This window comes from Varanus komodoensis, unplaced genomic scaffold (genome assembly GCF_004798865.1).
Source record: "Varanus komodoensis strain SLA01 unplaced genomic scaffold, ASM479886v1 scaffold18_1, whole genome shotgun sequence".
Classification (NCBI taxonomy): Eukaryota; Metazoa; Chordata; class Lepidosauria; order Squamata; family Varanidae; genus Varanus; species Varanus komodoensis.
This window is the reverse complement of record NW_025335548.1, coordinates 2,678,870-2,821,353: the sequence shown is the minus strand read 5'-3', so window position 1 is coordinate 2,821,353 and position 142,484 is coordinate 2,678,870. Positions and strand designations below refer to the sequence as shown.

The 142,484-nt window shown below is 42.0% G+C and overlaps 1 protein-coding gene across 5 annotated transcripts; it reads left to right on the top strand.

The window, feature by feature from the left end:
• Positions 1-39,646: 39,646 nt before the first annotated feature.
• Positions 39,647-124,703, top strand: SESTD1 (SEC14 and spectrin domain containing 1). 5 transcript variants are annotated; one of them, XM_044427033.1, is made up of 20 exons: positions 39,647-39,714; positions 55,619-55,695; positions 57,089-57,166; positions 66,487-66,567; positions 76,695-76,803; positions 78,854-78,944; positions 81,584-81,697; positions 96,030-96,143; positions 97,403-97,500; positions 99,666-99,721; positions 101,740-101,951; positions 109,393-109,515; positions 115,145-115,339; positions 116,224-116,338; positions 117,309-117,468; positions 118,536-118,617; positions 118,822-118,944; positions 122,406-122,597; positions 123,046-123,167; positions 123,406-124,703. In XM_044427033.1, the coding sequence occupies exons 4-20, from the start codon at positions 66,513-66,515 to the stop codon at positions 123,533-123,535; spliced, it is 2,091 nt and encodes a 696-aa protein (XP_044282968.1). In that variant the 5' UTR covers positions 39,647-39,714; positions 55,619-55,695; positions 57,089-57,166; positions 66,487-66,512; the 3' UTR covers positions 123,536-124,703. The 5 variants fall into 5 exon arrangements, with proteins under 5 accessions (XP_044282968.1, XP_044282967.1, XP_044282970.1 ...); XM_044427032.1 differs by lacking the exon at positions 39,647-39,714 and adding an exon at positions 51,107-51,361; XM_044427034.1 differs by lacking the exon at positions 39,647-39,714 and adding an exon at positions 51,450-51,550.
• Positions 124,704-142,484: the final 17,781 nt, after the last annotated feature.

The window sequence follows — 142,484 nt, the reverse complement described above, 5'->3', positions numbered from 1 at the left end:
TCAATTGGGTGTATCTTTCTCTTTCTCCCTTGCCTTTCACTTCCCTTCTTTCCTCAGCTATTTGTAAAGCTTCCTCAGTCAGCCATTTTGCTTTCTTGCTTTTCTTTTTCTTTGGGATGGTTTTAGTTGCTGCCTCTTGTACAATGTTGCGAACCTCTGTCCATAGTTCTTCAGGCACTCTGTCTATCAGATCTAATTCCTTAAATTTTAATTAAGCTTTGTTAAATTCTGAGTTCAAAGCTTCTCTCGTCTGGAAAAATAAGAAATGAGTCCATGTATATTTCAGTTTAGTACATGCAATCTCATATGCATTCTGGAGAAACACAGAATCCGTGTGCTCTTAATAAGGAGATCTTTCAGGAAGTTCAGCCATTCAGCAAGTCCCCACCGCATCAATTAATGAACATATTCAGGTGACTTTCTACTGGTGAAGTTCCCATTCCTGTGCATTCTAATCGATTGTAGACCACTCTAGGATTCAGTATACTGGTTGAGGGTGATCTCTGAGAAATGGTAGATCAAGACTTGCCTCTTCAGCTTGCTGCACCACATCATACAGTTTTGTAAGATGTGGACAAGCCTGATACAAGTAACGGTTGGTAGAATTTGACAGGGGAGCATGTGAAGCAAACCAAGGCTTGCTCAGTTGCGAGTCTCTCCCTGGCAGTGGGAAACACTGTGGCTCAGGAGGACATAAGCTGTGCAGACCCTGGAGCCTGGGCATTCAGTGCACTTCCTGTCACAGCTCTATCAATCAAATGAGTGGGATGGAGAACGGGCTGGATTTGCATGGCATGGCAAGAAAGCCAGTGTGGCTTTATTGGACCTTTACTGGGCCTTTTGCTGGAGGAGTGGACCCAATCCATACAAGAAGAAGTGAAATGATCAATAGATCAATTCCTTCAAAGGTTGTGATATCAGATTCAGAGTCAAAGAGGTTTGGGGCCAGAATCTGCAGCTGAAATGTCAAGGCCAGTGAACCCAGTGCTAATCAGGCAGTCACTGAGAATCAAGACAGTTTCAAGTTCAGTGGGAAAACTGAGTGAGCATGCTAATGGGGAGGTGGCAGACCTAACATTATCCATCTGAGGATATTACTCTTATTATATTTCTACAGTGCCTGTAGCTGAAACACTCTGGGCAGTTTACAACATTTAAGTCACCCATCCAGAATTCAACCAGGCACAACCCTGCTTAGCTTCCAAGAAAAGGCAGGAACAGGCACTTCAGGCTCTGTGGAAGCTTGGCATCAGGTTCAGAGGGCAGACCAGTTGAGAAGTGCCAGAACCTCCAAGCCAATAGCTCTGAAGCAGGAGGACCCACCTGGAAGGTGTGCCTTGCTCTTCCCAGTTTGGAATCAACTTCCATCATCAAGCCGCATTTCCCTAATGGCTAATACTCTAGCTTTCTTCTTTTTCTTCCTGATTTCGCAGTTCTCTGCTTTTGTAGTTCAGAGCTGCCCCCTTCCTGCCTGTAGCTGGTCAGTTTTAACATAATAAAACCTTTTAGTTGGAAAGCCTTTGTTCTGGTCTGCATGGAAAGGGGGGGAAAACTGCCACTACATTTCACCACCCTTTGGATTTGTTAAATAAATCCTATTCAAGATATTTTGCTCTGCTTTACCTGTTTTTGTCTACTTAAAATTGCTGGTTAGGGAAGCAGAAAATAATGGGCAGGAAAAACCACGCCATCAGGACTTTTCCTTTCCCAGCTCCTGAATGGGTCCTGGGTCTGTGCTCCCCTCACAACAGAGTTTGGTGGAGGAAAGCTGGGCTCTGTCAGAAGCAGAGCTGCAACCAGCCTGGAGGAATTGTGGGAAGGGGATTGTCCCAGAAAGCCCCTCTAAGGGTTAGGGCACCAAATATTATTTTGCTGGGAGGATTAACTATGCCAGATGGGAGCCTGGTGAATGCAGCAGACCAACTTTGCTCCAGACAGGGTTGAGCTTGACTCGTAGCTGCATTTCACGAGTATTATGATTTCTTCATGGTGGCATTCCACAGCTGACAATAGGTTGCAAAAGGAGTCCATACATTTCTCTGAATGGGGGGCATGTCCTGTTTCAGAGGGGCAACATAGCCCTATTTCTCAGAGGCATGGCTTCAAAGGTTTCTATATCGTTGTATAATGAAACTTGGATAAGAAATTGGCCCTAAGAAAAGTTCAGTGCAGGGGCATTAGATTGCAAGATGCCTGTAAATCCCACTTTGTCTTTCAGTTCTATTGCATCGGTTCGGTCTCTGCAAAGAGGAAGCCCCCACTCTGCTGCCCTTTCAGATTTTACTGTTTCACTCTCCCCCACCCCTTTCCCCAAAATGGCTTTTGAGAGAAAGGGTTTCTATTTAAAGCCCAAATGTGCAGAGCCTGTTCAGAGTCCTTTGCCAAGGAGCAGGGAACACACCGGGACAGCCGCCAGGAACCTGAAGCCAAAACCAGATTAGGCTGGTGGTTCTGCTCTTCATGGAAATGAGAGATTAGAAAGCCTGCAAAGAGACCTGCTTTAAAAAGTGTGGGAGGGAGCAGGGTATGTGGCGCTTTGAGGTAACCACTTTTGTGAAAAAATGTATTTGAAAAAGGAATAGTAGCAGTCCAGAATTATTGATAACAGCTTTCACTGCTAACGTGACAGGGCTCATAAACTTGAGAGAGAGAAAGTACAAGGTTATTTTAAGAACAGACAGGCTGTTAATGTGTGTGGGGCTTTGTAAGGTTCTTTGGGACCTGTAAAAATGCAGAAAAGTGGCCTAGACAGAATATATTTTTCTTACAGCATTAATACCAAAGAAGCCTATTGAAACCTCTCAGTGCTCCTTAACTGTGAATTTTACAAAAGGAACGTCTGAGTCCCATATAAAACCTGGGTCAGAACTGATCCAGTGTCTAGCATGCTGGAACTGCTAAGAAAATATGAAATGAACTTTTGGGTGTTCATATATTTTTCTAGCCCTGGTTCAGTTATTTGTTCCCTAATGTATGCACTGCAGATGTCACAGAAGGTTCTCAGGCAAGCCCACTCCCCTGCCACCAGCCAATGCTTTAAAGTGGCTTTCTCGCTATTCCTTTCTCCTGTAGCTTTCTTTTCTTCCCAGCGTTTGTTTCTCTGCTTCAGGTGAAGAAAGGTGGGAAGGACGAAGTGTGGAGATCCACGTGAGGCCACAGCCTAGCAACAGCCTGGTGTGCTTTCCTACTCAGGGTTGCTGTTGCTTGAGGAGGGAGGAATTGTTTTTCTGCCTCCTCTTCTTGTCGCCTTTTGCACTAATACGTTTTGCTTTACTGCTGTATTAGCAGCAGAGACACAGGCCATTTGTGTGAGAGTAGAAGAGGCAGTCTGATAGAGGGTCCCCAACCTTTGTGGATTTGTGGATATATTTGGGAATTTGAGAAACTACCGCTAGCACTATTACAAAAAGTGGGTTTTTAATTTATAGGACATGGCAGGAGCTTTTTAATAAGGAATTGCCTATTTCAGGTAATTGCTAATGCTTTTAAAAATGTACGTTTTGGCAACATTGAGTAGCTGCTTCTGTTTGGCAGGAGGTTATTGTACAGACAATTTTTGCACTGGATCAGTATGAAATGACTATCTCACGATTATTACAGTATTTTTTGCTCTATAAGACGCACCTGACCATAAGACGCACCTAGTTTTTAGAGGAGAGATCCATGGAAAGCTTCCGGATAATCACAGACACATTCCCCATCATTTCCCCATGGGCTTCATTAAAAGACGGGTTGCCATTTGAAAACACACACCGACCTGTGATTAACAGCTCTCACCTGCGCTGGAGGAAGGGGGTGGAGCAGGGTGCACTGAGTGCATGCCAGCCAGGTGTGGTGCAGCCAGGCTGGCAGCGTGTCGGCAGTGGTCTTCCGGGCGGCGGGGTGGCGGCAGGTCTTCCCGGGTGGTGGGGGTGAGCAATCCGTCTCTCCGTGCCGCCGGCAGGTTAAAGCCCGCAGCTCCTCCTCCTCCGCACCGCTCCCCCTGAGCGGCAGAGCTCTTCCCTGCGCCGGGGGGGGGGGGCGGAGCAGGGCGTGCCGGCCAGGTGGTGCCATGTGGTGCAGGCAGGCTGGCAGCGTCCTGGGCGTCGGGCACACACACATTCGCTCTATAAGATGCACAGACATTTCCCCTTACTTTTGAGGGGGGGAAAAGTGCATCTTATAGAGCGAAAAATACGGTATTCCCTCACAGAGAGTCCAGGGCATCTAAACAATCTATATAAAACATAATTCATCACTTAGATAACATTAAACGTATGGCTCTAAAGTTACATATAATACAATAATATAATCAATGGAATCAATAGAAAATGAGTAATGTGTAGTTGTTTCAATGAAAAAATGGCATTCTAAGCAGCTTACCCTCATTGAAAAATAAACATTTTTTATTTATTGTATTTCTGTACTGCCCAATAGCCAAAGTTCTCTTGCACGAGGAGGGCTGGGGCCACAGCTCTTCCCCTTCTCACATGTTGATTCTGCACAGATACTGAATGCCTGAATATGGCTATAGAGTTGGGTGTTACCCGCACAGTGATGGCATCAACTCTAGAAGTCCCAACAGCCTCTACAAGTGGTTTTCGGTATATGTAAATTGCATAGAGGCTAAAACGGAGCCCTGATGGATTCCACAGGGCAATGGTCTTGAACCCCAGCACCACCTTCTGAAATTACCCCATCAAGAAGCACCAGGGCCACCGTAAACTCCTGCCTCTCACCGCCATCTCAGACAGGTGAGGCACTGCAGAACCAAAGTTGTGGTGAGGCAGCACAGAACTAGCAGGGCCACACTCCCCCTGTCCAGTTCCCAGTATGGCTCATCCGCCAAAGCAACCAAAGCAGCCTCCGTCCAATAGACAAGCCTGAAATGGTTCTACATAACCTGCCTCACCTGCACTCCAAAAGCCTGCATAAATAAATACGTCTGTAACTGGCACCTAAATAACAGCAACACTTGAGATGGATGAATCTTTGCCAGAAGAGAGCTCTGTGGCTAGGATGCTATGAAGTCAAGGGCAATGAGAGTGGTTACACGGAGTGGTCCCCACTCTTTGCTTTGGAAGCACATGCAAGGAACACGCTTCATCTGACTGAGGTGGTCATTGACTAAAACAGGCCCTGGTATTTGTAGTGCTCTCTCTTCACAGTACTTGCCAGAAACAAGCATTTAAGAAGAAGGTGATTGAGTCGAAGCTGACAGCTGAGAAAGACACAGTAGGGTGGGAAAGGGAAAGAAAGAGTGATTATTATGCATAAAAGAGAGAACTCTACCCCAAAGCAGTGGTGTGGCTGCTGTAGCCAAGCCTAGCCTAGGTAACCCTGCCAGATATACAGCCCATATACGCCTCATATAAGTGAGCCTTCAAAGGCTCTGGAAGCAGGTTCTGACTCCTAGGAGGAAGGGCCAGAATCTGCAGCCTAAAATGTCAAGGCTGAGGGGCCCAGAGATAAGCCAGGCAGTCACTGGAAATCAGACAGTTTCAAGTTCAGTGGGAAAGTCTAGTGGGTATGCCTACAGGGAGGAGGAGGACAGGGCGATTAGGCCTAGCAGCCTTAGGACAAGGGAGGGACATTGGGTTAGAATGGCGAACCAGTTAAGCCTCAGAACCTCCAACTGACCCTGCAAGAGGAGGACCCACCTTGAAAGAATGGTTTGCTCTTTTCATTTGGAAGGGAGGAGAACTCTTCAGTTTGGAATCAACCTTTTACCATTAATCCATATTTCCATAATGACTAATAGTTTTTTCTTTTGTTACTGACTTCTGCAGTTGTTTGTGCTCCAAAGCCAGCATAGCCAGTCAGCTTTAACTCAAGGAAGTCGTTTAGTTAGGAAGCCTTTCCCTGGTCTGCTTGGAAGAACAACCACTGCACCATGAGGCTTATGCAAAGGACGGCATATAAATGTTTAAATTAAATTAAATGTGATGCTGAGTAGTTCCCACACCCACAATTAGCAACATCTGGAATTACTTTTCGGTGACAGCCATGCCATTGTGGGCATGTATGGATGAGGAAAACCCTCATTTTGCATCCCTGACTTCCTGGCTCAGACTCATATTGCCTCTTCATTTCCTTTGCCCCATCCCTGCATAGTATTTTTACCTGGAACAAGGAGGAAAGGGGGGAATAGGGGAGACTATGTTTAGCCCTACTTAGGATGCTGATTTGCCTCCAGGACTTGTCAGTTGCAGCTAGGGCTAGACTTTAGGACTTGAGGACCTCATAGCTCCAATGGGATAGAGAGAAGACCCGCCAGAAAGTGGCAGCTGATGCAGGCAGCAGAACTACACTTTGTGTTCACTCCTGTCGTCATGTTGGTGCTGCGATTTAGTGAGCTTAGAATGCAAAACTAAATGTGCTCAGCGCACTTCTTTTGTTGAGGTTGGCAAGCAGTTTTGTTGTTGGTTTTCTGCTGTATTAAGAATGTAGAAGGAGTTGTAAAGCCTGGAAAACTGGGGAAGGAGGGAAGAAGAACAATATTTTGGTATCCATGGGTATCTGAGGACGCCCACCACATCCCATGGCACCACAAGATCATTAAGCCCAAGGTCTAAATTTTCGCAGCTGTGGGGACTTCCATTCCAAAGTGGAGGTCTCTGGCTTTGAAACTGAGCTGGTAGAAGAAGCAGGTTGGAATGCTTAGCCGAGATCAGTGAGCCTGAGATAAGCCAAATGAAGGGTGAGAAGCAGACCACCCCTGATTCAGGGGGAGGCACTGGGGAAGAAGGAGGGTCAGAGGGAGAGGGGTGTGCCTTTCTCAGCCCGGTGGTTTGGTGTCAAGTCAAATGATCAAGTAATCAAGTAATGTTGGCATTCCCACTGTCTGGCCCATAAGCAGCACAAACCTTCCCGAAGGTAGAGCCAGCTCTGTGTGCTGGGGAAGGGGATTGAGTTTGAAATGAGCTCCTGCTATTGCCATGAACTAACTTCACAATTAGAGGCTCTTAATTTGATGGATGTAGTTTCATAATGCCCTTTAACATAATCCAAGATTGTAGTTGGAAACCTCTGCCGGGATGGGAAGAGGGATGGCGTTACTGGCCCTCAACATTATCTGCACAACTAGTTCTTGAAAAAACCTGTGAGCCAATGAGCATAAGGAAAGGTAGAGAAACTTTCGCCTATGAAGTTATGACTTCACATCCCTTATAATAACTAGGGGCTATAAGTATTGTCATACCTTAGTGTGAACTTTACCAAGGATGAAATTACAAATTTTAACTTAATTTTTACCCCACACATATTTCCCAAAAATTATAATAGGAAAATCCTATTTGGCATTTATAGCAGAAGCCATTTCATATTATAGTGTCAACATTTTACAATTAAGTGTTCTGAATTATTAAAATATCTTATTACAGCTTTTCACACTTCGGGTAGAAGCTGCCTGCCCTATTCTCTCTTTTTAATCAATGTGAACGAAATTAGCTCTCAGTCAGTTTGCATCTGGGTGCTTGGTAAACCTACATACCTCAAAGAAACCTGTGATGGGTTCCATAATCTATCAAATCCTTGGTAAAGGGAAAGCGCTTGGGTGGAAAATAATAAATGGCATTATAACCATAGTTACAAATGGAACATGTAAGGATTTAGTAGAGAACGCCTGTAATCTTAACAGTGTCTGCAGGCTAATTCACACAGTTAGTCGAAGTCAGTGGCCATCATTCAAAATGCAATGAGCTTTTCAACATTTTAGGCTTAATAAATAAATAATAAAGGGAATGCAGGTTTTATCTGCCTGTCTAATTCATGCACTTCTGTGATAGCATACCTAGTTTAAGGTATAGGACTAACTGAATTCTAAGCCTTTGATCACACTGCTTGCCCTTAGCAGAACTCAAGTAGATCAGCTTTGTATTCATGACTAATACATATATATTTTTTAAAAAAAATGTTTATCTGATGACAGTCTTGAATGAGTAGTTCATCTATCATTCATGGCCCAGCGCAGCTCATGCATTCTGTGTCACCAGCCATATGCATTGAAGTAATTGCCTAGGGTAGAGGTAGGCAAAGCCTATGGCTAGTGGGGTGGCATACCAATCAAATAAATAATTAAAAAACCTGGGACCTTCCTGATGTTTTGGACTATAACTCCCATCTGCCCCATCCAGCATGGTCAGGAATTATTGGACTGGTAGCCCAAAACATCTGGAGGGCATCAGGTTGTCTCCCACAGTCTAGGGCAGTGGTGGCAAACTGTGGCACATGTGCCGCAGGGGGCACGCAGAGCCCTCTGCACACGAGCCAAGTCGCCCCAGCAGCTGAGCATCGGATAACAGCGCACATAGGGGCCATGCACATGCTCAGAAAGGAGTAGCGGCACCAGGCGATGATGTCACAAGCTGTGACTCATTACCTGCAACTCGTGCAAGCTTTCGCATGGCCAGTCAGTGCACTGCCAAGAATATATATATATTTCAGTATTCAGGTTTTATTGCAGTGTTGGAACTTTGCAATAAATAAGTGTGTTTTGGGTTGCAGTTTGGGCATTCGGTCTCTAAAAGGTTTGCCATCGCTGGTCTAGGGTTTATGCCTGGAATCCTTAAGCATTCAGCCCTGCCCTTACATGAAGGAAGTAATATCTAAAGAGGTACTCATGAATATTCACTCACATGATTGCAAGAGAGCATTGGCTGCTCATAAATAAATTCAGTTCAATAAACAAGTGGGACCCTCCCTTCACCAGAGATGGCTTCCAAATGGTTGACCAAAGTCATGGGATCTGTTGTAGTCCCATCAATCTATAATGTGTTCAGATGGATGTACCACATGCTAAGCCTGCAGGAGGCCTTGTAGGTAAGCAGATGGGCCACGTGTGGACCCAGACTATAAGTCATGGTGGCTTCTGAGCCAGGGTGGCTTGTTGTATTGTCCGAGCCTAGCCAGAATACCTTGTGTGTGCTTAACAGACAACACCCTGCCCACCAGGTTTATACGTCATCACAGTACATCATATTGCATGAACATCAATCATAGTAATGAAGTTTGGCTCAGGCACCAAACTGATTCCCTGAGCTATATCCACAAATTAAGTTGTGGCAGAAGTTCAGTCTCTTGCAACTCCTTCTGAAATCCTTCTCTCAGACAACATAAGTTGTCTTTGTGTCATGTTCCCTCTGTTTTTACATACTGAGGCTGTATGTGTGCATTTGTCTAAAAAAATATTTATATTTCTGCAATTTAGAACTCTAAGTACATATTGTATTATTTGTATTAGTGTCCATTTATACAGAGAAGCAGAGTCCCTTGAGAAAAACCTGATGCTGTGGGTATAATCAAATCAGATATGAGCAAACAAAATATCTCAGCCTTTACAAATATGAAAGTGTCAACGCTGGGGAAGGCAGGCCTGGGTAAACAGAAGCACCACCAGGGTTGTGGGTGCATTTCCCAGTGAAGCTGAGCTTTGCCAGAGTAGTGCTGCAAATGACAATGTGCTCAACCATCACAACATTGCCTGGCAAGCTCCTGGTTTGTGTGGCTTGTTTTTGAAAGGTAAAGTATAAAAGTGTAAAGGTTAGAGTATATTTACTCATGCACTTAGTATGAAAATACATGTTTTGGCCTTTAAGTTCAGCCATCTCCAACCCAGTGCCCTCCAGGCTTCACCTCCCAGCATTCATGACCATTGGTGATGCTGGCTGAGTTCCAAATCATTTGCAGGGCGCCAGGTTTGGAAGGTTGCTTTAGGTCATGGATGCACAACTTGTAGCCTCCAGATGGTGTTGGACTGCAGTACAATCAGTTCCTGCCAGGATAGCCAATAGTGAGGGATAATAGGAGCTGCAGTCCAACAACATCTGGAGAAACACATGCTATCTCTCATGGCTCTAGATAAAGCTATTGGGGGGGGGGTAATATTACTTATCCTCACTTTTCACCTCTCATTTGATGCTGCCTTGTTGAATCCTTTATGGTAGATTTATTGTTCATTTATATATTTGTATTACTTTTATTGTTGTAGCCTCATGCAGATGTTCTCTAGGGTATGGTGGTCGGGGTAGGAGGTCAGCACTGTTTCCACTGGCTCTCCCCTCTCACAACAGCTGATGTCCAAATGTTCAAGTATTCTGCCGCCACAAGGGCTTTTATACGCTTCTCCTGTGGTGGCTTGCAGCCCTGAGGCCTTCTGTATATGGGGCCTTAAACAAATGGAGGCCGGACTGTTGGAATGGGTCTACCGTTGCCACATAAGCTTTGAGCCACGGAGAACATCAGTATGAATTCTTATGAGCCACTCTGTGGATCATAGGGCAGAAAGGAGCAGTATAAATATTTTAGATGTGCTTGCTAACTTCAAAGACCGTAGCACTCAGGAGAAAACAAAGGCAACAAAGTGCCCATTTGAAAGCCTCTTTGGATCGATGGGCAGGGTTGACATTGGCTGTATTTGGAGCATGACTCAGCCAAGGCTGCTGGTTGCCACCCTTGCAGTACTACATGCCTCGGCACAAGTGCAGCAAAAGAAAGCATCACACAGACACACACCAGATTCAAGGAGGATGGTTTCCCAATCATAGATGGCCCCTCCAATGTGCTGCATGGGCAACTGTGAGAGTGGTTGTCAACATGGGGCAACTCAAAAATCTCAAGGGGCAAAAAAGCTGCACATGTCCAAAAAACCCCTCACAGTCGTGTCTGGGAAAGGAAGACAAGCTGATCCTGTTGCAGAGTCCCCTGGGATAGCAGTGCAAAACTGAGGGGAAGGGGATGGAGGAAGGGATAATCAACCCACTGGTGTGTCCAAATGCCTATCAGTGCGCTGTGACTGGTGTGCAGAGCAACTGGTCCACCATGGCTTATGTCAGGACAGGTTACCATGATATGCAAACATGCCTGCTGACCCTTATTTGCCTAGCGCAGCATCAGAATTTATCTCCATCTTTGTTTATTTCAAGCAGGGGTGGGCCACATGGGAGCTGTAAGCTGCAAGTGGCTTTGGCCACCCCTGCTGCAAACCCACTGCTGCTCCTGAAATTTTTACCAAAAACAAAAACACCCCCCCCAAAAAAAAATCCCATAACAGCCACGGAGTGCTAAAACGGCCTAATTGGTCATAGCAGTCATGGAGTACCAAAAGAGTTACATTTAACTGATAGTGCTGCAAAACCTTTGCAAACAGTTTTGGCAACAAACCCACACTTTCACATTACATGTTCAAGTAGGGTGTTCTGCAGACTTTTGGGGTGATCTTTGAGTTGGCTTAAGTATTAAAGCCGCTATATGGTTTTTTTAAAATAAAAAACTCATATATGGATCATTAGAGTGTGGCCAGTCTTTTGAACGCATTCACTCTATTATTGATGCTTCTGGACCTGTGCAGGGTTAGGTGAGTGAGTCTACTACCCCTGAGATCATGGTTGACTTTGTACAGAATCTGCCATGCCTGTACTCCACTGAGTCTGCAGCAGCTCTTGGGACATTGCCTAAGAGGGGGACAAGACACCCCACCGATGTTGCAGGGCGAGAAAAGCTACAGCATGGGCTGCAAAAGAGCTGGGCACAGACCTCAGATTTGAGGACCAGTTGGTGGCCCCCGATCCCTTTCCCCAAGGGATGCAATGCTCTCAACTGAACTGCCGCTCTCTCTTGGCAGGGATGTCCATGAAGCTCTCAGTAGAGCGCAAGCTCCAGGAGCAACTGCCACAACTGAAAGAAGTAATTGTGTCTGGGATGTGTTCTTGTTTTCTGTTCCGCAGCTACACATCTGTGCTTGGTCTTGTAGTAGATATTACAGCAGCATGCATTAGGCAGTTCCTCCTGAAATACTACTTGGAGTTACATTCAATCTAATATTTGTAAATGATCTCCCCCTTTCTCCCTGTCCCTTTCTCTTTCTCCTTGCATCTTTGCCTCCTCCTTTTCTAGGAAAAACACACACACACACACACACACACACACACACGTTCTGGTTGCTAAGTAACCATAGCAGGATTGGTACAGATGTGCAAATAAGCATGTCAACTTTTATTCTTGCCTTTACTTAATTTGTATTTAAATAAAAAGCACATGCATTTTGAACATAATTTTGGAGTTAAAATAATAGCTTGGACTCGAAAATGATCCCATTATTGTGTACACAGCTGGTGAAGTATCATTTCTAGGCTGCTGGCTAGCAGAGATGGATGAAGAATGAACTTGGGGTTGTGGTGGATGGCTCATTGAAAATGTCAGCCCAGGCCATGGCTGCAGTGAAAAAGACAAACTCCATGTTGGGCATAGTTGGGAATGGATTGGAAATAGAACAGCCAATATCACACTGTCTTCTACAAATCCATGGGGTGGCCACACTTGGGACACTCTACAGTTCTGGTTGCTTCACCTAAAAAGAATAGTTTAACACTGGGGAAAGTGTTAAACTATGGAATTCATTTAGAATACTGACCACATTTCTGGTCATCATGCTTAAAAAGGATCTCGCTGAACTGGAGAAAGTTCAGAAAAGGACAACCAAAATAATCAAGGGGCAGTCAACTCCCTTATGAGGAAAAGTTCAAACATCTCAGTTTGTTTAGCTTTGAAAATAGGTGAGTGAAAAGAGACATGATTGAGGAAGGCAAAGTTATTTACAGCAAAAATGGATAGGGAGACATTTTTCTCTGGCTCGACCTTAATACGGTCATCACATGAAACTGATTTGTGGGGATTCAAGACCATTCAAAGGAAGGATTTCTCCACATGGGGCATAGTTAAACTGTGGAATTTACTTCCACAAGATGTAGCAATAGCTAATTTGGTTGACTTTACTAGAGGCTTCAACAAATCCATGGAGGATAAGACTATCAATGGCTACAAGCCCTGATGGTTATATATGACCTGTAGTAATGGGAGAAGCACACCTAGGTACAGGAGTTGCTGGGACACATGGGTGGCAGGGTGCGGTTGCATGCATATCCAGCTTGTGCGATCCCGTTGGCAGTTGTTGTGAACAGAATGCTGGACTACAGGCACCCTTGGTTTGATCCAGCTCAGATGTTCTTATGTTCCAGACACCTTTTTATGTGCCTGAGCGGCAAGGAGGTACCCAGTCTGGCTGACACTTGTAGGAACTAGCTGAGTCTCTTTCTTCATGCCTCGCTCTGAACTGGTGTGGTGAGACCAGATGATATCATACAGCCCACCAGGTTATCCAGTAGGGCAATCCTGTCTCCACTGTAAAAGAAGCTGCCTACCTCTAGATTAAAAGATAAAGTTAAACTGGTTTATTAAAACAAGGAGTGAGCTCAATAATCCTTGGGTATTGAAGGTCTGCGAAGGGTTTCAGGATTGCCAACAGAAGCAATTGTGACTCTTTCAAAACGGGTGCTCAGAAGTTTCAGTTGTAGCTCAGACTCATTAAGTTGTATTGTAGAGGCGCTCTTTATCCAGCTCAACAGAACCATTTCCCCACTGTTTTTCAGATGTTTCTGAAAAGTTTAACCTATAGCTCCTCTTGGCAAATGATCTTATTGCTGCAACTGTTGCTCAGATTATGCTGTTGTACGCTGTGCTGGTGTTAAAGGTGCCATTATTTTTGGGGAGGTAAATCTGTGAATGAAGACCAGTGGAACCTCCTTGTCTGTAACCTTAAATCCTGTGCACCAAATATACTTTCTACGGAAGGTGGAGCATCCTGTTTACATCAGGAAGGGACAGTGCTTTTTTTTGTCATAGAACGCATCAGAATGGAGTTCCAGCACCATTTTTTGACAGATTTTCCCAGTTTTAAAAGTAACTTTTTAAAATTTGATGTTTGGTCCATGTGGATTTGAATCGCCCTGTCGAGCGTAGCAGGTCGGCGGCAAAATCATTAAAACGGTGCATGCGGGCTGCTTCTGTGTCGAGTCCGATGCATGCGTACTTCACACTGATTGTGATGGTGCTGCTCGACTTGTGGCGCTGCTCGGCTTGTGATTGGTCGTGTGGTCGCGCACTGAGTGCTTACTGTGGGCAGCGACCATTATGTTTCGTTACACATCTGACATGTGTGGGTGTGTATACAGTGATTGACTACATGCGAAAGGTAAAATAATTTCATGAGTTCCGGCACCTTTCTTCTTACAAAAAAAGCACTGGAAAGGGAGAAGGTAGTTTTGGCAGTCCACCAATATGCCTGGCCATTACTTTTCAAACCAGTCCCATTCAAACCTTCCATGTGTACATAGAGCTTTCCTGATGCTTCCCTGAGCCATGGTGGTTCATTTGTACTCGGACTAACTGGGTTAAGAAAAGACACTTGTGTGCACCTCCTGCTATCAAAACCCAGTGGTTTGATTCTTTCCCAGTAGATAGATTGTAATGTTTCCCCCTTGCCCCCACCCTGCTTCCAAATACAGCTGGGGGGAATTCTTCATATAAGAAGGACTAGTGGTTTAGATGTAAAGCTGGCATTTAATCCAGTATTACTGTTCACTTGTTATGTTAAAGCTAGTTTAAGTGAAGTGATCTAGATTATGTCTAAAGCTGAACTTTTTTGTGTGTCAACACACGGTCTTTAGAGCTGAACATTGGTTTTGGGTTAATATTTGCTTAACTGTTGTTTGTTTCTTCAGAGAGTATGTTCCTTTAAAAATAAGAGCTATAATTTGATTACAGAACATGCTAGGAGCGCTATCTATGGGGAATTTTGTCTAAGTCTGCTCAAAATGTAATGCTCTGCCTGCGTAGGCTGGAAAAGGTCAAAACTTGATTTAATAAATTCATCTTTCAGGAATATAAGATTCCTTCTTTAAAGTTTAACATTAGCACTTAGTGAGAGAAAGGATGCATGGGGCATTGATAATTAGCTCTTTAACATGCAGGTCACAGATCCAAATGTGTGCCACAGAACCATAGAAGAAATCCTACTGAATTACATTTGTCTGATTTCCTTTGTTTGGTGCATATGATGATTCTGACCAGCAGGAAAGCACTACAGAAGGTGGCCATTAACTCCACCTTTCTGGCTTATAGGAGGACTGGTCAGACTTTTTCAACATGAAAACTCTTTGTCTAAGGCAGTGATGGTGAACCTTTAAGAGACCAAGTGCCCAAACTGAAACCCAAAACACACTTATTTATCACAAAGTGCCAACACTACATTAAAACCTGAAAACTGAGGTTCTTCGTCGTGGCCTCTGTGCATCACACATATGGGTGCTGCGCCTGCGCAGTGCCTTTGGCCGGAAGATTGCAAGCTAACAGTATTTGGCGGGAAAGCTCCGCTCCCCCTCCCCCTTGGCCTATAAAGAGCGGAGCGTCCGCCATTTTGTTCAGTCTTTGCGACAGCCGTTCACTGTGCCTTGTGCCGCTTTTGACTTTCGCTTAGAGCTGTTACCTTGCTCTCGATTGTCCTTCTTTCCCAGTTCTTCCATCGCTCCCATATCTTATAATACAGGTGGACGGCACACTTCGCCACCTGGATTTGCTCTCATTGAACCTAACAGCGTGGCGAATTCGATGATTGACGTTCCATCGGTGCTGACTACGGTTTCGAAAGTTACGAATCTGACAGCTTCTACTAATCCGTAGGTACCGACGATGACTTTGACCACCTCGGATCCGATTGTCGAACTCAATCACTCGGCTGCTTCCCACCCCCCTCTGGTCTCTCTGTACTATCCGGTTCGAGACAAGACCCGTCGACTCTGAATCCGACGTTTTTGCACCCTGATATTCAGCATATCATCGACTCTGCCTTAAAGCCGTCCACAAGGAAGTCATATAAGGCTAAATGGAAACGTTTTTCTGCCTTTGCCGAGTCGCGTTCGTTCTCTCCATTCCTCTCATCCATTCAACAGATTCTTCAGTTCCTCCTGGAATTGCACCATTCCGGACTGAAGCCGTTGTCCATTAAAGTGTATACAGCTGCAATAGCCTACTACCGTGGCTTAGTCGACGGATCACCTCTGTTTTCTCATCCTATCCTCAAAAGATTTTTGAAGGGACTGTATAATCTTAACCCATCAATTAGACTGGTTATGCCCACATGGAGCCTCTCTGTAGTTCTACAGGCCCTTATGAAGGCCTCCTTCGAACCTTTGGCGACGGTGGATCTTCGATTGGTCTCTTGGAAGATGGCGTTTCTTGTAGCTGTCACTTCAGCCCGGAGGGCCAGTGAACTTTGCGCGCTTCACATAGACCCTCCTTATTTAAACGTTCACAGGGAGAAGGTCATTTTACGCCTCGACCCGTCTTTTTTGCCTAAAGTGTCTACACGTTTCCATACGGGACAAGACATTGTGCTGCCTGCCTTTTTTCCATCACCGTCGACTCCATTGGAAAGATCTTTGCATTCACTCGATGTTCGCCGTTGCTTAGCCTTCTACCGATCGCAAACGGAGTCTATTCAACTATCCAATAAACTATTCATCAAATATTCTGCTAGGGATCAGGGCAATCCAGTCACTCTGCAGAGACTTTCTAAGTGGATAGTCCACACTATAGTCTTATGCTATCAATTAGCTAAGCTCGAACTGCCTTCAGTTCCTCAAGGCCATTCTGCTAGAGCTGTCGCAACCTCGTCTGCATTCGCATCCGGGGTCCCGATTGATAACGTCTGCCAAGCTGCTACTTGGGCGAACCCTTGCACTTTCGCCAGGCACTACTGTCTCGATGTTCGAGCTCAACAGGATTGCTCCTTCGGTAGAGCTGTTCTCTCCTCCGTTCTTCAATGAGGACACCTTCCCTCCTCCTTTACGGCAAGCTTGTTAATCTACCCATATGTGTGATGCACAGAGGCCACGACGAAGAAAAGCAGGTTGCTTACCTGTAACTGATGTTCTTCGAGTGGCCATCTGTGCAGTCACACAACCCACCCTCCGGCCCTGCTCGGTGTTGGTGAGTGGACACATTCATCGGTACCGAAAGTTTCCCATTTTTTCTTGGTACTGATCCCTTTTTCCTATCTCATACTGAAAATTTTTCCACAAGGGGGCGCACATTCGGTCGTCAAAGACTGAACAAAATGGCGGATGCTCTGCTCTTTATAGGCCACGGGGGAGGGGGAGCGGAGCTTTCCCGCCAAAAACTGTTAGCTTGCAATCTTCCAGCCAAAGGCACCGCGCAGGCGCTGCACCCATATGTGTGACTGCACAGATGGCCACTCGAAGAACATCAGTTACAGGTAAGCAACCTGCTTTTTTAGTTTAGAAAAAAAAAAACACACCTCATAGCCGGTCCAAGCCTGGCAGCGCACTGACCGGCCATGCAAAAGCTCGGACGAGTTGTGGCTAATCAGTTGTGGCACATGATGATATTGCCTAGCGCCGAAACTCCCTTCTGAGCAAGCGTGTGGCCCCTATGTGCGCTGTTATCTGATGCTTGGCTGCTGGGGTATTGCTGGGTCGACTTGGCCCATGTGCTGACAGGGCTATGAGTACCTGCTGTGGCATGCACACCATAGGTTTGCCGCCATTAGCCTAATCCTACCCTGGTGCACTCCCCTAACCCTAATATTAGGGGTAAAATACCACTGAAAATCATGCAATTTTGAAAAACTGTTCCGTGAGGAGCTTTTTCTGCATAGCTCATTATTTCTGCCCCATTCTAAACACATCCCAACCATCAAAACCATGCTGGGACACCTCATTTTCCTAACCTTAACCCTGCCCTGGTGCACACCCCTAACCCTAATATATGACTGAAAAACCATTGAAAAGATGGCAATTTTGAAAAAGCCTTCCTTGAGTAACTTTTTCTGCAGAGCTCATTATTTCGGCCCATTCTAAACACATTCCAGCCATCAAAATCATGCCAGGACACCTCATTTTTCTAACCCTAACCCTGCCCTGGTTCACACCCCTAACCCTAATATAGGGCTTAAATACTATTGAAAAGATGGCGATTTTGAAAAAGCCTTCCTGGAGTAGCTTTTTCTGCACAGCTCATCATTTCTGCCCATTGTAAAAACATTCCAAGCATCAAAATCATGCCAGGACACCTCGTTTTTCTCACCCTAACCCAGTGATGGTGAACCTTTTAGCGTCCGAGTACCCAAACTGCAACAAAACCCATCTATTTATTGCAAACTGCCAACACTGCAATAAAACCTGAAAGCAGCCTTTCCAAGCAAATATATACATATCATTGGCAAGGCACTGACCAGCCATGCGAATGCTCGGATGAGTTGCAGCTAATGTGTTGCGGCTTGTGATGTCATCGCCTGGCTCCACTACTCCTTTCCGAGCGTGCACCTGTACCCGATTTGCGCTGTTATCCGATGTTCAGCTGCTGGGGCGATGCTGGGGTGACTTGGCTCATGTGCCAACAGAGCAGGCTCTGCGCGCCCGCCACACTGGTCTAAGGCTTGGTTGCACCTTCTGCGTAGTGGAGAAAGAGCCGGCACTGGCATCAGGTTCCCTGCTCTTGCTTGTTGTGGCCCTCCTGCAGCACGTATCTGGCTCCAGCATGCGAAGCCAGTCCTGTCCTAGAGGAAATAGGCACACCTGTGGGCAGCACTGGGGTTGCTAGGGCTGGACTTTGGGACTGCAGTTCTGGGCCCCACGCAGAGGGCAATAGCAAACTGAGGCGGTGGCAGACTATCTGGCCTGAGCATCTGATGCCACTAACTGTGGCATCCTTTCTTTTCAGTGTTTTATATTCATGGGGCTGCTAGCCAGGCATGTGTGCAATAACGCATGCTAATTTTTATTATCTTTCCCTTTTGACTGCAGAGTATACTTTCCTACAACAAAATTGTGCCTATTCAGAAGTTCATGTATTTTAGTATCAGGGAAGTAGAAGCAAAATGAATTTTATCTCTGCAGCTGCTTGGATCTAAGTTAGTTTAAAAAACAAAACAGCACATACGTATATAAGAGAATTCCTTTCCTCTTTTTTTAATCAAGGTTAGCAATCAAGTTTTTTTTGTTTCTGCCTTAACATATTAGGAATGTAGGAGCAGTTGTAGTAAAGCATGGTGGGTGTATGGTGGGCCGGAGAGAAGAGAAACGTTAGTTGTGTGCTTCGTACCTGACACATGGCTGTCTAAAGGCAGGATCCCATTAGGCCTTTAAGTGCAGGATAAAAATGAATTAGCAGCACCTCTGATAGGGTGGGTCTCAGTCGGCCAAGCATCCTGAAGCCTATAGCTCCCAACACAAGAAGAGTTGACTTGCAAGTTAGACACTGTAGTAAGGATGTGTGCGTGCACAAGGCTTGCAATTTGGACCGAGTGATATCTCTTCTTCCAGTAAAATAATTTTATATCTGCTATGGTCAAAGTGTAGAAATAAGACGCATCCATCATTTTCTCTGGGACAACCATTTCCTGGAATAAAGCTTGGTTGTTTAAGACAAATGATCTTGGCCAACTCTGTAGGCATATCTCTAATTTTTGACAGCCGCTGTTACAGGGGCGGCATAGAAGTCTCATAAATAAATAAATAGAGAGAGAGAGAGAGAGAGAGAGAGAGAGAGAGAGGGAGAGAGAGAGAGAGAGAGAGAGAGCGAGCTGCAGTTTTCTTACTGCTAGGCTCTGTTCCTTACCATTGTAACCTGTGGTCTCCCGCAGCCAAGCCGTGGCCCTTTCCTTGGACCTGTGCTTGCCAGCTCTCCATCACAATCCCAGGCTTGGTGCAACCTTTAAGAGGCTGGCCGTATAGAATACACTGATTAATCCATGGAGACTGTCTTGTGTATGGTGACTTGTATACAGAATGCCATGCCCTGTGGTTAGCTGATACAGGAATCAGTGAGAGCACGTTATAATTACTTGTCTGTGTTACTGATGGTGATGTCCATTACCAGAAAATAGCTGTTGGTAAAGATCTGATGTGAAAAGATAAATATTCAACAGATGAAGCTTTCCCCTAGTGTTCTGATTCTACATGGATAAAAATTCACCTGTCAAATATCCACCTGTCCTGCTGCTACTAAACTTACAGTGATCCTGCCAGAGAAAAATGATGGCACCCCAACCAGATGAATATATTTGGCTGTCGCCAACCATTTCTGCAACTAAAAATTTTTAGCAGCTAGTATAATTAGGTTGGCTACAGTATGTAGTGAAGTTGTTTTGCAAAATACTAACTTGGCTACAGACAGTGGCTGGAACCCAAGGGAGTCATTTATGCTTGAACCAAGGAATAGCATGCAGAGCTGGCAGTGCCTCTGTGATTCTCATGATGCTGTTTCTAGTGATGCCCCCACATTTCGGATCACATGGTAGAGATAGATTACACATAGGGAATTTCAGCGTGTAAACTGCGCCTGTGTAAACCATTCTTCTATACAGCTATACAAGGTACAACAATTCTTTTGCATCTGGCCGATCTAATCCCTTGCTAGTGATATGCCTGGGCATTACTAGCATGCTCCATGTTCCTATGGCGTCCCCTAACCTACAAAAGATACCGATTTTACTCAGTGGTGTGGGAATTTTCACAGTATAGTGGCAACAATTCCACTCTAGACAATATTGGAACAAAGTCTAACACAGGAATTCTATGTTCTATATTTACTAAGGAATATATAAATTATAGGGCTTTTCTGCCTAACATGAACAGGGCCGAGCCCTTAACCCGCTCTGGTTTCTTCCTTTAAATCAGAAATAAGGAAACTTGTGGGTCCCCAGATACTGGACTACTCCCCCCCTTCTCTGGGCATTGACATGCTGATCAGGACTGATAGGAGTTGGAGTCCAACAATATCTGGAGGTATCTTCCACCCCCTGTTCAAAATCTTACTGCAATGTTTCTTCCTTTCCTGAACCCAAAACAGTGATTCACTTATGTTCATTCTCTACTTTCCTTTCCCCTGGGGAAGTCTTATAGTTAAACTACTCTGGTGCACTCGCAACTGGAGTACTGTGTTCTGTTCTGGACCCCACATTACAGGAAGGGTATAGCCAGGTTAGAATTGGTGCAGTGTAGGGCCACAAGTATTGTGGCTAGGTTGCAGGGGAAGCCGTATGAGGCTGTGTCTTTTCAGCCTGGAGAAGAGAAGGCTCCAAGGGGATCCATTGGTGACATATAGGTAAGTGAGGGGGTGCCACATGGAGGTGGGTAGGGACTTGTTTTCCCCGGCAGAGGAGGGCAGGGTGTGTTCCAATGGAGCAAAGTTCAGGGAACCAAGGTTCACTTTGGATACCAGGAAGCACTTCCTGACAGTTAGGACCCTGAGGGTATGGAATGGGCTTTCCCGGGAGGTGGTGGCAACCCCATCTGTGCTGGTGTTCAAGGATAGGCTGGGCATGCATATGATAGACATGAGCAGAGTCGGCTGAAACTGGGGGTCAGACTAGATGGCCCAGAAGACCCCTTCTGACTCGCTTTGTTTCTGTGTTTCTAAACATTTGATTAATATTGCTTATCCTCTTCTCAACAAAGCTTTCTTTCCTGAAAAACTCTAACTTTTTGTTGCCTCCCTGTGAGGAGGCTTTGCCTGATTTTACTAAAGGGGAACCTAAATACAATGGGCATTATGGAAACTTGTTCAAATGGTTGAGTGGGATAACATCATTTCTGGATATAAACTGTATAGGAATTATCAGGAATGGCATGGGCATTGTTCTTTACATCAAAGAGGGCATACACCTACCTTAGAGGCTGTCACAAAGAAAAAGAAGATGACCTATTCTCGCTCATCCCAGATGAAGACATGGAGCAGTGAACTCAAACTAGAGTACACCAAGTGCAAGCTACACACAAGGAATAATTTCATGACTGTGAGAGAAGAGAGGTTTGTGTGCTCTTCCACACTAGAGTCTTTCAAGAAGCAAATTGGTCAATTAATCTGATTGGGATGGTGGAACTGGTGTCCTGCAATAGCAGGGGGTTGGACTTGATGGCCTTCTTGGCCTCTTCCGACCCATCTATTCTCTGATCCTCTGATATTGTCAAGCAGGCAAGAGACCCTAAGAGGGGCAACCTTTTCCACAGAAGCACCGTGTGTCACAATACCAGGTTCCAAAATCAGAATGATCTTGAGGTAGAAAATGAAAATAAGGAGACCCACAAATATGGAAGGGCTGAAATAATGGGTGACTTGAATTAGCTCTGGATTGACTAGATAAATGCATGTTGCAGCCATGACAAAGCAGCTACATCCCTCTATGCCCTAAACAACTGTTCCTTGAGTAAGTTGTTCATGGAACTGACCATGGGGAAGGCAGTTTTATCGGACTTGGATATAATCCTGAATGCTGTTATGCAGGAACTTTTAGATGATGTAAATGCTATAGAACCAACTGGAAACAAAGAACACTATCAGATGTAATATACATTTGTGTGGAAAATTGACAAGCAAATCCACCACAGTAACATTTCAGAAAATTGAAAAAGAAGTCAAGAAGCTCAAATCCTTTCCAAATTCTTAGAGGTTACTCAACACTACAGCAATTGAAGCCTGACAAGAATGTATTACCACAGGTCAGAAAAGATAGGACCAAGTTCAAGAAGTCACCGGAATGGTTAACAAGCATGTGTCGTGAGGCTGGAACACTCTTCCAAATTACTCACACAGGAACAGGCAATAAAAGTTTAAAGCCTTTTATTCTAAAGAACTTCAAAGCTACGCAGGCATTTAATAATACAGGAGCTTGTTAATGGCAGTTCTATACAGCATAGTTGTCCCCTCCTTTCGGACCATTCTCAGATTTATGACGCACTCTTCATGCGACGTGAACGCCCCTCCCTTCGAGGGCTAGAGAAACTCCTTTTTCTTCTCCTTTCGGTTTCCCTTGACTCTAATTGTCCCAAGTGGCGTAGCCTCCTCCTCTGTTGAGCACTCTCTATAGCAACGGCCTGTTCAACTGGTTGCCTGGCCATGTTATCTGTCTGAGGAATGAAGGCTTCCTCTGGCTGAAGAAAAACTTAGTCAAAGTCAGGTGGCCGGAGGGCGGGGATGTTTGTGCAATGGGCACCAAATAAAAATCTTCTTGCTCTAAGGCCTGACTCTTGCTGGGAGCTTCTTGTTCTCTCACGTGTGCTAACGACCACTCTGAGTCATTAGGCATGACACAGTGTCAAGGAAGCTATTAAAGGAAAGACTTCCTCTGAAATTGGAAGTCTTGGTCAAATGACGGGGAAAAAAAGGGAAAGCAGATTTTCACAAAGCAAGCAGAAAATAAGATGCAAGAAAGTATTTCGAGGAGTATTCAACTAGCAACATGAAGGCCAAAAATAAGTAAAATCTTTAAATATATCAGAAGCAGGAAAGCAGTTTGGAAAAAGTTGAGTCATTTGGATGATAATGGAGTTAAAGGATTACTAAGGAAGGATAAGTAGGATGCAGAGAAGCTGCCTTCTCTACAGAGAATTCAAGGCAGATACCTATAACTGAACTGATACTTTCAGGAGTGGAGTTGAGGAACTAAGACAGAAAATAGTGACAAAAGATGAAATTCTCAACCTTATTGTCAAGTTGAAAAGTAATAGATGAGACAGTAGTCCAGACAGTATCCATCCTAGAGATTTTAAAAACTCTAATATTCAGTTGCTGGTATTCTAACAAAAATGTGTAACAATTCCCTAAGATCAGACCAGAGGACTGGAGAGTGGCTAATTTAACACCAATTTTTAAAAGTTGATCCAGGGAGCATCTGGGAAAGTACACATCTGTTCCGGTTAGCTCAACATCTGTTCAAGGTAAATTGGTTGAAAGCATTATTAAATATAAAATTAGCATATCAATGGACAACTCTGGTGGTAACCATGTCTCACTAACCTTTAGAGTTCTTTGAGAATAGCAGGAATTGTGTCAATAAACAGTTTTGGAACTTTCAAAAGTTTTTGACAAAAAGAACACCAAAGACTTCTGAGCAAGCTTGGCAGTTTTGAGTAAGAGGAGAGGCCATCTTATGGATCAGTCACTGAGTAAAGAACAGAAAACAGATAGTATGAATAAATGGTATATTCTCCCAATGGAAGGATGTAAAGAATAGAGTCCCAGAAGGATCTGTATTAGAGCCAGTGCTTTCCCACTTATTCATGTTTTATTTGGAATTAGGAGTGGGCAATAAGGTGACCAAGTTTTCTGCTGACACCAAACTATTTAGGTTGGTAAAAACCAAAAGGGATTGTGAGAAGCTCAAAAAGGTTATTTCCAGACTGGGAGAATGGGTACTAAGATGGCAAATGCCATTCAGTGTAAACAAGTATAAGGTTGTGGCAAAAACCAACAAGTATAAGGTTGTGGCTAAAACTTCCAACTTCAGGTATAAATTGATGGGATTGGATAGTGGTGAGTAAGAACGGAGTCTTGGGATAATTAAGAGAGGAAGTTAAAATAAAGCAACCACTACCACCCTGCCCTTATACAAATCTGTGGTGTGACCACACTTGCAATACTGTGTAGAGATCTGATTACCACACCTTAAAAAGGGATATTATAGTGTTAGAAAAATTGCAGAAAAAGACAATTCCTCCCTTTCTCATAATGTTAGAACCTTGGTCTTCCCATGAAGTGACTGGTGAGAAAGGAAAAACAGATGCAAGGAAATAACTCCATGCAACGTGTAAATTATGGAATTTGCTTTCACAAGACATAATAGTGATGGCTACCAGTTTGGACAGCCTTAAAATGGTATTTTAATAAATGCATGGAGAACAAGGCCATTAATGGCTACTAGACCTCATGGCTCTATGCTACCTCCCTTATCAGAGGCGGTATGTAAGTATCTGTTGCTGCAAGCATGGGCAGAAGGCTGCTATCGCAGTCATGTGTTGCTTGGGGATTTCCCAAGGACGGTTGGTGGGCCACTGGGAAGAGGATGCTGGACTAGATGGATGCTTGCTCTGATCCAGCATGCTCCTCTTATGTTCTCCGTTGGCCTTTGATGAAATGAAAAATATGGTTCCAGGAATGGGGAAGAGATAATGCACCTTCTGGGGACTATGACCATTGTGCCATCTGGAATGTCATTGTCCTGCAATTGCATATCTTTGAAGAATTGTCTTATTATTGTCATGAATTGTGAACTGAATTACCTCACCATGACTTTTCTCTTTGGAAGGTATATTGGCTTCAAGAGTCACTCAGTTTCAAAGTTAAAAGCAAAAGATGAGTAGCTTAGATTAAAGTGCTTGCTCGCCATCCCTTCAGTCAGGAGCTCTAGTTTTTACAGTTTATACAGTATCTTGCCATTGAGAAGTGAAGTGGGGTAAAGTGGAAGTGGGAGCTTTGTATGACTCATATATTTCATAGACTTGCTTTTCTGGCTCTGAAAACCAAAGTCGGTGTGATCTGGCAAACATCTTTGTTTAAACTTCAGTCAAATAAAGCAATTGATCAACCTTTGTTTAAACAGATCACATATAAAATATGTTAGAGTGACTGGTTTGTAGTGCTAATTTAACTCCACCTCTGCCACACCCATGAATCATTTTTGCTCTGAAAATCAGTCTTCTGGCTCAATTATTTTTATGTGATTGGTCCAGGTTGAAACGAACAGGCCTGTAGCCATCACATCTAGTTTTGGGCCGGATATGTCTAAGGGCCTGTCCATGGGCAGACAAGAATACCTTGTACTCTCTAAGAGATGTATTATTGTACATTTCCCAATGGGACTCTGCCTCCATAAAGCTATGAGAGTTTCAAATTATTCTGCAAATCTCTCCTGCTAGAACAAAAAAGGATAGATGGGTAATCTTTCAAGCACTTGTGCTGCTCTTTCCAAAAATCTAGCTGGGATTTGTGTAAAGAGTTTTCAAATGCTGGACCCACCGCTGCACTGCTTAGACAACATTTTGAACCTGTGTGAACTTTCAAGGCATTTTGTGACATGGCAAAGAAGGTTGCTAGCCGGGGGTCATCTGATCCCTTGAAGGGTGTTGTTAATTGGTTTTAAAAACTCCAACATATTGATGGTTTTAGAGCACAACTATGTTGTTCCTGGGTGAGCATCCTAACAGGACAGCTCAGAAAATGCCTTCTGGGGTCAGAGATACTGCTCCGAAAGGAAAGGCATACACCCAATCCCTGAGTCCAGTTCCTCAGAGCAGGAATGTAGACAAGTGCACTGACTGCTTTCCTGAGGCTAAAGGAACACCTTGGAAAGGGGGAAAGAGGATGTTCCAACAGGTGTGGAAAGAAGACCAGATAGGCCAGAGCACAATTTAGCCTGAGCCTCTACTGGCCTCTCACCTGCACCCTCCAGAGCATTCACACTAGATGGATTGAAAAGCCCATTAGTGAAAACCAAGGAGACTGGAGGAGAGGGAGGCAAAGTTTCATTTTCCACTCCTCCCAGCCTTTTAGTTTCAGCCTGGCACACTGTAGGCATCTTGGATGCCTCTGGGTTCAGGGGCTTCCAAGGCAGCGAGGGTGCAGTCCAAAGGATTCCACTCTTTAACAGTGGCCTAGTCGTTTGTGGTGATTTCTGAGTTGCACAGAAGCCCTTCTGAACTACAGATGCTACTGTAGTTTCTAAGTGAATTCATCCCTTGCCAAATAGTCAGCTCCCAAGCGATTCTCTGTTGGCATTAGTAAGGTTTCATTCATTTATTTAAAGATGTGTACCATTTCAAAAATCCTGAAATGTCTTGCAATAAATGATAAAACAACATATAACTATAAAAACATGATGACATTTAGACAAATTAATGGTTTGGAAAAGCCAGCTCCAACATGTAGATTTTTAATAATCATTAAACAATCCTAGTCACAAAATATGATACTGACTGGGTTAATATAATATGGCAACCCTTAATGAGTGACAAGCCTTAGTGGGTTCTATGTTGTGCAAACTAGGATTGCTTCCTGGAAGTTAGCATGTTTGTGGGCAACAAGCTACCAGACAAACCATGGCCTGTAGTGGGGTTGTTGTACCCATTAAAGGCTATCTTGTCATTCAACTTCAGAAGCCAATTCCATTGTGAGTACCAAGGATTGGTGAGTAAGCTTCTTGGCAAGAGTGGTAACCCTTCCTTCCATTTTTGCCAGGCTCATCCATTTACCCACTACCAGTGCCAGCTGTCCCCAGTGAGGCCATTGAAGAAGCTGTTACTGGTTAGTCACTACTTTTAAAAAATGTGCCCAAATAAGTGCATTTTTGTTCTGTTTTTGCTTTTTAAAAAAGTTGGACTTGGACAAGTATGCACTTGTGCTCATTTGCAGCTCAGAAATGGCCAGCCTTGCTTCGACAGTGGCCCTGGAGATGCCTACTATCAGAATACAGTGGGCACCCTCATGGGCATTGATCAGAGAGGTTTCCAAGAGCTTTATTTTCACTTTGGTTTGCCTTGACAGCTTTCAAAAGGAGAGCTGCCAAGAGAAACGGTATTTGCTTCAAAAAGGGGGTAACTACAAGATCATCACCTTCACAACAAGATACTTAAAGACCTAGCTTTTCTGAGGGCCCTCTCACTTTTCCAACCTTAACCAAGACTCTAGATGCTTGGGAAGGTAGAAAAACATGATTCAACCCCTTTTTACAGGAGCATGGATTTTTGGCAACTAGATGGCAAAACTCTAGGGGATTTTTTAAGGATCTTGTTTGAGGAGGACATGTTTCCCTATGGTTTTTTGACAGGCACATATGCATTTGTGCATGCATGTGTCCCTGTGGAAAAAAAATAATGCCCAAGTACACACTTGTCCAAGTCCAACTATAGTTGGTAATAATATGAAAAACTCTGTAGTGACAGACTTTTTTAACGAGATGATAAGCCAGTGACAGTGCCTCCAATGTTTGGGTACTTTTGAAGAGGCTGTCACTAGCTCTGAAATCATAAATCACTTTTCACCATCTCCAAAATAAAAAGGAAGTGGGAGGAAGGGTGAAAGGGGCAAAAAAGTGGTAAGTGAAAGGGGAGGGCATTCAAGCTGGTCCTGCTTGTGGGACGACCGGGGAGGAAGGATGGAGATGGAAGAGGCCAACAGTCTATCATGAGCTGGATCATCATGGGTTGTTACGCAACAACAGCCTTATTTTCAGCACAGGCTGTCACAGTGTGCCTCCTCTAGAGCACCATAAAAAAGCACTGTGATGAGAAGAAGAGATGTAGAATGTTCAGCATACCAACTTTGAGAATTTTGTGTCCCCTTACTTGTACCTTCCAAAATCTCTTCTGGCTGAAGTCGGTGCTGCTCATGACATTTCAACTTTCTTATTTTTTTAAAGTGTCTGAAACTTCATAGTTAATGTTACTTTATGAAAGTTAAGAGTCATTAAATGTGTATTGGGATGGACATGGGACTGGAACCCAATAGCTGGTTTGGTTTGATTTGGTTTGGTTTGGTTTTGGTTTTTCTCTCTTATTAAGTTACTGGTGGTTTAACGCTCATCCACGCCAGGCAGTTTAGGCTCTCAGCTGTTTTGGACAGTGACTTAAACAAGACAGTTCTTGCAGACTTAAATTACAGAGCAGTTTATTAGTTACTGACCATATATTTTGAAATGAAAAGAAAAGTGCATTTAAACATCCACCATAAAACAAGGAGGCAGGGATATTTTGGAATATGACATGACTTAGGAGTGAATCATGAAACACAGGCATTGGGGGAACATTTGAAAATCCTGAAACTGGCAGGATTTGTCTGGGGCAAGCAGGCTAGGTCCTAGACAAAAAGTGTAAAACTTTACATAACACTATTAGAACTCTTTCCTTCATAGTAAAATTACTTTTAATAGCAATAATACTGAAAAATTAATGTATTAACAAGAAATATTGGTTTTGCTATTCCTGTAAAAATCTTTACCCATTGTATAAAAAGAAGGTAATAACCCCACTTGTCTGAGGGATTATAGAAAAAGAAGGAATTCCTTATTAATATATACCTTGTTTTTTGGCATGGGCAAGGGTTAAATATCCTACCGTATCCTGATTAAACCTTCTTTCATTCTCCTCAGCCATCCGCACAGGAATATCACTAAATCTGCTTCTTCATTCTTTGTGACTCTTTTGCCCTATTTCTGTGAATGCATCTTTGACCTTTGCTAATGATTGCTTGGGCATTCATGCATTACTGCTAAAATTAACCTTCTACAAAATTATTAAAAATCTAGGGAACACATATGCACACACACACACTCCCAAAACAATAATAATGCTAGCCAACTTTCTGATTTTGAGATAGGAAATTCTGAATAATGCTCTGTTACTCAAATAATTCAAAAATAGCAGATTATTATCATCAAGTAGCATGTCAAATAATTTCAACCACCCTTCTCTTGTGACTGAAGAAATGGCTCTGTGATCATTTTAACCTTTCATCAAGATAATTGCCAAAAAAAGTCAACAATGATAAAATGATTACAGAGTGTGAGGCATAAGAGTGATTAGCATTAAAATGCATAGCACATTTGACTGAGAGGTGACCTATTTATCTTGTAATACGTCTGGCAAAGTAAGTGGTATGAATTGGAAAGTCCCTGCATGCTTCTGCCCTGCTACCTTTCGTACAAATGTTTCCTGTAGTTTCTGACATTTTAAATAGTTCATTCAGTTATATTCTTAAAGAGTATGTAAATCCTTTGAACACAGCATCAGCTTCATAATCCTTGAGGTCATTGTTTATGAACAAGGGAATCTAGCTAAAAGTTTGGCATCTCCCATTGCTCCTGTCTGTTAAGACTGCCTTCTCAGGGGAACAGTAATGAAGGCAATTCCATAAAGATACAAAGCATGTGCCATATTCATGCAGTTTGGGAAAGAATACCAACCTGCCCATGAGAAGGATCACAGTAAGTCAAGTCATATGGTAGGGGGAAACCTGTATCTCTAGGGAAACATGTGGCCCTTGGCCCAATTTCATGATCAATTCAGTCTTCTGACAAGTGCCATCTGTTGCTTTACTCCTTTGGGAAGGAAGAGGGAGAAAGAAAAGAGGGTGGCAGAAAAAGAAAATGGTAACAGGAAGCCAAGTTGGTTGTGGTCCTACCAACGGCTTCAGTCTTGCCTACCACCAATGCATATCTCCTGACAGATTACCCCTGAGGGAATGTGGTCCTCAGAAACGACAACAAAAAGTTGTCTATCTGTATCATAATGAGTCCCTTCTATTTTCTCTCTTTTTCTATAATTCCATGCAATCCCCTTCAAAGTTCACATTTCCCCAGGGCACAAGCCACTACGTTGCCTGAGGCCAAAAACAACAACAAAACAAAACAACAAATCTTGCATTCTTCCCACATACACCTTAGCTCAATAGAAACAAGTGAGTCAGAAGGGGCCTCCTGAGCCATCTAGTCTGACCACGGCTCTGTTCATGTAATCCCCAACATGGGGTTGTCCAGTCTTTCCTTGAATACCTTCACTGATGGGGCCTCAGCCACCTCCCTTGGAAGTCCATTTCATATCCGAAGAGTCCTAACTATCAGGAAATGCTTCCTGGCATCCAACCTGAAGCCTGGTTCCTTGAACTTTGCCCCACTGGAACATGTCCTGCCTTCACTGCAGGAAAGAACAGGTCACGGCCCAGCTGCACTGCATCATCCACCATGCTGGAAGGAAGCAGAGTATCTTAGAGCAGACTAGCTTAGTGGACTCAACAGGAATGGCAAGAGAGGCACTGCTACCGTAGCCCACCCGCCATCATCTGCTAATTGAGGAGACTGTCTCAGTTCGCCTAATAGCAGGGCTGGCACCAAATTCTGTACATACATGTTGAATTCAGTAGTCATAAAGGCCCGCTTCCTAAAGAGGAAAAGGTCATCCATATGGAGTTCGCATTACTAGAATCTGAAACATTTTTGTGAAGTAGTTCATGATGAATGAATGAGGATGTATGAACTCTTCATTCTCTAAGTTCTCTGTCAGTGTGAGGCAGAGTTAAATGTGAATTTTATAAACTGAAATGCCTGTTTATGAGATGGTGGTCCTAGTTTTTAATAATTCCAAATATTAACTTCTTGGTGGCATCTAATGGTGGTAGGCTCTCTATCAGTGATGCAGGGCTGAATGTGGAAGTGCCTGCTCATTGTGACAACCCCAAAAGCCACAGCCCCAAGGAGAGGCCACAAGCACTGAAGCTGTGTTGGTCATATCAGCAAACCAGCCCATCTCTACCAGGAAAATGTATTTTGTAAAGCTAGAGGGTCTTAATTGCTAATTCAAGACCAACCAACCAATAAAAGGCTACAACAGTGCTAGGAATATATTGCGGAGTGCATAGAGCAAGGGTGGCCAAACTGAGGCTCTGGAGCCGCATACGGCTCTTTGAGTTTATTTTGTGGCTCACAGCTGGGTGCCCACTTGCCACTTGCTGTCCGCAGCCACTGCCCACATGCGCCCACTTACTGCTTGTCACCTGCAGGTGCCTGCTTGTGGCTCTCAAATATCTGACATTTACTGTATGTGGCTCTTCTGTTGAGCAAGTCTGGCCATCCCGGCACAAAGTATATGAATCAGTACTTTCTACCCTTCTGCCTTATACGTTGATGCGCTTTTATCCTTAGGAAATGCTTACACTGAGATAATTATGGGGTAGATACCATATATAATGTTTGTTGACTTGTGGTGGTATTATTATTCCTGTAGTTAACATGAAGTAGTCTGTGCTCGTCCATTTTTATAAGAGGAGCAGGCAGTTAGCCACAGTAGGACTGATTCTGTTTTTGCTCTGGTCACCTATACTGTACGACCAGCAACTTGTTCTCTGTGTGTTTTACACTTCAATGGTTCTCAACATCTCCTCTCTGAAGTGCCTGCAACAGAGATATGAGATCTAATTTTAAAGTGGTGCAGACAATACTGTGTAAGTCCAACAGATACAATTGACAAAGTGAACTCCCTTATCAGAACAGGTCTTGGTAGACATCACTAACATGTCTTGGAAGAAGATGATGCAAGTCCATGAAGTACAGAAGTAACCTGCCAAAAATGCCCTTTTAAAAGGAGCCAGCTGTCAAATCTCTTGTCCTCTAAAAAAGGAGTGCATTGCCCTTCTCAGTGTTCCCAAGCATCTAGACTGTGAGGTCCAAATCAAACAAATTAATCAAAAATGAGGAGCTTGTCATGAAAAGAGTAGAACTCTCACCATTTCTGTTGCATGAGAGCAGATTGCTTGTCCCTTTGGTTTGGATTGACAGCTCATCTTTGACAGCTGCCAACCCAAACCAGGGTGGGGGCATTTAGAACCTCCTTAGGACAATGCCTTTGACTTTGCATCCTGGAAGCAGATACTTTCCTAGACATTGCCTAGGTGAGGCTGCCCATTTTCAGACCTCCATAAGTGTCCACCTCTGTGCAAGTACAGAACAAGGAATACAAATATTTATGCACCATAGAAGGTCCAAAAATAATAAAAACGGGTCTGCAACTACTTATAGCCCTTCCAATATGCCACTTGGGTACTTTGAAGATGTTTTCATACCTCTGAAAAATCTCTGAGATTTTTAATCTCTGGAAAAGGGACTTAAAATGCAAAAACCCCACAGGAAGGCAAAAATAGTTCTCTGTTTTGGTGGAGAAGGAGACTTAGAAGTGCCATCATGTTCCCTGGGATACTGCCTGGCAGATCGAGAGTCAAGAAAGGGGAGCAAGGGAGTGGACAACACACAGTAAGCCCGATCATCTTCTGGGCCTGCTGCAGACTGATTTCAGAACCACTAATGCACCAAAGGTGGGCTGCCATGCATTACAGAAGCCTTACATCTGTGCCAGTCCAGTGAACGATCCCCTTGTCAAAGAGGCTAAAAATAGTGGCATCTGAGTGCATGCCAGTATCCTTCCCTTTGACAATTCCTGCCCCTTGACTTCATTTATTTTGCAGTTCTGTTTTGGGAACTGGCCGCAGCTGTGTTGTTCCAATTTCCTTCAAGAAAATCATTGTCCTTTTCTCACTGTTGCGCGAATATTAAATATTGGTGAGGGGGACTGCTAATATATCTGATGTTATTTCTACTGTTGCCATATGTGCAAACAGCCTTTTCACGTCCTTAGTTATTTAAGCAACTGAAAGTCATTAGCATGAGAGAATGTTTTTGGAACAGCTAATTAACAGGAGCACTGTGATTCAATAGTGTAAAACCTCCCCACATATTAGAAAAAAGGTGGTGGACAAATAATTCCGCCCTTTGGCAATGCAGATAGAAACTTCCTAAGCAAACAAAGGTATGTTACTCTTTATTATCTTTGAAAAGATGTTAATAGAACCTTTAAAACGTCATTCATAAATAACAAATGCTAGAAAAATAATTGCATGAAGTCCTATTCCAGGACTGATAAGCTGAATTTGTTTACCCTGGTAATAATGTTAAAGTAATCATAAGGTTTTATTAGCTTTTCTAGTTTCCTTTTTGCATGGTCTAACTTCATTACTTCTAAATATACAATCCACTATATATTATAAAGGTGTTTTATTGAAAAATTCATATATAAAATGAGCTAGATGAAATCCAGATAATAGAACAGGCAGACCTGTTCTGCAAATTCAATATATTTGTCTATTTCTTGAAGGAGACTCCCACCCCTTTTTACCCTGAAATTATAAGCATAATTTTCAGGAAAATGAGATAAATTCACAACATGACAGGAATGATTCATTTATTATTGACTTCTGACAATATGCTTTGGCAGAGCAAAGGAGCCTCAAAATTATATTTTAAGTATCATTGAGGACTCCAAAAATCCAAAATAAAGCATATTAAAAGTTTGGCCATAATAGAAAAACTGACTGGAAAAACTTTTAACACACTAAATTTAAATTAAATTCTAAGCCTGCTTCTCCTGTGCTAAAGGTGAGTTTTCCCCCATCATTTTACTTGTAAAAAAAAATCCATACCGATTACCTATACATAACAAAATGTGCACTTGCCATATCTGGAAATGAGGGATAAAAGGAAAGAATATGAGGAATAAAAGGAAAGAGCAGAGTGCATCATGGGGAAAACCCTAGGCAGAGCTGCTTGGCAAGGGCAGAATCTGCCTCTCTTGCTGACCGGCTAGTCAGGGAGCAGAGTGGACAGTGGTCACTGTTGGGCATGCTGTCCAAAAAGCCCAGCTCCTTGTGTCTCCTGCCCCAGAGACCTCCTCCTGATTGACTGGCATGTCTGAATGGGGCAACTCTGCCCAGCCAGTGCCCCTCATAGCACCTGAGCAGAAACTTCTCGCCTGTGAGAATCAGCTGGATGGCAGAACGCCAGTTGGGACAGCACATCCTAGTGATTGTCCCGGCCTTGCTTGTCTTCCCTGCTTGCCTGGCCACGCAGCGGCTCCCCAGCACCGTCCCTTCCAGAGCAGCTTCTCCCAAGCAAAAGCAAGGGGCTGCCAGGCTCCACCTTCTTTGCTCTTCCTGAGCAAGGGAAAGCTGTTCGTTCAAGCAAGAGGCGGGAAGGGAGAATCTGGACTAGGCAGGGCTGTAGCATTCTGGGCATGACCCAGCCTAGCCCAGCTCCCTTCCTGACTCCTGCTTGGGGAGAAACCTCACAGATGGCTGTGGGACAATCAGCTGCTTGCCTGCCCCAGCTCCGGCCTGAGATGGCTCCATAATGTGACCATTTTCAACCACCCAACCTAGCAGAAGGCCTGAAGAAGCCTCCCCCTCCCTGTAGGGATGACTGGTGCTGGCACTGTTACTCATTGGCTGAGGAGAAGGGAAGGTGGATGGGAGAGACAGTGCGGAGAGTTGCTTCCGCTGGCAGGGCTTACAAGATAGCTGCTTGTGCAGGAGTGCTGTGAGCGGGCACACCAAGAGGGTCTGTGGAGACCTAACACAGACCTCTCCCCAGTCACATTTTGCAGTGGACTGTGCAAGAAATCTTTATAACTTGGTGGGGGACTCGTACCCCTTCACATGTTGTTAGATTCTGCCCTCTATCAACCCCTGACTATTGGCTATGCTGACCAGGGTCGATCGAAGTTGGAGTCTAACTATATATGAAGAGGCACAAGTTCTCCACCCCCGCTTTAAAAGTAAAAGAGAAGCAATAAGCCAGAAATACAAATACCGTGTCTGTGTGATTGCATTCTCTCTGCTCAGTGTGTGCATCATGAGAAGCCACCGTGGGTGCATTACTCGTATGTTGCAGTCCCTCTCATTGCAGCAGCAGTCATTTTGAATATTTGTGAGCGTGCCATAGGTTCTCTTTATGTATGAATCTGGAAAAGGTACCTTTTTGGGTGACTGGCCAAAGTACCTGCAACCCTAACATAGCCCATGGGTTTTCGAGACTTGTCAGCCCCCCATTGCTGGATTTACACATGAGAAGTTGTGGCAGCAGGCCCTTGGATCACTTAAGTGCTGCAACCCACCACCTAAAAATGGAATACCTGAACAAAGTATCTTGCTCTTTCTCTGTTTTCTCTCAAAACCAGGAAACTGCAATGATAGGATATGTCTCATGTATGACATTTTATTTCACTTAAGAAAAACAGTAATATCTATCTTATTTATGTATTGCATTTTTATGCTGTCCCCATAACCAGACGCTCTCTGGGTGGGTCACAGATCAATCATAAAAATACAGATACAAATAAATAACAGTAATAACTAAAACCATAAAACATAAAAGAATGAAAATACATAGAAAAAAGAACATAGAAACAGAGCGAGTCAGAAGGGGCTTCCTGGACCATCTAGTCAGATCCCCGACTCCAGCTGGCTCTGTTCGTGACATGCCTACCATATCCATGTCCAACCTATCCTTGAACACTCTTGCCAATGGAGCTTCAACCACCTCCCGTGGAAGGCCATTCCATACCCTAGGGGTCCTAACAGTCAGGAAGTGCTTCCTAGCATCCAAATTGAATCTTGGTTCCCTGAGCTTAGAATCTGGGAACGCATCCTGCCCCAATTCCACTGGGAAAAACAGGTCTCTACCCTCCTCCGTGTGGCACCCCCTCACATTCCTGTATGTTGTCAACAGATCCCCTCGGAGTCTCCTCTTCCCCAGACTGACCCAGCTCCCTCAGTCTCTCCTCATATGGCTTTCCTTGCAACCTGGCCATCATCCTTGTGGCTTTATGCTGCACCAATTCCAACCTGGCTATATCTTTCCTGTAATATGGAGCCCAGAACTGAACACAGTACTCCAGTTGCAGGCGCACCAGAGTTGTACAGAGTGACAGTAATAACCTCTCTCACTCTGGAAGCCACACTTCTGGCTATGCAGCCAAGGGTGGTGTTTGCCCTCTTGACCGCCATGTCACACTGCTGACTCAAGTTTAGCCGCAGTCAACCAGCACCCAAGATCCCTTTCACAAGTGCTGTTCTCCAGCCACTTGTCCCTTAACATGTTCTTATGACACCCATTCCTAGGCCCCAAATGCAAGACCTTGAACTTATCCACATTGAACGTCATCCTGTTGTCCCCTGCCCACTTCCATAGTCTGTCCAGATCCTTCTGGATCTGGAGTACCTGCTCCTCAGTTGTGGCCAATGCCCCCGTTTTAGTATCGTCGGCAGCAATATAATGCAACCATATAAATACAGCAGGAGAAAATAAACACAATATAACCAATAAAACAACAACCAATAAACAATAAAGCAATAAACCAGCAGCAAACCAAATCTAGAAACAGGTACTAAATTTTAAAAGAAGTCTTAACTTGGTGCCAAAAGCAAGATAAAGAGGGAGCCAGTTCCATTGCATTAGTATTATTGCATTGCATTAATATCGCAACTTTCCTCCTCCTGCAAGGAATACAAGGCAGTTGATAAGGTTCTCCTCTTCACCTTATCCTGTGAGGCAAGTTAGGCTGAAAGTGAGTGACTGGCCCAAAAGCACCCAGTGAGCTCCATGGCTGAGTGGGGCCAGGGCTCAGATCTCCTGAGTCCCAGTCCAGCACTCTTAACCACTGAACCACACTGACTATAAAGCTGCAGTCCTATACAATTACCTAAGAGTAAGGACCTTTGAAAACAACATAGACACACACTTCTTTGTAGAAGACACTGTTTCTTCGTAGAAGAGTATTCTGGCCATGTTTAAGATTCCTATAAGTAACAAACTGCTTCCACTTCCCCACAAAAACTTCATTTCCCTCTCTAAATTTGTTTGGGTTAGTTGATTATACAGAGTGATCTACACACTTGGAATCCAATCTCTCACTCAGCCAGTTTCTCATCTGCTGGCTATTTCAGTTCTAGCTGTTCAGAGGCTTACTACTGTTTGTTTTATTAATGGTATATTTTATCTACCCAATAAAATTACAAATGTGTTTAGCACATAACTCTTACCCTGTGGTATCCTTGATTCGTTTATTTTTAACTAGAACTTTCTGACGTACTCATCATATATAAAAGGCATCTGTTTTTTCTCTCCCTTACATCTCCAAAATATCATGAGTTATATTTTTTTTAAAGTTTCACTGGCATCTTATACCATCAGTAAATAACTTTATGATTTTCCCTTATGACTAGGTAATAGCTTTTCATTTCCAATTCTCCCCAGATAGTATTTGATATTTCTTCTAATCTGGACTATATCTTTGCAAAATTTATGGATTATATCCAAACTTAATCATACTTAGAATATACTTATTAAAATTAATAGGGGTTACATTTGTTATGACTCAAGCCCTTTGATTCAGTGGGTCTCCACTAAATATGATTGCACCAGATCCAAGCCCATGTATTTAGGCAAAGACAGCAATAGTGTTAAGCATTCAGGAAGGGCTTTGTTTCCATTCCTCAAATCATTCTTGTTGCCCTCCTCTGAACCCTTTCCAGTTTCTTTTTTAAACTGTGGTACCCAGACTTGGACACAGTTCTTCAGATGAGATCTAACCAGTGCTGAGTAGAGGGGAACTGGGACTTGGATGTGGATGTGATTTGAATGTCATGCTTCTGTTAATGTAGCGTAAAAGAGCATTTGTCCCTTTTGAAGTCACATCACATGGTTGCCTCATATTCAGCTCTACAACAATGACTTTATTGAGATCACTGGGCTAACTTCCAGGAAGGTGCACACAGACTGGCACCTAAACTTTTTTGGATTCTTAACATTTCATGTGCTCTGAAGTGTGAACATTGCTTAATAAGTTATACTTCCCTTTTGCCTCCCACATTTCAGCTTAAAAGAAGGAGCAATAAACTTCTGGAACTATCCATGGACGTAATCCACACTGTCAAGCTTTGACTGGATCAGCCCCTGTTTTGAAAAAAGGACAGATTTTCACAGCAAGTGATGAGCTTTGGCTTGTCACCACTAAAAATAGCTCACATTTCTCATCTTCTTTATATTCAGCATGTGGCTATAGGCAAATGTGATTAGCATTAGCAGATATCCAAAGAATTGGTCACTGTGTGGAAAAACTAAGTCAGAAGGAAAGTTATATATATGGCATTTATTTAAGATCCATGAATATACTTTCTGAAATATCCAGGTGATGGGAAAGAACTGCAAGAATCCTTTCTAATCCACTTTCACTGCTGTCCTTCAAAAAACACCCCTCACACCTACTTGGCTCTCATTTCAAAGTACAGCCTATTCATCGTTATCTGTAGGTCATCCTCCCATCTCTTGAGGCAAATTCTGTTTTAATAACAATGCCATTAACAAACAAAGAGTGCAGCCTTAGACATCTGCTTCTAGTCAATCTTGACAAATATCAGGGTGCATTTTGCCTGCCATTTTTTAACTGCTCACTTAATCAGCTGCTGCTTGTGTCTGCTGGCGAAACTGCTCTTTGCTTCCTCACCCACTCATCTCACCCTCTAATTCAGGTGGTAAATGGCATTGGGATTGGGGCTAAAGCTGGATCATTGTGAAACAGGAGGCAATCCCAAAGTTTGGAGTAGTAGGGGGAAATGTTGGGGTGGGGGGACACTGAGTGAACAAAACAATGCCAAAAACTGCCCAGTAAGGCTCCAGCAACTTTAGCCATATTGGAATATTAATTGTCAATTTTTGACAATTGGAGGGTGGGATGGAATGCAGTATCTTGGAAGTGGACATGATACAGTGAGTCTGTTAGGAGTCTGCAGTTTTGTTGCCCTTTCCATCTGGTGCACAGATTTATAAGAAGTCTGATTTTCCATGTGCACCACAGTTGACTGATCCTACACAGCTGTAAGTGGAAATGTACTCCTCTGAGGATGCTTGTGTCTTCTGTTTTGTATCCACTGTTCCTCACTTTATGCTTGCAAATGTTTCCTGTCTGTCATGTTGGCGTTGATGAATATTAGTTGGGAATTGAATGTTATTGCTATCTGTTATGCAACTTTTTAATGAGGTCAGAGCAATACATCTTGCAACAATGTGAGATCAAGGTTTCTGACAGGGTGAGATAGGCTTCACTGAAGGAGGCTTAACAGTTGCTAGGAGAAAACCTGCCTTTCACATAAATTCATGAGGTGGCATTAGCCCAGGGGAGGTTGTGGCTTTTTTCAACCTTAGGGCTGAATTAGATTTCAGAGACCCTCTCAGGGGCCACATTCTTGTTTTTTTTGAAAGGCAACAGAAGTAGGCACCCAATTAGAGCTTAAAGCTGTTATTCCTGTTGACTAAACTAGAACCTTTTAGAATGGGGAAAGAGGCTGCACAAATGTCAAGGGGCCACCAAATGGTGATTTGGGAATAGGGAGGGGCCAGAGAAGGGGTCATGATTTTCTGTGGAACCCCCAAAAAATTCTGCAAAAAAATGCTAACTGTTAACAAGGAACTAACGGAAACAGAAGGAAATATGTCAAGGGCAGCAAGCCACTGTAGGGCTAACCGGACAACTCCCATGCACATTTCATAACCTCAGGTGACAGTGACTCAAATCACCAGAAGGCCCATTTCACATCTAATGAACCATTTCTTTTGTTCAGCAGCAGGTGGTGCCAGAGCGAATTGCACAGAGGCCTCACCATCTGGGAGGAGTGATTGGGAATGAGGCCACCAGAGGAAGAATCTCATCAGTCTGAGGAGGGGGGGAATTAAAGGTAATCTTTCAGAACATAACAAGAAAAATATGGTGCGTGCTACTTGTTCAGCTAAAACATTAATTTTATGGACTTTCTGCTTTTTTCTGGCCACTCCAAGTAGCCAAGGTAAAAAACTATGAACAATTCTGATTCCCTACTGAGGCAAATAATGTGAATTTGTGGAAAGAAAAAAATATCACCCAGAAGTTATTTTTTCTCAGGCCTTCCTTCTAGGCTCAAGGACTGCTCCAAAATCCATTTTAAATATGGCTACCTGTTCTGTGCCCTGCAGTTTGTCACACTGAGCCTTCAAATGAAGATGCTTTATGGTGATAGCCTGTTGTAAATGACTAATACAGGAATCCTTATTACTCTGTGTTCTAATATAAGAACTGATTCTTCAAGTGTGGCCACTTGGTTACATATATAAGAGCGAAGGTATTAAGTGGCTTGGAAGATACCCGAGGTTTGCAAAGGGAAGGAGGGAAGGACAGGTAGACAGACAGGCAGACAGACTGACAGACAGATCTTTAGGGGGAAGGCCCCTTTGGTAGGGAAAGAAAACCTAAAACCAGCCCAGTGAATACCAGCCACAAAATCCTGAGGATCTACCTGGGGGAAGGGAGGGTGGAATATAATACTGTGGAAGAAATCATGACTGGCTGGACAGCTGGAACCCTGGACAGAAGTACTCAGCACTGCAGCATTTTGTTGCGGGTCTCACTCCTGAATGCATGCAGGCACAAGGAATTTGACAAAGTCTAAATCTACATTGGATAAACTCTATTTCTTAAGCAGTGCCTAGGTGGGGTGCAGCTACCATCTTCATAAAATCTTGTCCCCCTGCCCCTCACTTCCTCTAAGCCAGTTGTCCCCAAACTTTCTCAGGCTGCCATCCGCTTTCCTCTTGGGCGACAACCCTAGTGTGCCCCCATGCTTCTTTCTTACATTAGGTTAGGTCTGTTGCTCTACTGCAAATTTAAAGCAACCAATCTCTGCTCCCCTGAATCTTTCCACTGCCCTCCCAGTGGGGGCACCTTGTACTTTGAGAATCACTGCTGTAAGCCATGAAGTACGGCCTGATCCAGAGGCAGGATGTTCAGAGGTAGCCCACACCATACTTTTGGAATTCTTCGATATTCAATATACTGCTCCAACCCTTTCTTCTGTCAAAGTTTAAATAGTGCTATTAAACATACCTTCTCACTCATATTTGGTTTATTTTTCACTGGCATTTTAAGTATTGATCATGGTTTAATTATATCCCTTCTCCTCCCAGCTGCGTTCCCCCCACAAATATTTCTATTTTAATTATCTTTGTATGAATGATTCCTCACTCCCATTTAGATGTTCTTTGAATTTAGGTTTTAAGGCTCCAAGTAAGCCTGCTTTCTCTCTCTTTGTTAATGTTATAGTGCGGGGTTTCTGTTCAGGTCCTATTAGTGTTGTTGTGTTTATTATTGTGTGACCTGCTGAACAGGTTTTTGATACATGTAGTCTGACTGATCACTTTATTTGAAAGTTGAAGCAGTTTTAAAGGGTGAACTCCCTTCAATACCTTTCATTATCAGAGCAAGATGACCAAAAGCCATGCCATGGTATGGCTGCTGAAAGCTTGAGATGAGATTCCTGATCTAATCAGGAATTCATGTTGCAAGTGTTGGTTCCCACATGCACCTTAGAAATGCTAATGTCTCTGTCCTGAAAGGCCTGTCCTTTAGAGGTATGTTCTTAGAAATGTTAAAATTGTTTACCTTTCCTAAAGGTTCTTCCCTTTGTATTGTCTTAAAGCCCCATTGTTTTATCCTAATGTGCCTCTAGCAAACTGTGTAGGTGTTCCCCCACCTGATCCCCCACCCCTTCTCCAGACTGCATGTAACTGGTAGGTTATAAAAACATCTTGTACAGACTCCATCTTTGTAGACCCTTGGGTGGGGGGGGCTGCCTACATGCTGCATGTATTTCCTGTATGCCTGAATAAACTGCAAATGCCATTTTCATTGTACATGCCCAGCAGACTCTCTAAGGGTGTTTTTCTCTCCTGTCATCATATCTGAAGAGAAATCACTTTCCTCCAGCTCAGACTGACCAATGGACTATGCTAAGTTGATGTGAGCTTGTGGTGTTGGGAAAATTTGGATAAATCCTGTCAGAAAAACATTACTTCTGTGTGCTTTTGCATAGTGGGATCAAATCCTGTACTCCTTCTCAAACCAAGCTAAGTCACTGTTTAAAATTTCATTCCTCCCGGGCAATTCAGAATGATGCAGATGCATTGCTTAGGGTCTGAGTCTAGATAAGCTTATGAGTTCATGAATAGTTTCAGTAGCTTGAATTTACATGTCTGAGCAGATCTGGAGATGGGTTCAAGTTACTCAACTAAAGTGTCAATACACTGCAATTAGAAATATTGTAATCTCATTGTCTCTGTATGATTGACTGACATTCCTTTATATGTTCTGTATGTGATGACCTCAGAATCTTATTGTAATTTCTGCATTCTGTCATCAATTGCCCTGTACCTGTGTACCTATAATATACCCTGCAATGGTATTGAAGCTTGGCAGCAGCAGTTCACCTCTGCCTGCCCGGTAATGCATTATCGTGAGAGTCTACCGCGGGAACCTGGGTAATGCAATAAAGCCAAGATGGTCTGGACACTTGATCTTTCCCACAAACCCGAGTTTTATTTCCTCATGACAAATTGAAATTCCGGGATTCTGACAGTGGCTTCTTCTCACATGCATGATGAGCTGTTTTTCCTTCAGTGGATCATCTTTGAGTGTGATATGCAATATAGTCTGGATTGGATATATTGATTTGGGGATGGAGTAGGATTGGTGGACAGGCAATACTGCTGCCTGTAAGAGAGGATTATATGGTGCACAAGAGGAAATCTATGCTATGAAGGAACACACTCATTATTTTAATGCAAAATATATTTATCACAGTTGGGGCACATGCTAATGGAAACGTGAATGTGTCTTACACATAAAGGCAAGAATCATTGGAGGATTTGGAAAGGGAATGTGTGTAAAGAAATGACCCTTTATTTTTCTGTTTGTTTTAGCTCAATTAGCTGTGTGTGAACAAGATGGGAGATATTTTTTTAAAGGGGTGGGGGAATTACTGACAGCTCCTTCCCCCCACTCACAAAAAGGGGGACTGCTGCTTGCTCCTGTCCTCTCAACCTCCAATCCAGTAGAACCAGCAACACCCCCTTCCATCTAGGCCAAGACAAACAAATGTGGCCCCCTCCCAAGAGGACTCCTATTGAGTGAGCTCCACTGAGGTCGGTGTGACTTAATTATGATTAAGATAATTAAAAATAACCTGATTTACTTAATAGTAGGCATGCATTTCACCAGGTTGTTTTCATGAGCAAGCAAACAATTGGGAAGGCCACAAATATCATTGTTAAGAGGACAAGAGGGCAGAGGGTACGTTTGCAAAGTGCAGAGATGTGGGATGGGGAGCAAGGGAGGAAGGATACTGCCAAAATTCCAGTAAGACCAATAAGATGCTTCTTCTCTACCTTCCCTCCTGACAGCCCACCAGCCAACTAGAGCCATTCCTTAGACCCCAGGACAATAGCAGAAGTTCATCACATTCTGATGCATATACTGGGAAAAACTGCAATATAAAAACATGCTGTAATGTACCAGGTCTGAAGAAAACCAGGATATAGTGGCAGAAATCGTATAAGGAGGATGGGTTGGGGTGAGTGTCATTGGATACATCAAAAAATCTAGCATTATAATGCTGGTAAAATGCCTGGTGTGGATTGCCCCTTGGGCTCTTCCACTTGCTGTGAGGGCTCCTGGACCACTGAATGACTCTCAAGGATTCCCTGCAGCAGGTGTTTAACCTGGTGCTTTACCTGGGCGGCTTCTTCACCTTCTTTGCCAGTATTTTTCACCCAAAGACTTTTTTCCAGGCGTTTTCTCCCTACCTTTCCATATATTCTACCGTTCAAGGTGAAGCTATGGTATAGAATGGGATTGCAAAAATTTCTATTACTAGGCTTCTGTAGTGAATAATGGCAGCATCCAGGAAAATCCTTCCTTTTCCCCACTCTGAAAAAAATAAAAGCAACAAAAATGGCAGTAGAACACAGGAGAATCCTGTGATGATGAGAAAAAGGCCCACAAACTTCCACAAATGAAGGATCTACATGCATATACTGTTTCCTTGAAAGGAAATAGATGGCCTCCATTCGGTATGCAGCTGGAAGCATGTGATGGACGAAAGAAGTGCATTGGCTTCTTTCTTCTGCAAGTTCTAAAGCATAACTAAGCCCATGCTCATGGAAGTCAGAAGGGCGCAAGTACATTTATGTGCCAAGAGCCAGCAATGTCTGCAGTGCTATGCTTCTATGTGGGACATACTGCATACACAAAATTAGTTGACGAACTCCACATTTCCAAACTTTCTTCCAATTCTGTGTGATGTAAAGGAGATAATTTGCTCCAACTCAGGCCAAAGTATATTGCCTGTTTCTCATTTTATATCCTGTCACACACGTCAGTCGCCGTCAACATTGGGTGTAATGTTGGCCTTACAAGGAATGTCTAGGCATGGCATTAGAACAGGACTGGCTCCACATCAACTTGTCTGTATTTATGGATAAAATAGTGGCAATAATATTATCATTCCTCCAGCATTCCAAATTAAAGTGGAAAAGAACAGAGATGGCTGCACAATAGCTGAGAACAATCAACCTCCCCATTCCCCAAAACAAAATAGAAATGTAAAACTTTATAAAGAGAATTGTTTAAAACTTCAGTCCTTCCCAGATGATAATGTAATGGTTGATATAAAAGCTGGCAATTGATGCAGAAGTATTACAACATCTGAAAAGCTCTTATAGCAGCCAGAATGTCTAACTAATCACTTAGAAGCGATTCTGGCATGACAGAAAAGTGTCTTTCCAAGCCTATTTTTTTCATATTAGCAAAATAAAATTCTTATTAGCAAAATTTACATGCAATGCTTTTTTGGCTTAAAAGGAGTTGCTTTTTAATCACATTATCATGTAGAAGAAGTCACTATAAAAACTCCAAATCTGATTCTGATTCTAACAAATATGGATAGCTTTTATTCTGATTCCAAAGAGAAAGTGGGTGTGTTCATACCCCTGTTTATTTACCCTGTATAACTTGCCCCACCAACTTGCCGTGTCTAGTAACTTTGCCACTGACTTGCCCACCTTATTTTACTATTTCCATAATGTGAAGGTTTTCTTGTAGGCATACTGTGAAGGCAAAAAGATTTTAAATGATTTCATAAATTGAAAATGCAGCACAAGTGTTCCATCATGGGTGAGATTGAAGAGTTGCTTTGAATCATGCAAGCTCAATGGAATGCTTGGCATTTTTATCTTTGAACACTGACCTGCCTGATATTCTTACACTGCTCTGGAAACTTTGCTCAGTCTCCTTAGCAGTGTCATATGCCAAGTCACATCTACGGACATGTGTTATTGTTGAAGAAAAACAAACCCCCTTGACCTCAGACAGAATTAGTTTCACGGTACTTTGGATCCTGCCTGGAGCACCCAGACACACATTTACAGCACAATCCAATTATATTTACTTAAAAGTTTCCCACTGAGTCACATTTTCCTGTGAATAAGTACCTCAGAATGCAAGGGGATTTACTTCTGAGTAGACTGCATAGCACTGTGCTATCATGCTGCAATGCTGTGTACATTTACCAGGGAGTAAGTTCCACTATAACTTCTGAGGAAAAAACCCCTACGGTGTTGCACTATTTGTGTCAATTTTTAATTATTATTAATCAGAAGAACAATGATTCCTATTTACACTAATTTGCCATGTGTAATCACTATTTTGCTCTTTGACTTGCCTTCCTAAGGGAATTTTAGACCTCATTTTCAGTAGGCGACAGCCCTACAAATTCTACATTTGCTATTTAACATACACATGACATTGAGGGTTTGGTACCACCAGTATCCTAATGGAAGCCATTTTTTTCTCCTCTCTCTAGCTAAACTGAAGGAGAGATGGAATCTAAATCACACAGGGACTGGGTGAGGGCAAACAGGTTGAAGCTTAGCTCACAAAAGACAGAAGTGCTCCTAGTTAGCTGAGAAGGATATCAGGAAAGAGGGACTCAGCCTTGTTGGCTGGGGCTACATCTCTCCCCTGAAAACTCAGCCCTTTGAGTCTATTTCTGGACTTGGCTCTGAGCCTGGATGCTCATAGTCTGCTGGTGGCCAGGAGAGCCTTTGGGTAGCTGTGGCCAGCTCCATCTACCCCTGGAGATGTCTGACCTGACCTCAGCACACATAGTTTAGTCTCTGCCTGTTACACTCATGTAGCACACTCAATGCAGGGCAGCCTTTGAGAGCTGTTTAGAGACTTCACCTTGTCCGGAGTGTTGCAGCCTCCCTGTCACCTGTCATAGGGAACATATGGCTCCCTGGTTGCATAGCTTCATTGGCTACTGGGTTTTTGAGGAGAACAATTCAAAGTGCTGGTCATGATCGATCAAGCTCAGTACAGCTTGGGACCAGGCCATCTGCGGGACTGGCTTCTGCCATGCAATCCTGCTCAGGTCTGAAGATCTTCAGCAAAAGCAATTCTTTCAGTGCCACCATCTTCAGAGGAGCGTGGCAGTGATGCAAGAGGAGGCCTTCTCAGTGGTCACTACAAGGTTGTGGAGCTCCCTCTGGAGAGAGCGCGGTCTTTCCCCTTCCTGCCATCCCATCACTGGCAAGTAAAGACCCATGATTCAAATGGGTCTTTGTTGAGTGAGCTGGTCTGCTGGGTGGGATTCTGTGTTTATTCTATTAGTGCATAGAATCTATTCAACACAATGGTTTATTAGTGTTTTAGGGTGCAAACTTAGAGGATTACAAGCATCCTATGCAGAATAAGAGGAGCCTGCTCAGCGAGGCTGCTGGTGGTGAATTTTGCAGACTAAATGCAGTGCATTGACAGGGAAGAGGGAGGCTGAGGCACCACCGGGATATGCTGCATGTAGGTGGCTCTGGCCTCCTCCCCTCCCCACCCCCAGGACCTCATAAGCTTCTTCTCCAAGGTTGCTTGTATAAACTCTGAGAAGCCCTTAGTGCAGTTCTTTAAGTACCAGTTATACAGGTGGAGTGGAAACCAAGCATGCATGCCTGGATGCAAGACTGGATTTCTTTTCCAACCTCTTTTTATTATATTTAATAAAAATTGTATATGTTATTTATTATATATCTTGGAATCCAAAAAACCTTGTGGACCCCTTAGTGCCCTGTAGGAGCATAGGATCACTTTGTCCATCAAGCTTTATTTATGACTGTAAGCCACCTTGAGTGACACTTTTTGTTTTGGAGAAAGGTGGATTACAAATGAAATAAACAGTCAGATTTCGCCATTATGAAGCACAGAGCATATTGTTCAATATAGAGGATTGAAGATTTTGTTTTAGGTGATTGTGAAATCGTATCTGTATCTACTCAAGTCCCACTGAGTCCTGTGTAGCATTCTGCTGGCAAGTGAGTATAGGATTGCATCCTAATAGGCCTGATGAATGTTAATGATGATATATGATTCAGATAGTACTTACAATAAAGCATCATTAAATGCCTAGCCTTTTAATAAACTGTAGAGCAGTTAAGTTGGATAATATACTCATCAATCAGCTGCTTGATAGTTATTTACAGTTTACATGAAGCTGACAAAAACAAAGATGAATGCTCATTTTTATATTTGTGGAAATATTTTAGGATGGCATTGATTTTATTGCACTGATGTTCCTGTAAACATCTGTCTAACTGGTGGGAAAGCTTTAAAATAGAGGATGGTCTTACCAAATATCCTAAAGGTGATTAAACTGTGGATTAATCTAATCGCCTTTGGAAGTTTGTCCACAGAGCAATCCTTCTTAATGAGAATGATTTATCTGGCTCTCAAAAGCTTTGTAAGCATTACTGTCCTGAAGGTATGTAGCTCTTTCAGTTCATGACAGCAAAAAAGCTGGTATTGGCATAGCTGAGCAGTGATCCAGTTGTGCATACATGAGAACCCTGCATGTAATAAACTAGCATGTGAGGAAGAAGCCTAGGCCAGAATCTTGACATGCTAGTTTTCTGTGCACAGAGAATACTGTTCGGTATGCAGATTTAGGCATCTGAGCCCTTCTCTGCAGCCTGAATCAGCACAGTGCAGAAGGAGGTCTACCACATTGCATGTCATTTGTGAGAACAAGGCCACACACTGAGTTGGCTGGTATATATTTTACTCTGAGCTAGCTGAACACTGGACATTTTGCTGACCTGACAAGGAAAGAAGCATGATTTCTGAGGGACGTCTCACACTTTGCAAAGAAACACTGGAAGTAAAAAGGCCCAAACTCGCTCCATTTACATCAACCTGTGCTATTGCATGTGCCAAGTCAACCATAGCTTTCTACTCTTTGGTAAAAAAGAGGTAAATCTTGGAAGGAAAATACCTGTGGGCTTGATGCAGTCATAATATAAGCATTCTTTTTCCTGGTTCCAAAGTACACACAGGCCTTGCAAAAGAACGTTTACAAAGCAGAAATACTAGCTCTATCCTGCAAAGGTACTAGCTGTACTTTTAAAGGATGGGGGTTAGGGAGCAGGGCCTCTGAAAATGACCTACATGAGTGGGCAGGATCATGAGAAGAGGGCATTCTTTTAAACATCCTGATCCCAAACTATTGAGGTTTTTAAAGGTAACCACCAGCACTCTGAATTGTACTCAGAAACAGACTGGAAACCAACCATGATTAAATAAAATCAGAGAAATAAGTTTTAAAAAGTAGGTGCTGATCTGGAAGGAAAGTTTCCAAACTCTTTTAAAGGCAGTCCCATGTTTATTGCAGTAATTTATCCTGAAATGGCCAGGTCATGAGTGACTGTAGCCACATATGCCTTCACCAGGAAGCTGTCATGTTAAGCAAAAGCATCCTGAAACATTCCGCCATTATGCTCACCAAAGGATGAAGGTGTGTAAGGAACAACCCCAAACAGTGAACCTGATTCTTCAGAGGAAGTGCTACCAGAATAAACCCTTAAGCTTAGATTACCTTTCATATTGACTAAAGGTACCTCATCAACCTGAAGTCTCAGTTTTAGACTCTTCTGAACTATTGCCAAGTTTATTGATGTCCGTGTTCCATCCCCTCTTGGCTGGTATTTTAGTGTCTGGTGTGAAGGCTCTTTGTTATACTATACTTAAGCAATTTACACATGCCAATTATCGTGCTTGACTGAGTTTTCTTATTTGCTTGCTATATGGCCTATTATGGAGAACGTTTATTACATGATATCCTCCCTTTTCTTAAATGAGTGAAAAGTGGCAAACACAGTTCCAACCCTCATGTTATCTTCGCAACAACCTTGTGAGGTAGATTTGGCTGCGAGGTAGTGGCTTGCTAGCATACAATCTTGTGCATGCTTAGGGGAAAAAAACCCCTACAATTCACAGCACACTCCAGGCAGCTTGCATGGCTGGAGGGAAACTGCAATTTGTATGGTTCTTTTTCCCTCTAAACAAGCATAGGATTAAATCACCCAATAAATTCCAGCTGGGTACACCCAAGCCTTGTCTGATGCTTTAACCTTTATACCATACCATCTCAATGATTCTTGACTGATTTTTGTTTATTGATTGTTAGCGGCCTTGGTCCTTGGCAAGATATACATATTTAATACATTCATAAAGTTTGTAGTCTTAGTTTGTCCATTTATATTCCACCTTTCAGTGTACATGGTTCTTCACAACAACTTAACTAAGAGGCTGAAAATGCAAGTTACATAATCTGGCATACCCACATTTTCTTTGGCTTCAAGCCTTTTGTAGGATACAAAAACAATCTCAGTAATAATCTCTTTAACAATAACCTCATTTAGCACAAAGAATGCCCTTTATTTCTCTTTTTGTAACATTAAGTGAGCTTACTTCCATTATCTGTATTATATCTTTCACTTCCTTCTTTAAGAGCCCTTGGCCTTGACCTTGACCTGACATCTACATTTTTATGAAATTAAACTGAATATGCTTCCTATAAACCTTCTAACAAGCTAAGGCTTCTTCTGAAATACATATGAAAATGGCCGTAATAGCACACAATGAAAAATCAGTTACATGGCATTTGAAGGCTGACACCAGTTGACTAAACTGGTGCAATACTGTATAATGTTCATAAACATGGTAGCTTCTCAGGGAGCACAGTTACCAGAATGCTTACAGTCTATATTCTTTAAGGAAAAGAAAAGTTGCCAATTTAGCTATGAATACTATGATTGTGGATGGACAGGAATAGCTCTGGAGCAAGTAGGCAAGAGCATGGGACTGGGACTCAGGCTGCCTGGGTTCTTGTCCTCACTGAGCCATGGAGCCAAGAGGGTGACTTTATACCAGTCACAGACTCAGCCCAGCCTACCTCACAGGGTTGTTGTTGAGAGCATAAATTCGACAGGAGGAAAATTATGTAAGCTGTCTTGAGATGCTTGAAAGGAAAAACATATAAATAAAACTAGGGAAAGTTTGTAGCTTTAGCAGGTGCACTTGAAATGTTGATTTGGCAACTGGACATTAAGTAAGCCTATCTTAAAGTACTGCTTGATTATGGTTAAAACAAAAAGGTCAGTAGTAATGCCTTGCAGAACACTGTGGCTGCAATTCTGATTTCAAATATGGGATTTAGTCCTGAGTAATAGTAATTCCTAGGATCCAGCTGTATGATGCCCTAAACCACTTATACTGGACTACTGGATAAAAGGAGGATGAGGGATGGACAAGTGTGTCCTCATTTGCTCTACGTGGATAGGGTGTGGAGACATTACAGTTGGAAAAGCATCACTTGTGCACTGTGGTAATTGGTGAATGATGGACACACGTGCGCGCGCACCACCGTGGGCTGCTAAAACTGCGGGAGGGGAGGCGGGCGGGAGGTAGCCTTGTTCCTTTGCAATGATGGGGAGGGAAGGAAAGGAAAACACTCGTGTCGTACGTGTGCATGATCCTGTACACGGGCGACGGGCGCGTGCGGCGGGGCAAAGTGCAAGGCGGATGGCTTGGCTGGTGCATTGTTTTATTTCAGGGTGGGGCTTGTTATTGCAGTCTCTTGGCTAACGTTGCCTCAGAGCAGCTGCAGCGTTCGGCAAAGAGAGTGAGAGTGCGAGTGTGTGGCGGAGGGAGAGTGAGGGAAAGCGACACGTTTGCTCGCCTTGCTTGACCCGCGCTTGGCTCCCTTGTGTTCAAAAAAAAAAAAACGGGGGAAAAAAATCCAACCCGCCGCCGAGCTCGAGTGAGGGGCTACCAGGGTGGGCGGGCTTGGCGGCTCAGAGGCGCGGCCCCGCACGGATTGACTGTCAGGCGCTGCTGTGGCAGCCGCAGCGGCGGCGGCACCACCACCACCCACCCGCGTTGCCACCCGTAGCCGCCGCTTTTGTCCGGTGGGGCAGCGCCGACAGGCCCCCTTTGGCGCGGGGAGCGAAGGAAGCAGCGCGGCGACAGCTGCTCGCCTCCCTGTTCAGGCTGCTCGCAGCCCGCTGTTTCCTCCCCCACCACACACACACACACACTCCATTTTTTTCTCTTTTTGTCCCGCCTTTCCCGCTCCATTCCTACGGCGCCCGAGGCCGGCCGCAGCCAGCTTTTAGCCCGGCACCCGGGCCCAGGTGAGTCTCTGCTTCGCTCGGCCAGGCGCTTCTCGGCGGCGGCCGCGAGGAAGGAAGAGCGAAGGGAGCAGAGCAGGCCCGGCCTCACGGCCTGAGCAGGCTTTTGTTTTCCGCAGCGGTGGCGGCAACGCGGAGCGCCGCCGGCCTTGCTGGGTCTGGCTTCATCCCCTTTCTCTTGAGACCGCGGAGGTAAATCGTTTCGGGGTGGGACTCTGCGGCGATGGGCACAGCCCTCTCCTCAGCATCCGAGCCAGAATGCTCCCTTCGCGGGGAGCTCTGTCCCCAAGGAGCGCCGATCCCACTCCGCTGAATAGTGCTCCGTTCAAGAACCAGGGCATGGGTACTCTTGCATTTTCTCGTCTTCGGTCCGGCCTCTTCACGCTTCGCGTGCGCTGCTTTTAACAATAGGGTTAAGATCAGAGCAACAGGTTTCTGCTTGCAACTTGCATGCTTGCGGGCTTAAAAAAAATAAAAACTCATATTAAGCGACCCCGCGGCGACTTGGTGGAAGAGAGTCCGCTTGCTGCTTCCTTCTGCTCGGGGTTTCCCTCCCTCCTTGCTCTCCTCCTTCCCTTCCTTCCCTTTGTGTTGTCACTTTCCAACTCCCGCCTTTACTACTAGAGGGGGAAAGGCACCCGTCTCTTTTTCATGGCAAGTTATGCTTCTAAAGAAACATTTCACCTTCTTTGGTCCGTTTTCTTTTGTTTTGCTTTATCTAGATTAAACTCTGTTAAATATATGCCGTAGAGAGAGGGTGAGTTTGAAAGAAAAAAGAATTTCTAAAGCCCACATCCTTGATTGGAGATGGATGAACGTGGCTTTTTCTATGCACCCTTCCTCGTGCCTTGTTACCGCGAGCAAAAATGTCGCCCAGGGCTTTATTCTACGGTCATCTTGCAATTTATGGTGTAGTCAGGGCTTTGGCATCTTTGATTTTTGGTTTTGTGGAATCAATTCATGACTAGGGTGGTTGAGTCAGCACAGCAGCGTTTTGATTTGCGGTTGCCATATCCGTCGGGTTTTGGACAGATCCTCTGTTCTCACAATGTTCTCCCATTTCTGCTATCCTGCATCATACTGCTTAGTGAAGGTGGATGGTTGAGAAATTTTGCATGGTATCTGGCTATTTTAAAGTGTTTCTACTTCCAAAGCCTTGTGTGGGAAATGCAAAGTGAAGGGTAATAGTTAAGCTCTGTTTGTGTGTAAGACCTGGAATCACTTCAAGACAAATGGCTAAAACCAAGTAATAGCTTTCTGATCCCTGTTAAACTACATATTTTTTATCTTTGCAGTCATTTGCATGTATAAAAATAGTGGCTTTGCAGATATTTCCTCATATTCTCCCATCACAGAGCCAGTGTGGTGTAGAGGTTAAGAGCGCGAGACTGGCACTCAGGTGATCTGTTTTCCAGTCTCCACTCATCCATGGAGCCAACTCTGTGACTTTGGGCCTGTCATAGACCCTCAGTCCAACCTACCTCACAAGTGAGGACATGGTTGTGAGGAGTAGGGGAATTATGTAAGCTGCTTTGAGAAAAAAGTGGGGATATAAAACTTGACATGCACATGGTAGACTTGTCATGAGTGGAGCCAGCTGGAGCTGGGGGTCAGACTAGATGGCCTGTGAGACCCCTTCTGATTCACTCTGTTTCTGTTTTTATATTGGCATTTCTGTTGTGATCTAGTGAGTGTGCATTGATTTCCTACCCCTTGATGTTAGTTATTCCCACCTTCCAGCTACCATATTCTAATATTGCTGGGTTGAAGTTCTGATTTTTCACTAAATCATTTAGTTTCTAGTTTGCACCGGGCATAAAGTCAGCTCTGGAGTGGGATAATTATTCGAGGAAGGAAGCTGACAAGTAAAAATTGAAGAGATGGTTCTCAAGGCCTCATCATAATGCTACATGGGATGCCACTCTTCCCCCCCCCCCCAGCATAGCAATGTCTGCATACCTATATATGGCTATTGGATGAATATAGGTGAAACAATACAGAATACAAGAAATATTGTGATTCTGTGCCTCCTGTAGAACTATGACAGTAGGCCTTGATATCTGCCTTGTACAGAAAAATGGAAATTTTATCAGAAATTTTGTACTGACCATGGCTGACTTACATTTTGTGAGGAATTATGCTTAATCAAAATATTTCTGCCAGACAAATCTGAGCCTCTCTCTTTTGAAATTTGCTGCATAGAACATAGCTCTTTTGATTTTGTAGATTGCTATTTGCACTTGTGTTTTCATTTCTTGCTTTTTTATAAGTAGCTGTAGGCAGCACGATGACTCTTCTTTGCTAAGTGATTCAAAATAAATAATCTTGTATATCTCAGTTTGCTTCTTGACAATTCTATGTTTGAGCCTTCAATAAAGGAATTGGGGGGAGGAGTGGATAAGCAAGCAGGGAACAATAAATGACAGAGAATAAAGCAGTTGGACCTGCCAGAAATTAGCAGCAGGGGAGTCTAAAATTCTTTTGATAAGAAGCCATCACAGTAAAGAAGCTGTGTAATGATGCAATTATTTTCATTTTTCCAATCTTTGGAAAATTGGGTTTGTCTGTTTCCCATTGGTTTGCTTTGTGGTACTGCAGCCTAGCCTACTTTTCCTCACCTTTTCAAATTATAAATGTAAGGGTAGAATCTAGAATTTATGAATTGCATCAGAAAAAGAAAAAATAATTCCTATATCCATTCTGTGGATAATGAAGAGCAGTATTTCTGTGTACAGTTTAGGCCTGAGCCAGATCATTCAATTAGAAGAAAGATAAATTTGCTGCTCAGAAAGTCATAACTCCTTGCTATTGCTTTTTGTACTTCTCACTCTTGCTGTGCATTGTAAACTTCGGAGTTGTATGCTTCTGTATAAATATCATTAATAGGTTAGGTGCCTTAAATATTCGTAATTCAAGTAAGTATTTAAGGCACCTATCCCATGAACAGCTATCCCATGAGTGGAGTTCTACTAGAGAATTGTACTAAAAATACTTTAAGAAGTCAACTGAGGGAGAAAATTCTAGTATAGAATGTGATGTGTTTAGGAGAAAACTTTTCTCTAACATTGTGCTTAATATGTCCTGATGTACAGTGCCAAAGCTTGAAACATATCTCGAGATGTTATTTCCTATTAAAGAAATGTTGGTTCCTCTGTAATAAATTCTTTCTGTCACTCCTAATATACAGCTTACATCAGAGCTCTTGTCTTTTGTAGAATTTGCCAGTTGTCCCTTTTTTTTCCTCCATAAGCTTATGGTCTGAAAACAATTTTGTGTGGGGGGGGGAGTTCATAATGGAGGTATAATGTTACGTGGACAAGGTCCATGTGACTGGAAGCTGTGCAAGGTGATGTATGTTTAGTTTACACTGTGTTTGGGCTGGCATAAGCACCAGGTTGTCCTGCTCTACATTGTCCCCTTTCAAAGAAACACATTCTCTTATGAGTCTCTTTTCAACATTAATGTAACAGCAGATGCAGAATTGGCTATAAACCAGTATCGGTGCTACTCTTGCACAAGATTCAGTATGGTAGCTCCATGAACAAGAGTAGAAGACCACTTGCAAATATAAGTTCAATGTATGGCCCTCAATCAGCACTTCATGAATACCACAATCCTAAAAAATATTTGCATAGTGTCTGAACATGGCGTGCCTGTTGCTCTTATACCTACTTGGATTTATGAATAGAAACAGAGCGAGTCAGAAGGGTCCTCCCGGGTCATCTAGTCTGACCCCCGGCTCCAGCCAGCTCCGCTCATGACATGCCCACCATGAATAGGACAGCAGTCAGAAAGCACAAATTTAAATTTGCAAATATGCAAATAGACATTTCTTCAAGCCTCTGTTATTCAAGGCTGATTGCCATTGCCTTTGGTCACTCACATAACTTTTCCTGTCCCGTCTGCCCGCCACTAAAATCTGTTTAGAGTTTTAGTTTGCCTGTTGTGTAAAGTTCTGGTTTGCATTAATCTTCCTCCAGTTCCTGTTTTCTTGAGAATTTGGGAGCGGTATCTTATCTGTTGCTCCATTAACCCCCCACGTCTTAGTTTTCAATTCAGTGATAGAGAAATGATTTTGTAATGGAAACAATATAGTTCTCTAGTGACTTTACTGTGAAACTGGAGAAAGTGTTCCCCAAGCTGGTGCTCTTAGACTGCAGCCGCCATAATCTTATCTAGTGTTGCTGAAGTATTAGAAAAGTTTCTTAGTAAATCAGCATTTGTATAGCATTATTGTACATTTTTAATTTGAATCCGCAGGACTTGAAAACCTGGGTCATGTCTTAAATCTCCTTTATCAAAGAATCCTAATGTTTCTGGGAACTACAACAGACTCTGTAAGTAGGATCATTTAGACTGTGAAGCATTTTTGTATAAACACATGCAACGTATATATCATGTTACTTGATCACGTTATAGCAAGAACTGTGTTTGCATGTTTTGATACATTTTCAAATAATGGCACAAGTCACTCTTCACCTGAAGCATTTGTTTATGCTGTCTACAAAATTAATAGTTTTGCATGGGGTTTGGGCTTTTTTGGTATGGACAGGCTTTTTAAAGCATTGATTGTGTTTGTAACATGTGTGTTAATGATTAACAGCATAATTCCATGCATGTTTACTCAAAATTAAGACTCTATGTACAATAAGGTACAGAGTAGGTATACCTTTGTCTCTATAGGATTGCCCTATAGTGTACTTAAAGAAGATCTGGTGGAATTATTCCAGTTACATTCAGTGTAAGGACATAGTCCTTATTCATTGCTTACTGTGTTTTCCAGAGATTACTAGCTTCAGGGTGCTGCACAAAATAGTGTCTCCCTGGCTATGGAAAACCCTAGGCATGTTGAATAGATTATATATTGTGGCCTTTACATTGTTAATTTTTTATACTAGCCCCATGCATATATTCACACCTTTAGGGCTAAATCCAGGAGGCCATGAGTGCTTCATGACCTGAACTGTGTACCCATATACCCATTAAGACTATGATAGCTTAAATGTGAAAATGCAAAGGAAACTTTATAAACATATTTGGCTAAACTTGTTCCATGCTGTCATAATTGGAAACCCTGCCTGATCAAGTTTCCTGGTCACAGTTTTGTCAGTTTGCTTGGCCAAACACATTGACAAGTCAACTTAATATCATCATTCACAAGGCACATATATCTCAACAGTAGCCATGGGGATGTTGGTGTGAAGCTTTTGTGCACACCAGTGGTTCCCTCCCCACTTTATACGTGTGCAAGCGCCTGCTTATACTGACTGTGATTTCAACTAACAGGGTCCAGACTGTGTTGCCTGCAATACTCATATCTTGGAAGTTATCTCAGTGAGAAAGTGAGTAATGCAAACAGGCCAAAACTTCTTACCCACAACTAGCAGTCATCTTCCATGGTGTGTGACTATAAGTATTGGGAACATGGTAGTTTTATGTTCATATTCAAGTAGTGAGACCCCAGAGGCCTGGCCAAGGTGTGAATTAGGGTGAAAGTGTACTTTTTATTGGGTATAGGGGTTCTATAGGGAGTACACACAGGATCCTTGGATTACAAATGGATGCGTAAAATGTGCCTGACAGCAAAAGAAATACGAAGATTATGCAAGCTAAATAGAAAAATTGCTGAAAAACAAGGTGTGGGAATTCATTGAAGAAATCATTGAGTTATTTTTTTAAATGGCCCTAAAGCTCCAGTGATGAATATGGGATATCGTCTTCTGTTTTTAGGTGAGAAGATGAGCAGCCACGCTTCAGAAAAATTGAAGTTTGGAATACTTACAGTAATTAAGATAAAAAGAGATGAAGGTATGATATTTCAGTGGGTGATTTTTTTTGAATAAACAGTGTGAAACAGGTTATACTTAAAGACCTTAGGTATATTGATAGGACTATATATGGAGCTTCATTATACTGAGTTAATCCATCCAGCCTCTAGCTCATTGTCTTCTCTGACTTCTAATGGGATCTCCAAGGTCTGAGGGAGTAAGTCTTTCCCAGCTCAGCTATCTGAGATCTTTTTCATTGGAGTTGTTAGGAACTGAAACTACACAGTGGCCTAGCAAAGGTTTTGGCCTGCAGTCCCCATTGGTAGCTTAGGCGATGGTGAGGGAGCATGGGAGCGTTAGGTTGAAACATCTGGAGAAGCACTATTTACCCACCCAGTCTGTATGTAAAGGGTGTGATCTATGCTGTTGATTGCATAGGCTGATTGCACTAGGGCTTTAGGAAACACCGTTCTGAGATGTGTGCATTGGAATAGGCATATTCTGATGTTATATCTGATGATTGAAATGTTTGAGAAAGGTGAATTACAATAATTTTTAATATGCTGTGAAATCACAGCATTGAAGTCACTTTGTAAAAGGCTAGAGTTCGTTTTGCAAGAGAACTGGCCTATAAACCTTAAGACACGAGCAGGATTACATATGAGATGTTAATAGAGCATTACACTGATTACAGTAGAAAAAAAGGTATAACTAAACAGCTTCCTTCATCATTTGGTTAATAAAGGATGATTCATGGAGAGCTGGACATATTACAACTTGGAGGACTTTCTTGTTTTGTAATTCTCTGTGGCCCAAACATACTACTGACTGTTTTGATATTTTAATAAATATTTTAATATAATTAAATATTTTAATTAAAATGCTTATAATCTTCCTGTTACCCTAACAGTGCCCCTAATTAAGCTAACAAAACATTAAGAGTCACAACAATCTAGGAAAGAGCTATCTAATACCCCAGAAAACACAGTTCAGACATGCATATAGTTAACATTTACATAAACTAGAGTTGCTTCACCTAGAAGACTATAAATGAGCCTTCAAATGGCCAAAAGCTTTTAGTTAAATCTAGCATCTATTAGTTCTGACAGCTCATGGAGAACCTTCTCCTGTCTTCCCACTGGCAGCACCTAGATTCTTCCAACAGATAGGAACAAATAAATTATATAAGTTTTGCAGGCAGTTTTGGTGGTTCACACATGCATATCATCCTTGATGCTACAACTATCAGGTAAATAGGGCTGGTTCACACATGCAATATACTGGTGCACAGTATTGGCTTAACAGTGCATGTTTGTGATTCTCCTTTGGTATATTGCTCTAGTAAGAGATTAAATTAGATGCTTTGTTCATTCTCGGTTGGCTGTGTGCCCAGGGACACAGAAAGGATTTACTTACTTATTTACTTTTCTTTTTAAAGAACTCACAACAGCTTGCTTATTTCTCCCCTTATGGTTCTCAGTCTTTTCCCACAACAACAACCCTGTGAGGAAGGTTGGGCTGAGATTCTGTGACTGGCCCAAAGTCCAGTTGGCTCCATGGCTGAGCAGGGACTAGAACCCAGGACGCCTGAGTTCCAGTCCCACACTCATAACCACTGCATCACACTACACACATTTAGAAAGCAAGTGAAAGTTGTGTGTAAAACTGATGCTCTGAAGGTATTTTGAAATACCATAACATTTTTACAAATTTTCATTGTAAAAAATAATAACCAAGGTTAAATCAGCATGCCAGAAATGTCTTACTTCAAATCTTCAAAGTTAGAATACATTATATAAGCTTATATTCTAAGTTTTTGCTCTGAGAAATGAAGAAGAGCTTTGCTAATGGAAAGGGTACTTGTGCTTCTAGGAACAGAAATCTTCTTACGTGAAATTACAAAAAAAGTTGGGATCTGAGACATACACCTGGCTCACAGATATCGGTAGCCCATGGTAGACCAGTGGTTTGTTTGCCTACCCAGGATTTTTCTGGCAGAAAGGCAAATCCTTGGTTTGGCTGTTTCTTTTATCTATTCCCTTCCATGTACTTTTCTGATGCTGGAGTACTGATGTGCAGAACAGTTGTTCTGCTTTTTTACAATTTTTTTCTACCTCCTCTGTTGCCTGACTAAACTTCCTACTATTCTGGGTTTACATGTAACATCAAACCATGTTTTAAATAATTTGGAAATCTCAACCCAATAACAGAGCATAGATTCTTCTTCTGGGTGATTCATGGTTAGTCGTAGTTTGTATGTAATAATTTAGTCTGGAAATAGTTTGAAATTGATAAGCAGAAATAAAACAATAAAAAATTTAATATGTCAGTTGTCTGTTTAATTATTTTGAAGTAGGCAAACCTCAGATTTGTCTGGGTTCATCTATGTATAATTAATCACATTTTATTTCCCTCCTATTTACAAAGGACTTAGGGACAGATCTACCGTTGCATGCGTTAAAAGGAGGATACCTTCAAGAGAGGAACCTTAAAAATTATAGAAGTTCCTTCAGAGTGACAAAATTGAATTATGTGTATGAAACATACATTAATAATTAGCAAAAACATAATTGACTAGCCTGCCCTCTTGCCAGTTTGGAGGTTCAGCCTTTATTTCTTGCTCATCATTCTCTGTTTATGATTTGGTCTGTTCCCAAAGAAACACACATTCACTGAGACTTCTAGCTGACTAGTGCCTGAAATACAATACCGAGCTAGAAAAGAATTTTCAACAGGGCAGTTCTTAAGTTCAGGATTCATACTGTAATTGTTGGTTAAGACATAGCATTTACTATTATTTCAAGAAGCTATTTCCTGAATCAGAGTTCTACAATGTATATGTACAGTGGATATGGGTGTTGAGGGGTAGGGTAGCTTTAAATTACAGGAATTTGACTTGTGTGTGGAAAAGAACTTGTATGTGCACAGATTGGATCTTGGATTACTTGTTTGGGACAAGTTTCTATTTTATGCAGTAGTATTGTCTGGCAGTTATTGTTACTAGAAGCATCTTTGAAGATCCTGCTTTCACCTAGTATACCTATTATGAGCTGTAGTGAAAGGAACCCATGTATTTTGGAGATTATAGCATGATTTTGGGCCATCATAAATTAGACATATTACAGGTTTCATTTGTCCTTCTTCTATATGTTCTGTGGCTTTTTGCTGTGTTAACCCTTTTATTACCTCCATTTTGCTTCATCTATTCTTTTATCAGAGCATGTTTGTTATCTTAATCATAAAAAAACAAAGAAGAAGATTGAAGCCTGAGTTGACTTGTTCTTATTTGGGCAATTTGTGTTATTTCATCATAACCCTTAACTTCATTCTGCTCTTTAAAAACAGAATACATTATAATTAATGTGTTGCAGATATTTTCTATTTGAATGCCCTGTAGTAATATAGTCGTAGCAGTAGTAATAAGAGTATAGAATTAGATCTCAGTGTAGGCTTGCTTAAAGTAAATCCATTGAAATGAATAGGATTTAAGTAATTCATGACCAGTTTATGATCTATTGATTTCAGAGGTACAGCTAATTCTGGATCCACGTCCTTGAAAGTAGTTTTCAGTCTATTACACATGTGTATTTGTGCAGACGAAACTCAAATACTTTGGCCACCTAATGAGAAGGAACAACTCACTGGAGAAGACCCTGATGCTGGGAATGATTGATGGCAAAAGGAGAAGGGGACGGCAGAGGTTGAGGTGGCTAGATGAAGTTACTGGGGCAGTGGGTGTGGGCTTGGGTGGACTCTAGGGGATGGTGGAGGACAGGAAGGCCTGGAGGAATGCTGTCCATGGGGTCGTAATGGGTCGGGCACGACTTTTCAATTGAGCAACAACAAAATCTGTGCAGACAAAACAATTTAGGGTATAAGCCACTGCCATTTGCTCTTAGTGCATGTAGGTCTCCAAACTCAGAGGCTCACATGCATTGAATGTATAGTGTCCTGGCAGCAATTTCTGTTGACCAACACCTCAGATCCTGTACTTCATCTAAACAGCTGTTTTTGCCTGTCTAGGTCAGGGGTCAGCAACACGTGGCTCTGGAGCCACATGTGGCTCTTCTCTGCTCCCACATGTGGCTCCCTGTCACTCAAAATACGTGTCACAACTGCCAATGTGCAACACCCGGTGGCACGCAATTTATTGAGCTTTTTGACCCCCAGTAGGCCAACCATGGATAAATCCAAGAAAATAAAAGGTTCAGAAGAAAACAGACCACTTAATGGTACGTGGGCAGATTCATTTGCTTTCACTGCTGACGAGGCTGGTTTACCAGTCTGGGTTTTTTTTAGGTAAAAAACGATATATGCAGTGTTATCTTCATTTAGATGTCAAAAGGGTTTTGTGGCTCCTGGGGTTTTCTTTTCTGTGGAAAACGGGTCCAAATGGTTTTTGAGTGTTTAAGGTTGCTGGCCCCTGGTCTAGGTGAAGTGTTGAAGAGGAGGGAAGGAGGATTGGAACCCTATAGATGTAGCATAAGCTTTGGCCCCAGCCTCAGTCTCTGGCTTTCTGCTTGGTCTTTCTCCAAGGTCTGTGTCCAACTTCAGAGAGGCAGCTGGTACAGTTTATTCTGTGCTGACTTTGGGGACAGGGTTCCAAATGATCCCATGCCTCCCAGACAATGTTGAGTGGATATAGCATTGTACCCATATTTGCATGTTTTTCTCAGTCAAAATATAGGAAACTAAAACTGTCAGGTATATCCTTTTGCTTATTTAATTTTCGTAGGGAATCCAATTTCTTTTCTGCATACAATACAGAATACTTATAAAGTATTGTGTTTATTTGGTATTTTCTTATGAAAATGTTACGCAATAAGTCTAGGCTTGGGCAAAGCAATTCAGATAAGATAAAACCACAGTTAAAACTTTATAAATATATGGGGTAGAATCCTTTGGAGGCAGCTGGTTGCTTTTACCCCCCTTTTTTAAAGACATAGGGTAGAATCGAACTAGTTTCCTTCTGCCAACAGCAGAATGGAACATGGTGGGGAAGATTTTCAATGCTTTCTTCTCTCCTTGTCTCCTCCATCTGCTTTAGAGGGTTGAAAGAAGATTTGTGAAGTGTGGAAGGGATCTCAACGTAGCCTTCTTAGGAAGTTTATTAAGTTAGGATGCTGTTCTAGGATCCTGAAATATAAATGCAGCAATGGTAGACCTTTAGCAAGAGGGTGTTTTAAACTTGTAGAGCAGCCATGAGAATTCATCTTTGTGCAAAGAAGTACCATGTTAGCTGATATGTAAATCTGGTAGTGGGATCTTGACAATCCATAACTTACCTTAAGCATGTAAGGCCTGTCCAGGCCACTTTGAATGCAGTCACATTTTGTACTGCCATGCTTCAATGCAATCTGCACGTGCACTTTGTTCCTCCAATTGAATCTACTCTATAGAACTTTGCCACCAGTTTTTTAATTTGCTTGTTAAATCTATAGTAATAACTCATCCTTTAACCTGCATTTGCTTTTCATAACTGCTGTGCAGTTGAACCTTTCTTTTGTACCTTTAAGGATTTGTATGGGAAAGTATAGGTTGGGGCAAAGGGTTCTGAAAAATCCCTTGCTCCTCTATATATTTCTGGAAAGCTATCCAAAGAAGAATCACTAGTGATATTCCAAGGTATTGGTGGCAATTTGTTCTTCAAAGTAAACAAGGGAAAATTACTAGACATGCCTTTAAGTACCTTGCTTAATCTTAGTCATCTTTTTAATGCATTAATTGCCTTACAGTTGTGCATTTAATTTGATATTAAATCAAACACTTAAGTGACTTGATGCTCCACAGCTACTCAGCTTCCTGTGGAAGATGATTTTACAGAAACAACTGTTCCAATTGTTTCACAACTGTTCCAATTGTTTGTTTCTTGGTACTCGTATTAGTGGCAGAATGGACAATTTTCTATCTAACCTCTTAATTCCATGCAGCTTGTGTGGCGCTGTTTTTTCATCTCCACTTGTGTAAATTTCCAGCTGTCTGTTTTCATTATAGATGCATTTATCTGGCTGACAGATTGCTGATTAAAGCTGTTCCAGAATAAACCTAAATTCATGTGCAGGAATGAAAGATAGCATCTTTAGAATTTGCCCTGTTCTGTCAGTGTGCAAAAAGGGAAAAAAAGGAGGTGCTGTTTTATTTGGGATTTGATTTAGGTGTTTTAAGTACAAAAAGGCCTTTGGGGGTAATGTTACATAATTACTTTTTTCTTATTTGTCTTGACATGATGATTTCTTGAATGCAGTGGCAGAAGCACTTTTAGAAAGTATCCACATTTTCTTTTATATAGGCCTTGAAATGCTGGGAGTTACAGGCATATTTTTGGAATGTTATGGTGTTTTGTTTGTTGCCATTCTCAGTTCAGTCTTACCAGAGACTGGAAGCATTATGGTTGCGCTGGTATCTTATCTCTTCATTTTGAGAAGTATGTAGCATTTTGCATCATATTTTTAATGAGTTGCATGATGAAAAAGTTGATGGCATATTTATTTAATGTAACATCTCTCCTTGACCTTTTATTATACTGAACATTCACATCAAATATTCTGTACCAGGTTCACTTGATCACTTATTTCCAAGGTAAAATTGGTTGTGGAGAATCAGTTTATATTGTGAGATTTTGGACAGTGCTATTCTGTGGCCCCTAGTCAGCATTTGGGGAGGTTCAGATTCCTGGGTCCAAGATCAGAGACAGCACTTTGACCTCAAAGCTGGGAATCAGAGCTTCACCTTGTTGCAGCTGGCATGGAAAAACATGCCAGCCGATCTCTTACGTCAGGAAACCAACCTCTGAGGAGAGGCAAAGTGGGTAAGAAGGGCTGTAGGCTGGGGCAGCCAGGATACAAGGTGTATCCGGAGACCACTACCAGAAGTTACTTTCTGGTACTTCCAGGTTGGTGGGCCAAAGCTGATGGTGCAAACAAGAACCCCTTCTGAGTAAAGAGCAACTAGGATTGAGATGGGTGGGGAAGTTGTTAGTGCTGCGATGTAGGTTAAAAACTTAATGTACCACCCCGTCATGCTGTGGTTCTAGTCTGGATTGTGGCACGTAGAACTGCTGTTACTATTACATTAAAGGAAAAGGGGTTGACAAAAATATATGTATGCATGCAAATGTGTAGATTTCTTTAGCGTAATATGTAGTCTGGAATCACTACAGACAGTCATTCCAAGAAATTCATCAACCAAATATTGGTGGAAATTTAGTAACTTTAATGGTAGATTTTGAACATAATTTGCCTTGAGTCATGATTTGGGAAAATAGTGGGAGCTGTGTTTTTTAAACATTCTATGTATTAGCACCAAATTCAAGAAAATAAACTTGTTTCTTTAATGGCTATGGAACGATTTGGTAGTAAAATTATTCAGCTGAAATGCTGCAAAGTTTAAAGAGGGTCAATTTTGGTAAAATGAAATGTGTTTGTATGAACCTTCTGGCAATAAAAAATGTGGCTATCTTTTGCTGCTTAGATAATGTCAGTGATATATTAATATTTTCTTTAAATGGGAGAAGATTACAGAAAAGTATCAGTGAGTGGTAAATATGTTACGTTATGAAAATTGTGATAATGCTTAGTCTTCAGTAATCTGAAGCTGCACATAGTAACAGGGTTCTTTTATAAAGTAGGATATTCTACCTTTCTTTCTTAGAAAAGGCAGCTTCTCCTGGCATCCAAAAGGATGTAAAAGGCTGCACCCATTTTTGTTTACAAAGTTTAAACAGAAGATACAAAGATACCTTTTAAAGAATCAGTAAACATTGTGTATGTTTCTACTTCAATCAACCTAAAATTTAGAATGGCACCTTTTATCTTTAATATTTTGCCAGTGTACTATGTCCCTGCACTGTTAAGCAAATGATACAGCTACAATCTTTGTTTAGTCACTGCTAGTACACTGCATCCTAAGCACACTTGGCCTGACACTGTTTGAAAAAAAAAAAGGCACATCGTTGTTTGTGAATAGGAAGAAGCTGTTTGGCCCTTGTGAGTAGAGATCTCCCCTTTTAACCATCAAAGAGAACAGTATTCTAACTTGCTGCAATCTGAGAAAGGAATGAGGGACCAAATATGTGAGTTAGTACTACTGGGACTGGATACATTTTTCTTGTACATATTTTGCTGTCCTGGTTAACTAGTGTACCTGACTATCATTAACTGTGGTCAGAATAAAGTTGGGGGGATGGAAGTGGGAAAGTGAAGAATTCCACTGAAATTCATGGGATTTGCTAGAGGTTAACTAACTTGGCTGGATAATGAACCACTGTGGTGCAATGGTTGGGGAGCTGGACTGGGAACATGGGAGATCTGGCTGCTTGTCCTCATTTGGCCATAAAGTTCACTGGGTGACTTTGGGCCAGTCACAGACTCTCAGCCCAACCTACCTCACAGGGTTGTTGTACGAGTTAATGATGCTGTGTGTGCTGCCTTGGATTCCTTGCAGAAGGAAAGATGCAAGATATAAATGCATTATGATTACCAACTTAATCCAGTCTGTTCTGCCGGATAGAACTATATATACAGAAGAAATACTATACATATTTGTACACGAAAATTTATTTCCTGTCTGTTGCTTTTCCACAAAATTGTGCCTAAAGAGGCTTACAACATAACAAATTAACAGCATTAAATACAGTATACAGCAACATATCAAACAGCAGTAAAAATGCAATGAAAAAATCACAAATAGCCATCATATTGGTAAATACCTGACCTGAAATATCAATGCATGTAAAATATCCAAACAAACAAAAAACAAACAGCTAAGTACTGAATAGGAGAGAGAAGAATTAAAAAATAAGGTTAAAAAATAATGTCCAGCTAGTTTTGATATACACTGCATCTGGCTGCTGATTATAAAAAGAGAGTGGTGGAATCACTTCCACTAAGTCAGTGGGACCCTCATGCAAGTAGCCCCACTCAGTAGTTCTGTAGTGCTTTTAGTTCCTCACACTGATTTCATTGCACAAGGAGATCCATTGCTTGAGCAATAGATTTTCCCTATAGGAATCCCCAAAATGAGGAAAAATGTTTGTTTCTGGGTTGGGGCAGGTTGGCAGAGCTCCCTTATATGGTTGTTCCCAGGAGTGCTCACACTCAGTTGCACAATAGTGGGTCTTGATGGTAGAAGAGAAACAGCAGAGGTGAAACGGAATTGTCAGGGCTGCAGTGTCCGATTGGATATTGCCCAAACAAAGGCAAACTAGGGACAAGGGTAGGGAAAATGTAGAATGGAGGTGCTGTAGGAAGCAAGGATACATTTCAACTCTCTGATCCTACATCCCAAGCAGCTTTAGCAGAGTATGGTATCAGTTGATTTGCCTTGACTTACAATCTCTAATACTGATTATTTGTGTTTTAGAACTCTGAAAGTTAATAAAAGGTACGATGGATGCCACGGTAATACTGCCTATTCTGAAGAAAAAGTTAGCCTTCCTTTCAGGTATGTCTTCTGTGTTACTTCAGTTTTTCTTCTTGTTAATTAAGAATTAAGTTGTTTAGCTGTTAATTCTCTCCCCTTCATTTCTGATATTTGCACAAATATATTGCAAAAATTATACTAATGCCATGTGTAAACTTTCTTTTTCTATTCAATTATATTTCTTTTTTCTTTTTATATTCATTCACTGTGAAGCAAAGATTGTTAGTTACTGTGGATACTTGGGAAGTAAATTTCTCTCTTAGTCTTAGCCTATTAAATCATCCATACAGGCTTCATTTTTAACAGTCTATCTTTAAAATTGATAAATTAATACATGCTGAAAAACTTGCTAACTGACTTGTGCATTATTAATTCTAAAACATGGATTGGCTTCTAATGCACACTTTTATCTGAGCACTGATTAGGCTCTCACTTGTGTATCTTTCTTGGGCTGTATTTGAATCTTGTAACTTTAATCACATACTTCTTGTTAACACTGGATACACTTTTGTATTATTAAAATTGGTGTTGGATCATAGAACATTGCTGGCTCTCTAGATCTCCAGGTAGCTTTATTGTAGATGTATTCCTCTAATGCAGGTTTTATTTGATAATAGATGCTTCCTTTGTTCTAACATCTTCCACTGAGTACCCACAGAGTTTTCTGCCCTGGAACCAAATATAATTTCTTAAATACTTTATTGAATGTGAACCATACTTAGCATTTGTTATGTTGTAGACCTGGAGTGGGGGGTGGGATGGGTTTAGGGCAGCCTTTGCATTCCAGCTTATGAATAGTTCACTGCTAAATCAGCAAACCATGAAAACTGCTCTGAGTAAAGAAGTTAACTACTTGTTTAGTCTAATTTAAGAATATGGGAATATGCTACTTTGTAGCTACACCCTCAGTGTTGTAAAGCATAGTATATCTCCAAAACCCTTTGTTCTAAGAGCTCACTCCAACTGTTTATACAACCAAGCTTTCTTAACATTTTTCCAGGAAAACGGCCCTAGTAGGCTTTTATGCGCTTGATAGGTTAACATATGACTGGGGACAATTTATTGAAGTCACAAATTAAGGTTGGATGTGTTTTTAAAGAAATGTGGAGTTACCTGATAGGATGCAAGCAGGTGTAGAAATACGAAGCTATGTAATAGGATGCAAGCAAGCACAATATTCTCCATCCCTTAGAATTATCATGAATCAGGTGTGGGCCCAGGTACTGTGCGCTCTGCCAACTTCTCTTCCTCCTCAGGCATGAATTCCCCCTGCCCCACCCCATTGAAAGAAGGAAGCACTGGGCACCGTAGTACAGTCCTGTTCTCTTATAAACAGTTTAGGGAGCAGGAGTGTTACAGAAGCTCCAGCCCAAAGTTATTTAACCATAAGTAATTGCTGAAGATCTAGAATTGTAGCTCTAAGTAGGTGGATTTGGAAATAAGTTTCTACATTCTAGGGTCTACATTCAAATTATATGTTTAAAATTGGATATGTGTTTTTATTTGTATGTGTTTGAGTTTGTGTAGAAACACACATTACAAACTAATCTGTTGGTTTCTGATAATATTGTTCTTATATGTTACACTTTGTTACACTTTGTCTTTAAAAATGATACATTGCTGACTGTCATGTGAATAATTAATTCTAAAAACATGATGGGCTCCTGATGCATACTTTTAAGTTGAGATCTCTCTTCTGTATCTTTTCTTGGGTTGTGTTGTAACTTTATGTCTCTCTTGTTAGCATTTTATTGTAACACGCAGTGAAACAACCTAGCTTAAGCTCAAACATTTGTGTAAGTATTGTTTTAGGACAGCTTTTATACATGGTAGTAGACTGATCCTGCATAGCATCCATGATGTGAATAACGTGCATTAATACTACCAAAGAATAAATCACTGGTCAAGAACATCCTTTTGTGCAGAGAGATCTTCTGTGTGAATAAGGTCTTGCACACCCACTGTTGTTCATCATGTTGCATTCACGTCCTGCTTGTTCTTTCATGGAATTCCACAGCAGTGCACACTTGATTACAAGGAAGTTCCTCATTTAACCGCTAACTGGGCTCATGACCAGTTCACACTTTATGACACGCCACCCTTGGTTAATTGACAGGTGCTGTGGCTTTTTGTGTCATGCAAACCCAAGTGGCAAGTGTGGTTTGGAACTTATACAACTGTCAAATCTATGTGGTTTGTTTTAGGGTTATGTAAGGTTGTCTAATCCTCAAATTACCATGGTTTGCTGAACTTGTGTGCAATATGACAAGCCGAGCATCTGTTTGCTTCATGCAAAAATGGTGCTTACGGGTACCCAGCCTGAAGAGATAACCCCAGTGTGTAAATCAAGGCAGAGTGGGCTCTTGTATCATGTGAATGAGCTCTGAGACTTGCTTAGATTAAATACTGTTGTAGCATTATAGGCTTTCAGGCCATGCCCAGGTGTCTTAATACTGTGAACCAAGACTGGTGATCTCTGGTTTCTAACTAGTCCGGTCCAATTACTTGCTTTGCTCCCTCTGCTTCTCCTCTGTTACATTATTTTGAGATATGCATAGTAAAAATGTATATTTGTTAATATTTCCTATTTAATCTTGTGCAGTCCATGAGATATATGTTGTCCCTGCTGAATGAAACCAATTTATCCATCTGAATCATACTAATTAAGTCACATATGGGCAACTTGCAGATCTTTGTGCAGCTACCTAGCCTCAAGGTGCCCAGCCATTAGCAGGACAGGGAGAGGGGGATAGACTTCTGTTTCCCTGCAGTGATTAGCAGTGGAGAAACTGTAATCCACTCATTCTGCTCAGGATTGTTGTTTCCCCACTGCCAGCAGTGGTGGATCAGCTGTCTTGATGAGGATTACTGAGGGAGGGGGAGAAGAGGTTAAGGCCTCTCCTTCCAGCAATCCCAATCAAGATTGATGCAGCACTGATGTCATGCCTTTTCAGTCTGTGCTAAATAAAATGAAAGGAAGCTTCAACACTTGATGGGGCAGGGAAGAAGAATTCTACTTGCCCACTGTAATAAGATCACGTGTCTGAGCTGCACTGCTGGAGGCCAGAGTACTGTTTATTTTCTTGGCACACAGTTGGTACTAGAATTTGCCGATATTGCATGGTCAAAGGATTCAGCCTTATGGTGAGGACCCTGCTTAACCCATCTTTCTTGAAGCCATCCTGGGAAAAGCAGGAGTAGCATGATATGCAGGGCCCAAGGGTGCTGAGTGTTTGAGTGTGTGAAGCTGGGGAATAGGAATGCTTTACCTTACAGCAAATGTCTGAGGCCCAACATCAGTACTGACGGATGCATAAGCTGGTCTCCAGTAAAACTGTTCTGTGCTCTTTGTGTGGAGCAGAGCAAACAGGATCAAACTATAATGTTTTATTGTCTTTAAAATTGACCTCTTCCGTAAATGAATCATTCCATTGTAGTTATTTAAAATAAGAACCAACACTCCCTGCCTCCCACTAGCCATAATTTGTCTTTTTCTTTGAAAACCTATGCAGCAACAGCTAATTTATCGTAACTAGTAGCTCCTCTTCCTTTTCATAAAATGAAGAACATTGATAGAGTAGAGAAAATAATTACCAGCAGGACATACCTCTTTCCTAACAAATACTGTTATAGCATCTTTTCCTGGCAGGAGTTAAATATATGGGTCATGGCCATTCATTTTCATTCCAACCATGAAGTACTTCACCTGTTGCAAACACATAACTGGAAAGAAAGCTTGTAATTGATTCCTTTAAAATGTATAATTCTGATGCATTCTAAAGGCATTATCTTCTAAAGGCATTATCTAATTGTATCCAGTGTTGGTTTCTATGCTAAGCAGAAAGTGTTTCTGCTTGTGGAAGGCAAAGTCTTCACCCCATCTTTACCAAACAACTTTACAGAAAAAAGTCTTTCTCAAGATATACTGGGAGGAGAATTGCAGTGGGCATGGGAGATCTGCAAAATTGGATTCCCTACTTTGCCTAAGCAGAAGCTTGGATATAACCCATTATTTATGATTTAGATCTAAAAATCATAGTCTAAAACATTAGTTTTGTATCATCTTTTTAATAATATTGCTCACTTTTAGCTTTTTAGAAATCTTGTTTTGTCATCTTGTTGGTAGCATAATCAATCCTGAAGATAAATACCCTTTTAAGATAGTGGTGTGTTCTGGTTTTAAAAAAACACTCTTGTATGAACCTTCCTATTTGCTTATTTCTTCATTGAGTTCTTTTTTCTTTTAAAGAACTAGAAACAGCTTAAATCATTCTCCTTCTGCTCTCAATCTTATCCCCACAGCAACAGACCTGTGCGGCTGAGTGTCTGTGACTGGCTCCAAGATCACCTGGTTGGCTCCATGGCAGAGCAGGGATTAGAATTCAGATCGCATGAGTCCCAGTCCCACACTCTTCGCCACTACACCACATTGGCGCTCACGTATCTCCCAGAAATAAAAGCAGAAAGGTCTAATTCTTGTTCCATTGTCCAAACAAACACATATTAAAGAGGAAGAGAGTTATGATTACAACATATACAATAAGAGGAAGGAAAGTACATTTTCTTTAAGTATTTTAGCTGCTTCAAGTTAAAGGATGCGTATGATTTCTTGAACAATGCTGAGTCATTTCCTCTTCCTCCACCTGCTAGTTACTATTTGTTGAATTCCTGTTCCCTAGAAGATGGAGAAAGGCAAGCTCTTTAGAATTTCCGATGCAAAGATCTGAAAGCTTATAGTGAGGAAATCTCAGCAGCTAAAATGCCTAACTGATTATTTCTTTTTTCCTGGAAAAGTGGATTGGTAGTGCAAGAGAGAATTACTTTTCTCTCTCCTTAGTAGGTCACTAGGTGTAGGAAATTGTAGAGGTTGAAGAAAACATCTTGAAAACAGCTGTGCCTTTGCTAATACTGCTGGAATTGCAGACCATATGCATATTTAGAAAAAGCTGGAGTTTTGTGCTCTAGGACTGTATAACTACTATAAGTAGTTTATACTCTATGGTTCTACAGTAGGGTAAAAACATTTTAGGCCCCAAGAGACAGATGTGCTTCCGTGTAAAGAGCCAGCTTTGCATGTATAAACACTTGCACACAAGTACACCTGAGGATCTCCCATGAAGGGAGTTCATGGTGTGATGGGTGGAACTAGGATACCTGTTGGAGTTGTTGGCTGTGCACTCCTGTTCTAACATCAAAACTCTCTGTCTATGGAAATCTAGCATATCAGAAGTATAATAGCCAGTTTTGTCACTCAAATACTAATCTGTGTGTAGGAGGATTGTGGAGACCTTGTATTGTAGTTAAATGCTTGATCATTATGAGGCATGTTTTACCTCTCTATTATGTTTACATTCAGGGGTCTACAATTGTTGGCAAGCCTTCGTAGCCAAGACAAAAGCTACTGTTCTCAGCTTCCTTTCCCTCTCTGTTACTACTAAAGCTGCCTCCTTTCCTTTGAGACAGGCAGGTGAGGAACCTGCTGGCTTTAGCACTGCAGAGGAGGTGACCAGAGCTCTTTGTAGTTTAGCCACTCAAAAATGAGGCCTGTTGGTCAGAGGTAAAGTGCTTCCTACAGTGCCCTAACAACAACCAGCCCAACACCAGCCCAAATTTGGAGCTGGGAAGAAGATGGGGCTCACCTCTGCACCAGTTTAAAGGAAGGCTGTTCACTCCTTCTAGTTGTCAAGGGGTAGCATGGCATTGGTCATAGCAAGCGTAATGTTGAAGCCTGATTATATAATGTGGTATCAGGGAGGGAGAAATTAGCTCCTCATATTGTTTTGCTGCTGATGATGTTTATTAAATTTATTGACTACTTTTTCAAAAAAAGTCAAAGCAGCTTACAATATTGATTAAAACATGAAAAAATTAAACTGATAAAAACTATCAAAAGTGATAAGAATTGATAAATCAACTAAACTAAATTTCATCATCTGCTGCCAAATACCTGACTTTTGAAGATAGTCTGACCCTCACATCAAAAAGATTAATGTTGGCACAAGACAGACCTCACTGGGGAAAGCATCCTGCTATCTGAAGTCCTCTATATTGTTGCTGTTCTCTGACCCATTCTTGGGGGAGGCGTTCAGAGGAGGGCCTCAGATGTTGGTCATTGTGAACAGGTAGGTCCAAACATTAAGGTCCAAAGCCTTGTTAGACTTTATAGGATAAATCCAGCACCTTAAATTGGACTTGGAAACTTACAGGCAGTGGGCTGGAATCAGTGTTATATGCCTAGAACTTCTCCTTCCACTGCCATTCTGGCCACCACATTATACACATGCATGAACTGTTTTCAAGCATAGACCCATATTGAACATACTACCCTAATCTAAGCTGGAAGTTAGCAGAACATCAAGTTCTGAAACTATCTTATTTCTGGAAAGATATAGGAATACTGGGCTACCAACCAAAGCTGCTAGGTGGCACTTCATATCACTAAGGCCACTAGAGCCTCAAATTTCAGCAATAACACTAGAAGAACTCCCAAGCTATGAAGCGTCTCCTTATGGAACATGCATTCCTTTACGGAAAAAAGTGAACATCTCACTTGGTTAGTGGAAGCACCCACTGTTACAGTGCTACCTTTTACTTTGATGCACACAAATGTGGCTAGAGCTAAGCAGGGTTTACAAAGCAGAGGCATCAAAAATCCATCCAGAGCAGCTCAAGAGGGTTTTTAGGGAAATGCTGTTGTCTGAAAGATGGAATTTTGAATAGGGAGACTTCACTGTTCGTACTTAAAACTTGACTTAATTTACTTAAAAACAAAAATCCTAAATATAGAATTAGTTAGCTTTGTAGTTTCAATGTACTGATTTTGTTTTTCTATTGGTATTTGCAAAGAAATATATTGTCGTACTAAGACCTTATATGTAAAAATAGGCCTGATGCAATGTATTTTTAAAATAGTAAAACTCTCTTAGAATGAATAAAATATGGAATGTTATTGCTATTATTCCATTCAGTAACATTCTCTGGGCAGATTACAAGCAGTTAAAAGACTAAAACATACCACAAACAGTTGAAAATGCAAAAGTTTAAAGGATACAATAAAAAACATAAATGCAGAACAGTAGATAGCCCAGGAATAAATATAGGAACAGCCATAAAAAGCTAGCGCTGTCTCTCTAAAGTGCCCTGGAGAGAAAGGAAAAAATGTCGAGAAAGGGTAATAGTGTATATGCCAGGTGAATCTTGGGGGGTGGGGGGATTCTATAAGAGTGGTGTCACAGCCTGCTCTCAGGAATGCCTGCTCTCTGGTAGCCAGGCTTTAGTATTCATCAGCAGGGATCCCAAAAGATGACCTGAAGATACTCTGGTCCCAAGAATTTACCATCCTGAGACTTTCAGTGAACGACGGGATATAAACGCTTTTAAATAAATAAATTAATACATTCAGGGGCAACACCAACACATTGAATTGGGCTCTGAAATGTTCTGGAAGGCAGTGCAACTAACAGCACTAAAGTCACATGATCATTTCAGCCAATCCCATGTAGTCCAGTTATTTTTTTAAAAAAATTATATATATAAATGAAATGAAATGAAAGACAGAAATAGGGACTATAAAGTGGTCACACTGAATGTACTTTCATACTTTTCATAGACATTTTCTGGTCCATAGAGGTGAAACTATCAGCTGCAGGCTCTGTAGTCTGATTCTCTTGCTGATTCATGAGGTATTCAGTGATGGAAGATTTTTTTTTTTTACTCCCAACTACAATCAAAGCTTAAAATTGGTGATGGGTGATCTTCTCTCAGTTTGATTCGGAATTGGGTCAGCAATTACAGGCATCTTTGGAGAATGCTTTAAGGAATCAGACACTTCTGAAGAATTCTAAGCAAATACTCTACCATATACTTTCATTTAGATTTTGTTAAAGTACATTGTATATACTAACTGTACCTCAAGCATGCAAAGTACACTCTTTTAAGGATTTGGGGAACTGTGGACAAGCCTCAGGAAGCTGATTTTGTCTTCCCAAGGGCTAGGAAACTGTCCAAGCAATAAGACCTCTGGCCTTTGGCAAGACTTTTAGCTGCCATGCATCTATTTTCTTAACCCTTTTAGCTTCCCTTCCCTTCCAAAGCTTCTGTGATATTAAATGCAAACACAGCATTCAGACATTATCAGGTTCAAATAAATGTTCATCGATCCTGGTGTTTAGATTTTCAGTCCCTGTACTAACCAAATATTTGCTGTTAGTTTGTATAGTTATATCCTTCCTTTAAAAAATAAGCCTTTTTACAAGGCACCTGACAATTAAACATCAAAAGTTTGATCCCAGTTCATCAGTTGTTGAAACCTTGGGTAGATAGGACTGAGCAGTAGTGAAGAAGCATCATGCCTTCTGACTGTTGGACCATTGCTGCTTTGGTAAATAACCAGTGGTTTATTGATGGGTAAAAACTCTGGGTTGCTTTGCCTTCAACACTGCAGTGTGCTGTCTTTGGATGTCAGTGCAGGAGCAGTTATTAGGTGCTGTTTATTTTGAAGTACTTAAAACAATGTCCATAAATGATCTGTGGTTGTTTACCAGCTGATCATCCAACAACTTAGGTTATGCAGTTCGGTACACACTTGAAGAATGACATAGAACTATCTGTGACATTAAGCTGAATTTGGAGCTATGTGATTTGGTTCAGAGAACACAACAAGCCAAAGTGGTGGGCGCAGTGGTTACCCCTTTTGGTCTGTTGTATTGTCTGAACTCAGTCATGCTAAGTTTGATCTTTAGAAACCATGCTAAGAAACAATGGGGTTGTTCTGTTTCTCTGTACCACCATGGCTTCTTGTGTTCTCTGAACCAGGAGCGATGGTTTTCAGGGTCCTGGTTTACAACTACCACAGAGTCCTCTGGAAAGAGTGCCAACCTTAGGAGCCACTCAGGTCATCCTACCTTTGTATGTGAACCAGTGAGGAAGAGGCAGGCAAGATAGGGAGACAAGAGATGCACCATGGGATTGAATTTCAGGCCAGTGGCTGGTGGGATATGCGCCATGTGGGAGGAGTGAGCAGTGGGGATGGAAGCCACAATAAAGTTGAAACCACTGGATTGACTGCCAGGTGGGTAAATCATGGTTAGCCCCCCACCCCCACAAACTACATAGGGTTGCTTATCATGTGTGAATGCAGCCACAGTGTGTATTTTATTCTAGTATCTTCATTTTAATATATCTTGGTTGGTTTAAAAGAAAGCATAGGGACTGAGTTTACATGACGTGGCAACCCACCCTGAAAAATTCCTTCAGGGATGCAGGATGTGGTAAGGAAGCCACACCGTAGTGCTAAGATCCCCTTTCAAGTTGTGGCAAATTCACCAATGCTGCTCCCAGTTGCTGCCCAGTTGCTTTGATGTGACCGTCACCAGCTCCTTACCCTTTTGCTTTGGGGTTCAGCTGTGAGATTTTTGAAGACGGTGGGGGACAGGGAAATAATACACAGATTTCATGGCCAAGGTAAAGCTAAATTTTGCTAGATTGGTAGAAAGAAAAGAGCCGTTTCTTTTGCCCAGCTGTCAAAAGAACAGGCTCAAGAAAAGTGATTGGGACAGCTGTCAGGTGTGTGAGTAACTTATTTGCAGTCTTGCTCAGTCAGTGTTGAGAGAATGTGCTTGACAGCAGACACTTACTAGGATATAGGCCAGGCCAGGCTCCACATTTTGTTCAGCTGTATGTGCTCACTTACAAACTGGAAAAATAATTCTAAAATGACAGATAAAACTGTGCACATTTTGCCATCCAAGAAAGAAGAGTATTGAGCCAGTGGTGTCCACTGCAAAGTGCCGCTTGTGCATCAGTAGAATGCCTGTTAGCAGCATCAGCACTGGGCCGTAAAACAAAACCTGCAAACTAAAAAGGGTTGTGATTGGAGGAGGGAGGGGGTTACAGGTTCTGCCATGCAGGACCCTTGGCTAACGACTGATGGGAAGTTTATTGTGGGATGTTCTGTGACTAACCCAAACTCCATAGTTTATTCACAGGGTGGACTGTTGTGATGTGCACATGCATCCAGTATCATGTTTCAGGACAGTATTTTTTACTATTTAAAAATCAGCGCTAGTGCAACTATATATTAGGAAATAGTAAATTGTTGGGGGAAGGTGTCGGTGCATACTTAAAAATGCTTGTTTTAATTGTTACAGGTGGGAAAGACCGAAGAAGTGGCCTCATTTTGACAATTCCATTATGCCTTCAGCAAACAAGTATGGATGAGCTGAGTGTCACTTTGGACTACCTACTGAGCATTCCAAGGTGACTCTATGGGTGTGCCTTCCAAAGCACTATGCCTTGTCATTTTGTTTCTAAACAAAATGCTTTGATTGATAGATCTCATTAGATTTCCTTGTGAGGGGTGGAATGGAAGTAGATAGAAGCCTCACTGCATTATGTGAGGTATGACTTACAAATAAACATTGTTTACAAAGTTTTAGGAAAGAGTAATGAAACACATTTCATGTCCTTGAGCACCCTGCTGATAAAGTCTGCATATTTTACTTCGTTCTTAGTTCTCAGGTGCAGATACATATATGCTGTAATCGAGTGTTCCATTTTAACACTTCAATCCAGATAATGCATTACTTTCAAAGAACTAGAAGGTGCTACAAGAATGCTTATCTTGTTAGATTTGTTGATTCATATTATTTTTCAGACAGCAATATTGAGAGGCAATTTTAAGAAATATATACAATATAAAACAAGTTTGGTTGTGAAAGGGGAGTAAAGGGATATGAATCCAGTCCCCATCCCCTTTACAAATGGTAAAATAGATAGTTGCATTGAACATACAGTTTTCCAACTCGGTTATATACATGTGTGGTCATCTGCTTCCATAAACATAGGGTATATTTGTAAGGGTTAGCATTGCAAGAACATACTGTAAGAGCCTTGTACAAGTAACTTATGGGAAGAAGTGTGCTTCATGAACTCTGGTTTCAAGTCTTGTTTCAGCAAACCATAGTTAAAATTAACCACACTTTGTCTGGGCTTGGACATCATGATAAACTGTGATTAATCTAAAAAGGAAGTAAAGGTTGTGATTAGCCTCTTTGCACCTCTACCAAGGAGGAAAGTGTGTGCCCCAGATTTTCTACAGGTTGTTCCTGTAATACAAAGCCTATAATGCTACATGCAAACGCAACCATATTGTCCCTAGTTGAAAGGAATACAGTAGAATAGAACATCATGGTGGTGGAAGTGTTCCTGTTTGAAGTATTTTACTCCCTTTGTTCAGTGCTGAACATCTAATAGATTATAGTCTTCTTGAACAAGAGTGAACATTTCAGTCATTTGTGTTTATATGTATAAGTTATATACTCATTTTGCAATTCCTTGATAAAACTGTAGTGGAATTTTCTGTTCATATTTTTAACCTTTTCATTTCCTTTTGACATTGGCAAAGTTAATTCCTTTCCATTCTGAATATCTAGCAGTTGTTTAGAATGTTTCGTGTATAAAACTGTCATCATAACAGAGGACAAGGGAAATAATTTTGTCTCCTAGTTTCAAGTCTGCTTCCTTTCATCCGTTTTGAGCAAAAGGATCTAGCACATCTTTGGGCCTTGAAGCAAATGCAATAGTTTTATGGCGAGTCTCTTTTCTTATCTTGAAGTAGATCACCTTGAATTGCACTATTTTTACCCAAGCATTTGCACCCTAACTCTGTAGATTCTCATTAAAGGGAGCAACATGGTATTTGTTCAGCTTCAGTTGTGCCCTGCTTACTACTGAAAAACTGGGCTACCCAAATAGCACTTTCAGCATCCCATAAAACTGGCTGCTACTTTTAATACTTTTGCCAAGGATGTAGACGTGGTTCTGTCAGCACATACAGACCTACAAGGCTCAAGAGGGCTGACATGCTATGCACAGGGAATGAACCTGACACTGGTAGGAGCATCGCCTGCTTCCCTATGCCTGTGCTAGACATAAGATCAGGATGCAAAGACTTTACTTAGCATCTCATGTTCCAAGGCAAGTTGCTTAACTGTAACTCTAGTTTTTGAAGTCATTCTCTGTTCTGTTAACACATTTTGTTAATTTTTCTGTTGTAGCTGTAAAACAAAAGGACTTGGAAGGGAGATATGTGAGTTTTGAAAGACGGGCAATTTGTCACTCAAAAAAATCCCTCACTATAGATTTTAAAGGTGTATTTGATTGCTTCTGTAAAGCTTCAGTTGGCTTAAGAGAGTAATGCTTTGGAAGAGGGAGTGTCACCATCAGACCTTTTAAAAGAGCACCTTAAGCAAGTCAATAGGTGATGAAATATGGGATACCTGAACAATGACCTTTTACTTTTTTGCAGTGAAAAGTGTAAAGCCAGAGGATTTACTGTTATAGTGGATGGTAGAAAATCCCAGTGGAATGTTGTCAAGACTGTTGTGCTAATGCTACAGGTAGGATATGTCTTTGAATAAAAAGAATTAATTCCTGTAGAAGTTCATCAATAACCTATTTTACTTCCACTTTATGGAAAATGCATTTTACTCGATTTGGTATGTTGATTAAACACAGTAGCTTCATGAAAATGATAGATATTACAATAACTAATGGTTTGTGCACACTGAAATCTGTGCCGTCCTTCACATGTGAGGGAAGAATGTGTGATGCCTTCATTTGCTATTTGCAACAAGCTAGTTTCCTGTTTTGTTCCCATACCAAAAAAAAAAGTTTGTGTAAACTGCACTTTGTAGAAGCTTCAGTTGGCTTAGGAGAGTAACACATGTAGAACAAACTACAGTTTGAACAAACTAAGATAGCAGTGTAGGAAAAAATAGAAAGCTATGGTTTGTTATAACTTGCAACCTGAAACTTCGAGTCTTCACTCTTGTGTGAAGGAGTTGGGGAGGTAAAAGAATGAATATGTGAGCCTGGGGCTTTCCATAGCTTGAGCACATAGTAGGAAAGCATGCTTGCCATCATATATGGGCCAGTATAATTAGAATTAGAAAAATCATTTAAAAATGGGATTTGTATTCCCAGGTCAGTTGATAATTTAGCTACTGCCTTTTCAGTGGTTAGAGTTGATTAGAGTTGGGTCTTGCAAGTGTACAGTGACATGTAATAAACAACAGTAGATACAAGAAGTTTTGTTCACAAGGAACAGTTCTTGCTACTGTTCTAGAACTTGCTACTACTTGCTACTACTTTTCAAATACTTCCTGCCTGTACTGTTAGCCAGTTGCTGTGATCTTAATTCAGGGGTCCTCACATTTTTTGAATAGGGGGCCAGTTGAAAGGTGCCAGCGATGTGTACGGGCCGCCAAGGTGGTGCAGGCGGGGGGAGGGGGCATGCGTGCATGCGCGTGCAGCAAGGCAGTGGCATGTGTGCACAGAGATCATTTTCTCCCAACAAGTCCAAAATGAGCTCCTTGTGAGCAAGCTGGCAAGGAGATCACAAAGAGATCATTTTGGACTCACTCGGAGAAAAGGATCTCCCGGCAAGGCGCCGGCTTGCTCGCACGATCTCCTTGCGAATAAGTGAGCACCTCACCACGTGCATAAGCGTGGCGAGCTATGGCGGGCCGGATAAATGGGCATGGTGGGCCAGATCCAGCCCGCAGGTCGCAGTTTGAGGACCCATGTCTTAATGTATAGGATGTTCAATGTCATCACAATTCAGTATGACCTAAGGCAAGAATAATGTTCTTTATATAATGTATATAATTGTAATGTTCATAAAGTGCTCAGAGGGCCCAAGTATGGGCTATTGTAGCATACAATTAAAATAATTGAAACAATAAATTTATTTATTATTTTTTCTAGAAATCTTAAAGCATTTCCCCTTACGATACAAACTAGAGGAATAGGAGCAATTCCTGTAATTCAGATAAATATCAAATTAAGTATCTTTTAAAACTCAGCTTCTAAAACATTTTTAAAAATTCTTTTTTAGTAATGGAGTTGTGCAAGGTTTTGTCACAATTTGTGTTTTGAGAAGATGAGGCAAGTTCTTAAAATCAGCATGCAAAACAATGCCTAAATAACTAGTTCTGGGAAAGAGGAAGTGAGGCTGCACTGGAAATCTAATACCAGACTTGCTTATTCTTTATTATACTTGAATGAACTGTCCTTTGTTTTAAAGTTGCTATTTCTAAAGAGTCCAAAGTGGGAAGGCACTTTTAGCTTTACGAAAGTGTTTAACAGATGTTGGCTTAATGAGGTTTGACATCTTGACTCCAAACCATTTTTTGTCAAGTGGCAAGACATATTGCCTTTCTCCTTTTTAGTTCTATATGAATGCTCTTTTACAGGGTGTATGCTGTCAAGGTCGTTGAATAATAAGCACTTTGTTTCTGCCATCTGTCTATTTAATATGTTGTGTGTGTGCACACTCGTTCACAAAAAAGGTAAAATTGAGAAGTGATTCAATTGCAGAAGAAACAATGGTGAATAATGAACAATTTTGAACTGTTGTCATTTGTAAAGTAAGGCTGTTCTGTTGGTAAATGGGTAGAATATAGAATAAAAACAGACCAAAGAAGGTTGTCTTTATAATTTATCCTGTTGAACAAAATGCTTTGTGTTTTACAATTGCTACTTTAAAAAATACAACATTAAATAGCTAATCATAAGAGATATTTATTCTCAGATATTGAATTTATTAAGGCTGCAGTCCTATATACAGCTGTCTGGGAATAAGTCCTTGTGAACTAAGTGGGTCTTATCCCTGAGTAGACAGGTATGGTACTGGCCTGTACCTCTTCAATTGCTTAAAACTTAATTTTGAAGATAGTATCAGATTAATAATCACTTTCTTGAATGAATTAAACTTTCATGCAGTTTGTTTTACCCGTTAGCTCTACCCTTGCATTTTGAATTTCTCATGAGAAGATAATTGTCAGATTTGCTATCACCCCCGTTTTAGTTAATGATGTACTCTGTGCAGATCAAAATACAGTAACCAGTGTGTTACAGCTATTTTGTACTCTATATAAAGATAATACTTCTTGAGGTTGAGGCGAGTGTAGCATAAATAGAAACATGAAGATCTGCAGTCAATTAGATTGTAATTGTGTATTTTTCATCTTCTTAGAATGTGGTTCCAGCTGGAGTATCACTTGTCTGTGTAGTAAAACCAGATGAATTCTGGGACAAGAAGGTTACACATTTTTGCTTTTGGAAAGAGAAAGATAGACTTGGCTTCGAGGTACGTTTACTTTCTTTTGCTTGTCTAATCTGGATGCTGTAGTTACACTACAACCTAGTAAAAATGAGTAACTTTTGACAAATACTGATCTGCAAAACTATTATTGAATGATTTATAGGTTGTTACAGTCTATAAATCTTTCATACTACTTTCAAATCTTTAACCTGTAGTCCTGTTGAAAAATTGGTTAGCAGCTGAAATTAGTCTGATTCTTAGTTCCTTATCTCAAGTCCTATTGAGCATTCTTCTTTTTCAGTTACTAGAGAATAGCATCCACTTAAAAGATTAGTAGTCACTCCTGCAATAATAATTGATTTCTTTTGTTCTTTACCAATGTTACAGGCAGTATGAATTTTTATGATGAATTTTCCATTCACCAGCCTCATTCTTTATAGCAATATAAATAAGTTCCTGACCTACTCATAAGCTTGTTTTTGTTCACTCGTGCTCGCTCTCTCTTGAGAGAGAGAGAGAGCGAGCAAGCGAGCTTTGCTCACCTCACCACTCCTGTGCCAGTGGTCCCCAAACTTTGTGGACACACATGGGCATTTCAGAAACTACTACTGGTAATAGAATGAAATGCTTAATCAGTGGATTGCTGCTTTGATGTTATCCTGCAACATCTGAAGATCTTAGGCTATGTCTTATATAGCAAAATGCTTTGTTTTGTATCTGTTGGACACCACAAAGTTTCTTTCATAAGGGATTGCCTCATTCAGCTAATTGCTTGAGGTGTAACACAGCTAATGCTTGTTTTAAACATATATCTTCGCCTTCCCTTTTGTGAGAAGGTTTTTGCACAGAGAACATGAGGTTAACAGGTGGCTTTCATACAAATCTAATAAGTAAATCACTTTGTGCTGGGACTGTCTTTCATATTCACTGATCTACAAGCTTCTACCTGCTTCATGGAGATTCATAGAAACATAGAATAGAAAAGTTGGAACGGGCCATGAAGGCCATCGAGTCCAACCTCCTGCTGTTGCAGGACACCATGTTACACCATCCCACCAATGGTTAATGCAAATGGATCCTCTGTGCTTCTTTCACAGTTAAAACAATTATATTACAACTTTGTAAGTATGAACACTCATCTTGTACAATGCAACAGACTGATAGCCTTACAACACTTCTAGTATTTGAAGGCATAGCTATATATGTGGGCGGGGGGTGGGGTCCAATTTTGTTGAAGTCAATTTATAATTGCTAGAAAGTTGTTTTTCATTTCTAAGACTGTATACAAATCCATCTATGCATTGTCAAAAAGCAGGGGATGTTTTGTGTTTGTGTGGGTGTCTGTGGGCACCACATTGGGGAGCCCTTTGCAGGCTTGTTGGAGACACCTGCCTTATGCCCTTGCCTGCCCTTTTCTTAGACCAGTGTTGTATCCTGATATGAAGGGTCGTCATTATATTGTGTAAATTATACTTTGTTTGGAACTGTGCATCTTTTTCTTCCAAACTCTAATGCCTGGGCTGAGCTGGAAATGTCAGTACTAGATGTACAACATCTTAAGCTTTGCTCTAGAGGATGTATGCTTGGCTCATTTTATCGCTCTCTAAAAGGTTTTGTTCATTAATACTGTACAACAGGGATGGAAAACATGTGGCTGACTAGATATTGTTGGACTGCAGTTCCTATCAGTCCTAGCCAGCATCGCTAATGGCAAAAGGATGATGGGAGTTCCTATCCAACACTGTCTGGAGGGCTGCACATTTTTCATACAATATTGAAGAACAAACACTTTTTAATCAGAAAGAAGATTGCATTTATGCAGCCTTTACAGTTCTGCTGGGTTACCAGATTTTTAGGAGAAGAAGCACCTGCAGCCCCCATAAAGTACTTCTGTGGCTACAGTTCGATAGTTGATTCTTGTCCCAAGTTAGTGCCAGGCTGTAAAGTGAATTTAGTTTTGTGTTTATTGTAGAACTCGACTTTCATAAAAACAAATGGGAACAATGATGGTCACATGTGAACTTGTAGGGAAAAATAAAATTTGAATGAGAGGATATTTAAATGGTAGAGTTTTTAGGCAATTTTTTTTTCTGAAACATTGTGTAGGGCACTCTGACCAGACTGAATTGTGTATACCTTAAGATATAATCTGAGCCACAAACTCTGTAGTTGGCCTTAAGCAAGCCCTGCACCTGAAATAACACATGACACACATTAAGCCACCCTGTGAAAAAGCTATGGGGTTGCTTTCAGGACAGCCTATGGTGTATCAGACAAACAGTTGGTTTTAGTGTGGCTTGTTTTTAACTTCCTTCCTCCTCAACTCTCTAGCTGGCATCTTGGTGTCTTTTGCAGAGAATGTATCTTGGTCTTTCTTTTGCAGAGAACAATCTTGTCTCCCCTTCCCTGCTCCAACTGGAATTCCTTTTCATTTGCCACTGAAAAGAAGCAATTTCAGAACCTCAAAAATGCACAATTGGGGTAATATTTTTAACCCTCCAAGAAAATTGTGCAAATGTATTAACTTTTTTTGTCATTATTGTTGTAGGTTTTTGTGAGTGTACTGTACTTTTGTAAGTGTACTCTTATGGCTGTCCAGTATGTCTAGTCTTGCCTGATCATTTTCCTTGTATGTTTCAGCTGTCAAAGGGATCAGAGAAATGGAATAGGTAACAGACATGGGAATGGATAAGAAGAGATTGCATACAGGTTACTTTGTACACAGTTGCCAAGATTTCAAACAAAACACTGAAAAGGGAGGAAAGTAGCCATAGTTGGTGTACTGAAAGGGGAGGAAACAATATCTCTCCTTTTGCAATGTGATCCTGTTGCTTAGCTTTGAACAATATAGCTCCCTGATTCCCAGCTACATCCAAAGGGAGGGATATTGGATCCCCCACCGCCTTTTTGCTGCTCCTTTTTGGAGTGCTTACTATTATTAGTTACCCATGATGGGTTGTCGCCTTGTGCAAATTAGATTAATATATTGACTGGTTTCTCCTGAAACGCAAAGCCACTGTGGCTTAGTTGTTGTCTGAATCCAGAATGGTTTTGTAATGGTGCTCTAAGTATGACTTATAAATCATCATGCCAAGCCGTGGCCTGTTGTAGGGTTTGTTTGCCTCCTGTTGGTTTGCTCTGTTGTCTGAATTCAGATGACATAACCAACTGAGGAGCAAGCCAGACCCGCCTCTAGGAAGTACCCAAATGGCACTCTGGGACAACTGGCAGAGGCTCCACATGCTGCTGCTGCAGCTGCAAGCTGAAAGCAGGGCAGGCTGAGTGCAACTCCTCCCTCCAATGAAGCTGTGGTGATGGGGGGCACACCCCAAGCTGCTTAGCCTGGAGAAGCCAAGCTGGACACAGTTCGTTTCCCCTGCCTCCACTGCCAGGTCAGCATACCAGCTGCCATTGTGCTGGCTGGAGGAACACCTTGCTGGGCCCAGGAGAACACAGCTCAGATCCTAGCAGAGAGGGTTACTTTTGAGGCTCATCCCTGCTGTCCCCACCTAATATTTCAGGCCAACAGTAGAAAAGAGGCTTCTGCCACCCACCACCACCACAATTGGCCAGGTGCTGTGCTGAGGTGACACCCGTTGCTTCAGCCTGCTTGTGAGTAGGTTAAAGTTAATGCAGTGGGGACTCCCTCAGCCTCTCCTCTCTGGCACCATGAAGAGGGAAGGTCATGACAACAGGCAGTGGGGCAAGCTTCAGCACTTTCCACAGGTTATCTCAAGGATGACTGAGTGGGGGAAGAGAAGGCATTTCAACAGCATGACCTTTTATCTATTGGGCACAAGGGGGATAGGGTGGCCTGTAAACTATACCACATCGCATTCTACACAGTGTGGTTTATCCTTTTGTATGAACCCTCCCATTGTCATGCCTTGCAGCATGGTTGGGAGGATTGAGGAACCTTTGTCGGTGAAATGCTTTGTGTATTCTGAAGCTCTAAGGAAGTGTAAAGTCTTTGTAACTGTATACAGTCACCCTCAGCCAAGTATGTTGACTTGCCAAAAGCACTGCAGTAATTAGCTTATAGCAGTTTCCACAAGAAGCATGAGTAATTGCAGTGCTGAGTATTTAGAGAGAAAAACAAAAGGCAGAGGAGCTTGGAAAACCTATGAGCATAGGAGAGCTGTAAAGGTGTACACTGTATGAAAGTATGAAGAAAGAAATACTTGGGTACTTATTTTTCCTGTATCTAACATAATTTTACAAGTTCTGTTTTAACAGAAGTAAGGATTCTGTTTTAACAAAACAATATTTGTTTGTTTGTTTGTTTAAAACATTTCTATGCCGCCCCCATCGCAACAAAGCCTCGGGGCGGCTCACAGCATAATTAAAGCATATAAATAACAATTAATACAATTAGAGATTAAAAAGCCCAGTAGCATCTCGGCTTAAAATTTTTTAAATCCTATAAATACCATAATAAGTTAACAATTAAAATAAGTTTTAAATAAAAAGGTCTTGGCCTGGCGCCGAAAAACAAATAGCGACAGCGCCAGGCGGACCTCTCTGGGGAGCACATTCCATAGGTGGGGTGCCACCGCAGAGAAAGCTCTCCTCCGGGTACTCACCCTCCTAATACCATTCACGGAGGGTTCCCGGAGAAGGGCATCTGTTGCCGATCTCAAGGGGCGGGAGGGCATATAAGGACAATAGCATTTACTAGTTTGGTGGAGTTTTTCACCCTGTTAAAAATGTAAAGAAATACCTAAAGGACATTTTCTTGTAGTCAGATTCTCAAGCTGTGGCAGACTGCAACAGACTTAAATTGATTTTTTCACCTATAATGTTCAGCTCACAGGAAGGCAACATTTTGAAATTCTTTTATTATTTTTTTATGACACAGTGTTTAGAGTATTTCAATAATAAACTTAGTGTTCTGAGCTGATCCCTCCCTCCTTCCTTCTGGTTATCAAACTCAAGACAATCCTTTGAAGCTCAGTTCTGTTATTGAAACTTAACAGATTACAGAACATTATGAACATTAGCTTTCTGCCAAAGTTGAGGGAGAAGCATCTGCCCATGTGAAGAGTTGAATCCAAGCTGGAAGCTTCTTCTCTGTCCCATCTCACACTCTATCTGAGAAACTTCTCAAGGTAACATTGAAGCTTCAAAGCGTTCTTCCTCTCTTGCTGCCTCTCCAAATCAGACAACTATCTGAACAGTCTGCAGTGAGCAAGGGACAGGTCTACTAAAGTAGTTCTGGAGGTGTGTGTGATCGACTTTTTTTCATAACCACCTCCTTAATGACTACTTAAGTTGTTCTACAGAGCATTATGCCTTGCTACCTGGCTCCCGCTTTATCTCATATAATTATAATAGTGCCTACCTTTTGTAGTTCAGATTTCAGGATGAAAAGTTCCACACATGACCGATCAATGTTCTTGCTTTGAGTTGGCATTGACATTGTTCCAGACAAATTAACAGAATGCCTAAAGTAAAAAACCTGATGTATTAATGAGCCTGGGATAATTTCCAGATTCTAGCAATTTCAAAAACATGGACAGTTTTTATCATTTGACTTGAAGGACTGATTCATTATCAGCCATTTAATTATAAAAATCAATTTAATTACACTGGGTATAGTGGTGTTTCATTAAGAATGTGGTGGTAGCCATGTGGATAATTTCTGCTGCTGTAGCTGATTCATAGTTACAAACATAAACCTGTATGTGTTTAAATTATAGAGAATTACTGCACTGAAATTTGGGTGTGTTGGTTTTATTAAGTTATACTGTAAGCTGAAAATACTACAGAAAACTAGGGAATTACTTAATGCTTTTTTGTCTAGGATCTTCTTATAGTGTTAATATGAGGATTTACTCTGTGAAATTTTTATTGTAAGCCATCTTGGATGGATTCTTGCCCTGAAACACAGTTTACAAATAGGAAGGGAGGAATGAATATATGAAGGAATAAAATACGTTCGCAGTGGTACACTGGCAGATAAAAGTATGCAAACTTGTGGCTATATATCAGGTAAAAGAAAAGGTGTTCACCAGACCTTTTCCCATACTTTTGTAGATAAGTTAATGTTGTGGGGGGTTGTTTTTGTTGTTGTTTTGGGGTTACTACCTCAAAGATACCTAATTGTTTTTCTGTTTCATTAAGATAGCAATCTTATGCTCCTTTGGAAGCACCTGCAAGGCAGTTTGTTGAAGCAGACCTCCTCCTCTTCCTACAACTCTTATCTTTCTTGCACAGTGGTAGAAAATTGCAGTTACTGTTGTTCTAGCATTGCAACTTATAGTTGAGGGTAAAATGGGATAGCTCAAGGAAGCCTTGGAATGGTTAGCTCCAAACCCCGCTTCCCTGTCTGACACACACATGCAGAAAGGGCATTCGTGATACTTCACAAATACAACAAGAAGGTGAAACTGGCAGAAAAAGTCCCACCTTCCTTCTTCCCTGGCTAGCTTGAGGCCAGCAAGAGTTTGGATGTGCCAGTTTCGCCAGCGTAGACTCTCACCCCCCTCTCCATAGAATTGCTGTCCCAGTGATTATTTGGATGAGGTGATGTATTGTGGGGAGCTGGTGGAGCAGAGTTGGATCTCTGGCTTCTCCTTCTGAGTTTGGAGGTCATAGGATGGCACCCTTGAGCTGTCTCACTGGATTTGCAGAGCTATTCCTTCTTTGCAATGAAAGGTGAATGCCTGATCAATATTTTAGGGGAAATTTAATGTACTGTCTAGTATCCCAAAAAATGACAGTAACCAGCACAGTGTAGGGTAACATTCTAAAAAATATAGTTTTATTGCTTAAACCATGTATGCACGAAGTTTGGTTTACATCCAGAGCTCTTTGTATCATGAGGACAAATTGGAATGCTCAGATGGGATGTAATAATGTATACACAGCTTGCTTCCTTTTGACTGTAGTTTCTCCACCTACACACAAGGCACTTAAAAATATTTAGAAATATACATTTGTGCTAAATGTGATATATAACATGTGAAAGAAGGCATACAGAATATGATAAATCACACATGTGAAGACTGAAAAGAGCTCTTTGGTAATATAAGATGCTAGAAATTCAGTGAAAAGCACATTTATTCATATTTGAACATTGAAATGGAAGACAGTTAAGACATCTGTGTGCCTAGTCAAGAGTGATCCTGTTGAATTCATTGTTACTATAGGATTGCAGCCTTAAAGCATTAATTTATGACACTGCACTGTCTGCTTTTAAGCTAAGAGATCTTAGCAGATAGTGTGGGACCTTTGATTCTAAATACTTAAGGTGCACCTGTGGCATGGGCCCACTAGTTGCTTAAGGGTGCAGTCCCATGGGGATGGGTCATATGAGAACAAGGCATATGGGCATCCAGTATAGAGTAGCAGTGGTGGAGCTGATCTTCACTTTCCCGCTCTGCATAAAATTTTGTTAATAGCATTTCTGGCTGCATACTGTTGCCACTTCAGACAGCAAAGGCAAGGAGGCTGAAATGTTATCAGAATATCTCAGTTTCTGACCACCTAAGTTTCCTCCCCAAACCATACTTTAAGCCTTCTCTGATGTTGCTTTCCTGACCTTGCAGAGCAGAAAACATTTTATTTTTTGGCTGGCTGCAAGTGAAAGGGTGATCAGTGCTCCAGTTCCAAGCTCCAAGGTTGGAGCAGTGTCTCTGACCTCAGACCTGGAAATCTAAACTATACTATGTGAGAGGATTGTAACAAAAATCCATTTATCTGTATTCAGAAGTCCCAATGAGTTCAGTGGTGTCCACTCCCAGGTGAATGGGTATAGTATTTCAGCCTCTGTATCTGATGGTGAAAGATCCTGCATATGCTCAATAGACTTTTACTACTGTACATGTTCAACACAAGAAGTGCAAATCATTCAAAATTGTGTTAGACTTTCCCTGTTCCAAGTGGTTGGTTTTTCAAAGAAGAAACATGGGATAGGTCCTTTAGATCAGTGGTTTTCAGCTGCCAGTCCATGGACTAGCACCGGTCCACCTGCTGGTCCATGAAAGAGCCACTGCCATGCACACGGCATCTCACTTGCCAGGACCAGTGCGGGGTGAGCTGTGCTCTTGCTGCCGATTCCCCACCTCTTCCTGACCAAGGAGGCTGGGGAGGGGAGAGGCAGCTTAGCCGGTGCTGCGCTGCGCTGGTCCGTCTCTGGGCAGGCTGCAAAGACTAAGCCTTTTTTTTTTCTCTGCTGTGTTTTCTCCTGGGATGGGAAATGCTGAGGCAGGATTGTGCTGAAAGTGTTTTCTCTGCCAGTCTGTGCTGGTGTGAATGGGTGGGTTGAGTGGGTGGTGGTAATTGAATTTTATTATTTAGCATTATTAATGTTAATGCATTAAGTAACTTGGTTTGATTTTGTATTGCTCTGCTATTAATATTGTATTTGAATTTGTATTTGGTATGAGCATAGTATTGCATTTATATTGATTTTGTATTTTGCTAATGTAAATTTTTAATCAAGTATTCTTGAAAAGAAACAACAGCCGATTTCACAGCAACCTTATTTGAATTACATATTGCGCTCTCAAAATGTCAGTTGTATTCAATTACATTTAATTTCAATGTTTTATTCTTTTATTAGCATTTTTACTGTTCAGTTTCTGGTTATTTTACAGATTTTTGGTACTATATTTAAAAGCTAATACACAAAATACTATATTATGTACATGATGCTTTTTATTTCTGCCTCAGTGGTCCCCAATTTTTTTCCCTATTTTTGCTGGTCCTCAACTGTGAAAAGGTTGAAAACCTCTACTTTAGATGAGTTACTGTTTTATCTGGAGAAAAGCTGAGCATTGAGTAACACTGGAGAATTGAATTGTGTTGTTCTTGAAGTTATGTCTAAGATTGCCTCCAGATTCTTTTGCTATGTGCCTTAGATTTTCTTTTTTTAAAAAAACCCTGCATCTGACTTTAGATATAAAGCTGTTAAATTAGCTCCTTGAAAATCAAGTGCTGCAAAAGCAAGAGGTCTGACCTATTTCCAGTCTTGCAAATATAATGGAATGAGTTTTTAAAAATTGAAGTTTGGAAGCAGGAGACATGAAGATCTTAAAATATAGGAAAAAATGCTGTAACAACCTGATACATTAATCTGAACTGTTCCTGTGTTCAGAGAGGAAGAAGCATGATATACTGTATGACTTTATGGATTGGTTTGCAAGTTCAGCAGCTTCAGTTCATATCCCAGAACCCTACAGCAGCTCATAGGATTTGGTGACTTGTTACCCACAGCAACAAGCCAGCTTGTCTGAGTTGACATGTCATAATAATCTACAGTAACCGCCCAGCTCATCTTGAATATCCACATGGTTGGTTTCATACATCAATTAATCATGGCTTATTTAAACCAGAATGAGTACCAGCAATTGTGCAAAGTATGTCATTGTTTTATTAAAGAACATTTTTCTTGGATATTCCACACAGTAATTACCTACTTGAGTTGCTGGAAAGTTGTTTGTTGAATTTTTACAGTCAAATTTAATTTGCACTAGAAAATCTCCATCAACATGAAAAGAAATGGCTACCCTTTCCTATATATTATTAGTGTTAAAACATAATGGGGTTTTTTTGCTAATGAAAAATAGCTTTTTGCTCATGCGAAACAGGGCATCTGATTTTCACTGATTCTTTCCTAGCATTTCAGCCCTTCCCTGCAGCTGTTGCTGGGGTCTGAGGGATCCTCTGGAACAGTGGGGGTTGTGGTGCAGAATGGTTCAGTGGACAGGAACGATTGACAAATCTCTAGTACCCTGCACTGCATGAACAGAAGCACTTCATTCTGTTGCAAAACTTCCCATTGAATATAGCCCATACTGTTTAGGCTGATATAGACCACATACATAGTTGGCAAATGATATGGAACGCTTAGTATCTGAGAGCTTAATTGTAACATACATCCTTTTATGAATCTTGGACAGAAACTAATCTAGCAATATTGTTAATAATAACTTGGCAGGCTTTGGCTAGAAAGGGCCAAGAAATCTTTTTCTTCAGCTGTTTCAGAATGCCTAGTGCAGCACTTAAGGAAAAATTAGAAGGCAGTGTAATAAAATTGTAAATCAGTAGGGTCCTCTATGAATTGGATGCTCCAACTGCATAGAGGAAATTCTACTACTTCATTGCAGAATTGGAAAAATGATTTTTAAGTTACCTGTGAATTATACTGATGACTAGAAAGTACATACACTAAAAAAAAAAGTCAAGGATTAATTTGAGAAAAAACCTTTATGGTCTTGGTTGGACTTTTGCAATGGTCCTACTGTGAAAAAAGTAAACAGTACCCCTCATTTCTGTGTTGGTGGATAATCTGTGACTCTTAAAGCATGTTGGAAGGGCCTGGTTTGCAGCTTCTTTCCACAGTGTTCTTAATCCAGGTTCTGGAAGGGTGACATTGTTGAGGGAAAGAGTTACAGTAATAGCACCATCGTTGTGGTTCAGGATTTCTCATGTTATCAGAATAGTGTAGGAAGGACAAGTATTTCCACAACTTCCAGTATCCCTGGGAGAAAAAGAGAAACCCAGGATTAATGTAACAAATATCAGTGTCGGTGGTATTTCCACTAAGTGCTTCACTATGAAGTAGTGCCTACATTTTATTAGATGCTGGTGCCAACAGCTGGGTTACAACTTTTAATTTAAATAGAAGTCTAGAATTAAGCATTGTTTGGTAATCAATTAGTTATTGAAAACAATGCATGCTAATATTCTCAGATACTTACAGCTATATAGTTAATATCTCACTAGTATTTTTCCTATATGTTGTTTGGCATTTACAGTAACATGTACAAAGAATTGTGGAAGTAGGATAGGATTTTTCACTGTATGAAAACTCGTAGTGCTCTAATATTTTATATGAGAAGATCTACTGCAGTGTAGCTTGAAAACCCTTCGTTTGACTGAGGTACCAAATTCTGGTAGGAAAAAAAAAAGAAAGTGAAAGCTTCTGATCTCTTGTGTGGCCATTTTGGAGCAGGAAAGGGGAGAGCTTGGTTTAGAATGATGTTTGGACTAGACCAGAATGCTGGGTGACACTTTGACAAGGAAAAGGAGAATTGTTATTCTGGTTTGCATGTAGTGAGTTGTTATACACGAGTGGAGAGAGTGAGTGTGCTATCTTCAGCAGACCAGGGTCAGTTCAGCAACCCATGATGAGTTCCTGCTGCAGTGTTTAGGAGCTAAATAAACCAGTGGTTAATTATAGTGGATTGTTGTTTGGCTAATAGCTGGGTTGATTGGTCCCTAGAAACCCCATGGTCTGCATTCAGATATCATGTACAGCTGAAGCCAACTATGGGCTGCTGAGTGAAAGCAAAAGGTGGCATAACTGCTTTCTCCAGTTCTCTCTTGGCCCAATGGTTTTTAAGCTGATGAGTTATCATGTTGTGTGAACAATATTATGTGTTGTGGCAGAACTCAATTTTTTAGTTTAAAATCTTGATCCTTAGTAAATATTTGCAGACAACTGCAGAAATAGCCAGTGCTACCTCTCTCTTTTCCCCTTTGATTGCTTTATGTCGATCACCATCTAGCCACTTAAGTGCTTTTAAATGTAATGGATATGAGTGGAAGAGGTAAGCACCTGCTTAAATGTCTCCTATTGATTTCCATAGTACTTAAAGTGCTTAGATTTGGCTGGATTTGGTCCAGTCTTCAGCAGGGTCCTTGTCTTATGCGATAATGGTGTAGTCATTAACAAAATTACCATGCACAATAATTTCATGAAGTTCACACTTCTTTCAAGGATGAAGAGCTTTGCTACTTAAGCTGAATTTCAATAACATTAGCAAAATTGCAGCTGCCTGATATGGTATGGAGGAAGTGATTAGAGCTGGGATCAGCCCTATGTCATCATTCTGCCAACTCTAAATAAGACCATAGGGGTGGCCAGCAGAAGCCAAAGGGAAATAAGAGACCTCAGGCATAAATTATTGGTGTTATTTCATTGCTGCTACCATCTGCCCAGTTCTGTCTTTATTTTCTAAGGAAGCTTAATCTTTTCACTATGAATTGGTATTGTAATCTAGTATGTTGCTAAATAAACTGTTTGTGGGTTTTTAAAAGTATTAAGCCTTGATTTGGAAATTAATGGGATACTGTATCTTTCACCCTACTGATAGTAAAGTATATTTACAACTAGTGAAATTCTGTATTCATAAAATTAGAAAAAATACTTTTACAAATGAGAGAAGTGAATTTAATTATGGTGGCTAATGTGACTACTGAAGGAAATGTGTTTTGAAATATGGATGCAAAGAAGATGATTAAACTGAACTAACCTTTAATGCCTGGGGCAACATGCTTGAGTAATGTGAAAATTATTAAAAACAACATTATGTCCAAGAAGAATTTATCATGAAGATATTAAAAAATATCTACATGAATTAGGAAAAAGCATCTCCTTGCCTATGGTATGGAGACAGAGAAGATTAGGACACTTTGAATATTCAAATCCATATTTAAATTTAGATCACTCCTGATACATTTGGGTGAGGCAAGTACTGTGTATATTGACATATAATGTGACTCTTGAAACCAAAAATAGCCAATATAGGGGTCATGTTATATGCCAGATAAAAATTTTTCATCATATTTTATTCATCATGAAAATGGTCAGGATAGATAATAATGACAATTGTATTTACAGGCTCATTGTTATTAATGATCATTTAAAAACTTCTTGTTGATATGTACCATTACCAGAGTGACCATCTATACTAGATAATTTGCTTAGTCTTCCAGATTGAGGAGGTCTTTGATTACATTTTCTCTGGACACAGATCACACAGATATAGGCCAAGGTGTATAGAAGCCAAACGTGAGTGCAACTGAAATTGGAAGGGTAACGTGGCTATTAGCTAGAATAATGTGACATTATGAGATGATTCTAGAAACTTCTGACTCACAAATATCTGTGGAAACCAGTTGACATTGCTTGGATATGCAGGACTTGCTGCTCAAGCGTTAGGGTTCATCTTATGCACTCAACATATGACCAACTCCAGAAAAACAGTCCAAAATATTGAACTTGTCTGACACATGTGTTGCCTTATAAGCCAATATATACAGTAATTTTACAAAAATTGTTTCCTTTCATCTTTAATCTGTGTTAATCCTTTAATCTGTGTGGATTAGTACATGGTTGGCCCAGGTCACTATTAGAAGGCTGAGTTGTGAGATTGTATTTCACCCCTTGTGTCATCTCCATCATCAACTGGTTTGTATGCATGTTTAAACATGAAGTCATATTCAAAAACAGTGTGACATGATAGACTAGGGTTAGGTATGAGGGCAAAGGCAAAAGTTTATAAAAGAAAACTTAAGCTTCACTGGGTATAGAAGTCCTCTATGTTTATGAATTTCCTTACACTTGAGTTCTAATTTGGTTGGTAATATTTAAGAGTGTTTTTATTGCACAGGTTCAAGCACTTAACTACTTTTACGGTCCTCAATTTTTTTTCCCCAGGGGGTGAGTGTTAAATGGAAAAGGAGGGCTTTTAAAAGGAAGGCTACCCTTCTCCTGCAATCCAGGCAGCATATTCAACTGTACTTTAAACAGGAACACCCTTTGTTAAAGTATTGGCTGTTAAGTGTTGCTTTCAAATAATTTCCATATATTATTTGAAAAGGTTACTTGCTGCTTAGGATATATTGCGAACACTAAGATGGTATAACTGGAGAGTGCAATACATCTATCAGTTGTGCTAGTAGTATCTATCATCTTTATTCAAGATAATATATGTAAATCAGTTACACCCTCAGAGTTAAGCTACTTTATCCCAAAAGGCACCCTACGCTGAACAGCCATTCACTTCATTTAGTGTGTACTGTGGTCAAAAGTGGTGGATGAATCACTATATTGAGAAATAAATTGTATATTTGTTACTCATCAGGGCACTGTTTTATGAAACATTATTGTATCAGTTCAGAAAAGACTTTTAAATATAAAGTTGTAAATGTCTGTTACATTTTAATCATACACTTAAAATATTTGTTTTTGGTTAGAAGTTTACAGGCAGTATCCTGCTCATTCACAGATAATGAATGTATCACTAGTTCTTCTGTATAGGTAGCCCCAACTCCTGTGTAGCAGTACATTACTTGCTTCCAGGGAAATGCCCCAAAACAAACTGCTTGTGTCTGTAATGGGACACATTGGTGGAGCTCCCTTAAATGAGATCTGCCAGCCTTCCTCCTTCTAGAAACAAGCGTTTTCATTTGTTTTGGATTGCCCCTGGAAGCACGGATTCACAAGTGGTTGGTACTGCTTATGCAGCAGCCAAAGGACAGGATGCTGGTGGCTCACCACTGTTGGTCATGCCCATTGATACCGTGTTCCATTTTGTTACATGATGTTGTACATTGCTAATCCCGCCTTAATATATTCATACAGGTAATTTTAGTATCTGCCAACAAGCTTACTAGATATATAGAACCATGTCAGCTGACAGAAGATTTTGGAGGGAGCCTTGCCTACGATCATATGGATTGGCTGAACAAAAGGCTGGTTAGTTTCTTGGCATTTTTTTTTCTTATTCATTCAGTAGGTTTTTCATGTGAGGTGGTGGGGACAGATATTAATGGATGTATTAGTTGCATGCAGTAGCAATGTTTCATATTGCTTAAAGGTAAAGAATACATTATTAGATTGATTTCAGTGATTAGGACTCAGGCCAGGATTTGAAGGTGACATACTTGGTACCTTGTTTTCTTTGTACTGAAGATACGTGACAGTCTGTACAGCCTTGGTATGTGGAAAAAATGGTTTTGGCAGGTTTGAGGTCACGAGATGGTTGCACTGACATTCTTGGCTGCATATTTCCTCGTCAAAAAGCAAATAGAGAAGTTGCCAGAGACTTTCAAAAGAAAAACCTTGATTTTGACAGCTGTCAAAAAGTGCTTGTGTAAAGGGAGCAGCCTCATAATCTTTCCTGAGTAGCTGGAAAGTAAACCCAAGATTTTTAATGCCCCTCTTCCTGTTGTTTGCTTGAATACAGGTGTTTGCACCTGGAGGTAAATCTGCTTTTAAATCATTAATCATATTAAGTCTTTAATAGTTTGTTGAGAGATCCCTGGTGGTACTGGCATAATGTCAAGTTATCAGTCACTATGATGAATTACAACATCGCATTGTGTTGCCCCAAAGCGGTGCATGTGTTCCCAACACTAATCTCTAGATATGCAGAGGATGTGACTGATGCTGTATTCAGGCTGTTTGACATGGTCCTTGTAGGATGACCATAATTCGAATATCAAGCTTCACATCAATGAGAAACATTTACAGAAGGCATGAAAGCTAAAACAGTAATAGGCATTTCAAGCCTTACTGAGATTTATTGAGTTAACATTTTGGTTTAAGAGCAAGAATGATTTCTAACAATCAAGGTTTACAATCCAGTGCACTCCTGTAATGAACAAAAGCAGGTAATGTGAGCGTCCTAGTAATGCTGCACAAGTGTTCAAATGAGTGAGTGTTCAGCCCTGGTTATCCTTTAGCATGTAGTTCACTGAACAGGAAAGGATTAAATGGATAGAAATGATAGGCATTTCCTATACTGTGCAAGCTAAAAAGAACAGTGTTACTTAAGTTTGCTGTTCATATCTGCCCTTACATTCTGCCTTTGATTAGTTCTTTGAGACTAGAGATGTCCTGTACAGTTGGTGGAAGGCTCGAGTAGAACAGTGTGCTGTTAAACTTCAGTTTTCAAGCTGAAGTTGATGGTAGAAATCAGTTTCAGTAATGCTGACTGTAAATACTTTGTCTAGGCATTTGAAAAGTTTACAAAAGAATCTACATCCCTACTGGATGAGCTTGCCTTAATCAACAGTGGAAGTGATAAAGGGAACCAACAGGAAAAAGAGAGGTAATTCTTATGAGGATTTTCATTGCTTAATTATCAGTAACCAAAGTGTGTTGTCTAGTGACATGATATTTCAGAAGATGACTTCTGAAAGTTGCCTTTCAAGACCAATGCTATAAGAAAATTCTAGATGTGAAAATGCATGGTGGTTGCAGGCTAGGATGTTGAGCTGTTTCTGTGTATGCACACATGTATGCAGGTATACACATAAACATGCACACACATGCACGTACACACAGAAATCCTAAGCCAATATCTTTCCTGTCACTTGTTTGTGTGCAGTGGCAATTTTGCAATGTTGGTAGATACTCTTTATCTTTGGCTGAAAAGTAGCCAAGTCTGCATGGTTTACAGATGCCTGTCTTCAGATGCAATCCTATACATGTATGGACAGAAAATTCCTGCAACTCCCCTCTTCTCCTAGCCATGTAGGATTTTTTTCTGTGTAAACAAACATAGATTTGTAGTGCCTTCCTAGGTCTGCACAACTAGAGAAGAGAGTCAGTACAGCTGTTGGCTTCTGCATATTTGTCTAGTTCACATGATCACAGCTGAGCAAATAAACCACAGTAGCTGATTTTCCTTGCAGCACATGCTAGCTGCATACTAGGCAGAGTAGCATAATTACTCCTGCCAGTGTAGCTTGTGTTGTGTGAACCCAGCCAGAATAGTTTGTTGTCATGGTTAACGAAATATCCCAGAGCACTACAATAGAGTATGGTTTCTGGGTGGCTTGTCAATAAAAGTAACAAGTCATTATGGCCAGGTCCAAATGACAGTGCAAGCCCTCTTATCCTAATTAATAATTATTATCAATTTTCATTGATTATGAACACAAGAAAAGCCATGCTGGATCAAACCAATGGTCCATTTAGCCCAGCACTGAGTTCACATGGTGGCAAACAAGCCGCCCATAGAATTCCTCCTCAGTAGCTGGTATACACAGGGAAACTACCTGTTAACAGAGGTAGCACATAGTCACCAAGGCTAGTAGCTACTGATAGATACCTTCTTCATGAATTCATCCAATCTCCTTTTAAAACCATCCAAATTGGTGGTCATCACTACTAGATACAATGCAGTAAATCACACTCAAGAGTTGCGTCAGGGTTGTCATTGAGCTCATGGTTTGGTGTTGAGTTGTGAACTGCCCTTATTCATGATAGTTTGTAGTATTGGCTTGGATAAGACAGCATGACAACCCATCTTTTAGCAACAACCCACACTCAGCACATCAGCTGAGTTTACACATTATAAGAAGCCATGGTGGTTTCTTACCCATGTTGGTCGGTCATGTTGTCTGGAGCCAGTCATGGCATTTCTGCATGGTATTGTTACTTTCCCAAAACCATAGAGAGACTCAGTGGTCTGTTTTAAGGTTTCCCCGCTTCCCCATGGCTTCTCTGGTTGTTCAAACCTGGGATCTTCATTTTACCTTTGTTGCTTTGGAAACACCTGGAAAAAAGACTGGAAAGTTTTGGCAAAAATCCACAGGCTGTGGAAACCATGCAGGGTGGCTTGCTGTGATGTGTGAACCCAGCCCTCCTGGGCCCTTGAGTGTTACCTGAATGTACTCACTGTGTCCCTTAGTTTGGAAATATACTTCTCCCAGTAGCTTTCCCTAGAAATGTCTTGCTGTGGGGTTCTGTTTTCATTATCTTCCCAAGTCTCTTTAGAAGGCACCTGTATGTCTCTGGTTATGGGACTGCATATTCTATGTGGCAGTGGTATCCACTTTTTCAGTTTTGTGGAGAATACTGGAATCACATTTGTGCAAAATAATCAAGGAAAAGGAAGGAAAGGAACTTTAGCCCTTACATTTTGAATCTTGTGGTGTGTAGGAATACAAACTTCATCATATTTGGAGTCTTACGATGTTGCATAGGTCTTGATGTGTTTCCAGTCTAGGTAAATGAAACTACATTTTCATTTGCCAATGGGCTGCAGTAACAATTTATACAGATGTGATCTGTCAGGCCATATGATTAAGTGAGCATTATTCATGTTTTTTGAAGTTACTAAAACTTTCTTATTTATTTCTTATTTTATTTATAGAGGGAAAATGGTTTTTTTAAACTTATATAGAGTTTTTTAAGTCTATAAACTGCAGTTGTATAACTTCTTTTTTTTCTGCAAGTAATCAATAGTGATTTATCTTTCATTTCAAGGTCTATAGATTTAAATTTCCTTCCATCTGTTGATCCAGAGACTGTCCTCCAGACAGGTATGGTAAGCTGAAATGGGTCCACTGTGACATCATTATTCCTGCTCTTTTAATTTTATGAATTGTTCAGTATCTAATGTTAATGGATTATTGCTGAAGCTGTCAATCAAATGAGGTCCTCACAGTCAGTAAGTTATCTAGAACAAAATAATAGATCTATGAATATGCCTTCTCATCCACCACTCTTCTGTCTTCTTCCAATTCTGGAAACCACAACTATGGAGAAATAATACACAGCCTCTCTTTCTGCTGAAATTGCTGATCAACTTCTGAGAATGCCAAGAAGGCAATTAACAATATAAGCTCTTTTATAAATAATCAAGTATAATTGGATGCTTAGGCTTGGAGAAAAACCTACATCTTAAGTGAGATGACTTATGTCAAGAGAGTGAGAATGATTTTTTTTTGTTCATTCTCTGGACTTGTTAGAAGCTTGGGAACCATTCATCATGATATTCTTCTGGATAGTCTGTCTGAGTTGCATGCAAAGTATTGCAGTTATTTGACTCCTATTTGGATGGCCAGGTGAAGAATAGATTGTGCCATCTATGGATGAAGTGTGAGACCGAAATGAAAAAAGTAACATTTCACAGTTTCTATTTGAAAAGACATATGGAGAGGTGTCAGCTGAAGAGTAGGGAAAGGATTGGAAAACGTTTTGTCATGAGCTGGTCAAGGTGAGATAAGCCTAGAGCACTCCGAGGACCAGCAGTAAAAGGCTGCTGGAATGGCAAGGGAGCAAACGATTGTGGGGTGGGAATTTTCCCACCTGAGTTCCTGGAATACATGCTGGGGCGAGTCAGTTGGAAACATGTCTCAGAGAGGCTGGTCATCTGTCGATGTCATTGTGGCTTTTCAGGGAACGACCAGTCTATTATGTCTTATTCTCAGGGTGACTTTGCATGTGAACCTTCTCGTGCTCTCTTGAGTGCAAGATGGAGACCTTTTTATTTTCCAAGGCAGTTTAAGCATTGATTTTAGTGCTTATCTTTGCACTGTTTTATCACTACAATGCCTTTAGTTTTGGTTTATTATATGGTGCTGATGGACGTACCTTGCTTTTATTTTACCTGTTTTATTGTCGTTGTTTTTATTACCTTCTACTTTATGACTGGGGTTGTACCATTTTAGGTGAGGAAGCATGGTAGGTTGCCATATCATCCTAACCCAGGTCACTCCCTGCTGGTTGGCTTGTTTTAAGGCAAAAATTCATCCTGACAACCCATGGATTGTTGTAGGGGTTGTTGAACTCTCAATACTTGTGTTGTCTGACCCCAAAAGGTGGATCCCACCATTGGCTGAGGGAAGTGAGCGCTTGGCAAGAGCAGCAAATTCCCCTACATTTTAGTTCATAGAACTAAAACTAGTCCAGAGAACTTCAGTTTCTTAGGTTTTAAAAAAGCAATATGAATGAATGAATGTTTCTTAGGGAAAGGGACAATAATATATGAACCTTCCCAATTAGTGTCTGCTATGAGAATGTTTAGTGAATGTTTAGTGATATTGGGAATGGTATTCTTCAACAATGTATGTTTTGGGGATATCTCTTTTCCAGTCAGGTATAATCCTCCTTTAAAGTCCAATTGATTAGCTCTTCGCTATTGAAATACTTGGGTCTTGTATATGTTATTTATATTCTATTCTTTTGCATTAATGTGTAAGCAAACCAGTTTAGTTCTATTTTAGAAACAGTAAACAATAAAACAATTGAAATTAGGAGTGCTGTCTGAAATGCCATTGTGTGAATAACACGTACCTGTTGGATAGTGTGTGACGTCACCGCTAAGGCGTGTCTGAGCTGATTAACCCCATAACAATCTACACCATGCTTTGATTAACCCCAGAGGGACTGAGGGGGAACTAAGACTGACTCATCTTAAAGCAAGACTCTGGACAAGCCCTGTGTCAGCCAGGAGCAAGTCCTCAGACTTTGCCTTGAGACTTTAGCTCATTTTTACTTGGCTGTGTTGCACTTCTGTCATTTGGATATTTAATTGTAACATTTTTAATCACTAAAGGTCATGAGCTGTTGTCTGAATTACAACAACGCCGCTTCAATGGCTCTGACGGAGGGGTCTCATGGTCTCCCATGGATGATGAGCTGCTTGCTCAGCCCCAGGTTATGAAGTTGCTGGATTCACTCAGAGAGCAGTACACGCGGTATCAGGAAGTATGCAGGCAGCGGAGCAAGCGCACACAGCTAGAGGAGATTCAGCAGAAGGTCATGCAGGTAAGAGCCAGACTCTGCTGGGATTAGGTTATTGATACTGTTAACAGGACCTCTTATTCTGGTCTAGGAGATTTTCATACTTTTCTGAGTCCTTTTTCTTACGTTGCTAAATGCTACATTGGCAGAGTTCCCTAACCAAGGCATTTCCTGATGCACCAAACTCATACATGAGCATTTTGATTGCTAAGTCCTTCCATTCCATCAAAAATCTGGCAGTCCAAAAACATCTGTGAAAATCTCATACTACTATGTATTGTCAGTGTTCTGACAGAAGAAAACTATTGAGCCATCTAAACGTGTGTGTGTGTGTGTACTGCCCATCATATTATTTATATACTGAGACAGTCTCTCTGTGAACCATATCATGAGATTGACACAACTTTGCCTTTCTTGGTCACTTGAACTTCCACATCTCACTATATTCTGTGATTGGACTAAGCAGGTCCTTCTCAGATAGGACATTGAAATGTAGCACCCTTTTTCTTTATCATGGATGGACAAATTTGTAAGTTGACCTGTGGAGATTGCTCATCTAGCTTTCTCCAGGAACCCCACCTACTGCCTTACCCTCTTTGAGGTCTGGACGCTATGGGGTGCTTAGAGAAAAGGCAGAGAAGAAACCACTGTTAATTTCCAATCACAGACTTAATATAAGAAGGGACAGATGTAGACTGATACATCTTTGTAGATCTTTGGCCTTCCCCATCTTTAGTTCCTGCACATACCAGGCAAACCTCTTCTGTGTTATGCTGTTCATTAACAGTGTGTGACAGAAGCATCTGGATGGCTCAGCTTTGCTGACCCAATTGGAGAAATCCCACATACTGTAAAAGCCAGTTCCTAGTTCATCCACCAGGTTGTCTGCTGGCCTGGGACAAAATTATATTACAGGCATTGCACTGTGAACTTGGCAACATTTGGCCTGCAGACAGCTGGGTGGTGGATCACCTACCTTTACCCCATTTGAGTTGTCTACCCTGCTCTATATGATTTGGGAGCCAGTTTAGGTATGTTTTAGACTTTCTCAATTACCAGGATAGCACAGAGCAGCCACAATTGCATCCAAATACTTTAGTAATCAAAGCAGGTAAAAATATTAAGCAGTTTTTGCTAGATCTATAAATCTCTAAATATAAACTACCAGTAAAACCTTGAATAATAACTATCCCAGGCTAGAAAGGAAAGATTGTTACTAGATCATTTGTTTTGAAAAGCTGTTTAAGAACAATAGAACATAAGTAAGAGCTTACTTGGGTGACTGGTATCTATTCAGTTTTGTATATCCAGTGACTAGAATCCTCCTGGCTAGAATGCTTCTAGTGCGAATGAATTTTTAAAAAACAACCTTGTAATGAATTATTTGCTAAAAGGTTATGAATGGTTGGGTTGATACTTAGGAGATCTGTATGTAATTGTGCTTATGACACTTTTGTAGACATTGTCTCAAAAATGATAGGGGAAATGGGATCAATTTATCCCCTCCCCCCCCAACTTACTACTTGAAATTAGAAGTATATATATTTAAAGTTGCTGTGCTTAGAAGAATGACTGTAGGAACTTTTTAATTTCAAGTACTGATATTTTAAACAGAAATTGTGGATGAGGAAGCAAGGAGTCTTACTTTAAATAGTCTAGGTGTACTTAAATGTAACAGCAACAATCTTTGCTTCTCCCTTTAAATCTGCAGAGCACACAGCTCAAAACTTGCTCCATAGAATTAAACAAAATTGTTGGGGAAAATTCTTTTGAAAATGGGGAGGAATGAATAATGTATGGGTCAACAGAAGCGAAATATTGGAGTTTTTCTATAATAACTTGAGTATTAAAATGCTCTGAGCAAAGATGGGCTGATTGGAATGAAGTTTATAACCTTGTTTTGGCAAACTGCCACCATTAATGCATTTAAATAGACTTGTTTACTGGGGCATCAACCTCAATTTGCATCATTCTGATTAGAAATTGTCATCTATTTTCTCTGTCTTTGTTACTGAAGCCACATAGTAAGTGAATTGAACTTTGGCAGGCAGTAAAATTGAACATTTATCTTTCTTAAAATTTAGTTATCAGTTTAGAAGTTACCTGTTGTGGATGTCTAAATAGTATTGGGGAACAGCCCAGTTTAAATTTTTAAGAAGTCTAAAACTATCTTGTAAGTACAAGTGTTCAAAGAAGCAGAGTTACATACCTGTATCAAGAATGTATATTTTTTTGGTGATGAAAAGAGGAATGAGAATAAAGAGTAATGAAAGCAGACTGTTACTAAGAGATTATTTGTAGTAGTTCTTCGTCGTGGCCTCTGTGCATCACACATATGGGTACTGCGCCTGCTCAGTGCCTTTGGCCAGAAGATTGATAGCTAACGGTTTTTGGCGGGAAGCTCCGCTCCCCCTCCTTTGCGACCGCCATTCCCTGTGCCTCGTGCCGCTTTCGACTTTCGCTTTGGCTATTCTTGGTTCTCTCCTTATATATTGCCCTTATACTACTTTCTCCTTACTTCGTTTCCCGCTTCTGTGTAGTTTTTTCTCTTGTTATTTCTTCTTCGATCTATCAAAAAAAAACCCCCAAAAATATATATACTTACCCTCTGCACTATCTCTCTTTTTCTTCTTTTCTTCTGCGATGGCGCAGCGAGCGGCTTTCCGCAAATGTGCGGACTGCGGGTCAAAAATGGCACCTACTGACCCGCACGACCTATGCCTCCTCTGCCTTGGAGAGGGGCATAGGACGGATAAGTGCGTTCATTGCCTAGCCTTCTCAAAGCAGGCTAGGAAGAACCACGAGAACTGGCTTCGGAGGCTCCTTTGGGATAGGGCTCTGATGCAATCAGACCCGCTCGTCTCTATCCCAAAACCTGGCTCCGCTTCTGTGGCTCCACCCTCACGCCCTTCGGATGAAGGTGCGTCCGCTTCGCTGGCCCTCTCTGCCTCACCAAAAAAGAGGCATGAGAAGCGGAAGCATGCTGAAGAGAAGCCGGCAGGCCTTAAGAAGGCCAGAAAGGAGAAGGCCTCTAAGCCTCCAAAGAAGGCTAAGTCCACGGACTGTTCCCGACATTGGGACTCGGAGCCGACGGGACCCTCGGTACCGGTGGCGGTTACGATACTGACCCTGCCCGAACCAATCCTTCAGGAGGCCATGCGGGTTACCCCTCAGGGGTCTCCCCGACGTGCGGTCGACCTCCCACCTGCACCCCTTCCAACTCTACGGGGGTCTATCTCGGATGGGGAAATCCAGGACTCCCCTCCTAGAGCGAGGTCACCGACACCGATGCCCACGGTGACATTGGAGACAGAAGCTGGCCTGTCCCCACCAGGGAATTGGAGGAGCCGCTCGGTTGAGCAACGCCCGGAGAGTTGGCGTCGTCCCTGCTACCAACCTTGGGGAGACCCGCTCTCTGTGGGGTACTACCCTGCTCCCAGGGCGCGATCCTCACCTCTGCGTCGGTACCATCTGGTTCGAGACAGACCCCGTTGAATTCGAACCCAACGCTCTTGCACCCTGAGATTCAGCATATTATCAACTCTGCCCTAAAGCCGTCCACAAGGAAGTCATATACAGCTAAATGGAAACATTTTTCCACCTTTGCCGAGTCTCATTTGTTCTCCCCACTTGTCTCATCAATCGAACAAATTCTTCAGTTCCTTCTGGAGTTGCATCACTCTGGACTGAAACCATCTTCTATTAAAGTGTATACGGCCGCAATAGCCTACTACCGTGGCTTAGTCGACGGATCACCCCTATTTTCTCATCCTATCCTCAAGAGATTTTTGAAAGGACTGTATAATCTTAATCCATCGATTAGACTGGTTATGCCCACGTGGAGCCTTTCTGTAGTTCTACAGGCCCTTATGAAGGCCCCCTTTGAACCTTTGGTGACTATGGATCTCCAATTAGTTTCTTGGAAGACGGCGTTCCTTGTAGCTGTCACATCAGCCCGGAGGGCTAGTGAACTTTGTGCCCTCCGCGTCGACCCTCTTTATCTAAACTTCCACAGAGAAAAGGTCATTTTACATCTCGACCCATCTTTCTTGCCCAAAGTCTCTACACCTTTCCATACAGGACAAGACATTGTACTGCCTGCCTGTTTTCCATCGCTGTCAAATCCCTTGGAAAGATCCTTGCACTCCCTCGACGTTCGGCGTTGTTTAGCCTTTTATCGATCACGAACGAAGTCTATTCGGCGATCCAATAAACTGTTCATCAAATATTCGGCTAGAGATCAGGGTGACCCAGTCACTCCACAGAGGCTTTCTAAATGGATAGTCCACACTATTGTCTTGTGTTACCAGTTAGCTAAGCTCAAATTGCCTTCAGTTCCTCGAGGCCATTCTACTAGAGCTGTCACTACATCTTCTGCATTCGCATCCGGGGTTCCGATTGATGATGTCTGCAGAGCCGCTACTTGGGCGAATCCCTGCACTTTCGCCAAGCATTACCGTCTTGATGTTCGAGCTCGGCGGGACTGCTCCTTCAGTAGAGCTGTTCTCTCCTCCGTCCTTCGATGAGGACACCTTCCCTCCTCCTTTGATGGTAAGCTTGTTAATCTACCCATATGTGTGATGCACAGAGGCCACGACGAAGAAAAGCAGGTTGCTTACCTGTAACTGATGTTCTTTGAGTGGCCGTCTGTGCAGTCACACAACCTGCCCGCCGGCCCTGCTCGGTGTCGGTGAGTGGATGCATCGACAGCTCAATGTCAATGAGAGAGGGCATTTTCGGTACCGACCATCTCCTTTACGGTACCGACAAAAAAAAAAATCCATTAAGATACTGTACGTTCGGTCGCAAAGACTAAACAAAATGGCGGACGCTCCGCTCTTTATAGGCCACAAGGGGGAGGGGGAGTGGAGCTTCCCGCCAAAAACTGTTAGCTTGCAATCTTCCGGCCAAAGGCACTGTGCAGGCTCAGTACCCATATGTGTGACTGCACAGATGGCCACTCGAAGAACATCAGTTTCAGGTAAGCAAGCTGCTTTTGCTGCAGTACAAGACTTCTCCTCCCAGTTCAGCTTGACTGCTAAACATCTTATCTAGTGTAATTGCATTTTTGCAAAATAGATGCCAGATTGCCCAGACTAACTGCACTGTTCTTTATTTGTACTTATGGAAAAGGGCTGATCATTTTGTATTTTACCAAATCTGGTTTGAAGAGCCAAGTACGAAAAATGTACAAAATGGTTTAGCATGACATGCACAAGCAAGAATAAACCATGGCAAGCCTGGGCTCCCACACTCCTCCTTCTCTTCCCCCATTACATTCAGCAGAGAGAAGGGACTTTAACTTTAACATGGTTAACTGTGACTAGCACTAACTATAGTTAGCTTCAAATAACACACAACTTCAAGCCATGGTCCCTGAAGTTATTTTGTTGAAATTCACCATAGTTAAGGTGAACTACAGTTCCTGTTTTGAATGACATGAGGGGCTGCTGTTTACTCAAAAGCTTCCAGAAGCCTCCCCTCATTCTTGGCTGTGAGTTGGAGCACACAAGTTCAGGGACCACTGTGATTCATTTCTGCTTGTGTTCATTGAACTAAACCATGGTCTAAGCTGAAACCATGGTCTATTTCAGTCATCATCACATCAGTTATGGATGGTTCTTGCAGGTCTGCTTTTCATTTCTATCTGTTTACTCTGTGAAGGCTGTGGAATTCTTCAACCAGTGTCTGGAGACTGTTGCAGGCTGGATGTGGACAAGCTGAAATGGATATACTGTGGTGGGGGGAACCACTTACTCTAGGAAGTGACGTATAGGCTGGCTTTACTGTAAAGCAGTCTGTGTGGGGCTGTCTTTATGGACTGTTTGGAAAACTGAATTTGTACAAAACATGGTTGCTCAAGTACTGGTAGCTGCTAGGCCATTGAAACACATGATATATATGTTGTACAAGCTGCCATTGCAATTCCAAAACCAGTGTGAAGTGCTGAATCTGTCATAAAAAACCCTTCATGTTTGGGTTCAGTTTACTTGGGAAGAGTCCACCTTCACCCATACCATCCAGCTCACATTCAGATCTATATTAAATGCCTTATCCACCGGTCAAAATAATTAGACTTGTGGGTATGAAGGATACCCCCACCAAGCCTGCTTGTGGAGCTCCCTTCCAGTTGCCATCTACCAGACCTGCCCCATTACATGTCTCCAAAAGACCTTGGCCTACAACTGAGCCAAAACTTCATTGGGTACTATTGTGTGAATGGCACTACCTGGCTTAATAGTTAATTTTAGCTTTAATTCTTAATTTTATCATTAGGTTTTATAGGTTGAAATACTGTATATCGTGTGAGAAGGGGTTTCCTTGTGGCTTATAAATCCTTTAAAGGAATAAAATAAACAAATGGGTAGTTCTTGCAGAATATAAATGAAGAGGCTGATGGGGAAGACTTAGACTCCTGCTTTTGTGTGTGTGATTGGAAGGCTGGTCTTTTCAAAATGCTTATGCTATTCAGAGTTGATATGCTTACTTTGCTATCCGTAACATTAAAAGGCATGACACCTCGACATATCTAATTGTGTAGCATTCATACGTTGTTAATTTCATATAACTAGCCTAGGCGCTGATGCTTGGTAGCCTAAACAGTGATAATGCTGAGTAAGTAATGCTGTTTCCTGACAGTTTTTCAGCAACTTCTCCCTTTGGTGCTGACTAGGAAACTTGTGAAAGCTTCAAAACTATAGTGCAAGAGGCTTCAGTAGTGGGTGGGGTGGGGTGGGGTGGGGTGGGGTGAGAAGAGTCAAAAGCCTTATTAAAAAGTATCATTTATGCCTAAAGAAGTTCTGCATCCAACCATTCATCACACAGATGAGTTGGATCACAAGAGTCCTTATGGCTTATGCCAAGAGTGAGGCAGGATCCACTGTTCCCAAGTCAGTTCTGACAAATGTTCGTGTTTTATTTCAACACCCACATTTAAATAACCATTTTGAATAACATCCAGATAGCACTCTGAGCTGAAAGAACATCAAATAGTGTGTCTTATTCTTCAACACTCTGCTAAATTCACTTAGGCACTAATTCTACCTTTTAGAACAACAGCTTTCACTCAGAAGTAGAAGAAATGGCCTCGCCCTTCTTTTTGAAGAAGTAAGCTTTTCATCTTGCCTGCTAATGCAGATACAAATTGACAATCAGTGAATATGCCAGATATGTTCATACTCTGTTTCTAATGGGTGACAACATTATAATTCTCATAGAAAGCGTTCTACCAAGAAAGAAAGAGCAGTCGATAAGTGTTTGAACAGCCTTGCTGGATCCACTTCCGTTTGAATCCTATGCTGCCCTGTTTTTCTTGAATTAGATACAGTATTGCTATTAAAACCTGTATCATTAACTTTCTTTTTTTTTAACAAGGGACAAAGAGGTAACGTGTGCTTTAAAATCTACCTAGATTGTGTTGGTTAAATTATCTCCTGTAATGAAAATGTTGCTGTTGGATTAACAGGTAGTGAACTGGCTCGAAGGACCTGGTTCAGAGCAGCTTAGAACCCAGTGGGGGATAGGTGATTCAATTAGAGCCTCGCAAGCTTTGCAGCAGAAACATGAAGAGATTGAAAGTCAACACAGTGTGAGTTTTCATTTTCCCAAGGAAGTTACTGCATGATTGTTCTTATATGTAATTAATTATGTGCAACATTTTCCAGTGACACTTTTCTCGTGAATTTTAGACAGTGATTTATGAGTTATAAAATACTCTACCTATTCTTTCATAACAGCCTAGCAACTGTTAGTGAAACCAATGATTGTTAATTAAATTCTAATGTCACGGCAGTATTTCTTTTTACTTCTGATGAGATTTAAAACAGAAAATATAAGAAGCATAAGTGTTGTATTTTTTACTCTGGGAATGTTTACTGGTTAGTTAAAATGATTGCTTGCCTTCTGATTAGTAAATGCTGAATTTGTTTTTCAGGAATTAAGCCTTATATTTTAAATAGTGTTGCTGTTAATGGGAGTTGGAAGGAGAATGTGAAAAATACCTCTGCTGCCCACACTGAACAAATACTATGAAGTCTTTGCTCATCCTGGGGAGAAGAATAGGGATTGCATTCCTTTGCCAGTCAGTATGGGTGACCTCCATGTCCTTTTAGAGCATGGTGTACCCTTGCCAGGCACTGTGCATAGTTGGCCTTGCAAAGAATGTGCCTGTTGACTGGATCTTTGATATGTTTTGTAGAGGATCTGATGCATTGAGTAGACCTCAACCTTCTTTGCGGGCCATTCGCCATCGCTGGCAATATGCGAAGTCTCTGCTGGTGCTGTTCAGTTACACTTTCCACAGTGTCCGGTGAATGTGCAGAATGGCTGGTTTTCATGCGCATTCAATCTTTTCAGTTCACATATACATGATAGATTGTACAACCGTGTCAAAATAGATTGTTTCACATTCTTCATCGGGGTGTGTGCTTTTTTGACTTTTCGTCATGTTCTGTATGCCTTAGTAGACTGAAAGCTGGTCATAACAAGAGATCCGTGATGTATATTTCTTACTACCATTATAGGTCATCTCAGAAGTAATAGTCAGTTTCATGAGGCAAAAATGTATTTAGAGAACAAGATAAGGTACCTGCACAGTACCCGCCTGCCCAGCTACACACTAGGTAGAGCATCTTCTTCACAGCCAGTCCTTTTTTCTGCCTATAACCTACTGTGCAATCTTTTTCTCCTTCACCTATGAAAGTTTTGTATATTAAGCCAAGGGAAGCTGGTTCAATAAAAGATAGTGCTGTGGGATGCAGTCTTCTCTCTGATTATTCTTTGGTTCTGGAATACATTCCCCAGGGTATGGTGCCTTCTCTGTTAAATTATGTTCACATTTACCATATTATTTCCTGCCTTTTGGTGTAAACCTAAAATTTATATTGTAATATTTTGGTATGAAACTTAAACATGTACAGCTGTGCGTACACAGTGAGAGAAAAATCTAACATATCCTTCTGGGTTTGGGGTCAAATGTACCCCTAGAAAGCCAGAAAAATGGCTCAGATAGGTATTAGTCATGATGCCCTTTGCATTTAAAAAAAAAGCCCTCTATTGTCTCTTCTCCAATCCAACAATATACTCGCAAAGACTTCTGCAAGTATATTTTACACAAAGTAAAGACACAAGAATGGTATCTCAAGTTTGAGTACACAGTTCTATAAATTTAAAATATGCTGTGCCATTAGCTTAGATCCTGTTATGTTCTGTGATGGTGATGGTATTGGTATCTTAGATGACATTTCTATAACGGTTACATTTCTATAACCGCATAGAGTTATAAGTATGTAGTAATCATTTGTTGTGAACTACCTTCAGCTATGACACAGTAGTCAAGCTGCCCACGCATGATACAGTGTTTCATAATTGTACAAGTAGGATGGACTTTATGTGTTTTTTTCTTCTATCATTGCATTGACCACCAAGACTACATCTGTGTCCTTCCACGGCTGTCGGTAGTGGCATGCCCTGCCGGTTTGGAGGCTCTCCCTGCCAGGTCTACTAGGAGGAGAAGTCTTTTGCAATGTTCACTCCATTGTGGATTGTTCATCCTCCCAAAAACAAAACAGGATTTTAAGCAGGCAATGGCAGCTGCATTTGAAATAAACACAATTGGCTACCATTGACCACGTATTTGGTAGAGTATGTGAATATCACCTAATCATGGGTAACTAGACCACTTCTACTTTACTATAATACTTTGCTCAGGCCTGGATTTATGGCCTGATGTTACTATGTAGTTCCATATTGAAAAACGAGAATCACTGTCTTTACTTTCATTGGCACATAGCTTACAAGTCTCATATTTTGAGGTTTTGGTCAAAGACATTTGGGGGTGACCCTATGTGTGCCTGGGTCATCTCCATATCCCAAAAAGTGACTAGGGCAGATGTGGGCAACACTGGGCAGCGTATTAATGCCTTTTATGGTCCTCACTTGCTGCATTGCTGGAAAAAATGCCCATTTAAAAGGAAAATCAGAAGTTTGCTGGCAAAATTTTTAAAAAGCAAAATAGCCTTTTTTACTGCCACTCTACTGAAATGTAGTTGCACACAACTATTCTCCTTTGCAAAGGATGCTTCGCCCTTTTGCACTGTTGAATTATATTGTGGCTGCATTCTGCCCTCCCCTAGACTAAGATCTGAGCTGGAACACTGGCTGGATCTTTGGGAAAGCAATGTAGGGTACCAGGAACCACTCATATCCATCAGTCTGTAAAGGTGAGCCATCATGATATCTACTCCTTAGCGAGCATGCATGCATGAAGGGGGAAAAATTCCCCCTCTAAGAAAAGAAACAGACAGGTTTAGTTATTACCCCTCACATTATCAATTTCTAATAAAATTGGGGGAACCACAAGCTGAAGTCTCTGCTATCTCATGAATTTTTAATAATTTGGAAATATTTCCTAGATAAATAACCCATTAGGAGAATATCAGTCAATCTGTCTTTTGCTCCTGAATTTGAGAAATTGACACCATGACTGTGCAAGGCAGCAATTAGATGTTATGGCATATACATAAAAGCTTTTTAAATAACTCAAGTGTTTCTTTAATCTGCTGTCTCATTGATTTACAAGGTAATTACTTTTAACTGTGTTTACTAAAAAGGATTCAGACTTTATTGCAAGCAAATTATTCTACTAGCAGTACAAATAGCTTCAATATTCATTTAGCATTGAGTCAGTTCCTTTTACCAAACATAATGCCACCTTGAGTTGTGATTCTCCCATCTTTAAGGTGATGTTGCTACTTACTATCTAGGAATTCCAGGGAATAGGTTTTTACTGTCCCAGGTAATGTACATGTAGGTTAGACCCTTCTGCAAAAGATTTGTTGTTGAAATTTGATATTATTGATATTTGGAGGTAATAGAATAGAAAAAAGATTGATGAAGTTTACGAGGTAGCAGTGAGATGATGCCACTTGATTGAAAAAGGAACTCAAGATATTTCAGCCTCAGGATGCAGACTTATGCATGTTTAACAAAAAAAAGCCTACAACTCGCAGTATTCCCCAGCTAGCCATACCGAAAGGTCTTGGGGTTAATTGATTTATACTGTATTTACTTACAACAAAATAATTAATCAAATTACAACAAATTAAAAATGATTAGATATACAGGAACAGACGAATACAAAGCAGCAATAGATGATAATTAAAATAACAGAGAATGCAAATTAAAAGCCTGTTTTGGTTTAAATGAAGCCCAGAGCACTTGGCAAACCACTTCAGGGTGGTTGCAGTCTAGGTGCCACCCTACAGAAATAACAAAAGGTGGAACACTGAGAAGTGTCTTTGAGTCTGATCATAAGAAGAAAGAGGTTCTTAAAATATCCTGGTCTCAGGCCTTTAAGGGCATTGAGGGTAATCTTTAATGGAGCTAGACGCACAGTTCCATATATTAAAATTCAGCTCAAAAATGGTGACCTAGAAATGTTGGGAGCCCTCATGGACAGAATGGACCTAGAAATCCCACTGTGCATACTACTTATTAAGAAGAGGAACTTCAGGCTGATGCCTCAGGAAGGGTTCGTGCTTTTGCATTATGCACATTTACTGACCTCTTGCAGGTTTAAAGTTCAGAAGCTGTGTATGTTGTCACAACCCTGGCATGCATGTTCCTTATCAAATTTTGGAGATAATATAGCACAGATGGGGGCACTTGTCCATCATCTTGTCTTACACTATCTGAAGCTTTTCTTGGTCTCAGTTGCATTGCCACGTCGTCCTTGAGCTTAACACAATAAATAATGCAATATAGAAGTGCTATATAAATAATAAACTAGTCAGAAAGTAATGTGCATGCCTATGAGAAAGGCAATAGAAAGGATGAAATGGTTTAATATGTGTGTTTGAAGTAATGGAACAAAGATGTGCTGGGGGGAAGGAAGCAAAGAATAGAATGAACAAGTAAAGATGATGATAAAGACCTTGAATACATTTTGCTGTGTTAAATAGATAAACTTTAGTAAAACAGGATATTGTAGCTGGGAAAACATGAAGAATCCAGGTAAAAATGTAAACTTAGTAGATGGCTGAAATAATAATAGAACTTGGCAGATATATAGGAAAAGAAAAAAACTGCTTAGATAACTTTGTGGAAAAAGTCATAGAAGCTGGTGAGAAGGAGAATGCTAAATATTGGTCCCACATTCGAAGACAAACCAAGTTGACACGTTGTCTTAAAATCCTGTAAGAATCCTGTCAGCTTATAGTAACAAAAGGAAGGGTTACAGTGTTAAAACATCTCTGACAGTGCCAGCCTTGAAAAGTCAAGCTGTTGAACTATGAAAAATACCCCAGAGATTGGGGCTTCAGCCCAGGAGTGCCGCTGTCTTTGCAGAGCTCATCTATGTGTTGATGCAACATAACGGGCAGGTCACAATACTACTTGTAGTGGGTGCTGATATCAGTGTGAAAACAGAGACTGAAGATGGACAAGGGGAGGATGCAAGAATGTCTCCTTAGCGAAGTGTTCTCCTTTTAAGGTGCACTCCTGCGTGGACTCAGACATGCAGGAAGTTGTAGGTCTTTTTTCTGTCTAAATTTGCACAGGATTGCACCCTAAATTGGTTTTTTTCTATTTAATGCACTGAAGTTTTAACGTTACTTTTAAGTTTTAAGTTAGCATTAAGTTACTGAATGCACTGAAGTTTTTTCTACTTAATGCACTTATTTTATCTTCCCTAGTTAAATATGTTCCCAATATTTAATTTTTAAATATTGTAAGCTGTCCTGAGATTTTTGTATAATAGGACAGCATACAAAAGCTTTAAATAAATAAATAAAATAATAAAGGGGTACAGTTTCACAGCAGCGAGGATTGCGCTTGCTCAATACTGGAGGAGTGAGGAACTACCCACGGAGGAACTGATTTTAAAAAAGATTCTGGACTGTGCAGAAATGGACAGATTGACTCTATTACTGAAGGAGAAAAGATACTGACTTCTATCAAACTTGGGACCTCTTTTATGTTTGGCTGGAGAAACAGGACTTGGCTTAGATTTAAAGATGTTTTTAAATTTTTATAAATCGATTTGAATATGATTACAGAATGTTAAAAAGATGTGTTATAGGGGGCTGACCCAGTACATCCGATATATTTGATGATTGATGTTTTTTAGTTTTTAGTTTAAAATCTTAATAAAAAAGGGTACAGTTCATGCCAAAATTATGAATAATGGTGGTATATGGTTTGCTATGCTGATTTTTCAGGAGTGGTTTGCAGTGTATGTGGAACTTAATCAACAGATTGCAGCTTTGCTGAATGCTGGGGATGAGGAAGACCTTGTAGAACTAAAAGCATTACAGCAGCAGTTGAGTGATGTCTGTTATCGGCAAGCCAGTCAGCTGGAGTTTAGGCAGAATCTATTACAAGCAGCACTCGAATTCCACAGTGTTGCCCAAGATGTAAGCAAAATATGCATGCATTTCTTCATTGTACACTGTTTCTTTCAATATGCTGTTGTGGGCAGTCCACAGTTCAGCCCTGTTCAGTCGGAAATAAACAAAACCCCACAAATACCAGCCCACATGTAGTCTTAGAAACATGTAGTCTTAGAAGTCTTGCGTTTATTTTCTGAAAGAAGACTTTGGGGATCACATATTATAGAACATAATTACCATGTCCCTGAAAGTTCCTAGATGATGGTCATGTTCCTATTCACCTGAAGGCCCTTGATTGTTGTAGCTATATTCCCCATTTTGGAGTACCATGGAACAGCTTTTTTTTTGCATAAAAATTGGCTGCTTACAAATTAGAAAGTACATACCTTCAAATAAATTGTGAGACCACTTACTGGCATTGCAAGAGGCTAGATTTTCCTAAAGCAGCCCTGGAAATGAGCCAGGACACTTGATTTCAAAACAGGACATGCCCTTCCACAAACACGGCCAGCCTGCCCTGCTCTGGAACTGAGCAGAGTGTTTCAGCTCATTTCCAGTAGTTTTAGGAACTGCCAACTTCCTGTTGCACTAGCAGTGGCACTAGTGGGGATAATTGCATGTGAGTTATGTCTCCACAAAAGGCATGTGTCCAGTATTGTTGGCATGCCAGTCACAGGGGACTAAGTAGAGATTGTCACAAGGTAAAACTAACAGTAATAACAGTCAGTGAATGTTGTTGGGTGAGGAGTTTCCTTTGTTAAATCTGCCCTGGAACTGCTTTATTTTCTAGCCTTTATTACCCTTTGTTGTCCATTTTCTCACAGATCAGTGTGCCATTTTTACAGTACAACCTTTGGGTAAAGTACCAAAAATGTAATACTACAATATTTGGGGTTGTCTTTTTTCAGTTATCCCAGCAATTAGATGGATTACTAGGGATGTTGTGTGTTGATGTAGCACCAGCTGATGGAGCATCAATTCAGCAAACTTTAAAATTACTTGAAGAGAAGTTAAAGAGTGTTGGTGAGTCAAGGATTGTTGAGGTGACATAAAATCTAAAAGTGCATTAATATATTTATATTACTGCGGGGAAACACTGCATATTTGAGACCTTGCCAAGCCTCCTTGCAGGAGGGAAAGCTCTGAAGCCTCTTTCATGTATTGTCCCCTTTCATGTGATTAGGTGGATATGTTTGAGCGTGGAGCTCTACAGGAGCTGGGGCCATACACAGTTAAGGTGCTGGGCCCTGTGGAAATCTACACCTAAGCTGTCTCTTACAGATGTTCAGATTTTCTATGGAACTCCAGGGAAATGGGGGGTGGGATGGGGCAGAGAAGCCCACATTAGAGGAATCATATGGAATGTACATTATCCAACATACAGTTGCGGGTGGAGGGATCTAATTTCTGGGTACGGTCACTGTGTGTTTTAACAATTTGTAAGGGGTGAGCACATCCTTAACGGGAACATATGAAGCTTCCTCATACCGTGTCAGAGAATTGATTGGTCTTGCCCAGTCTTCCGACTGTCAGCAGTTTTTCAAGGTGCTGGGCAAAGATCTTCCCAGCCCAGCTATCTTCCATTAATGGATGATTCTAGGAATTTAATCAGCATGCAAGGCATGAACCTTGCTGCTAAACAGCAGTCTCTCCTTGTAATAAATGCTAATTTGTCTGCTAAATAAGATGTATTTTAGAATTTTTTGCCTGCCCATTTAGCTCAAATACTAATTACCTTGATATACCTTAACACAGAGTTGTCTGTTCAATCCTGTAGGATGCCTTTAAAACAGTTGCTCATTTTAGAGTCCAGTATGCTGACAGATAATTTATTGAAAATCAAATTGCTGCAACTACCTTGCCCATAGTTGAAGTGAGAATTGGACAGATGTAATTCATTAAGGAAAATAATAAGTCATTTCTTCACATTTACTCTTTTGGGGAAATATGTACTAGCTATATGAAATGAAGAGTGTGATTTATTGTATCTTAGATTTAGGTCTGCAAGGTTTGCGTGAAAAAGGTCAAAGTCTTCTTGATCAAATATCTAACCAGGCATCTTGGGCCTATGGAAAAGATGTAACTACTGAAAACAAGGAAAATGTTGACCACATCCAGGGAGTTATGGAAGACATGCAGCTTAGAAAACAAAGGTAATAACTGAGAATTTATCTCTGCTCCAAACTTCACTTTAAAACCATAGGCGAGGTATTTTACTTCAGCTTTGTGTTTAGGTGAAATTCTGTGTTGTGTTAAAATTGCTGTTACTCACTTGATTCATCCTGATAACTTGGCAATGTTCTGCTATATTTGGACAAACAATAGTAAGGCATGATGTTCTTTGTAGTACTGTGCAACAGAACATGGGATCCAAAAAGTAGTTCTTCTTATTTCTGCATATGTTTTATATATCTCATACTGAAAAGTTTAGGCATTGAGGAATCAAGAATGAGACAAAACTAATCTTGAAAATTCTTAAGATTTTGATATGGGATGTTGTGTTGCAGAGCTTAACAAGTAAATCGATCTCCCATCTCCCCGATATTAAGTTGAAGGGGAAGTTAATCTTAGTCTCCTCTGTATGCTTTTCTATAAGCAAAACCAATCCTTTGCACGGTGAGATGCTCTCTTGCTTCTTTGACTAATCCTCAAAAGGGGCCAACCAAAAAGGTTCCTGATGCAATCAGGAAAGGAATGGTTGTAAAAGTTGCCAGTTAGGGAGGCAGGTGCCACACGTCTTTTCTGACCAGAGAATGGAAAGGCTCAGATTAATTTGGCTTTCTTTTGCCAGGGTTTGCGAGGCATTGCTTGTGGAGGACATTGGGCCTCCCCCTCACCTGAACTCTGATGGGATTTGTGGTAATTTAGGAGAGTCTTCTCCAACTCAGGCCCATCCAGTATGGGCTGTGATCTAAGAACAAGAATGGGAACTTTCCAGGCTGTAGGCTAATCTGCCTCACTTAGGCTTCCCATCAGGAAGATGAAACGGCAATGGTACCCATTCATACAGTTGACTAAGCAATGTTACAGTAATAGCTTTCAATTGAGATTTTGGTAATTTTTAAATCATTTAATGCTTTCTACTTCAGCAGGTAGAAAGCAATAACTGAACATGTGCAGTGTCATTGTAGCAACTGTGGGCATGATAGCTGGATTGCGAACTGGAAGTATAACACAATTAACTTTCTGATCCAATTGCATATTATTCTGGCTTTCCCAGATGCGAGGACATGGTAGATGTGCGACGGTTAAAAATGCTTCAGATGGTTCAGCTATTTAAATGTGAAGAGGATGCTGCACAGGTGAGATTGAGCCACATACCTATTGCAGCCTGCGGTGCTTACATTTCAATTAAAGTAAATGAAATGAGCTTTGAAAATTGATTATAATATATTGCAGACCCTGTATGGGAGTCAAAACAGTTCATCTCAGTTCATCTGTGATGAATGGATTATGCTGCCTTAAATATTTTCAGATTTACTGCCTGTTTCTGTGCTTCCCTTTAGGCTGTAGAATGGTTAAGCGAATTATTAGATGCTCTGTTGAAGACTCATATCCGACTGGGAGACGATACTCAAGAAACCAAAATTTTGTTGGAAAAGCATCGGAAGTTTGTTGATGTAGCACAGGTATGTAATGGAGTTCTTCTGTAGCAGGTCACACTGGAAACTAGAAGACTGCCCCGCATTTAAAATTAACCTTAGCTGCCCCTTAAACTAGGTACTAAGTTAAGTTCTGAATAGTGGAAATAATGGATAAATCTGACAAAATCATTTTTTGGGAAATATATCCTTTGGTTATTCTTGGGATAACCACAGTCATATTTATAGCACCATTGTGTATGGGATATGTTCTGAAATACTTGAATTCTTTTCATCCTTGACAAGCATAAAATAGCGTATCTGCACTGGGCAACTGTGCTCCATTTTTCAGAAGTTACTTCTCTAATTTGTTATTGATCAAAGGTCCAGACTTTGGACCTAGCCTTGCTAGACAGGTATTATTTGTCATTGCTACCAACACCTAGCTTTTCTCAAGTTTCATAGCATCAAAAGAAGAGGTTCCTTTTCCCTGTCGTTCTGCACCCTGAAGGCACATGCCTCCTTTTCCTGCTGTAGAAACCCAGCAGAAGCGTGACACTCCCCTCCCCGCCTGCCCCACCCTCTCTCTTGTGTTATCCACGAGCAGGAAAGAACTTGAGGGGAGGTGGAGTAGAAATGCTCCCATTTTCTTCTCTGAGTCCTCTGTAATTTCCAGAGAATACAGGATGGGCAGGCAGGAAGCTTTGGGATGTGTGTTTCTGCTGTGAGTAGAAGCTGCTCATCAGAAGAGGAGGTGTTGCATGTTGCCAAACTGTTTTGAACTTTGTCAGGTGAAAACTAAATTTGATCAATGTTTATATTTTGATAATGAGGTATTTGGGAGAAGGGAAGGAAAAAATGCAGGGGAGGAATAACTATAAATAAATCATAAATATCTGTAAATATATTCTACCCATTTCCTTGTCAACGGCTTAGTTTTCCAAGTAAACAGACCCCATGATAGTAACAAAACACTAGTTCTGAAAGTAGAAAGCCAGCGGGAGGCAGGGGCTATCCAGTGTGTTGCACATGATGCCGCACATAGGCCTGCCTGCAGGTGGGGTAGAAGTCACAGGTGTGTGCTTGATGTAACGGGCTCCTGGCTCTCAGGGAATAGTTTCATTCCCCTTCAGTCAAAGTGCTGACCTGGAGAAAGTAAGAACAGCAGAGACCTTGGTGGACTTAATGTACCCATTCTGCATGACAGTCCTTCTGTTGTCATGGACAATGGGTGTCCCAGGAAACCAGAGCATCATTCTGAGGAAGAGGGAGATGATCCCTTAGGAAGGGACACATCCTTCAGAAAACAAATATCCTTAGATGCTGAGGATGTGCCGCTAGGAGCTTATGGTAGTGGGAGATTCAGTCATTAGATACATAGGCAGCTGGGTTTGTGAGGGATGTGTAGACTGTATGGAACATTCTCTTCCTGGTGCAAACGTTGTGGATATCACACACCATCTAGATCAGTGATAGCGAACCTTTTAGAAACTGAGTGCCCAAACTGCAACCCAAAACCCACTTATTTATTGCAAAGTGCCAACAGTACAATAAAACCTGAAAACTGAGGTTTTCGTTTAGGAAAGACAACTCACAGCCAGTCCAAGCAATATATCCTTGGCAGCACACTGACCGGCCATGCGAAAGCAGCTAATGAGTTGTGGCTCATGACATCGCCTGGTGCCACTACTCCTTTGTGAGCATGCGCATGGCCCTGTGTGCACTGTTATCCAATGCTCGGATGCTGGAGCGATGCTGGGGTGACTTGGCTTGTGTGCTGACAGAGAGGGCTCTGCGTGCCCACTGTGGCACATGTGCATTAGGTTCACCAACACTGCCCTAACCCAACCCTAGTGTAGTCCCCTAACTAATGTAGGGGTAAAATATCATTGAAAGGGACGATTTTGGAAAAGCCTTCCTTGAGTAGCTTTTCCTGCACAGCTCATCATTTCTGCCCATTCTAAACACATTCCAAGCATCAAAATCGGGCCAGGACACCTCATTTTTCTAACCCTAACCCTACCCTGGTGCACTCCCCTAACCCTGATAAGAGGGCTAAAGTTCCATTGAAAAGAGGGTGATTTTGAAAAAGCCTTCCTTGAGTAGTGTTTTCTGCACAGCTCATCATTTCTGCCCATTCCAACCATCAAAATCATGCCCACCAAGCCCTTTATTCAGCCTGCCATGCCCATTTAGACCTGCCCCACACGCACCCATGCACGCACCTGCCGCTGCCCACCTCGCGCTGCACATGGGGAGGCGGAGGTTTGCTTACTTGGAGAAAATGATCTCCAAGCGAGCAAGCCACTGCCTCATGCGCCCGCCCCGCATTGCCGCACCTTGCCTCGCCTATGCCCTGCCTCAGCTCACATGCCCACATGCGCTGCCCCCAGCCCCAGCCCCGCACTGGCCCACCCACACCGCCAGCACCACCTTTCCGGCCCACGCCCAGCACCGGCAGCTTTCAACTGGCTCCCTGGTGGAAAAGTTTGAGGACCCCTGCCCTAAGATGTGGAAATCCAGGACCAGCAATATGGCTTTTTCTGAAATGCTTCTTATTCCATAGACAGGATTAGCTGGACAAGCAAAGCTGAGGAGTGCAATGTATAGATGAGATGCTGGTATAAAAAGGAAGCCACTGAGGGAAATTTGGGTCAAGTTGGGCCTGAACAAGAGGGACAACTTCTATTTGAACCAGAGTGGAACCAGACTGCTGGCAGGGCAGAGCAGATTTTAAACTGAGCCCTGCGGGAAGGTCAGCAGTATCTGGAAAGCATTCAGTTTGAGTTGAATAATTCCTAGTGAGTAAAATGTAAAAGAGTACATGTTTCCTGTTGCCCAAATGTAGAGTAAGAAATAGACTGTATGGTGAAACATGAGCGTGTCAAGATGTCATAGCAGAAGATAGGCACGCCAGAGATATATGGGAAGGGACATTATGTCCTGTGCAAATGCTAGAAGCCTCTGAGCCAAAATAGAAGAGTTGGACTGTCCGGTTTTAGAAACGAACCTAGATATAGTTTATGGAAGGCTTTAGGAAGACCTGTGGAATGGAGAAGAAGAAAAAAGACAGATGAGATTTCCCACGTGCAGCTGGTTGGCCACTGAGTGACTAGAAAGCTGAACTAGGTGGACCCAATCAAGTATGGCTTTTCTTACGTTTTTACATATTCCAGACCCTGTATACAGTTCTAAAAGCAGCTCTGGTGGTTTGTGCAGAAAGGTGCTGAGCAAATGCTAGGCCCTCCAACCAATTGGTCCAAATGATGGCAGAGAGGGTCATCTTTCAGTTTCCCACACCTTCATTCCCCTGCTGGCTTTCAAAGCAAAGATTATCCTTGAGGTGAAAAAACTTGGGAAACCAAACAGGCTGGTATTTTAATAGTTTGGAGTTCAATATGTGACTTGCATGTTTGATATTTAATTTCTGGCAGATGTGTCACTGTATTGTAGCTATATTTGTTCCAAGATTTGAAATTCAGATTTTGCATCTATTTTTTCTTTTGTAGAGTACTTACGATTATGGGAGACAGTTACTACAGGCTACTGTCGTTTTGTGTCAGTCTCTGAGATGCACTTCCAGGTCCTCAGGAGATACACTTCCAAAGCTAAACAGAGTATGGAAACAATTCACAATAACTTCAGAAGAGAGAGTAACTAGGTTGGAGATGGCTGTTGCATTCCACTCAAATGCTGAAAAGGTTGGTGATTCTACATTACTTTGTTAATAGCTTCAAGCGTCGGATCTTGCCTAAGTTTGGAAGTTAAGAACGGTCAACCCTGGTTAGAATCTGGATGGGAAACTTGAGTCCTGCCTTGAGCGGGGCATTGGATCCCTTGACCCTCTAGGCCTCTTCCTATGGGATTAATGCATTTAGACGAAGTGAAGCTTTACTACATTTTCATAGTATGTTCAGCTTTATGATTTGAATAACATATTAAAACTATGCACCTATTTGATGCCCTGGTTTTTAACAGGTTTATTTTTGGTGGAGGGGAAGCCTTACTGATCTTGGGTGGAACTTGCATCAAAAACAAGATTATTACAATCAGGTTTTAAGGTGATTGGTGAATTTAAGGTGATTCACCGTTTTAAGGTGAATTCTAGAAGTTTGATTTCACTCATTTTTTTACACATAATTTTGACAGGTGTTGCAAGAATGCCCAGATCAGCCAGAATCTATAACTGACAAGGAACAGTTCGATGAGATCGAAGCTGTTGGAAAATCTCTTCTGGATAGATTAACAGTGCCAGTGATTTATCCTGATGGGTATGTGACCTGTCTTTACAGTATGCTTATTCTAAAGACATTCAGTTTGTTAAAACAAGCCAAACAGATTTTAATATTTTATGTGAAACTGTAAGAATACGGTTGTTACATTATTACACTTTAGAAAAGAGAGTAAAGTAACAGCAGTTTTTTTTGTATAAACTGTGAGAGAATACATCGATGTGCCCAACAATACTTTTTTAGATGGTGAACTTGCTTTTCCCCTTGTTTGTTTTAGTACTGAGCAGTACTTTGGGAGCCCAAGTGATATGGCGTCTACAGCAGAACACATTAGAGAGAAGATAAAGCTAGTTTGTCTGAAGAAGCAGCAGCTGAGGCAACCAGACGTCTGTACAACAGAGAGCTAATGGTTTCTTTCTGCCAATTTGTAAGATACGCATTTGTAACCCAGCATGTCATCTGCCTTCTATGCCTGCCCCAATACATAAAATTGCATACAAATCTCATCCTTAAAGTAAACCATTGACATAAACCTTATTCTGCATCTTAACAGTGTATTTTACCAAGCCATAATTATTTAACATGCTATGAAACCATAGACTTCAAAAATTATTAAACGGAATTGAAAACATTGCACTGAACCCTTGTTCTAAAGCTTTACCCGAATCTGTCAGGTGCTTCTTTGCCTAAGCAACTGATGCAAGCTTTGAATGGTGCTAAGTAAGTTCCACCCAAAATAGTAATTCTCTTTATTCTCCAAATAATGTAGTATTTTTAGGCTATAGGCAAACTATCTGTTCCATGACAGTGGTGACCCTATATGTGTTATTTTTAAATGGTCCTTTTTATTGTGCTAATATACATCTTGCCCATCAAAACTTTGAAATTCATTATAGTTGGGGGGTGGGGTCCAATTTGTATGGATAATGTACTGAGAGCTGTTTTGTGCTTAATAAAATCCATCTTTTAAAAATGTGACAACATTTATGTAAGCCTATATTTCCTAGGGTCTTGCAGGAGTTAATCACTGGAAGTGGGAAGGGAAGGGCACCTCTTCTTGTTTCATTCCATCTTTGAAGCAAGTATTCCTCCTTTCTGTCTCTCTCCTATTTAGTGAAAGAGATGCAAGGGAAGGAAAAAGTATACGTATTAAAACCTCTTGGTATTCAGTTTCCTTCTGCCTTTCTAAGAGGTGCAGTAAACCAGCTTATTTTGCAGATGGTGGTGCAGTGGGAGAAAATAGAGGATAGAAGAAAACGTGTAGCAAAAAGGATACAAAGGTGCAAGTGAATCTGTCCAGATAATGAATGATAGAAGGACTTACTGGCTTCTTCCTCCAATATACACACTTTTTAATATTAATGGACATTTTGTCTATATGTTCTGTTAGTTACATGCTCATGGCTGAATAAACTGAAGGTAAATAGGCAGTTTGTATGCAATTCCAGAATTGATGAATGCTACATATTGTAATAAAAGATTATTAAATATAGGGCACAAGATTAAAATTATGTGCAGACTGTATTTACTCTTCCAATCTGCAAAAGCCAAATAAAAAACTTTTATATTTATGAAGTATGAGCATATTTTCATTCTCTCTTTAAAAAAATTGCAAAGCAGTGTATTATGAGCTAAAGCCTACAGAGACCTCCCAAAACACATGACCTTTAAATAGGCAAGGAGCCATTTCTAAGCTGAAAACATCAAGGTCTGATTTTGTGAGAGGAGAAAGGGACCATTTCTAATCTTCTACTCTGCCTACCTTCAAGGGTTGACATGCCTGGTTCCACTTGGCTCAAGAAATGAGTACAGAAGAGATTCTGCTAGCAAAAATATAAGCATACTGGACTGGGGATTGGAGGGTAAAGCAGTTTTTTTTGACTCACCCAAGTGTTTTCATAATCCAGTCAGCAACAATTTGGTTAGGAATTGGGGTCATTGGTTGAACATACTTGCCTTCATTTTCTCCCCTTCACGGTGTGCTTCAATAGACTTTTTCTGAGTGTTTTGTTTAAGAGGAATTCACTAAATACTGAGTTCTCAGGATATGTATATATGCTTTTTCACATATTTGAGAAGTTTTAAGACAGAAGGTGTAAAAGTAATTAAGTAGTCCCTTAAAGACCAAGGCAGGTGAGAGTTTAGGTCTCATGGTCTGAGTGCTCAAAATTGTTTCCCTCTTCTTTGTGAAGTTATAGCTAGGTCCAGCATAACTGCATATGACAAAGCAAGCCAATGAGTACACCCTGGAGTGGGCAGAAGATGGAGAGGGTTTTCTTGTAGTAGTTAGATGTTGGACTGGAACCTCAGAAGATCCAGGTTCCAATCTCCACTTGGCCATAAAACTTTTGGCTAATCAATGACAGTCAGCCTAACCTGTCTCACAGCACGGTTATGAGAATAACATTGGAAGAAGGAAGAGGTTGTGTCAGCCACTTGGGCTTCTTGAAGGAAAAGGTGAGCTTTAAATATAACAACAAATGGAAGGAAAACTTGTATTTATGAATTAGCATGATATAAGATTCTTTCATAAGCCAACCTAGGTAAGTACATATAAGTCTGATTTGCATAAGTCTGTACTTTCTGGAACAAATGGGAGCAGCTATCCAATGCAAGATACACTCCATGCTCAGTAGAAATTTCTCCCAGTAAATCCAACATGCATCCCAAATGTACCAGACCATGATCCTGTTCCAAAGGTATTGTGCAAATTTATATATTTCACATACTTTATTTGATGCTGGGTGAAAATGGGGCAAGGAATCACATCAGACCAGGTTGGTTCTTCCTTTTCTGCGAATCCTGATCTCACACACACACACACCACACTGTCCTTCCAAATGTCATCGAATATGTTGCAAGACCGACTGGAGGAGCTTGCAAATGAGAACACCCATGAGGAGGATCAGCAATGAGCCTTCATTGCAGGCTGTTGGAAGCAGGTGTGGCTGGGCTAAAGCCGCCTCTTCGTCCCTTCCCCTCTTCCAGGGAACTTGTCTCAAGCAGAAGAAGGCAGAGTCATGGGAAGCAAAATACAGTGGAGAGTAAAACCAAAGAGGGAGGTGAGTTTCATGAAGAAGGTGATCTCTTGGATAGCACCCCCACCCCAATGCAGGGTCTGGAAGGGAGCACTGAGGGCTGAGCATTTCGGTCTGGTGGGTTCTCTGAAGATGTGGATTGTCTGCTGTAGCTCTCAGGGGAGCTGAAAGCAGCCACCCCCCTCTGGCTTGGTCAGAGCAAACCCAGGGTGGGTGGTTACTCCAGAGAGGCCCACTGTCCCACTGCGGTGAATGCCAAGGCAGCTGACAGGTTTCTCCAGAACACTGGTTAGATACAGTGAAGGGCGGCATGAGGTTTGCTGTTCAGCCACCTGAAGTGGGCGATCACCCCTGTGTCATTGGAGATCCAGTCCTGCTCGGCAGTCCCTGCCTTGCTGCACCAGTCTGCTTTTGGGCAGGCTTCACATGCAAGGCTTCAATCCACTTGGAACATTCACTCCAAGGATTGCTGCAAATACTTCTGAAAAATGAAGAAAACATGCGATCTATACAATATGAGTCCTGATTGCATTTCACTCTGAATTGTTTGTACTTGTTGAAAATTGGAACACTTGGTCTCTTTTCTAGAAAAGATTGATGCATATGTCAGAAACTTGTTTTTAAGTGGATTTCTTCTTTTAAAATACTCAAACTTAAGCAGCTTACATTTAAATTGTCAAATATGTATTTCCAGTAATAGTCATTGCAGACATAATCTGAATGTTCTTTGGCAAGAAAACGATAATTACATTTCAAGTACATTAATAAATGTAATAAACCGCTACATTTCACTTACTTTTACAGCACATTTATGTAATTGAAAATAAGGTTTACAGTACAGTGCAATAGATTAATGTTATTTTCCCCCACATACGCACTCTTTAGAAGCAGAAAAATTACTCTGAAGTCACTGTTAGCTGTCCAAGTTGTTTTTTTAATGTAAGGTAAAACAAAATAATTGTAGGTGAAGCCCATCAAGCTGCCTCACCTATGAGGAGGAAGGACATATGGCGAAGTCAGGACCCAGCCATAAGAGAAGAAAAATGTGGCTTTCATGAAGTAAAGCAGCAAAGAAGTGCCTGGCAAGGTTTAAAGCATGCCCTTAGCGTGAAGAGCTAAGCACAGCTGTCGAACAAAGGAATAGCCATTGGGTTTGCTTAGTCCACAGAGCTCAGATGTGTTCTCTCTTCATCTCTTTCCTCAGGGAGATAATACTAGAAACAGACCCACTTCAATCTAAAATTCATCTTAAAGTGTTAGTACCTTGAAACCAGTCCTGTGGCACTAGCTGGGAGTGAAAAGGATGGCAGAATTTTAGCCTCCAATGTTTTCCTTGGTGGGTCTACCACCACAGTAGTAGCTCAAAGGGAGAGGATGTGAGAAGTGTTCTCATCCTGAATAGACGCTTCATTAAACACGAAGGGCTTAAATAATTCAGGCTACTTCATTTCTCGCCATGGTGAACGATAACCTAATGAGGCTGATTTGAAGACCAATGGCTGGGCAATCCAAAACGGTATTATGTGCTGTGTTTTTAAAATGATAGCATTTGAAACAGATGGGACGGGGTTCCACTCCACACGACCGCTAATATCAATTATGTTGCGCTAGCATACGTAACCTCCAGGGAACCCACTGCACAAACGAGCCCTATTGGCATGTCCCCAGCCCTTCTGGACCTGTGGGACATTGGGAAATTTAAGAAAATGCTGTGACCACCAACACAAAATGCCTTATTGGTGGATTGCCACTTGGAAGCAACCTATTGGATCTATGGATCTTAGGTTGCATCCATCCATCCATCATCCATCCATCCATTCAATTTATATGATGCCCCAGCAGCCATAGGCTTTCTGGATGGCTTGCATCATGATAAAATTCATATATGCAACATAATAATACAATATACAACACAATAAAACTCAAAATTATGAGGTCAAGAACAATAAAAGCCATAAATAAACTGCCAAAATTTAAAAAGATGAGATGAGAATAATAAAATGAATATTATGCAAAGGGTACAGAAATAAAATATGAACCAATTAAAATGTAATTAACATCAGCATCCAGCATTTATAGTAAAATCGTAAAGGCAGCAGCATTTAATGCTATAAAATCTTTTAAAATATCACTAAAAATCAGCAATTCAACTATTAACAATGGAACAAGAATGTCTTCAGTTGGGATCTACAAACAAGAAGAGTCGGGGCCAACGGATCGCCAGCAGAATTGAATTCCAGAGTTGGGGCACTATGCTTGAAAAAGTCCTTTCCCTCACAATAACCCCCTCACCTGAGGAACATGAAGGAGGGCTTCAGGCAGAGATGGCAGTGAACGGGCTGGCACAGGTGGCAAAAGGCTCTCCCGCAGCTACCTGGGCCCCACACTGTTTCGGGCTCTGTATGTCGTTGTGAGCACCTTGAACAGGGCCCGGACAGCAACCAGCAGCCAAAGCGGCCTGCGTAAGACCAGCGTGACCACGTGCTCTCAGATGCTGGCCCTTGTCAGCAGGCGTGTTGCCTGATTTTGGACGAGTTGCAAAGTCTGGGCCATTTTGAAAGGCAGCTCCACAGAGAGTGCATTACAGTAATCCAAGCAGGAGGCTACCGGCACATGGATATTCATCAAAAACTTTTGTTTCCTGGCCATTGAGTACTTCCGCCAACTTAACTGGGGAAATGTTCAAGAAATGCAATATTGCACCTCGCGTCTCCCACACTTCATACCTTGTGAAAAGGGACTTTGACAGCTTGCTGTTAAAACTCTCTGTTCCTTTAGAAAAGAAGTTTACCGTGGGAAAAAGGTAGAGAGGTTGAACTGGGACATACACAGACACACGTCCCAATCCAAAACCACCCACTTCCCATTCCAAATCTCCTTTCTAAAGGGACCCAAAATGTTGACAACCAACTATCAGAGCTGTCAGAGCACCGTTTCCCTTGCGCAAAGGGGAGAGCACACACGTGCACTTTCCAGAGTACCTAGAAGTGCAGGATCAAGTGCAAAACGTACACCTTGATCAACACTAAAGGAAGGTGGGAGGAAAAAAGATGAGGATTTTGTCGTGAAGAGATGGGGAGCCTCCAAACTTCTCCCTTCTCAGCAAAAGATCCTTTGTGCATAGTTTCTCCTGACAGGTTGCCTTCTGCACCTGCCTCTTTGTTCTCCCAGACTTGGGACCCCAAGTTATTTTTGCCACCCTTGCCATGCAGCTTGTTAGCCAATTGCCCATACCCACGATGGGGCAGTTGCCCAGGTGCAGACAAAATGACAGCCCTTCATGGGTACAGTGAGTGCTGCACAGCACATGGGTTGTTGGGATGGCTTGTTGCCCATACACAAGCCACCCCGGGGAAATTGGTGCAGGGAGCAACTCCATAATGTGTCGTCCCGTTATACAGACCCAATCAATCTCCTGTGCCTGTTGAGGTCAGCAATGCACAGGTGACCTGGAATACCTGAACTGCACTGGGCTTTGGAAGCACATGCAAAATATGTCATGCACTGAAGTAATACCAGGAAGGCCTCATCCCTTCCTTTTCCATTTCTGTACATGCTGGTAAGGTAATAAACCTTTCCGTTCATGCCACCTCCCACTGTCCCAGACAGCAGTTTAGAATGCAATCTTATGCATCTTTAATCAGAAGTAAGTCCCACAGTGTGCAAAAGAGTTTATTGGTAAGTCGTTGCACCACATCCTGGAAATCTGTCTCTGTGTCCTAAAGACACATTAGTTTTTGTGCAATGGAAAAGCATGTTTATGTTTGACATGACCGACAGAACGTTCTAAGGAATGCTGGAAGACAACTGTACAGATCAGGCAGAGTGGAAAGTTACAAAGTTTACAAGTGGAACTTTTTTTTTTAATGCTAAGAGCAAGATTTGTTCTTAAGCATCGCTTTAAGTCTCAGACAGAATTAAACCTGAGTCCCTTCCAGCGGACTAGAAGTACAAATGGTCAAAGCCTGGCCTATTTCTAATGGTATGCCTTCCTTTACTCCTATTCCTGCATTCATATTTTACCGATTTTAAAAAGGGAAGCATGTAATGTTCAGCTTTGAAAAGACCACTCTCTTGGTATGTGTGGCATCCACATCGATGCTAACTTGGCCGGTTGATTTCACACTCACTCTGTCTCGGCAAGGGTTGTGAATACTGGATCAGTGACAACATATTCCCAGTATTGCTACTGACTTTCCTGGCAAGCATGGATTGCAGTTGTCCCCCGTTCCTCTCCAGACTGAACTGGGCTGTTTTGAAAGACCAGGTGCAACATGTGTTTGCATTTTTTTTTCAAATACAAGTTAAGTACCTGCATGTGCTTATCACAAGGACACCCAGAAAATAGAGGGGCATTTTGTACTAGATTTTGTTTCACGTTCCATTATATTTAGCAATCCGTGCAATGTGTGAGCAGGGCAGCAATTGGCTTCTTGTAGTGGGTAAGAAGCCAGGCGACATCCAGTGGTGTTTTGGTGGCCTTCTTAAGAGATGTGCAGCCCTCCAATATCTAGAAGTGTGCACACATTTCAGGAAGAAGGGAAAACTGAAGTTTTTGCAGGACCCCCCCTGCCACTTCCTCCTAGGAGTTTGCCTGCAGATGTACATTTCCGCTGGATTTTCTCCCAGTATAAGTTTGTAAAAGAATTAGCCCCCTTTGCTGAATCCTTGTTGTGACTTCTGAGTTTAAATCGTTAGCTGAATGGATACATTGAAAATGAGAGTAACTGAATACTACTTATCTGCTCCTCTGTGGGTGTGTGCCTCATATATGTGCGCAAGGTCTTTGTCAATGGAGCTACTCGTGGTTTGTGAGCTTCAACCCAGCACCCTCAAACTGGGATGGGATGTGAAAAGCACCATTCAAACCCCTGCGCAACCTGACTCCTACTGGGTGGCCTGGGGTAAGTCATTTACAAATGGATTCTCCATGTTCTCTTGGAGAATCCATTTACAGCTTTTAATATTGTATAATAGCATCTGCAGTGATCTTTTGATCAAGCAAAAAATCCACGGTTACCTTACCATACAATGGGTCATGCAAGTGAATTAGAACCAGAAGAAATTCTGATGCCCACAGCTGTATAGGGGTGGGATGTTTGTGTTCCTGAGCATATGGCATTTTCTTTTTGATCTGGAAGCTGAACTCATTGTTTGCCCTAATGTGGATAACTGAATTAATTCAGCAGCAGCAGCATTTAATATCCCATCTTTCCACCAAAAATGGTGGCCAAGACAACTGTCCACCTGAAACCGCTGCCCTTCCTCTGGTGCCACTGGCTATCCATCCAGCTATCATATTCTAAGAGGACTCCCATGAAAACCAAGAGATGAAGAGCCAAGAGCCCAGTGCTGTAAGTCCAGATGGGGGCCTTTTTATCTGTGATATTAGCCTTATTATCTGCACTAGTGGTGGGCAGAAGGTTGAATGCAATCTAATGGATGGTCTCTGAGGGTTTGTATTGGACACAAAGTTCTTTTGACTCCTGACTGATTAGCAAAAGCAACAGTAAGCAAATAAAGCTCTCCCTTCCCCTGTCTTTCTAAATAACAGAGGGAAACCCAGACTGGATGTCTGCATGAAGGCACTGTGTGATTTGCTCGTATCCTAAAAATTCTTCTCTGACCACACCTGACCAAAGGCTCCCGGCTTCTTAATTCTAACGTCACCAAAGCCTCACCCTCCTTATGCCTCCATATTGCTTCAAACATTCAATCGGCAATATCCAAGTGGGTGTCTGTACAGGCAGGATCCACCTCGGATTCTCTTCTGCAAGGAGAGCCCAGCCCTTGCAAAGTGGAGATTCAGCTCTTCCTTGGGCAAGTGCAGAAACGCGTGTTTCTAGATTGGAAAAGGCTGGTGGAGCCCCTTTCTGTGAGTTCTCCTGACCTGCCCAGTTAGAGAATTTACTGTTTCTGCTCATTTCAGGGCTTCTACAGTGCTAAATTTCCTTTGCATTGTGGAACGGAATTGGTGATGGCCCCTCTCATTCTATGATTTGCTTGGGTAGTCCAGACAGCTAAAACTTACCAAAACGTCAGCAATGGCCACCTGAAAAGGAAGAAATAGAAAATCAAACTCAGTTACATCGATAGCCAAAATGAATATAAAAGTAACTCTTCAATATGCACCTGAAGGGCAGTGGAGTTGGTGCATGGTTTATTTATGAGTTGATGGTACAGCAGAGTCAGGCACCTTCACCAAAAAGGTCCTGCTCTTGTTTGCCACTGGAGGCATCTACAGGATCCGCTGCATCAGGAGGGGCCTCCAGCGAGCATCTCAGCGCCCGGACAAAGACATCTGGGAGAAGCTGCCCTCTCAAAGCAGCTTGGTCCCAGTGTATCCGGGATGTAACCAAAAACGTGAAAATTCACTGGGTAGCAAATCGGCAGCCAGAATGCTGGCGTTATATGGCAGCCGCGTCACCGAATGGCCTCGCCATTGCATTTTTCACTCACTGCATGCAGGCAGCCCACCCAGCGCATGTGTGAACAGAGTGTGGCAGTTCGGCATCTGACCCTGCTTGATGGATCTCAAGTTTCCAGTAAAACAAAATAGATCTGCCATCAAGGCTGAAGTCTGCCTGCCTGTGGTGGTGCTGGATGTTCTGCAGGCGTCTCCTATTGAGCTGCTGCGCTCATCCCTGAATGCCCAGTGGTGCTGGAGCGAAGTGTGTGCACCAGGTGGGCAGGAAGAAAAGGCATATGCCCATTTCCCACTGCACATGAAAGAGCAATCTGAGGATGCATCACCTAACCCACCCCTTCCTTCCTGGAAAAGCTACTCAGGTATATTTTTACAGGCTACTGAGCTGGAGTGTGGGGTTGGAAAGATCCTTCTCCAGCTGCCTTCCCCAACCGGGTTCCCTGGCAGATGTTCTGGACTTGAAACTTCATCAGTTCCAGCCAGCATGGCCAATGGCCAGGGATGCGGGGAGGTGAACTCTGAAATATCAGGAGGTCACCAGCTGGGGGAAGGCATCAGCCAGAACTGGTGCCATTTTGGTTACCATTTGAGTATCAGATTTACACTATGCCAGAGGCAATTATGTGCATGTGAATCAGAAAAATTGTTTAGGTGGCTTGCCAGTCATGGGAAGCTTGAATTTGTTTACCAGTGACTTACAGAACTCTCCCTCTCCCTCTCCCTCTCCCCTGCCAGCCTAATTTAATAGTATCCATCCACTCCTATCATTGGTTAGCTACATATTCACCCCCAGGCAACTGATCAGTCATATGAAAATCCAAACCCAAATAGGAGGCATCCTAAATAAAAGCAGCCAGAATAATTAACTAGCCTGACTGGTTTACATTTTGAGGAAGGAATCAAAATAGTTCTGGCCTGACTCAAGAAGCTAATATATAGCCTGGAGTGGAGAGATAAGGCAGCAAATATTTCAAGGGTGTAAACACTTGTTGTGGAGAGCAGCCACACAGCATGGTACAAGAAGGCGTCCTCAGAAGTAAAAAAGTGTGGACTCCACTTGGAAGGAAAGAAATGCGAACACTTTGTTTGAAAAGCAGGTGTCCAGTCGCAAGTGGGCTGGGTTGGGCTGGGCACCCACTCTGAGAAGAGATGCTCTGTACCAGTTTTTAACAGGCAGGTGAACTGGGAATGGAACCACCGTGCCATCCAGGAAGTCCCATGTTTGACCAAAGTGAGATAGAAAGGACAGGGCAGTAAGGCTCGGGATTAAATCACAGTATGTACATAGTACATTGGGTTGAACCTTCAGGCACCCCGTTCATAGGGAGTGCTCTTCAAGCTGTTACGCACGTTTGCCTCCAAACTGAGATGTCCTACTTTTGTGAGCAGGCCGTACCCTGCATGCTTCAGTGCGGCAAACAAGAACAAGTGGTGTCAAAACCTGTAAAAGCAAAAACAGTCTTGGCCTGAGTAACTCTTGTGCCTTTAAACAAATCTGAATGATTCTAACTACCCTGTTCTTTTCAGAATAATTAAGGTATCACACTACACTGGGCTTCAATAGAATTTGTACAGATTACTGATGCAAATTGTTAAGAAAAGCATGAAGTGGTAAAATTTAATGTGTGTTTAATGTTCCATGCTAGCGTGATCAAAATAATCTAGAGAGAGTTTTCAAAACCTAATGAGAGATTAAGGGAATATGAAAAGTGCTGGCTTTTAGGATAGGATATTAGTTTTAGAAATACTTGCTCATTTGAATATTTCCTACAAGTTCCTTCAAAGGGACACTGTATGTGAACATCAAGCCTTCTTGCACTGATTGGATGAGCTGGTGTGATGTCATGGAATGGCCACATAGATTTTGAATCTTGGAAAATGGATGTCAGCAAAAAATATAAAAATGGAAAGTGTGGAAATGCCTTCTGTGTAGGAAAAGAAAGTTGATATGAATACTTAAGATGATAGCCAGGGGCAGAAGGAACTTCCAGGAGGTGGAAAAATGAAGGTGTGTGGAAGCTGGAAGGACACTCAAAGTAAACCAGCAAAAGAGTCTGTGCACATGGGAATAGCAGGAAGAAGAGGAGGCAGCTGGAAGGGAAGGATTGCAAAGGGGGCTGGGGACTGAGGAGAGAAAGACTTAATGAAAGTAGGACTTGACTGAGGGGATAATTTCGGCTCTGAGGGCTCTTAATTTCGGCAAGTGGGGTGCAGGAGGTTGGCTGCTGTGCTGGAGAGGCTGGCAATGGGAAGAGGGATGTAGAAACATAGAAACAGAGCGAGTCAGAAGGGGTCTCCTGGGCCATCTAGTCTGACCCCCGGCTCCAGCCGGCTCCGCTCATGACATGCCCACCATGTGCATGTCCAGCCTATCCTTGGACACCCGCACCAATGGGGCCTCAACCACCTCCCGTGCAAGCCCAGTCCATACCCTCGGGCTCCTAACTGTCAGGAAGTGCTTCCTGGGACAAAGAACATTGTGTGCTGGAATGCAAGCACTTGAGGAAGCAAGCTCTGGTTGGGTTGGGCTGATGAAAGGAGACCAGAAAGGAGAGGGCGGCAGGAAAATCTCATGCCAGATCTAGAGCTAGCAAGATGGAGATGCCATGGCTGGGGCAGACTCTTTGGATTGTGGACCAGGGAGTCTACAAGCACGAGTGTTTCTGGCTGGCTGAAGGTCTGGGTAGGGTGGCAGGGAATCCTGGGCCAGCTGTGCTGAGCGTGAGCTCCTCTCCCTCAGGAAGACTTCCTCCTACAGGCCACCCGCTCAATGACCACTGGAGAAGGCAGGTATGTCAGCACAGGGCAGCTTCTACTCATGACTCGTTGTCTCAGGGGCAGAAGGCTGGTCAATGAGCCAGTGGCAACAGCCAGGGTAAGGTGTGTGACGCCAGAGGACCTTTGAGTTCCTGCTGTAGCAGGTGCCTCCGGAGCTGTCCATCCACGGCTGCTGGCCCTGCATTTTGGTGTAAAGCTATGGATTGGCAGTGTTTCAGTTCCTGCTTTAAGTTTATTAAAAGAAACTAATAAGGCACGACACAATGCGCTGCGAATTGGAGTGCAGAACTCATTCAGCCCAAAAGCTGAATTCTGTTTTGGAGAACCTTGTGGCTCTGTGTGTGTGTGTGTGTGTGTGTGTGTGTGTGTGTGTGTGTGTGAGAGAGAGAGAGAGAGAGAGAGAGAGAGAGAGAGAGATTTGTCTACCTGTCCAAGCTTTCTTCTGTGTACTTGTTAGAATCCCCATGAGATTGTTCTGAGCGGCTACATGTCCTGTCAGGAGTCCAGCAACTGGCAGAAACAGCTTCTGGTTGGTCTGTGCTAAATGTACTCATAGGAGCCTGCCTGGAGTGAAATATGTTGCTGGTAGTCAGTGAGTTCCAGTCTCTCCGAATTGTGTGGAGGAACTCGGTGAATTAAGCTTGGGGGAGAGTGGCTGAACTTGTTTGCTGCTGGCTGCAAGAGCTGGGCAAGAGGCACTGAAGAGGAAGCCAGTGGCCAGGGATGCTTGAACTTGAAGTCTGGCATTGAGCAGGATGGTGGGCTCAAGGGCCTTCTGGGCCCCGGGCAACCCTCTCATTCTGTGATGCTCCTGCAATTTGTGTGGCTCACCAAATGGGCCGAGGGGCAGAAGCGCAGGAAGTACCGTGCACTCGGGATCCTCAGAGGTGGGTGTTTCTCCCTGGCATGAACCTTCAATGCGCTGTGCTGAGCAATGTGGCGCCAGCTGCCTCACAGGCATGCCCTCACCCCCAAACAGCAAGGCAAGAGTAAAGGCACTATAAAACCAGAATGCCTTTTAAAAGAGTTACACCTCAGCAGAAGGTTTTCTGTTAAAGAGGGTTTAGCTCAAATTAATTTCACTTTCAAAATTAATGGCTGCAAAGTAAAATCCTGAAAAAATATGGCTTAGTGCCTAGTTCTGGAGCCTTAAATATAGAATTCTCAAGTTTTGATCATCTGCAGAGACTGAGTGTCACATATTCAGGAATGCTGTTTCTTTGCTTCGCCTTTTTCTTTTGCACAGTGTGCTTTATATTTTGCTTAGTTTGTGAATGTCCCATCTGTGCTGACGAGGCTTACATTAAAGGCTGTGCTTTAAATTATTATTTAATAGCTCATTCTTTGCCTTTTTAAAAAAAGCAAATTGCTTACAGAAGTCTGTATATTAGTAGAGCCCTCTGATAGTCAGTAACACAAAATCACACAACTGTAAGAATGAGATGATTCGCTCAATTGCTTCTTCTTTTTCATAAAAGGAACGATACTACACAGTATTACTTTTTCATCCTTGCTGACTGGCTGCTTTGGTGAAAGTGAAATGGAGATCGTATTTAATTATAGCACTGTTCTGAGGATCAGGCTTAAAGGAGCAGCAATGCAGCCACAAATAGTCCATGGGAAATAACTCTCCGTACCTAGTCCAGACTCTTGTACAATCTGGATGTCTAGCAGCCATGCCCACTTCTTCTAACCTTGAAGGGACTGACTAAGGGCACAATTTCATGGTATCCTGACCTTGGTGGGGAGACCATAGTCTGAGCCGGAGTCCTAGCACTGAGCTTGGAAAACCCTTCCAGGAATGGAGCTGGGACTGCAGACTCAGAAGGTCATTCTTACATGTCCTGGCAACCTGGGCTGTTCTTTCCACTCCAGCTCGACTCCAAAGATGGAAGCCAGCAAGCACAGGGGGAGATGCTCTGGCCATGGGAACGGGAGGAGACACAGCACCATCCATGGGGAAACCTGGCAGCCCCTCGGCCTTTTCTCCTTGCAAAGAGGGAGAAAAAGTTTTGAGAACTGAAGCTGTTGAGATGTTTGGAGAGTGGGGTGAATGTGGAGGCAGTTGAGGATCCAAGCTCCTCCCGTCTTCCATTGGATGCCTGGAACCCTTCGAGCTCGGAGGCTCCACCACAGTGGATGGAGACCTAAAAGATGAGTTTGGTTTACCTTCTCCTGTTTCTTTGGTCTTTAGTTGTTAGAGGCAGAGAGATCTCGATGTGTCAAGAGCTGCTGCCAATGCGTTAGTGGTGCTGCTGAGTGAGGATGACCCAGTGATAAAGCCATTGCTATGGCAGCTGTAACTGTTCATGCAACACAAAACAAGATAACTTGTTTAGAGACATGTGCAGAGAAAGCCCTTGATGAGTTACCAGGAACTGATGTCTTTGCCAATGCTGTGAGCTATGGAGCTGGTGCTTCCTCTGTAATCTTAAAGTAGTCACAAACAACCATGGAACCTGAACGCATGGGAATTTTGTTGTGTTTTGCTTTGCTTGGTTGTTGTTGTTTTTAATGTTGGCACCTCCAAACACATACCCAAAGAGATATTTTTAGGAAGTGTTCACATGTATGTTCTTAAATTTGTGTTTGCAATCAAAACTGCATGTTTTTAAAATCTGAATTTTCTCCGAACATGCATTTTCACATTTCGGTCTGGGGCGGGGGGAAAGTGTGCATTTTGGGGTGTGCTTTCCAAAATACATTTTGAAATGCATACTTTTTCTACCTGAGCAAAGAGTATACTACAGCATAATTGAACATGGGAGCTCAGTGGAAATTAGCAAGCCTTGATGAACTGGAAACTCGCCGATTCACCGATTCACCAGTGAGCCCCTTGGTGTGGTCTTTGGAAGAGCAGGACTCCTTGGGGGTGACCATGCCTGCTACCCCTGTTTGGTCACTGCAGGTTGCTCGGTCAGCACCTGGAAACCACCCAGCGTGTGGCCTGCTTGGGTGGCCAGTGCTCTTCTCTTGCAGAGCTGCCTATGCTGGGTGCTTGCTCAGGCAAGCCCATACCACCCATTTTGTCTCCTGGCTTCTGTTTCACCCCTGTCTTGTCCCTGACAGTCCCTCGCCAAAGTCTGCCCAGCAGAGGAACGAGCGTGGATGCCCTCCGTGTGCCTGGGTGCAGTGGGGAGGCAGCCCGGGCAGCGTGTGCGAGTCCTGCACATGGGGGAGCAGCAAGGGCCGGGCAGAGGTGAGGGGAGAAGTGCCTGCACATTAGCACAGAGTAAGGCAGCAGCTGAGGGTGTTCTTCCGGGGCTACTCTAGAACAAGTTTGCTACTCTAGTGAGCCCAGAGTTTCTCTGTGGGACAGCAGAGAAACAACAAAAACAGAAATGGCAGCTAGTTGGGTCCATGCCCAAGCGAGACTGCGGGCCAAAGGGAGGCAATGCAGGGAGGAACGGTGCATGCTGGGATTGATTTGCAGCCACAGGTGCTGATGGGATATGTGCCAACATTAAGAGGCAAGATGGAGGAGGGTGGGAACCACTCGTGTGTGGGAACTATGCAGGGGCCTGAACCCAGGACCCAAGGTAAGATACCACGCCATGTGGTGTCCATCTGGCACAGTTTAGCATTATGGGTGAATGCCTCCAGTATCACGAAACTACAGACACCATCAATGGGAGGTGCAGGATCACGGGGCAAAAACTGTGTTCATGATGGTCCTCCCTACCTCGTCAAATGCAGAAAAGTCTGGCTCTTACTATTGTCTGCTCCCCACATGCCCCTCTCCCACGTAGTTCAAGCATGATCATGTGAGGGCCTGTCAGTGATGGTGAACCTTCTAGAGACCGAGTGCCCAAACTGCAACCCCAAACCCACTTATCTATTGCAAATGCCAACACTACAATAAAACCTGAAAACTGAGGTTTTAGTATAGAAAAAACAACTCACAGCCAGTTCAAGGAAATATATCTCCTTCGCAGCACACTGATGGGCCAAGTAAAAGCTAGGTCGAGTCACGGCTAATGAGTTGTGGCTTGTGACATCATTGACTCCTTTCTGAGCATGCACATGGCCCCTATGTGCACTGTTATCTGATGCATGGATGCTGGGGTGATGATGGGGTGACTTGGCTCGTGGGCTGACAGAGAGGGCTCTGCGTACCCACTGTGGCACACATGCCATAGGTTCACCACCATTAGATTAACCCTACCCTGGTGCACACCCCTAATCCTAATACAGGGCTTAAGTTCCTTTTAAAAGATGATTTTGAAGAAGCCTTCCTTGAGTAGCTTTTTCTGCACTGCCCATCATTTCTGCCCATTCTAAAAACATTCCATCCATCAAAATCATGCCAGGACACCTCATTTTTCTAACCCTAACCTAGTGATGGTTAGCCTTTTAGAGACCGAGTGCCCAAACTGCCACCCAAAACCCACTTATTTATTGCAAATGCCAACACTACAAGAAAACCTGAAATCAGAGGTTTCAGTTCAGAAAAAGCAACTCACAGCCAGTCCAAGCAAATATATGCATATCCTTGTCAGCTCACTGACCGGCTATGCGAAAGCTCGGATGAGTCACGGCTAATGAGTCGCAGCTCGTGATGTCATTGCCTGGTGCTGCTACTCCTTTCCGAGCAGGAGCATGGCCCCCATGTGCGCTGTTATCCGATGCTCGGCTGCTGGGGCGATGCTGCATTGACTTGGCTCGTGTGCCAACAGAAAGGGCTCTGCTTGGCTGCTGCGGCATGTGTGCCAGAGGTTCGACACCACTGGCCTAAGGAGAGTCCCGTAGGATTGGATCGAAGATAAAATCTACATCTTATTTCCCACAGTGGCCCCTCGTAGAGGCATGGAGGCCAAAGCCTGATGTCAGTGGAAGTGACGCCATATGACCACAGGTGGAGCCACAGCCCTGCCGCTCCCATGAAATATAGATTGGGCCACTCTGTGCTGAGCCCCTCCCTTCTCCACAGAGAAACACGAGTCGCATGTACTTCGAATGGGCAGCCATCACCTCTGTCCTGGTTTTCAGTGCTTGGTGAGAAAATCTAGGAGAGACATTGCTTGCTGCCTTGTCTTGTGGAAACGCTTAGTGGTGGGTTTGCCAAGTGTTGATTGCTGCTATCCGTCTTCTTATAGCTCTGTTGCTTGAGCAGTGGGCCTTCATACTCAGGCCCCAAATGCTGGTCACTGGGCTCCCTTAAGCGTCCCACTTGCCTCTCATCAGGGACTCATAGGAGAAATGCAGCTCCTTACGCTGAGGCTCTCCTTCCCAATCCCTCCAAGACACCAGTGGTTGTTGGAGGCTCTTCCTCTCACCACAAGCCTTTAGTCCCTGCAGCCTCAGGCTCCCTAAGCTGATGACCAGAGCTTCATGACCTCACTCACCGCACCTTCTTTCTCCACAAAGACATTGTGTTCCTTGCCTTGGTCGCCTGCTCTCACACCACTGGTTAGAGGTAAAACAAAACCAATGTTATGTCCACAGATGGGAGCATATGATACACTTGTTTGTCTTCCGGCAGTCATGCCTTTTCCACGTGGGGCCAGGGTCGCTTTTCCTCGCAGGGATCCCCTTCAGCCTCCTCCACCACGTCTGATTCTGTCCCTCAGCAGTTTCTCTTCCCATCCCCAAACCAGGATGTAGGTCAACCTGCCTGGCGTGGCTTCCTGCCCTGGCCAGCCCTCCCAGTGCCACAATTGCCTCAGGAAAGGAGAGGTCAAGCACTGGCTGTTCATCATGCCGTTCATGCTATGGAGACTTAAAAGTCTTGCCTCTGGAGTCAATGGCTTATCCTCAGGCCACAACATTGGATGGGCACTCGGGGCTCAGCCGGTGCTCACACACACAAGAAGAATGGTGGGGTGAGCTGTAATGAGAAGAGAAGCGCAGCAGGCAGAAGGTTCGTCTGGTGTATTGCATGCATGAACACATAATAATGCTGTCCCTTATCTCGATTCTTTTTATCTACTTAAAAAAAAAAGCATCCAGTGCAAGCTGCAGCAGTGTCAGAACTGGTGTTCCTGAGTCGGCCTCCCAGCTACCGAATAGTTTGTTTATTTTATTTTATTTAGGAAGCTTCTATGCCTAATCGGGATACTAATGCCCCGGATGTGAGTTTCCATGTCACGCTCAGCCAGCCTGAGATCAAGCCATGGTGATGGCTGGCTTGTCCCTTGCTCTTGGCTCACCCAGCCGCTCACCCAGCCCCTCTTGGCCCTCTGGCTACTGCCAGCACCTATCCCAGGAGCCTTTGTGGGGATTCCTCGTTTCTCAGCTCCCTGCACCAGCACCCTTTTTGCAACTAGTCGTTCCCTCTAGGGAAGTCCCATCCCACAGAAAAGTGGCAAAGAGATTTAATTCTTTGAGTCCTGAGGGAGGCGGGAATTCACCTGCTCTTGGAGGGGGCACTCTTGCACAGACGTGCAAGGCTGTCTGTCAGTTGCTGAGCCCAACAGAGCCATACTCCCTCCTGTCATTTTACTCCCGGTCCCGTCCTCCATGTTAGCACTTCTGGAGCAAAACTCCCTCACCACCCCTTCTTGCATCTGCGTGCAAAAGGGCCATAACTTTCGAACCCGTGCACACAGGAGCGTGTCCATGCAGAGCCCTGTGGACCGAGGTGGGGACAGCAGCAGAACTTTCCAGAGTGAGCTTTCCTTCTTTGCCCACAGAAAGTCCATAGCATGACCAGATGCCTCCCAGCTGCCTTCTCAGGGACTGCCGAATTACCCGTTTGTATTTCCGTGTGGTTCTGTTTGGCAATCGCTCACGACTTCACCGTTGCCTGTGTGTCTCTTTCAAGGGACAGAAACGACATCAATAACTGGAAAATACCAACGGATGAAGCCAATAAAGTCCACAGCAAGACTCCATATTAGCAATTACTGAAATTCCCTGAAGCTTTCTACTTTTTTAAAGGACTAATAGCTGTCAAATGCCTCATGTTCCCTTCAGTGGTTTTGCTATCACATTTTCCAGGACTTTGAGCAATTTCTACAGAGGCTGCTTCCTTCGAAGCAAGATGTCTTTAATTCTGCCACAATTTTAGCAATTCAACCATCCATTATGCTGCATACCATTTCTGATAGTAAGTATTATTATTATTATTTTAACTTTGGTGTACCCTATGTTTCCTTTTATATCACAGTTCAA

Bases quoted from the DNA above. Each gene is read 5' to 3' on its own strand.
- SESTD1 (XM_044427033.1), top strand. From the start codon at position 66,513: ATGGATGCCACGGTAATACTGCCTATTCTGAAGAAAAAGTTAGCCTTC. The intron at 66,568-76,694 runs GTATGTCTTCTG...TAATTGTTACAG, and splicing joins AAAGTTAGCCTTCCTTTCAG to GTGGGAAAGACCGAAGAAGT. The intron at 99,722-101,739 runs GTATGGTAAGCT...TAATCACTAAAG, and splicing joins AGAGACTGTCCTCCAGACAG to GTCATGAGCTGTTGTCTGAA.